Below are 144,179 nucleotides of genomic sequence, written 5' to 3'. Positions count from 1 at the left end.
CTACTCACGCATCAATCCGGAGGCGGGCATGATGATGTAGAGTCCTCCGGTGATGATTCCCCTCTCCGGCAGGGTGCTGGAGGTGATCTCCTGAATCCCCCGAGATGGGATTGGCGGCGGCGGCGTCTCTGGAACTTTTCTCGTATCGTGGCTCTCGGTCCTAGGGTTTTCGCGACGGAGAGATTATATAGGCGAAGGGGCAGAGTCGGGGGACGCTCGAGGGGCCCACCCCATAGGGCGGCGCCCAGGGGTGGGGTCGTGCCCCCTAGGGTGTGGCTGCCTCGTCGCCCCTTTTCGTCTCCTCTTCGGACTTCTGGAAGGCTCCGTGCAAAATAAGACCGTGGGCTTTTGTTTCGTCCAATTCCGAGAATATTTCATGTGTAGGATTTCTGAAACCAAAAACAGCAGAAAACAGGAACTGGCGCTTCGGCATCTTGTTAATAGGTTAGTACCAGAAAATGCATAAAAATGATGTAAAGTGTATATAAAACATGTGAGTATTGTCATATAACTAGCATGGAACATAAGAAATTATAGATACGTTTGAGACGTATCAACTGGACAAGAAGACGCTAAAACAGGTGAACAAGATTTTGCGCGGCTTCCTGTGGGCCGACAGGGCAGAGGCCAAGAGAGGGCACTGCCATGTCAATTGGTCCAGGGTGTGTCGGCCGTTGCGGCTGGGGGGCCTGGGAATCCCCGACCTGGCGCGCACTGCGACCAGTTTGAGGGTGCGCTGGATCTAGAGGATGCGTACCGACCCTACGCGACCATGGCGTGGGCTCGATATGCAGTTCTCTAAGATGGAGCTCGATGTCTTCACGGCCTCCACTACGATGGAGGTAGGCGATGGGGAGTCCACCCTCTTTTGGGAGGATCCAAATGGCTGGATGGCAGATCCATCAAGGAGATGGCGCCGGAGGTGTATGCGCTGGTCCCTAAGCGCCGCCGGAAGGCGCGCACGGTTCGGGAGGCGCTGATCGATCGAACCTGGATCCCCGACATAGCAGGCGCGCCAAGCGCCCTTGCACTTTGGCAATACGTGCAGCTATGGGGTAGGCTTCGCGATGTGCAACTTTCGGCGGAACATGATAGGATGGTCTGGCGCTGTACGACGGATGGCCGATACAGTGCTCGATCCTTCTATGACGCCCTCTTCCAGGGGGCTATCACGTCAGGGTCTTGGAGGCTGAATTGGAAATCTTGGGCGCCGCCAAGGGTGAAGTTCTTCATATGGCTGGCCTGCATGGACAGATGCTGGACGGGTGAGAGGCTGCGAGGCGGGGCTTACCGCATGCGCCTACATGCCCGTTGTGCGACCAGGCTGTGGAGACCATGGCGCACCTGCTCACTGGGTGCTCTTTCTCCAGGATGGTGTGGTTTGAGGTCCTCTCATGGATCCGATCCACCTCAGGTCCTCCCACGGTGGAGGGTTACTTCGCGGAGTGGTGGTCACAGGCTGTGCGGACCGCCACCTGCCAACTGCGCAAAGGAACTTCGTCGATTATCATGCTTACGGCGTGGTGGATTTGGAAACACCGAAATGCGGCGGTCTTCGACAATGCGCGGCCTTCGGTGACGTCCCTATTCAACGACATTAGGTCCGATGCGCGGCTATGGGCGGACGCGGGAGCCCGGGGTGTCCGTCAGTTCCTCCCATAGACTAGTTTTTCTTGGGTTGAGTTGTATGGCGGGGTGTGTCCTCTAGGGGACTTGTACATATAACCTTCTTTTCTATCAATGCATCGAAACGCAATGCTTTTGCGTTTTCGCGAAAAAAAGTGCTGGCTTCTAGCTATAGGGATTTAACAGAGGATCTGAACTGAATGAAGAAAGGGAGAGAGAGATAGATAGAGAGAGAGGGTGAGATAGAGTATCTTGTGAGTTTTTTTACTATATATCTTCTTGTCTGCTGCCAAACAGTGTGATTGATGGATAATTAAATTAGTTTGAAGGGTCAAATGTTAGCTAGATGCTAGTTGTCTGTGTTTGCTCACATGTGGAGGTTATGTTTCTTTGCTGCTAGTGGATTGTCCTTTGCTGCATGGAACATGAAACCGAAGACCTAGAATATTGAGACTCTGACTGAATTGTTTATCGGATGACTAGTATTCAGTCTGATCAGCTCATTAGCCATAATACCTTCATGAAGGGGGGATGTGCTTATATTCTGAATCATCCGTGACGTATGCAACTTCTGTTGTTCCGATCACCACCTTGAGCAGCTGACCACGGTTCATATCCTCTTAGCTCCACTTACACAGACGAGCCTATCTACAAACTTAAACGTATGGTAAAATTTTGTGCACTGCTAACCAATGTGCTTGCTAACCGTTGTGTTACTACTTTGAAAAGTAGAAAAATATTTGTAAGTAGCAGAAAAAACATAAAAATAACACAAAATGAATGGGCCAATAGTCAACGGCATCTAGTCAAACAATGAAAACTATATTTAGTTAATCACATGGAGCCGCTCAGATTGTCTGAAGATACTATAGCAGTACTCCTCTCTCAAGTCAAACACTCCACATCAGCTTGGGATCTCAAGAAAGATAGGCATCACACCCAAAGATTACCTAGCTGGGTCCACCAGATCTTGACACCAAACGTTCAAGGTGCAAGGTGCAAAGGCTGATAGTCCAGGTATGGTCAGCGGGCATCTTCGCCACCTCCGTGCATGTTCCATCATCAGGGTCATAGATTAGCAATTGCGGTCCTCTTCCGTGGAAGCCACAGAGGAGCGGCGGCTCCGGATGGTGGCAGCGGTGCCGTCTTCTTCACGGCGAGCGGTGGACCGTGGCCCTGGCCATGCGGGCGGCAGGGTGGCGGCGAGATCTAGTCCGGGGTGTCATGGTGGCCGATGAAAACTGAGCCTCGACCTCGGTCTTGGCGGATGATGGCGGCATCGGTCGACGTCGTTACCTTGTCGAAGGCGTCATCTTTGCCCGTCTTGGCACTACACTCGGCGAGTTGGGGAGGCGCGGCTGCCGGTGAAAACCGTGCTCCGACCTCGGTTGGTGGACGATGACGACGTGTCGCGCCGCTACCTCCTTGAAGACATCATCGTCGCAGTCTGCGGTCTCTCACTCGTGCTGCTCTGGGGGAAAACCTAGGTCCGGGTATCCCGGATCGGACGATGGAGGCGCACCCTGCGTCGTTCTACCTCTTGGGGCATCGTTTTTGGAGCAGCTGCTGGATGTTGGTGGATGTTGGTGGAGTGATATTCATCTACCACATTGTTGGCGTTGAGTCTCGGTGGCATGGTGCTGCAGGGCATCGACGACGGATGCGGGATGATGTATGCGTGCAGGATGGTGGAGCCGTCTGGCGTCATGGTGGCATCGACGGCAGGTCTTGCAAGGTTAATGCGATGATCTCTCTTGAAGATGGAATCGAGGAAGACGGCGGTAGCAACTTCTGTGGCATGTGCGTTGACGTGCGCGGAGAGTCTGCTTGACTTGATGTGCTTCTCACCTGCTATTGGGTGGTTTGGGAAGGCATTTGATTTTTGGATGATGTGAGTTGGTGTATTGTCACCCCTTCATCCCACTGTAGGTTTAATGAGGTGGCTTCGAGGTTGATCTTTTGTATTGTTTTTGTAAGATTTTATGAATAATCTAATAAAAAAGCCGTGTGCATCCTTTGGATGCAGAAGCTGGACGATATTTCCCCCATTTCGAAAAAAATATGCTGTTGACAGGATCATCGAGGAGCCATAATTCCCATCCGCTGCAAGTTACACGTGGAGCCGCCGAGCTCGCTGAGGCTGATTTTGATATATCTTTTTTCGGGTACTAATGATGGTGGGCCGTTGATCCGCTTCTGCCACCCCTCGCTCTCTAGGTCGTAGCGGAGTATGATGTTTAGGTTATCTTGCAAAAATAGATACTGTTAGATTTCTAGGACCTCTAGCTGTTGCATCTAGTGAGTAATTGCATCTAGCCTAACCGGGATGAACACTAGAGGGGAACAACAGGGTGCATACCGTCGGTCTTCGTCGACGAGGAGCTCGCCATGGCGGCGACGGAGGAGTGGCGGCGATGTCGGTGGTGCTTGCCGCCGCTACAGCGCCTCACCAGATCGGATGGTCTAGGGTTTGGTGTGTCGGTGGGGAGGACGGCAGCGGAAAAACCTTTTCGTCCGTGCCCCGGCCCCCACCTCTTTTATATGGCGCTGGCGACGGGGGCCCACCAACCATACGGGTTGGGCGCCCCCGATCAGGGCGCGAGATCAGGTCGTACGACCGTTGGGTCGTACTGGAGATCAAACTAACATTCTCCCCCTTGATCTCATCTTACTTTAATCTTAATCTTAGACTTAAACTTTTCTTGGTACCCATTTCATCACAGATTAGCATATTGAGCATGTCTCGTCATGATGGCCAGTTACGCGCCATCAGATTCAATAGCTACTACACACCTTTCCATTTTAAAATAGATTCTTCCTCTAGGCCCTTAATATCCAGGTATCATAGGCTTTCCCGTAAACCCATGACGGCTACGTGTTCTCTGAACACACTGGGTGGTAAGCCTTTCGTAAGCGGATCCGCGAGCATTCTCTTTGTGCTTATATGCTCTAAACTTATGGTATGATCCTGGATTCTATCTTTCACAACATAATACTTGATGTCAATGTGCTTGCCAAGCATCACTTGACTTATTGTTGTGAGCATAAAATACTCGCTGGCTCATTGTCGCGAGACATTCTAAGTGGTCTTTGAATGCTGTCTACCACTCTCAACCCGGGTATAAATTTCTTTAACCAGTTTGCCTGCCCCGATGCCTCATAACATGCTACATACTCAGCAACCATCGTGGACGGTGCCGTGATAGATTGCTTGAAGCTTTTCCACGATATAGCTCCACCTGCGAGAGTGAATACATAACCTGATATGGATTTTCTGTCATCTACATCTCCCGCAAAGTCTGCATCTGAATACCCTTCTATCTCAAGGGAATCAGTTCTTCTATATGTTAGCATTGGGTCGTACTGGAGATCAAACTAACATTCTCCCCCTTGATCTCATCTTACTTTAATCTTAATCTTAGACTTAAACTTTTCTTGGTACCCATTTCATCACAGATTAGCATATAGAGCATGTCTCGTCATGATGGCCAGTTACGCGCCATCAGATTCAATAGCTACTACACACCTTTCCATTTTAAAATAGATTCTTCCTCTAGGCCCTTAATATCCAGGTATCATAGGCTTTCCCGTAAACCCATGCCGGCTACGTGTTCTCTCGAACACACTCGGGTGGTAAGCCTTTCGTAAGCGGATCCGCGAGCATTCTCTTTGTGCTTATATGCTCTAAACTTATGGTATGATCCTGGATTCTATCTTTCACAACATAATACTTGATGTCAATGTGCTTGCCAGCATCACTTGACTTATTGTTGTGAGCATAAAATACTGCTTGGCTCATTGTCGCGAGTACATTCTAAGTGGTCTTTGAATGTCTGTCTACCACTCTCAACCCGGGTATAAATTTCTTTAACCAGTTTGCCTGCCCCGATGCCTCATAACATGCTACATACTCAGCAACCATCGTGGACGGTGCCGTGATAGATTGCTTGAAGCTTTTCCACGATATAGCTCCACCTGCGAGAGTGAATACATAACCTCATGTGGATTTTCTCGTCATCTACATCTCCCGCAAAGTCTCGCATCCGAATACCCTTCTATCTCAAGGGAATCAGTTCTTCTATATGTTAGCATGAGGCCTTTCGTGCCTTGCGCATAACGCAATGCCTTCTTCACCATTTTCCAAGTGATCTATTCCTGGATTACTTTGGAATCTTCCAAGTACCCCGGTAACAAAAGCTAAGTCTGGGCGCGTACATACTTGAGCATACATTAGGCTTCCGACAGCTGAAGCATATGGAACCGCTTTCATTTGATCGATCTCATATTGGTTCCTGGGAGAAATCCCCAAATCTATCGCCCTTGACTATAGGAGCAGGCGTGGAATTACTCGCATGCATACCATACTTCTTTAGAACTTTCTCTAAGTATGCCTTTTGCGATAATCCTAAAACCCCTCTTTGTCTATCTCGGTGAATTTCAATTCCTAGAACGAATGAAGCTTCACCAAGATCTTTCATATCGAAGTTCGAGGACAAGAACTTCTTCGTCTCCAATAGTAGACTAACATCACTACTAGCAAGCAGAATGTCATCCACATATAGGATAAGGAAAATGAATTTCCCTTTCTTAAACTTTGCATATACGCAATTGTCCTCTCTATTCTCATTAAACCCAAAACTTTTAATTGTCTCATGGAACTTCAAGTACCATTGCCTGGAGGCTTGTTTTAATCCATAAATGGATTTCTTCAGACGGCATCCCATATGTTCTTTTCCTTCCACGACAAAACCCTTGGGTTGTGCCATGTAAACATTTTCCTCCAAGTCTCCATTTAAGAAGGCCGTCTTTACATTCATTTGATGCAACTCTAAATCATAGTGTGCCACTAAAGCCATTATAATTCTAAAAGAATCCTTACATGAGACCGGAGAAAAGGTCTCATTATAGTCTATTCCTTCTCTTTGAGTGAAACCCTTCGCAACAAGTCGTGCTTTATATCTTTCAACATTCCCTCTAGAGTCACACTTTGTTTTGTAGACCCATTTACAGCCTACTAGTTTGGCTCCTTTAGGAATTTCTTCTAAATCCCAGACTTTGTTGCTACTCATTGATCTCATTTCATCAACCATAGCTTCAATCCACTTCGATGAATGAGCACTTCTTGAGGCTTCTTAAAAAGTGGTGGGATCACCCTCCATTTGAACTTCTTCACTGACATAGATCTCAAAATCGTCAGGAATAGCTGGCTTTCTTGCTCTTTGAGACCTTCTAAGGTTCTCGATCTCTGGCGCACTTTCTGTGTGGGGCTGTTGCAGCTCTTCCTCATGTGTGGTAACATTCTCTCTATTTTCATTCATTGTTGCCACAGGAGAACTAACAACAGGTGTCGCAATGACATCGTCCTGTGTCGGTGCAGCAGCAGCAGGTATCGAGAAAAATGGTTCCCGGATCATCGGAGTGGGTGCATACACCCGCTTCTCCTCAAGGTTGATTTCTCGGGATACCGTGCTCCCCCTGATCATCTCATCCTCCAGAAACACAGCGTGTCTCGTTTCTACAAACTTAGTGAGTCTGTCTGGACAATAGAAACGATAACCTTTCGACTTGTCTGGATAGCCAATAAAATGGCAACTTACTGTCTTAGGATCTAATTTCCCAATGTTCGGGTTAAAGAGTTTAGCCTCAGCTGGACAGCCCGCACTCGCAAATAATTGAGTGAAGGTTCTCGATTAGTCCACAATTCATATGGTGTTTTAGACACCGACTTGCTAGGAACTCGATTAAGTATGTGAATAGCGGTTTTTAACGCCTCCATCCACAAACTAACCGGTAAAGTGGAGTAACTTAACATGCTTCTCACCATATCCATCAGGGTACGGTTTCATCTTTCAGCTACTCCATTATGCTGAGGCTCGCCCGGTGTAGAATACTGGGCAACTATGCCATGTTCCTATAGGAACCTTGCAAAAGGTCCAGGAACTTGGCCGTATGGGGTGTGCCGACCGTAGTACTCCCCACCACGGTCAGACCTTACTATTTTAATCTTTATGCTATGCTGATTTTCTACTTCAGCCTTAAATATCTTGAATTTATCCAATGCTTCTGAACGCTCTTTAATTGGATAAATATAACCATAACGCGAATAATCATCCGTGAATGTTATGAAGGAATCATAGCCATCCACAGATCTCACAGGAAACGGACCGCATATATCCGTATGAATTATTTCTAAAACTCCTGTGCTTCTTTTGGCGCCCTTCTTTATGTTCTTTACATACTTTCCTTTAATGCAATCGATGCATTGTTCTAAATTCGAAAATTCCATAGGCGGAAGGATTGATTCTTTTACTAAGCGTTCTATTCTCCCCCTCGAAATATGGCCTAAACGACGAGTGCCATAATTTCGAAGAGACTTCATCAATTCTCTTCCGCTTATTATTTTCATTCAGGGATGTGGAGACATTCTCATTATCAGCGCTTAAAACATTCACATTCTCATCACAAAGTGACAATAAATAAAGCTTGTCTTGTCTGAAGGCAAGACCAACAATCTCATTATTAAACTTGATCTTACATTGACCATCACCAAAATGGCAAGCAAAACCATCATCATCTAAGCGCGATACACTTATTAAGTTCCGATGCAAAGAGGGTACATAAAGCACATCTACTAATAAAAGTACAAAGCCATTAGCTAATACTAATGGGAGATCTCCAATGGCTTCGACTTCAGCTTGGACGCCATTTGCTACTTTAATGCATCTTTCTCCTCTTTGCGTGGTCTGTCTCATACGGAATCCCTGTAATGAATTTGCAACATGAACAGTTGCACCTGAGTCAATCCACCAAGTAGATTTTGCATAACTTAAAACTAAGGATTCATCTACAAATGTAATTAAATCCTCACCTTTCCTTCACAGATGTTTCAGGAATGCCACACAGTCTTTCTGGTAGTGGCCCTTTTCCTTGCACCACTTGCAAGTGTCCTTGGCCACCTCTTCATGCGGCTGATGATCTTGAGCTTTTCCATGCGGCTTAGCAGGAGGAGGATTCCACTGAGGTTTCCCTTGTGGCTTGGAACTCTGAAAGTTCCTCTTCTTGGTTGGGCTTAGGTAATTGACAGAATCACCAGATTGCCCCTTGATCCTCTCTTCTTCTTGCACACACATGACAATCATTTTCTCAATGGCCCACTTTTCTGGCTGTGCATTGTAGTTCACAGCAAAAGTCTCAAATTCTTTTGGGAGTGAGGCAAAGATCAGATGGATAACGAACTGTTCTGGAAGCTCCATCTCCATAGACTTGAGCTTGGAAGACATATGGCTCATCCTCAATATGTGATCCCTTACTCCACCACCAGTGTTGTCGTCGTGGTGAACAGACAGATGCCATAGGATGGCTTAGATTGGGGCCGAATGGACGCTAGAGGATTCGGGGGAGGGTTTGCGACTAGATGGGACGAACTTCCGGATGCTTTCCTCAAGAACACAACCAAAGGCCGGTATGCAAGAAGAGAGACAAGAGGAAGAACTCTTTACTAGATCGCTTGCTTCATAGATCTCAACAGGATTACGGGTGCTTGGATACAAGTTCTATCGTCTAATCTCCTCTCTCGGACACGCGCTCGTATGAGGCAGTACCCCTCTCCTTATATAGGGGAGAGGGTGGCTTACGGAACAAGAAACCCTAATGGCATCTTTGACTGGACAAACTACTTTACAAAGCTACTTTAACCATAGATGACGCCGGAGTCTTCTTTAATCGTGGACGCCGACGTCCTCCGGCTTCTTTCAGCGTCATCTCTCTCTTTGGCGCCAGGGCTCTGATTAAAGCCGCTTTGCTTAGCTTATCCTTGTCTTCTTGCTCTGAAGAGAATCTTTGACCAGTTCTGCCGACAGGCCCTTCTTTCCGGTATCTTCCTTACCAGGTTCCGGTATACCCCTCTTGGGGATACCGGCTTAGCTTCACTTAGCCCAAACTCCTACCTTTGTGTTCCGGTAAGAATATTAAACCGGTATCTCGATGTCTCAAACCATCCGGTTTGGCACGCCTTTGGCGTACCGGGGGTAATCCCCCCAACATTAGTCCCCGAAGCTGGTATAGTCTGGCGGATTCTATCCTACAGACCATGCCAGGTTTTTATCTTTTTAGGATACCGGTTTAATCTCTCCGGCTTCGAACTTGGATCCGGCATCTTTGCCCTTATTTGTCTTTTCTCTCTTTGCAAGGCATCCTCCGGCATCTCTTTTCTCCGGTATCATTCGCATTTACTTTTTCCTCGGTGAAGTCGAGAATATTTCGGGCCCCGCGCCTGTCAGTGACATGCGCACTGTTAACTGGCGCGCCAGTGTCAGATGTCACTTCGCTTCGACTCCCGCGCGTTCATTAAATGCGGCACTGCGGATCCCACTAGCCACTTCGGATCTCGCGTGAGCCTCCGTGTGGCTTCTTATTTTTTCGCGTGTACTTCCTCGCCACGTGGTGGCCCGTGGTGCGAACCGTCGCGGGCCGCGAGGCGAACCGCCGCGGCCCGGCGGTTTTCGGCCCACCTTCTCTCTTCTTTATAAGGAGAACAGCCCTTTCTTCTTCCTCTTCTTGCATTCCCCAACCTTCGTGCACAGTACTCCTCGCCTCTGCGCCTTCGCCGCTCTTCGTCCGCCGTCGTTCGCTTGAGCTCTGTCGCCCGACGAACTTACGCCGCGTTTCCGCCGGACCTCGCCGTGCGGAAATCTTCCGCAGCACCTCCGTCGCGCCCACAGCATTCTTGCTTCTCCGCGTCCTTCTCCGCTTCGCCGTCGACAGTGCTCGTCGGCGACAGTAGGTCCGCCCCTTCGCCGGCGAACGTCTTCCCCAGCGACTGCGCCGCTCGAGGTTAGTGCCAATCTCACTTTGCTTGCCATCTGCTTGTTTTCTAGATCTTGGGTCGATAGTGTTCTCATTTCCTCTTTTTCTTTGATTTTCTTCTTACTCGTAGATCTTCGCGCGGGGTTCTACTGTGGGATTTCTGTTTTTTTTTCGCCTCCAAACCCATGTCTGGCGAGGAATCTTCCTCTGCTTCGTCTTCTTCCTCCTCCGGTAGCCAGCGTAGACAATCTTCCGGTGGATCTAGGGCTTCAGATCCTATGGATACCGATTCCGGCAACCAGCAGGGATCCGGTAGCCGCCAAGAATCCGGTAGACGCCTAGAATCCGGTAGCTCTAGCCAAGCATCCGGTAGCCACCTAGAATCCAGTAGCTCTAGCCAAGCATCCGGCGAAGAGCCTTCCCCCATCACTCGTGGAGCCTGGATGGGCTCCAATGTTACCGAATTCGAGATCGATTGGCTATACCGGTCCCGCAGGATTCCGGAAGGAGTAACCTGCCGGCTTCCTGGTGACGAAATTGAACCGGAGCTCCAGCCCGGTGAACATGTTGTTTTCCTTGCTCATTTTGAGCGTGGCTTCGGCCTTCCCGCTTCGCCTTTTTTCCGGGAGTTCCTAGATTTCTATGAACTCCAACCTCATCACCTTCCTAGCAATGCCATCTTTTACCTTTCCTGCTATGCCACCTTCATGGAGGCCTACATCGGCATTCGTCCCACTCGTGAGACGTTTGCCCGCTTCTTTTCTCTGCGGATTAATTCCGTTCAGGGCAAGGAAATTCCTAAGCCCAAGCCGCCTGTGGAGTGTGGGTCCTGCATCGTTGGCTCCCGCCAGGGGAGTCCTTTCTTTAAGTTCACCGGCCTCGAGTCCTGCCGCGCCTGGCAAGGAACTTTCTTCTACGTGAAGAACAACGGCCGCGCAAATCTCATTGATCTTCCGCCGTTCAAAGCGGGGCCTCCCAGTAGAGCCAACTGGAGTTACAACCCGAAGACGGACCATATCGAAACCAACCGGCTGGTACGCTTCATGGCCTCTTTGAAGAAGGAGACCAACATCTGCTCGGATGATATCATCCGCACTTTTATTTCGCGCCGGGTACTCCCTCTCAAGCGCCGGATGCATAGGATGAGCGAGATGTACGGTCCTGGCGATCCCACCAAGATCACAGGCCGTCCCCTTAGCAAGAAGGACGTCGTCCGCAAGCCTAAGCAGATCTGCCAAACTGCTATGCCGTTTGACTGGGAATGGGGTCTCCTTCCCCTCAGCACTACTAACCCTCCGACCCAAGAAGTAAGAGATTACGCAATTAGGGTCGGTTTTGCCGGTAACTTTTTTGCTCTTGTTAACCCTCTTTTTTCGTGTTTCAGGCCAAGGACCGCTTCCCCTCATTCAAGCGAGAGCGGCGTGGGATCCGTGTGAAGCGCGCCCTTGACTCCGTCGACCCAGATCCCTACATTTCTTGGAAAGATCTGAAGATGGGCAAGACCGCAGCCTCGCGCCTTGGCAGGTCTCCGCCGAAGCCAACCGGTTCTTCGGATGATCTGACCATGCTTGAGGTACCTTTCTTTTCCGGTCTCTTTTACTTCTTTCATTATTGTTCTTTTGCGGATCTTTTCTCAGCTCTTTTGAACTCACAGATCCACGAGCACGCGCCGCCCTTGCAGGCCGAGGCCGGTCATGAGTTTGTGGACAAGCTCACGGCCCAGGGCCAGAAGAACAAGGCGCCGGCATCTGATGCCGGTTCCAGCCAGGCCCCTCCCTCTAAACGCTTCCGGACGGAGCCTCTGGGGGAGAAGGAAGTGGGCATGCGGCGCTACAAGCGCAAGCAGATGCCGACCGCCGCTGGGTAAGCTTCTTCCTTTTCCCTTTTCTTGTTTCTTCTTACCAAGTTCTTTTGCCGGTTGCTTTCTCTAACTCTTTGCTTTTTCTCTTGTTTTAGCCCTGCGCTGAAGCTTGGCTCAAGGCCAGCGGGCTCTGAGGGTTTCGCGAGGACCTCAACCCCTCCTCCTCACTCAAGCCCGGCACCTTCTGGTGCCGGCAACATCTCTGCCTCCCCTTTGGGGGGCACTACAAGTTTGGGGCGTGCGGCCCCTACATCGCCAGAACACCGCACGGAGGAGGATCTTTCCTTCCTTCCAGAGAAACAGGATACCGGCGCCAGCAACATCGGCGCCGAGGAAGAAGCTGCCGGGCGGGCGGAGCCTTCGGCTCCTCCCGTCCTTGAAAAGAAGACAACTTCCGCGCCGGAAAGTTCCGCGCCAGAAAGTTCCAACCTGGGTGACGCGCCTAGCGCTCCCCCTTCTCCACGAACCATTCTAATGCCACCGCCAGATGCTCCCCGCACCAAGCCCTCCGGGGCTGCTCCAACTGCGCCGCCGCCCAAGATCTCCAAGCTTATTAAGGGGAAGGCGACGGCCTCCAACGCCCCTTCCGGCGGCCAGCAGCCCCTGGTGCTGCACGTCTCCAAGGCCGCCAGTGCTGCTAGCAAGAAGGCCACCGGCCTGCTTGGCCGGATTACAAAGTTTCAGCGCGAGGGCAAGGAGCTGGGGCATCTCCTGCCCTACGCAGAGAAGTGGAACGCCGCGGATATGACCCCGGCAACCTGCGGCATCAGCAAGGACAGGCTGCCGGCACCTGATCCTGTTGGGGACCTGTCTTCCGAGGAGCACTTCATGCGGCTTCGCTGCGCCGTGAAGGAGCTCGACAGCGCGTGGTATGATGCCACGAACAACTTGATGGTACGTTTCATCAACTCTTTTCAACTTCTACCGGTTTCCTTGCTTCCGGATTTTTTATATCTTTTCTTTAGTTTCATGCCGGTTTCTCTCTTGTCTATCTTCCCAGTCCCCGAGTTTTGTGTTGAGAGCGTAGCTCTTAGCACAAAACTTAACTTAAAAGCGCACGAAACCGGCATTGCCAGTCCCCGAGTTTCGGGTTAAGAACTTTGTTCTTAGCGCAAAACTTAGTTTAAAAATGCGCAAAACTAGCACTGCCAGTCCCCGAGTTTCGGGTTAAGAACCTTGTTCTTAGTGCAAAACTTAGCTTAAAAGCGCACGAAACCGGCATTGCCAGTCCCCGAGTTTCGGGTTAAGAACTTTGTTCTTAGCGCAAAACTTAGTTAATCTCTTTTTCTTGAACAGCTCACGGCTGACGCTCGGAAGGTCCTCTTTGAGGAGCTTCTATGGGAACATCGGGACCTCGCTGAGGCACATGATAAGTGCCAAGGTAAGTTTTTGTACCACCGGCATCTTCTTACCGGAAACCTTTTTTTTTTGTTCTAACACTTATGATTTTTGTTCAACAGTGATCCCGGAGGCTTCCATTGAAGCCCTCAAGGAGCAGCTCGCCGCCGCCGAACGTACGACTTTCCTGTTTTCCGGTTGGCTTGTTTTTCTTTCCATCTTAATAGTACAACTTTGTTAACATCTTCTTTTCCGGGTTTCAGGGGAGAAGGAACAACTTATCCGGCAGCACCAGAAGGAGCTGGGCGCCCAGAAGACCAGCTATCAGGAGCTCAAGGGCTCAGCTCATCCAGCTGGGCCTTGACCATGCGAAGGCGCTAAAGGCTGCTGAAGCCGACGCAGCGGCCAAGATGCATGAAGCTCTTGAGGATGCCGGCAACTCCAATATGGTGTTGCAGGCCGAGCTGGAGGAGGCCGCCAAGGCGCTGAAAGGTGTCGAGGACAAGGCCGCGCGGCTGGAGGCGGAGCGGAAGGAATATGACCGGCTAATCACGCAGACTGATGCGCATGCCTTCCGTAAGTTCCTTCCCTTTTCCCTTTTCCGATTTCTGCTTATAAGCTTTTTTCTTTCGGTTGCATTTTCTTTCGGTTACATTTTCTTCCGGCTGCCCTTTTCTTAGCCTCTTTCTTTCTTTGCGCAGGCCTCTTCCCGGACTCCCAGGCTTTTGCCATAAAGAGGGTTGAGGAGCATCGCGTTGGCCAGGCCCAGGAGAATCTTGGCGTGCCATGGACCCCCTATGACCATCTGGTTGCGCTGAACGCGCGGGTGTCTCACATGCGCGCCATTGATCGGAATCTCTCTGATATCCCTGATGTAGCCACCCAGCTCTTCAGGACTCTGTGGCCTGGCGAAGTGGTGCCAAATACCTTCACCTTGATCAGCGACCGCCTCAAGGGTGCCGGCAGGAGGATCCGCGAATGGCAGTGCTCCGCTGCCCGCGCTGGGGCAGACTCCGCACTCCGCGTCGCCTGCTCTTGGTATCCAGAGCTGGACCTGGACGCCCTCACCGGAGTGCGCGAAGGCGCGGAAACCGATCTGGACCCGATTCTTACCGCTAAGCGGCAGGATCGCGCGTACCACATCGCGGAGTACGCTGACATGCGCACCTTCATCCCTCCCCCTCCTAACGTCAAGGACTATCTCGACGAGGAGGAGGATGAAGCCGATGAGGAGCCTCTGGACGATGCTGGTGCTGGCGATGCTCCTCCGGAAGCCCCTGCTGCCTGATGATCTTCTATTAAATGCTTGCATGTGATATGTTCGTTTGGTCCTGCTTATCTTAAGACAATGTCCCGTTAAATTCTACCCCGGTATGCCGGGGTTTATGATGTAAAACTCTAAGTTCGCTTTTGGTTGCCATACAACAGTTTATGCCGGTAAGTTATACCGGTAGTTATTTATCTTAAGTTTGCCTTAGCATATTTGCTTTTGGTTTTGCTTTTATCCTGCACTGCAAAGATTTCCAAATTGTTTCCGCATCCAATTCGATGCACACTTGGTTCTTTTGCCTTGGCTCTGCCTGCCTTCTCTGGGCGTTCTTTGGCGTATGAGCGCAAGGTTCTTTCACCAAACAAGCATTTTCTTGAACATAGAAATAACTCAAAATTTTTGCAAAAAACCGGTATAACCGGGGTTAGTTAAATTTTCCGGATTGTTCTTTCCTGCTCTCCCTCTTCGCAGTTCATGTGCTTATCCTCTACCGGTTTATCTTGCTTGCCATGAAGCCGGGTTGCGGACAGCAGCAGAGTCGAAGACTCCGGTAGGGTTTAGCACACTACTAAACCGGAAAGAAAAAACGTTCAATAAGCAACCGGTAAACTGAAAAAATAAACAAGTTACATGCAACCTTATTGGGGTAGTCCCCGAGATTCATTCAAGGTTCCGGCATCTTTTATTCATAATCAAGGTACAAAAAGGAACTTCTTACACCACAACTTCAAGAGTAGAAAGGACGCAACAGAGCTACATTCCACGGTCGTTTGGTCTCCTCTCCGGATTTGTCCGCCTTTCCTTTCTTCCATTCCTGCGCATCAATTAAGTAGTATGCATCATTGTGAAGCACTTTGCTTACAATGAAGGGAACTTCCCATGGTGGTGAGAGCTTATGCCGGCCTTCAGTGCGCTGCACTAGGCGTAGCACTAGGTCTCCTTCCCGGAATACTCTCGGGTTAACCTTCCGGCTGTGATAACGTCTGAGGTTTTGCTGGTAAATGGCTGTTCTTGCCAATGCTAGTTCTCTTGCTTCTTCCAGCAAGTCCACATCATCTTCTCGGGCCTCCTTTACCTCTTCTTCGGTATAGAGTTGCACCCTTGGCGAATCATGGAGAATGTCGGTTGGTATGACCGCTTCTGCTCCATAAACCATGAAGAATGGAGTGTATCCGGTAGACCGGTTTGGAGTTGTTCTTATACTCCACAGCACTGATGGTAGCTCATCAAGCCAACACCCCGGTGACTTTTCCACTGCATCAATGAGCCTTGGTTTGATACCGGAAAGTATCAAAGCGTTTGTTCTTTCAACTTGGCCATTGCCTTGTGGATGTGCCACTGAGCACAAATCCAACCGGATGTTGTTGTCCTCACAAAACCTTTTGAACTCACCTTGAGCAAAGTTGGTTCCATTGTCAGTGATGATGCTGTGCGGGTATCCATACCGCAAAATGACATCTTTTAAGAACTTCACCGCCATATGCCCATCACATTTTGCGATAGGTTTCACTTCTAGCCATTTGGTGAATTTATCCACCATAACCAAGATGTGAGTCATGCTGCTCCTTGCAGTTTTGAATGGGCCAACCATGTCTAGGCACCAAACGGCAAACGGCCAAGTTAGCGGTATTGTCTTTAAACCGGATGCTGGGGTATGGTTTTGCTTGGCGTACCTCTGGCACCCGTTGCATTTTCTTACCATATCCTCCGCATTTTGCAAAGCCATTGGCCAGTAGAACCCATGCCGGAATACTTTTGCCACCAGCGCCCTTGATGATGCGTGATGCCCACATTCTCCTCGGTGAATTTCCTCAAGCATTTCTTTTCCCTCTTCCGGTTCCACACACCTTTGGAGGACACCGGTAACACTTCTCTTGTATACCTCGCCATTGATGATGGTGTAAGCTTTGGACCTCCTTCTGGATCCTTCTAGACTCATTTTCGTCAACCGGCAAGGTGCCGTTGATCAGGAATTCCTTAATAGGTTTAACCCATGATGGTGCCTCCCGGACTAGGAACACCGGTACGTCTACGTCCATGCTATCCACCAGCATTGCTTCTTCCGGTATGGGCACAGCAGTCCCCGAGCTTACCGGAGCAGTCCCCGGGTTTCCCTCGCCGATATCCATTGGTGCAACATGTGACTCCGGTACAAAAATTGATTCCGATTCCGGACTCGGCTTGATCGATGGTACTCTTAAGTGAGCTAAAGCTATTCCGGGAGGAATTTCTTGCCTAGATGAGCCCAGCTTGGACAAAGCATCCGCGGCTTCATTTTCTGCGCGCGGCACATGGTGAAACTCACACCCTTCGAAGAATCCGGCAATCTTTTGCACGTGAAACCGGTACGAGGCCATGTTGGCATCTTTTGCATCCCAATCCCCGGAACACTGCTGCACCACAAGATCTGAATCTCCATAGCAAATGATCCGGTGCGCACCGATTTCTTTTGCGACCTTTAATCCATGGATCAAGGCCTCATATTCAGCGACATTATTCGATGCCCCGAAATGCACTTGCAAAACATACCGGAGGTGATCTCCTTTTGGCGAGGTAAGCACCACACCAGCACCTAGACCTTCTTTGAGTTTGGATCCATCAAAGTGCATCTTCCAGTACTCTACCCTTTGGTTTGAGGGCTTGTATTGCATTTCCGCCCAATCAACCAAGAAATCAGCTAAAGCCTGTGATTTTATGGCATCTCTTCTTTCGTACGCTGGTACATATGGTGATATCTGGATTGCCCACTTTGCAATCCTTCCGCTAGCGTCCTTGTTGCACATGATATCGGAGATTGGTGCTTCACTCACCACTTTTATAGGATGTTCTTCAAAGTAGTGCTTGAGCTTTGTGGCGGCCATGTATACGCCGTAGGTCATCTTTTGGAAGTGAGGGTAGTTTTGTTTTGAGAGGGAGAGCACCTCGCTCAGGTAGTATACCGGCCTCTGGACGGTTTTTCCTTCCTCTTCTCTTTCAACCACAACCACTACGCTCACAACCCGGTTTGTTGCTGCTATGTATAATAGCATCGGCTCTCTTTCTAGAGGTGAAGCCAGTATAGGTGCTGTGGCCAACATTATTTTCAGTTCTTTAAACGCTGCATCTGCCTGAGGGGTCCAGATGAACGTATCAGATTTTTTCATGAGAGCATAGAGTGGCAGAGCTTTTTCTCCCAACCTGCTTATGAACCGGCTTAGCGATGCCAAGCTACCGGTAAACTTTTGCACGTCTTTTAGTTCTCGTGGGATAGTCATTCTTTCTATTGCCCGGATTTTTACCGGATTGACTTCAATGCCCCGGCTTGACACAAGGAAACCGAGCAACTTGCCGGCAGGGACACTGAAAGTGCATTTTGCCGGATTAAGCTTCATCCGGAACCGTCTTAGGTTATCGAATGTTTGCCGGATGTCATCGATTAAGGTGTTTTTTACCTTAGTTTTTATTACAATGTCGTCTACATAGACTTGCACATTCTTTCCGATTTGATCAAACAAGCATTTTTGCATACAGCGCTGGTACGTTGCACCAGCGTTGCGCAAACCAAAGGGCATAGTGACATAGCAATAAGCCCCATGCGGGGTAATGAACGCAGTTTTTATTTGATCTTCCTTTTTCAAGGGAATTTGGTGGAAACCGGAATATGCATCCAGAAAGGACAACAACTCACACCCAGCAGTTGAATCAATCACTTGATCGATCCGTGGCAAAGGGAAAGGATCTCTTGGGCAAGCCTTGTTTAGGTTAGTGTAGTCGATGCACATGCGCCATACCTTTGGCGCTTTGGCCTCCAGGTTCTCATCTTTTTTCTTTTTGACCATTACCGGATTGGCCAGCCACTCTGTGTGCGTGACCTCCACAATGAATCCGGCAACGAGGAGTTTGGTCACTTCTTCTCCAATAATCTTCCTCCTATCTTCAGCGAATCGGCGCAAGGGTTGCTGCACCGGCTTAGCATCTTTCCGGACATTTAAAGAGTGCTCAGCCAGCTCCCTCGGAACACCCACCAAGTCATCAGTTGACCAGGCAAAGATATTCCGATTCTCACGGAGGAAGCTGACGAACGCGTTTTCATATGCTTGATCGAGCCCGGCACCGATGCGAACGATGCGCTCTGGGTAAGCCGGATCCAGCACAATGTCCTTTGTCTCATTTGTCGGCTTAAATGCCGGTGAGCCCAAGCTTCCACTCATTGCCGCTAAGCTCAACTGTGAGGACTGAGCCAGCGCAACCGCGGTTTGCATTCTTCTTTTTTCCTCCGCGATCACCAGCGATTCCGCTAGGTTTGATCCGGCAGATGCTGTTTCCAGTGAGACCTTATAGTTCCCCACCACAGTTAAGGGTCCACGAGGTGCCGGCATCTTCATTTTGAGGTAAGCTGTATGAGTTGTAGCCATGAAAGTTGCCAACGCTGGTCTTCCCAGCAACGCATGGTAAGGACTGTCTAGGTCCACCACCTCAAACTCAACATTTTCAACCCGGCAATTGTCACGTCCTCCAAACGCTACGTCCACTCGAACTTTTCCTACCGAAGCACAGGACAAGCCCGGAACAATTCCGTGGAACGTTGTACGCGTTGGCTGAAGCATGTTTTCTGTTATGCCCAGCGTATGCATGGTATGCTTGTACATGATGTTTATGCTGCTGCCGTTGTCTATCAGCACCTTGCTGAATTTCACTCGGGTTTGCGGCCCTTTCATGATTGGGTCCACAACAAGAGCGTATCCACCCGGATTCGGCATGATTTTGGGGTGATCCTTAAATGACCAGGTAATTTCCTGATCTGACCACAGCATGTATCTGGGAACCGCCGGCATCACGGCGTTTACCTCCATGGATCGGCGATGCACACTTTGCCTGTCTGTTGGCTCAGTGACAAAGACAACACAGCACAGATGCGGGCCCTCGTAAACATTCCGGTCTAAAGGTGCCGGTGGAGGTGGTTGATCATCGTTTTGCTCCACCCGGTTAACTTGCTGGTGTTGTTGCCTATTTGGCTGATGCTGTACCGGTAAAGCATTTGCCCCGGTGAGTGGTGGCGGTGGTGGTAGTTGTTGCTGACGCAGCATATCCTGTGACGGTGGCAACACTGTCGAGCACCCTTGTGCCTGCGCGTCCTTTACCGCTCCCTTTTGCATCAAGTACTTGGTCCAAGAACAATCCTTCGTCAGGTGATTTGACGGGTGATCCGGGTTTGGCGTGTGCCACCGGCAAGGTTGATCCATGGCGGCTTCCATGGTGTATTTTACGGGTTCCTGCCAATTCTTTTTCTGGCCCCGTGGTTTCTTTTCGACCCACTGCTTTTTTGGACCCGCCCATGGCTGCGATCCGGTTTTTTGCCTTTGGCTGCCGCCGGCATCATAATTTTCTTGCACGGCAGCAACGTGCTGCGGAGCGTACCTTCGATCCGGGAAATCTTCCCTTCTCTTGTTGCTCCGGTTGTCCCGGTGTTGTTCCTGTCGCTGCTCTGGCTCAGCTTGTACTCGCTGGTTGCGATGGGTCTCCCAATGCATAGCTATCCGCCACACGTATCATCTCTGCCAAGGTTGCTGGCATGCTTCTCTGCAGCTTTTGCCACAGCGGTGATCCTCTCCGACATCCTTGACTGAACCAAGCAATTGCTTGTGCTTCAATCACTCCTTCACACGTGTTTCTTGTTGAGTTCCATCGGGTAAGATAATCCCCGTCTGTCTCACCAGCACGTTGCTGGCATAAAGCGAGCTGTTCGGGCCGGTTTGGCCTCTTGTAAGTGCTACTGAAGTTGTTCACGAAGGCTTCCTCAAAGTCCAGCCATCCGTTAATGCTTCCTGCCGGCAAGTTGTTAAGCCAAATCCGTGCAGGGCCTACCAGGTAGGACGGTATGATTCTCACCGCCCAACGCCGGTTTACTCCACCACCAGCTACATAAACAGCTGTGACATAGTCCGCCAGCCAATCTTCCGGCTTGGTCGTGCCATCATACGTTTTTGTGTCCCGGGGCAGCTGGAAATTGCGTACCGGTGGCTCTTCTCCCATGATCCGTGGGCCAAAACATTTCGGGCCAGGAGGACCCTCAGACTCGATCATTTCGGAAAGATGTACTCTGTCCAGCCTGTGCCTCGCATCCTGGTCTGGCAAACATCTTTCCCCCAGGCGATCCCCCAAGGGGTTCCGGTAGACTCTTGTTCGCTCTACTTCGGAATCTCCCTCTCCGTATCTTACCGGTTCCGCGGCTCTTGCCTGCCGGTACCTTGGTGGTGGCATTTCCTCACACACTGCCCTTGCAGCTCGGTAATTTTGCCCGGTTTCATATCTACCGGCATGATTATTTCCGGCATAGCCTCCTCTGGCGTAGCCTCGACCTGCCCCTTGGCTTTTTCTACCGGCATCGTGTTGCCCGGCTTGTTGTTTTCCGGCAAGAACCGGATCGTACACAGTCATCTGCTGTGCGTTCATTTCTTTTTCCCTTCTTCTGTCCGGATGGGGGGACGATGCCTGCCCATGGGACTTGCTTCCGGCCTTCTTTGTTGAACGCGCGGATTTTGAGGCCGCGGCCTTGTTCAGCTTAGCCAGTTGCTCAGTATTCTGCTGCTCAATAGTTTCCAGCAGTTCTCTAACACGCTCTTGCTGTTTTGCCAAAGCATCTCCGGAAAGCGATTCACATAGCTCTACTGCGGCTTTAGCAGCTTTTATAGTTTTATCCGGGCTACTGTACTTAGGTTTTTCCACGATGCTAACAGATGCAGAGGTACTTTTGCCGGCAAGAACTTCTTTGCGCAAATCCTGATCTAGGTTGCGAGCTTTTAGCCGGTTCTCCGGTATCCTAGCAGCATGAGCGCTAACAGAAGCAAAGCCATGGGCAGCGTTATACTCACGTAGGGTTAGGTTCAGCTCGCGCTGCGCCCGGACGATGTCGGTGCCGTTTGCGAGCAGCTTCTGGCGTTGCGCCTCCAGCTCCGCCTGAGCCGCTGCCGGGTCGATGTTCTGCGCGATGGGCGTTGCCAGCACGTTCATCGCCGCTTGGAGAGGTGTTGCAGGTGGTGCTGACGACGTTCCCGCAGCGCCAGCGTCTCGCTCCAGCGGCGGCTTGGCCGCACGGGTCGAAGCCGCACGACCAGCACCTTCATCCACTGCTTCTTTTCCTGCACCAACCACGCCAGTCATCATTACCTCGACGCTGCCGGCGACGCGGCCAGCACAGAGCCATCTTGGCGGGTCTGGTGCCACCAGCACCGGCGAAAGGCGCTGGCGCACAGGGACGGTGCCGAAGTAGACGCGGTGGCTGCCAAACTCGATGGTGCGGCCGTTCTTGGGGAAGACGCCGCCGTTGGCGAAGCAGCCCGCGTTGTCGTTGATGAAGTCCATGTCGTAGATGCGCTGCACGAGCGCGGACACCGTACGCTCGCCGGCGACCTCAAGGATGCCCGCCCGAATGTGAACTCCTGCAAGCGCCACTTCATGCCCCACGGTGGGCGCCAACTGTCGTCGTGGTGAACAGACAGATGCCATAGGATGGCTTAGATTGGGGCCGAATGGACGCTAGAGGATTCGGGGGAGGGTTTGCGACTAGATGGGACGAACTTCCGGATGCTTTCCTCAAGAACACAACCAAAGGCCGGTATGCAAGAAGAGAGACAAGAGGAAGAACTCTTTACTAGATCGCTTGCTTCATAGATCTCAACAGGATTACAGGTGCTTGGATACAAGTTCTATCGTCTAATCTCCTCTCTGGACACGCGCCTGTATGAGGCAGTACCCCCTCTCCTTATATAGGGGAGAGGGTGGCTTACAGAACAAGAAACCCTAATGGCATCTTTGACTGGACAAACTACTTTACAAAGCTACTTTAACCATAGATGACGCCGGAGTCTTCTTTAATCAGGGACGCTGACGTCCTCCGGCTTCTTTCAGCGTCATCTCTCTCTTTAGCTCATCCTTGTCTTCTTGCTCTGAAGAGAATCTTTGACCAGTTCTGCCGACAGGCCCTTCTTTCCGGTATCTTCCTTACCAGGTTCCGGTATACCCCTCTTGGGGATACCGGCTTAGCTTCACTTAGCCCAAACTCCTACCTTTGTGTTCCGGTAAGAATATTAAACCGGTATCTCGATGTCTCAAACCATCCGGTTTGGCACGCCTTTGGCGTACCGGGGGTAATCCCCCCAACAAGTGTACTTGGTAGTGACAAGTTTTCTTATGAGAGTGCTAGCATAGGCCTTGGAAGACCCAGTAAACTGACTCTCTACCTTTTTCAGGTACTCACTGGCGGTGTCACACTGTGGGATTGCTCCCCTTATAGCCTCCAAAATGGAGCTCTTGATCACCATCAAGCACTTTCTGTTGGACGAGTCCCACTTAGCACGATCAAGATCGTACTTCATTCTTTTTGGTCCATGGTCAAGAACCCTTTTGTTGAAGTCATCTTCACTTTCTTTGTCGCCCCTCACGGGGTCCTTAGGTTCTATGGGACAAGCCTCAATCAGTGCCAAGTCGAGGTCAAGCAAAGCAAGACCCATCTCAACCTTCTCTCGCCACGAGCCATAGTTCCCTCCATTGAGGGGCTCAATAGCTGAAACAAAATTTCCATCAAAATGAGTTAATTCAACGTTGGTCAAATTAAAACATGGCACTTCACAATATTAATTCTACATCACCGTTGGGCAGAAATAGAACCAATAATGATAATTCTGAATCTTGCGGAATACAATTTTATTAACAACGTTGGTCATTAAATAAAATCATCATACTAAAAAAAATAACTCTCATTTCCTAATTCAATTTTCCCGTTGGTTCCAATTAAATTAGGAAACAATAAAATATGACTTCAATTTAACTAACACAGCAGAAACTTAACTTAATTTTCGAACTTTAACCCACAGGAAAAAATTCATATCTCACATTTATTCTTATTACTAAACTATTTCCAGAAAATTAAAACAGAAAAAAATTTACTGGAAACAAAAAAACAGGCATAACAGGCCAACCAGCCCAGATGGGCTCTTCTCTGATGCTGTGTTAAAGGCCAAAAAATGCGCACGGGCGGAAAACAAGCTGCGCCGCTGCATGGGCCGCGCCCAGCACCGGCCCACGGCCTCTTCTCTCCTCTCTCTGGCCCGAAACGGCTTCTGGAAAAACTGACCGTCGGATTCGATCGGACGGCCGCGCGCCGCTCTCGGTCGAACAAAACGGGGTCGTTAGCCGCCCCTGAAACCCTAACCCTCACTCTCTCCCCTCTGTTCCTCTCTCACACATCCGACTGCGGCGGCGCGAGCCAGATGAGGGAGACGACGGTGGCCGCCGAGACGGGCCGTCGCGCGGGGAGATTGCGGCGCCGTAGCCGGTCCTCTCGCCGGTGCGCGTTCCCCTTGCGGGTGAGCGCGCCGCTGCCGGGCGGACTAGCCGCGGTGCCCTGGCACGGCGCCTCTGCGGAGGCGGACGGCCCTTCCCGGAGTTCGCCGGTAGGTGGAGGCCGGCATGGATGCCGCCTCCCTTTCTCTGTCCCCTTCTTTCTTTTCTATTACTGGTTCATCTCGGGATGATCCGATCTAGGGTTAGGATTTACAAACTAAAGCTCTCTGTTTTCGATTCTATCCCGTATGGTTTCTACCTCAACTAGATCAACAAACTAGACATGCTCTGATACCATTGTTAGATTTCTAGGACCTCTAGCTGTTGCATCTAGTGAGTAATTGCATCTAGCCTAACAGGGATGAACACTAGAGGGGAACAACAGGGTGCATACCGTCGGTCTTCGTCGACGAGGAGCTCGCCATGGCGGCGACGGAGGAGTGGCGGCGATGTCGGTGGTGCTTCCCGCCGCTACAGCGCCTCACCAGATCGGATGGTCTAGGGTTTGGTGTGTCGGTGGGGAGGACGGCAGCGGAAAAACCTTTTCGTCCGTGCCCCGGCCCCCACCTCTTTTATATGGCGCTGGCGACGGGGGCCCACCAACCATACGGGTTGGGCGCCCCCGATCAGGGCGCGAGATCAGGTCGTACGACCGTTGGGTCGTACTGGAGATCAAACTAACAGATACACCACGCCATCGATCGTGATAGTATCGCTGTAACAAGCGATCTCGCTCGCGATCCGGCCCTTCTTCCTCCACCCAACATTATCTCCTACGGTGAAAATCTCATATTTGCCGAATCTAAAATATAACAATTTGTATAGCCCGGATGGGACGGCACGACCAAAACCCAAGACCCTACCCAACGAGTAGGTCACCAGCACATCTCTGGTAGCTAGATCGATTACTTTGGCATGGCCCATTCCTTGCATGAGACACACGAGTTCATCTGCACTGCTAGAAATAGACTTCAGAAACGAGCCCACGCCGCGGATCACCCTCACAAGATTACCTTCCATATCGAACAGCCGTACAGAGGACTCCGGCAAAGCGGAGGCGACAATGAGCTGCTGAGTGCGGTGCCCGTGCTTGGAAACAAAGACCTGGTCGGAGGAGATGGCTGTGCACCACCTCCTCGACACGCATCGGAACCGGCATAGAGACTTCACCGGCAGCCGGGGCAGGATCTCCAAGATGATGTCGTGCGGCCACCAGATGGAAGTGTCGCCGTGGACCTTGGTCGCCATGGGAGCATCGTGAGGAGAGCGCCGTCGTCCAAGCGAGGAACAAGGCACGGGGAGCATCGCTGCAGGGTCTGATCGTACGCGGAGCGTTTCCTCGTCTGATCTCTGATTCCGTCGTCCAGGCGAGGAAGAAGGTACGGGGAGCATCGCAAGGAGACGGAAGTAAAGGTGGTCTGATCGTACGCGGTACGTGCCTACGTGGAGCGTGGTGCCGTCTGATTTTTTTTTTTTTTTTTTTTTTTGAAACGGAGGCAAAAGCTTTGCCTCATCAATTAATTAAGAAGAAGGTGCTCAGTTTTTAGGAGAAAACCGAACGAAAACCTACAACAATAGGGCCAAGCCCACACCCACGAGAGAACACCAAAAGAAAGCAACCTCTAAGCTAACTAGAACCGACAACCCAAGAGCACAACATCGCAAAAAGACCAACTAAAAGGACATGACAACCCAAAATGAGACCATCACTTGAACAGCTTCTCAAACTTCTCTTATGGGTCTCCTCCTTATCCTTCTGATAGATACCTTCTTAAGAGACTTCTCCACCTTCTTGATCATGTCCTCCGAGGCTTTACCTGCCAAGACGCAGGCAATTTCCTTGCCATATCCAGGGCTAGCCGCCTCCAAACAAGCAAGCAAACCACAAAGCTCCTTTGCAAAAAGAGCATCTGAGCTAGGAACCAACACCACTCCATGGTCCAAAGAGGCGAGGGACTGGCAAGGCTCCGACTGCGGTGGAGAGGGTGTCGTGGCCACCTCAATGGTCTCAAAAGGGCACAACGCCGACGGAAGCACCATAGGAGAATCCCCACGTAACTCATGTAGCTCTTCCGTGATGTCCAACACTGGAGCCAAGAACTCGTCTATGTCCTCACTCTTAGAGTCAGCCAACACAACAGGTTGCGGCGACTGGCAGGGCTCCGACTGCGGTGGAGAGGATGCAGGCACTGGTGTCAACTCTCCTGACTTAGCAACCACCTGTTCGCCGGACTCATGCGAGAGAGAGACATGTGTGCCGGCAACAGGTGTCGAATCTCCTGACTTAGCAACCACATGTCTGCCAGTCTCAGGCGAGGGACAGACTCCCGCGTCGGCATCAGCACTCAACTCATTGTCAAGCGCTTGAGCCGCAATCATGACCATGCCCACACGCTCAGAGGCAACCGACCCATTAGGCGGCGACAATGGACTACGAGGAGAGCAACAACCGTAGAGGTGCTCCTCCTCAACCCCAGACGACATCTGCTCAGAGGAGTCAAGCGCGACCGGAGCCTGCGCTTTGGCGAGCCCCAAACCATCAGAAGGACGTGCCTCAACTGGCTCCAAAGAAACACCAACACGCTCCAACAACAATTTTAGGGCAGCCACCTCTTCACGAAGAGGGCGAGACGCCTCCTCGACACGAACGTCAACCAGCTGAAGCAGCTCCATGCGCATCAAGGCAACTTGGGACTGAAAGAGAGAGTCCATAGCGGCGTTGACCTTGAACTGCTCGCAACTCGTAGGAGAGGGTATTGGCGGCACCGTCGCAACCGAGAGGCCCACGACCTCAGCCCAACTCCGATGCGACGAGGGACGACGGAGCAGAGCAGACGGAGAGCGGTTCCTCTGGCAAGGAGCAGAAGCCACCGGAGAACGGACACAAGTGACTACCTCTTCACTAGGAGCGGCGGCAAAACGTGCACGACAGAAACGCTCCCTGTGACCAGGACGGCGACAACGGATGCATCTGAAAGGCCCACGACATGTGCTGACCTGGTGGTCACGCTCGAGGCACCTGAAACACCTCCCTCGAGCCGTCTGATTTCTGATGCCGCGTCGTCCGCGTAGCGCAGGCACAACGTAGAGGCCTGATCTCTGGCTTTGTTGCTGGCGATCTAACGCACACCAAATCAACTTATACGAAGAAAACGTTTCGTCAACTCTGTAGCCTGGCTCCCGCGACGCGATGGGCGACTTTGCCCCGCCGCCGCCGCCAGTCTACGAGAGTCCATCAGTTCGCCGGAGGGCGCTGAGAGAATCCGAGCGCGTCACGCGCCGCGGAGGAAAGGAAGGAGTTCAAGGAGTTCGACCCGAGTACATCGCAATCTTGCCACCTTCGAGGCCTATTAAGCCTCAAACGCAGGTAACTCCAGATCGAAATTCCCCAATCCCTACTGTTCTACCTGTAGCCACGAGTCAGGAAATCGAATCTGTGCTGGTGGGTTCGGTGGCGATGGCATCACAAGGAGGCAGGAAGGATGTGTCAGATCAATCTGCAGAGAAGGACGGCCATGGGGCGGCGCCGCGGATGCGTCGCCGTGGTGGTTGGCTGGATGCCGAGGGGGGAAAGTGCGCGGTGATGAATCCAGTAAGGCTGCTAATGGCGCCGCCGGCAGGTTGGGGCGATCAAGGGGGACTCGTTGAGAGACCTTCCCGCCCGAAGCCTGTTGGCGACCCGAAGGTAGCCAGACTGCTTCGCCAGCGAGCTCTCCTTACGGCAGACAGAGAAGTTGCAATCGACGGAAATTGGGATGATAGTGAATCGGAGAAGAAGGCAGGTTTCAAGCAAGGCCAGGAGACAAAAATTGGAGGGTATGTAGACATGGAAGATGATGTCTATCTGGAGTTCGAGGAAGCGGAGGAAGTGAAGAAGGATCCCGATGAAGCACCAACCTGGCAACTCATGGCGAGGTACATGGCCAATTTTAAACCCAATACTAAAGCAATGTTCACTCGATTTGTTGAGAAAGTGTGGTTCTTGCGTACTGGGATTGATTATGCTGAGAAAGGTAAAAACTACTATATGATCACCTTATATTCTAAAGGTGATTATGACTTTATCAAAAGAGGAGGACCGTGGATATATAAGAAACACGCTCTGATTGTGAAGGATTTTGACAGCACTGGGCCCTCTGAGATCAAGCTGGATGCCGTCCCTGTTTGGGTGAAAATATTTGATGTGCCATTCCATAAGCAGGATGAGACATGGGGTATGCGATATGGCAATGGTCTGGGTGAGGCATTAGAGGTGGATGTGCCAGAGTCTGAAATTAAAAAGCAGGAGTTCCTCCGGGTGAGGGTAAATCTTCCTTATGATAGGAGGATGCAGACACAGTTAACAACTGGGGTCAAAGGGAAACCACAAGAAACTAAGGTATTCAAGCTCATGTACGAACGCGTGCCCTATAAGGTCTGGTGGGAGAGGGACGCAGAGCTCCCGGAGTTGATCGCCAAGGCCTGGGAGGAGGCGGGCGACAAAGATGACCTTGGAAGTATAAGGAAGAGCCTGGATGGAATCATGAGCGTTCTGCAAGCATGGAGCAAGAAGAAATTTGGTAACCTTTTACACGAACTAGAAAAATGCAGAAAAGAGCTTGCAGTACTTATGCAATCAAATGAAGACCGTGATGCAATTAGAAGAGTGTCAGATCACACGAATGAATTGTTGCACTGTGAAGAGATGCTGTGGCTGCAGCGATCGCGAATAAACTGGCTCAAGGAGGGCGATCGGAACACAAAGTACTTCCACCAAAAAGCAGTATGGCGTGCGCGGAAAAACAAAATCAAGCGACTCAAAAATGCAGAGGGGGTATGGCAGGAGGCCCCTTCTGATATGGAAAGGATGGCCACTTCCTACTTTCAGGAATTATTTACCCGTGATCCTCAATTAAACTATGATGAGCTGATTGGTCTCTTGCAGGAGCGAGTTACAACAGAGATGAATGATAGCCTATGTAAAGAATTTTCTGAGGAGGAGATTGGTGATGCGCTATTCCAAATAGGGCCTCTAAAAGCTCCTGGCATTGACGGATTCCCTCCAAGGTTTTACCAGCGCAATTGGGACATAATGAAGGCGGAGGTTGTGAATGTAGTGAAGCTATTTTTTGCAACAGGACGGATGACGGACGAGGTAAATGATACAGCCATTGTCCTGATTCCCAAGGTTGATCACCTAGAAACTCTTAAGGATTTCCGGCCAATCAGTTTGTGCTCAGTTTTGTATAAGATCATTGCCAAGTGTTTGGTGAACAGGTTGAGGCCCATCCTTGGCGATGTCATCTCTATCAACCAAAGTGCCTTTGTTCCGGGCAGGCTAATAACGGATAATGCACTAGTGGCCTTTGAGTGCATACACTTCATTGAGAATAATAGCAAGGAAGAGAATAATTTTTGTGCCTATAAGTTGGACATATCTAAAGCATATGATAGGGTCGATTGGGGTTTTCTAAGGAAAGCGATGGAAAGAATGGGTTTCGCTCATAGATGGGTGGACTGGATAATGTCATGCGTCACCACTGTGAGGTACTCTGTTAAATTCAATGGAACCATTCTGGATTCGTTCTCCCCTTCTCGAGGCCTTCGACAAGGTGACCCCCTCTCCCCTTCTTGTTCCTCTTTGTTGCTGATGGTTTGTCGGCCTTGCTGCAAAAGGAAGTACAAGACCAACATATTAGGCCACTGCGTATTTGTAGAAGAGCACCAGGCGTCTCTCATTTGCTGTTCGCGGATGATAGTTTGCTCTTCTTCCGAGCGAATGCAGAGGAGGCAACAAGGATCCAGGGGTGCTGAACACATATGCCAATAGCACAGGGCAACTTATTAATCCAGGAAAGTGCTCAATTCTGTTTGGGGAATCATGTGGTGTGGCCACAAGAGAAGACGTCAAGCAAGTTTTGCAGGTCACGCAGGAGACTTCTGAGACAAAGTACCTGGGATTACCAACACCGGAGGGCCGAATGAACAGAGGCAAATTCAAGAGCTTGCAGGAGAAGTTAATTAAGAGACTCATACAGTGGGGCGAAATTTTCCTCTCTCAGGGTGGGAAGGAGGTGCTGATCAAGGCAATTGCGCAAGCCATTCCGGTTTATGTCATGGGGATATTTAAGCTTCCCTTTGGGCTCCTAGATGACCTAACAAAGATCATAAGAGACTTTTGGCGGGGTGCCGAGAATGGGAAACGGAAAACTCACTGGGTGTCATGGGATAGCATGATGCGACCAAAGGATCAAGGAGGAATGGGCTTCAAAGATATGTGTCTCTTCAATCAAGCGCTTCTGGCCCGTCAGGCATGGCGTTTGTTGCAGCAGCCGCACACTCTATGTGCCCAAATTTTGAAAGCAAAATATTACCCGCAGGGGCTCCTTGTGGATACGGTCTTCGCCGGGAACGCCTCACCCACATGGCGGGCTATCGAGTATGGTCTGGAGCTCTTCAAAAAGGGTGCAATTTGGAGAATTGGCAATGGGGCCAGTATCCGCGCTTGGCGCCAGCCATGGATACCGCGGGATCCCTACTTACTGCCGATCACAAGACAGGGGCGATGCAGGTTGCGGCGGGTGGCTGACTTCCTAAATCATGATGGAACATGGAATACCGAGCTCGTGCAACGCTGGTTCTTGCCCATAGACGCAGCGGAGATTCTGAAGATTACCACTTCAACTAGGAATGAGGTAGACTTCCTCGCCTGGCACCCAGAGAAGACCGGGGTCTTCACTGTCCGTAGTGCATACCGTTTGGCTTTCGAGGAACAGCTGCGTGCTGGTGGGCGACAAACGACGAGTGAACGACCGAGAGGGGATAGAGCTGAGTGGAAGCTGATCTGGCAATGCCCAGTACCGCCTAAAGTCCGGGTCTTTGCTTGGAAGCTTGCACGGAACGCTCTGTCAACGCAGGTGAACAAACACGCACGGGGGATGGAGACACCACTAACCTGCTTGATTTGTGGAATGAAGAACGAGAGCTCCTTTCACGCCATGATCAAATGCCCTCAAGCACGGGCCTTGCTTGATGCGATGCGCGAAGTATGGGAGCTACCGGCAGCTGCGCATCTCTTCGAACACAATCAGGACTGGTTCTTGCATGCACTCAACAAATCAGACGTGAACCAGAGGGCAGCATTCATGATGACCTTGTGGCGCACCTGGCATAACCATAATGAGATCACACACAACAAAAAACCCGCCCCGGTGGAAGCTTCAAAAAGACTTCTTATGAGCTACATGAATTCCCTGCTGCTCATTAAACAACACCCGACTACTACCGATCCGAAAGGCAAGCAAGTGATCGATGTGGGTAAGGGTTTCAAAAACTGTACCATGCCAAAGATGAAGCCCCCAATCAAGCAACAATGGAGGCCGCCGGAGAGCGGTATGCACAAACTAAATGTGGATGGAGCCTTCTCCTCGGAGGGACGCGCCGGTGCGGGCATGGTGCTTAGAGATACTGATGGCGCTGTCATCTTTGCAGCTTGCAGATGTTTAAAAGGGTGCGCGGATGCCTTGGATGCGGAATTGCAGGCCATGGAGGAAGGCCTCGAGCTCGCCCTGCGGTGGTCGATGGAAGCATTCCTCTTGGAGTCGGATTGCGCGGAAGCAATAAGCTTGGTCTCGGAGGGGAGCTCCAATATGTCCAGATACGCTAGGAGAATCGCGGTCATTAGAGATAAAATTAGGGAAAGAGAGATAAGAGTCTTGAAAGTCAGCCGGGTGGCTAACACGGTGAGCCATGGGTTAGCTTTCATAGGAAGAGTGCAAGAGAGGACCACTATGTGGTTGCAAAACTTACCGCTAGAAATCGCTGAGGCGGTTGAGGCTGATTGTAATGCTCTGGATGCTTAATAAAATCTCTTTTTCCCCTGCAAAAAAAATCAACTTATACGAGATACAAGGGTAAACAAATCCAACAATAAAACGGATACCGAGTTGCGCACTCCAACTCAAGCAGCATCACTTTTGGATGTATTTCTTTCTCCGAGGATGCTCGTCTTATATTTCGAGTGAACAAAAACACCTGTCTTAAGTAGCATATATTGATACGCAACACAACAATATTTGCTAGCATAATAGTACGTGATGATGAGGAAGCGTACGCCGTCTCAGACGGCCAGCTACTCACACATCTAGTTGGAGAGGTGTCGGAGGTTGGTCTGGATGACGGGGCGTTGGGTTCATGCATTAAACTACAAACTGCTGAACGGAAATCGAGACTGCCCTCTATTAAACAAATGTTTGGCCTAACAAAAAAGGCTAAAGTGACTAAATCTCCCATTATTTCCAAATGAATGCCATGTTTGAGAATAGCAGAGGTATCACAAACTTGGCTAAACACTTACATACTGCCAAAAGTATTAGAGAACATTGTTTAGACTTTATTGCTATCTCCGAGACGGGCAAGCGGGATTATTCAGTAAGTTTTCTAAATCGCCTTTCAGGCGGGGAAAACTTTGCTTGGATATCCCGCCCGCCTCGGGGGCGCTCTGGTGGCTTATTAGTTAGGATCCAAACTTCGACTATGGAGATTCTAGATAATTCTGGTGGTGATTTTCATATCAAACTCCACATTCGGAATAGATCTGATAACTTCATATGGAGTTTGGTTTCGTCTATGGAGCCGCTCGAGATGTGCATAAACCCGATTTTCTTCGTGAGTTGGTAAATCTGGCTAAGTACAATCCGCATCCTATTATCATAGGAGGGGATTTTAACTTGCTTAGATACCCCCAGGAAAAGAGCAGGGGAAGGTTTGACACCCATTGGTCTTTCTTATTTAATGTTGTCATTGATAGTTTGGATTTGAGAGAGGTGATAATGGTTGGGAGACAGTTCACTTGGGCGAATAATCTTCCTGAGCCGACATACGAGAAGATGGATCGAATACTTATGGACTCCGATTGGGAATTTAAGTTCTATCTAGTCTCAGTACGAGCTCTTCCTCGGATCGAAGCCTTGTTAGACCACGCTCCAATACTATTAACTACTGGGACACCATTGCCGCAACATAGACGCTAGTTCAAATTTGAACCTGGATGGCTACATCGGGATGGCTTTTCGAACATGATCAAATTCATTTGGGATAAGCCGGTTGCCGGGAACATCCTAATCCAAAGGTGGAATAATAAATTACGTTCCATGCGTAGAAACCTTGGGGGGTGGGCTAGGCACATGACTGGACAACTCAAGCAAGAGAAACTCAGTCTAACATCATACATTGATGATTTAGAGGAAACCGCTAAGGTACGACCGCTGACTGCGCAAGAAATTGAACTTAAAAGTCAATAGAATGCAAAGTTAACTGGTTTACTTCGAGAAACGGAACTCAAATGGTACCAAAGATCTAAGGCCCAATTTTTGTTGGAAAGAGATTTGAATACGAGATACTTTCATAGTGTTACCAATGGTAGACACAGAAAGAAACGCATGCATTCTCTTGTTCAGGAAGAGGGTCTGATCGAAGGTCAGAAGCAACTTCAATCACATATCACATCTTACTATAAAGGTCTGTTTGGTGAGCCTGAGGACTAGAATATATCATTGGATGAATCCAGGACGGATGATATTCCCCATGTGACTCCAGAAGAAAATGACATTCTAATCGCCCCTTATTCCGAGGAGGAGAGTAGGAAAATGGTTTTTCGCGCCAGGACCGGATGGATTTCCAGCCGAATTTTCTCAGTATTTTTGGAATATTGTGAAGACTGACTTCTTGGAATTGTTTACTGAGCTCCATGCGGGACAGCTGGATTTATTCCGTATCAGTTTTGGTGAGATCATTCTTTTATCAAAAGTTATTGATGCGGAATGAATTCAACAATACAAACCCATATGTCTTTTAAATTGTTGTTTCAAATTTTCCACAAAAGTAGCTACTATTCGACTGAATTCAGTGGCATATCATGTGGTGCGTTCTTCTCAAACGGCTTTCATGCAAGGTAGATACATCATAGATGGAGTTGTCACTTTGCATGAAACGATTCATGTGATGCACCGCAAAAAGTTGAATGAGGTCATACTCAAAATTGACTTTGAAAAAGCCTATGATAAAGTTGAATGGTCTTTTCTTCAACAAACACTTCGGATGAAAGGATTTTCTGATGAGTGGCGCGCTCTAATTAATAACGCCATTTTTGGTGGTAGTGTTACCATAAAGGTCAATGATGACATTGGTAAATACTTCCAGACGATAAAAGGGTTGAGGCAAGGCAATCCATTGTCCCCAATGCTTTTTAAGATTGTGGCGGATATTGCAATTATAATTGAGCGCGCTAAGTTCGATGGACAAACTGAAGGTGTGGTTCCCCCACTTAGTTGATGGGGGCTTATCAATTCTTCAGTATGCCGACGATACAATTCTATTTATGGATCATGATTTGACAAAGACACGTAATCTGAAGTTAATTCTTTCAGCATTCGAGCAATTGTCAGGTCTTAAGATCAACTTTCATAAAAGCGAGTTGTTTTGTTTTGGCGAAGCTATAGACGATGCCAACCTTTATGCCGAGCTATTCAGATGCGGGCTTGTTTGCTTTTCCAATGAGCTATCTTGGTATTCCGATTCATCAACGGAGACTAACTTTGGCTGAATGGAAAATCGTCGAATAACGACTTCAGAAACGCCTTACTAGTTGGAAAGGAAAGCTCTTATACCTTGGGGTAAGATTAGTTCTCATAAATTCAGTACTTACAAACATGGTACTGTATATGATTTCTTTCTTCTAGTTACCCAAAGGAGACTTGCACCGATTTGGATTAGTTCCGATCAAGATTCTTTTGGCAAAGGGATAGCGAGAAGAAAAAATATCGGTTGAAAAAATGGAGTGTTGTACATCGTCCAAAAGATCAAGGTGGACTTGGTCTTCACGATCTAGAAGTTAAAAACAATACCTTGCTAGGAAAGTGGCTAGCCAGGTTATTAACGGAGGATGGTGTATGACAATAACTACTGCGGAAAAAGTATGTAGGCTCAAAGCGATATCCCAGGTTATTTGGAAACTGGGTGACTCGCACTTCTGGGCTGGTATTATGGCAACAAAGAAATACTTCTCCATTTGGTTCCTTCTCCATTAGGAATGGGGCGGAGATACGTTTTTTGGAGGATCAATGGTTGGAAACAACCACTCTTCGTGAATAGTATCCAGCCTTGTACAATATTGTTCGTTGTAAAGAGGACATCTTGCAGAAGGTGATGAAACCTTCTCCACCATCGGTAACGTTCAGACGAGATCTTATTGGTCCCCGACTAGACTCTTGGAACGAACTGCTTTAGCGGTTAGATTCAATACATTTATCTACGGGGATCGATGAATTTCTTTGGAGTCTTACCAAGAATGGTGTATTCTCGTTAGCCTCTATGTACAAATCCCTTTGCATTCTTACTCAACCGATTTTAAATAATAAATCCACCGTGAAGATGAAGATACCACTAAAAATTAAGGTCTTTGTGTGGTATCTTCGTCGAAGTGTGATTCTTACTAAAGATAACTTTGCAAAGCGCAACTGGCAGAGTTGCAAGAAATGTGTGTTCTGTCACGAAGAAAAGAAAATAAAACACATTTTCTTCAATTATCGGGTTGCTAGATCTATATGGTCAATCATTCAGATAGATTCTACATGTACCCACCCCGTAGTATTACCAATCTATTTGGCAATTGGCTAAATGGGGTGAATTCAAGGTATAAAACAGTTATCCGAGTGGGAGCGATTGCAGTTGTATGGTCGCTTTGGCTGTGTAGAAATGACAAGGTTTTTAATGACAAAAAATTTCTATTATGCAGGTTATCTACAGGTGTACAACTATGTTCCGTTCATGGTCGCCGTTTCAACACTTCGGGATCGAGATCTATTTACGGAGGTGTCTACACGGTTGAAAAAAAAAACGGCCAAAAACTTTATTACCCAACATGGGCCTGACCAATATGTGAGATGTGCATACCTGCTCCATTGCTGGTGCGAACCTGATCATGACCACCGTAGGGCTCCTGAGTAGAGAGCTTCCCCCTCTCACTCGCCCATGATGCATCAATAGGATATGATGTAGTGTTCCCTTGCTCGTGACTTTCAAAGGCAGCGTGCTTTTTATTACCTTTGTCATTGTTGCCAATGCCTAGAAAGTCATGCTTGAAGCGACGATGCGGCGAGATGAAATATGACCCTCGAGAAGGTCATATACTAGCTTCACTCTGTCTCTAGGATATCACACCCAAAAAGCTAAGTCTGTAAATATTCAGGTTTCATGGAGAACTTATCATACTCCATGTTTCTTCAATCGGGAAGTTAAGAATTTTGTTTGATGAATCAAAGGTTTCGAAAAAAGAAAATTACAGAACATAGAGCATTTAGGACAGTATATCCTGGCTGGATAGTTTTCTTGAAACGGGATTTCGCTCCACCTTATAAATAAAACAGCCACATCCATAAAAAGGTTCATTTGCAAGTCAAGAAATTAAGAAGATTCCGCTGGAGCAACAACACAAACATACCCAACTGGAATTAAAAAAGGTAGCGATACAACTCTAGGTGAGAATGAAATTTAAGGGCTAGGCACTGTAGAAAGATGCCACATGGATATCCTCATGCACATTGTCTAATAGGTTCATTGCAGTCCCTTGAATTAAATTGAAAATTCTATTGTATTGTAGGTGCTCCAACCTATGAGTAACAAAGTGACCACAGACGAGGTTCACTTTCTTACAAGCAAATGCACCTAGACTTCCCAAAAACCAGCAAGACGGAGGAATTAACTGTGAAATTCCTGGATTCCGTAACCGTATTGCACACATAATAGGAAAAGGCCGGTCAGTGGTGGTATGTTTACAACTGGGAAATCAGTGGACGTAGTTCATGTGCTAGTAAAATCTGGTCCTTGATCAAGAGAGCATCTCATAGCCAGAATAGAACAAATAAGCCAGATACACACTCGCTTGAAAGTTGTGTCGAGGTGCCAACGTAATGAGCAGTCGCTATATACCTTATGGACCGAATCACATAAGAAGCTGTGAGGAACTGTCCAGCTACAACTAATTGAAAATCTCTTATGTGAACCCATGTACTGCTAGTCAGATGGACTCCATCAATATTGAATAGATGAGTGTGTTTTCCTTGTGCATCTCCCCATGAATGGCTCTCTCTTGAGCACCCACAAGTATTTTACTTGACAGCCACGAGCGAGCAAACAAAGAATGATCAACACAAACCAAGCTTATGTTGCGCTTCCATTTTGTACCTGGATGCATTGATCATCCGACAGTCTGCATGTACACCTTCACCACGATAACTGAGCAGTTGTGCTACAGACCATATCATCCTTTTAAGAAAAATACCAATAAACATTGAATGCCCAAGAGTGCTGCAAGAAGGTTCGGAAATCTCCGAGTTATTCATCCAAAGTGTAACCTCCAGGATCCACAAAATGTTGCAGCAAAAAAAATTCCAAGACCTTGATAGAAGGACATTGCACTGGTCCCGTCATGATGCTAGGAGAAAATATACAACATTGTACCTCCACTGAATTTTTAGCACTACAAGTAAACTGCTCACCTTGACCTTGATCATAACTCAACTTGAATTCCCACTTCAGTATACACGTAATGCAACACTTGTCCATCAGTTCATTTCTTGAGAACCTATTGGAATCTGCACTAACATCTCCCATACACCACCCTCTTGCGTGAAGTTCCGAAACTGAAGTATTGAGAAGGACCTGCAAAAGAGTTCCAACAATATGGTGGTCATGCCAATATGGAGGAGCATCAAACACGACACTGCTAAGCTGCACGCCTTGGGGATATCTTGCACCCATTCTTTAACACCAAACATAGGATATCTAGCAAAGGAATACTGAAGCACCATGTCAACTTTCAGAGTACCAACTGAATGCACGTGAAAGACGCCAACAAGGATTCTAGGGTCCCATTGGTGAGTACACGTGTAGGTTGTCTTGCAAACTCGGATAAAGGTTTGAAACCACAATTGTTCCATTAGAATGGTTTGCCTTGGGTAAACAAGTATCCCATGATAAGAAACAATATCTTGAAGAAACAAGAGGTGAACTGATTGCAACATACCACCTGGATCCCAGTTCTTCTGTACTATCAAGTCAGTAAGACTATTGCCTATGAACCAATCATTCTTGTATTGAGGTAGCTCAGGACTGAAAAAGTTTCAACAACTTGCATGTAGATTCAGTTTAACACTGGTATACAAATGCTCCCGGCATCTTGGTCCTTTACTCAACAAAGCTTGGGAAGAGTACACCAATGGGGGTTTTGGCTGCAAGCTGAGCAAAGTACCTTGAGTTGCAGGACATGAGTAAGTTAGCCGCTCGTCGACTCCATCACATAGAAAAGATAATCATGGTAATGGTCGCGGCATAGCGCTAGCCTAGAACCTTCTATTCAGAGAAGGATGTGGACAAGCTGTGGATGATGGGGTCATGGTCTGGAGGACCACGGACACCACTACCGGGCTGTCACCGTCGCGACCATGTGCCAGGCCACCTGTCGAGTAGTTGGCAGGTGCCAGTGCAGCAACACTGATAGTTTCGAGATTGAGGTCCCCGTCGTTTGCCACTGAGGCGGCGAGCTTAGGGAAGACGTCAACGGTGGCATCGCTACTCTGGCAAACCATCCAGCATCTGGTAGGCGCCGGAGCAGTGAGCTGGGGTTGGAGGCAACGACACCCTGGTCTGCACCGCATACCACGGGGGCAGCGATGTGGTTGTTGTCATGCTCCTCAGTGGTGATATCCCGCGAGGAAGAAGTGGTGCTCCGTGAAGCTGTGCGCATGATTGCCACCAACTCCTGTAGTTGGCCACGGATCTGATCGCAAAGCTTGCTCAGGTTGTTTCAGGACATCAGGTGAAATCTCCTGGATGTCGAGGAGGCAGGAGTGCTTTTAGATACAACGACCGTGCAAGGCAAGAGCTTGCGCTGCCCCACGTCTTGATCGAAGCTGAACCTCCATCTCTACATGATCGGCTCTCTGGGGAACAGAGATCTGCTCCACTCCATAGGCCTCAAAAACCTGATGCAACACCTCCTCGGTGATGGGAAGATACACATAGTGCACAGTGACGAGAAGAACACAGCCGGCGAACATTTTCATGGAGGTTCGACATTTCCTCGAACAGGTGGTAGGCAAGAAAAGGTGTGGACATTTTTTGTGTGTGTCTAGACTTTGTTGGATGTGATACCAAATTGGTTGTGTCCCAGGGATAGAAGCACGACAGATTCAGCGGGATACAGTGATCCTTCCGGATATCTCTTTCGCTGCCTCTCCTTGGATACTTGTAGATGACGACCCGATACTGGCTATGAGTTGGGCCGATTCCGTTGTTGCAAGCCCATGGAACCCGGCCCAATGAGGTGCGTGGAGGCAAGGGTCCTAACATCCCTCCCTCCTTGAAACTCAGCTTGTCCCCAAGCCGAAGCTTCCGAGGATATCGAAGGCTTGACTTGCCGGGATCCCATGGCACATGAATTTTCTTGGTCCTGCTAGGATCATGGCGATAATCTCCGCGGTAGTAGATAATGTTGATGCAGTAGTTCGGGCTGACTTGGACATGGTCGGAGAAGGAGACTCAGATGACATTCCTCCCTCCTTCAAAAGGAGCTTGTCTGTGATCCGTAGAGAACTCCAAACCATCCACAGTCCATGCCACCCACCAGATCAGAAATGTATCCGCAAGATGTAGTGGTGACCACTGGAGGTGTGCATGATAATGCAGAGTAGTCCACCTTTTCTCGAAACTGCATAGTGCAATCATACAGCCTCCAGGATCCCATTGACTATTTCTGTGTTGAGTAGCTTCACCATCCAAGTTCACTAGCACCCAGAATTGATCTTCATCATGAAGGCTTTGAATGATTGATACATCTGAACCACAGAGATTGTTGGCGAGCCACTGAAGTAGTTCACCATTACTCATACCCATGCACATGTGGAAGTGAGAATAGACAGTAACACCATTGCAGCGAGAGGCCTCCTGGGTAGTATGATGGGCAACATGATAAAATAGGTGCCCCACTTTGAAATCTATTCCTTCTCCATAACGATCAGAAAAATAGAACTTCATGTAGCTCTGAACCTCGTTAGCTTGGCATGTTCTAGGTGGAAATAAGTTGCATGTTGACCCCTGCAGCTCAAGACACAATTTGGATGCCTGGTAGTAATACAGTAGGTTCAGCTGCTGAAACTTCGTGACTACTGGTGCAGACACATCCGGACGTTCCCTAGGTTTGGCCCTTCGATAAGTAGTAACAGCTAGTCGAACTAGGAACATGTACCCGAGACATTGCATTTCTAGCACATCCAATCTCATAGACACCTGCTCCTCAGCCTCAGGTTGCCAAGCAATGTCCCACTGGAACAATGCCGAACAATATGGCTCTTCACTAGTCAGTTCAAGGAAAAGAAAACTGAACCAAGGAATGCGCCATAGCTTGAGAACACTTGCAACACCTTTGCTAATCAGACCACTCACGGTAGCTTCCTCAGATTCTGTGCATGGTTTCTTAAGAAAATTTTCCAAAACATTCAGGCTTACACCAAGAGAGTTAAACTGATCATCTCGGTCATCGTGCTGCAAACTGGTAAAATTCTCCTCTCGGTCAAGCTCATAATGCAAGCAGATATGCAGATGACTAATCCAAGATTGACTGTCCCGAAAGCAGCACATCACAACAGCAACAATAGAAAATTCACCGGATGTACCTTGAAGTGGTGACCTTGGTTCAACGAGGTGCACACCTCCAGGAAGGATAGCGAACGATGGCCACGGTATTGGTCGTGGCCTGCTGCTACCACACCAGCTCAAGTACAGATAAGGAGGTGGCCACAGTGTAGGACAATGCATGTGTTCCTGGTGCCAGCTTGAGGACAACAGCGTGTTAATCATATGGTCTGCGAACATCAACTGAGATTGAATGGCCTGGCACTTGATATGACCAGAGCACCTCCTCCATGGCAGGCACATCCTTGGTAGAGTTGTTGTTGATTGCAAAGATGTCCCCAATGCTCCCTGGGACTGTGGGCGTGGTCAAGGTAGGGACCACAAGCTTGGTTGATGGCGTTGAGTCTTCCTGGGCGCGGGCTGTTAAGGTGACAGCGGGCATCACATAGAAGGGAACATCAATGCTGGAGTTGTTGTTGGTGGTTGTCGCCCGACGCACCCTGCTCGTTGTAGGGGGCGAGCTCGGTGGAGACCATGCGGTTTGTCGTGGGCGTGGCAGGTGACAATGGAATCCCGGATGCCCATGACAGTTGTGTCATCGTGGTCGACATGGTAATGGCTTGGGCGGCGCAATTCATCAAACAGGTTGCGGCGCCATGGTACTGGTCGTATTGGGAGCACCAGGAGCGATCGTTGGGAACACCGAGGGATCGTACAGCCCTGACGACGCGATGACGAGCCCGGTCGTGCATTCCACCGAACATGGCACGGGCGACACGGTGCTGGTGCTGATGGGAACCACAGGTGCGACCACGAGTGGCGTCGTGGTGGTGGGAGTCGGAGGCCGGGGTTCGGCCAGCCCCGCCTACGCGAGGATGACCTCGGTTGTGCCGAAGCTCTCCACGGGCGCGGGCACCAGTGTGTTGGTGTTGATGGGAGCTTGACGCGATGATACTATTGGTCGTGCTACACGGGCCCGACAACGCCGCTGGTGGTGTCGATGGTAGGAGTGCAGTCTTGGTGGTCGGTTGCACAGAGTTCAGTCGCCGGTCGGGGAAGAGCATTCGTCCGAACCATCTGCTCATCCATGCGAGTCATATGCTCATCCATGCGAGCCATATGGTCGTCCAAGATATGCTTGCGTCTGGCCTCCAACTCATCGAGGTAGGCCTTGCGTTCGGCCTGCCACTCATCAAGGTAAGCCTTGAGCTCGGGAGTCATGGGAGTCATGGCGACGTGTGGGGTGGAAAAAAAATTGGGGAAAAATTAGGGAAGGTGGAATCTGGCTCTGATACCAGATGTTAAGATCCAAATGCTCAAATCCACTCAATCATACACGAACTGAACACAAGAACAAGCATGAACGGGGAATCGGAATCAAGGTGGGAGAGGAAGTCCGCCGCCGTGCCGTTTTTGATCCTTCCGGATACCTCTTTCGTTGCCTCTCCTTGGATACTTGTAAATGACGACCCGATACTGGCTATGAGTTGGGCCGATTCCGTTGTTGCAAGCCCATGGTACCCGGCCCAATGAGGTGCGTGGAGGCAAGGGTCCTAACATACCAAGATTTGAGGGGAAATCAGGATGGGAAATTAGAGAAAAAAGGCTAGGAAACAGAGAACAGGATGAGAGAGTTCAGACTTCAATTCATTTTCAACATAACAGGGTTCTGGTTACAAGCCTCATACTTATACTGCTCCCACCACACCAACACAACGGTGGCCCTCGGCCCATATCGTACCCCAGGCCCAGGGTACGAACCATACAGTGACACCCAGATTTCAAATTAGTGCAGCACGTTCAGGTTGACAATCGCTCTCCATTGATTACTTGAAAAAAAAAAGAGTGGTAAAAGGAGAGAACAATTATTTTCTCTGATTTGTTAGCTAGTAGCCATAGGGAAGTTTGGGAACGTTGTCTTATTTTGTAACGGTGGTGGAGAAGCTAGAATAGTTGGCAAATTTGTGGGTCTGGTGTATCAAGTGACTTCATGGCTCTTACTGTAGCAATCTACTCTGTTTTTCTGAAGCATCGAAATTAGCATTAGCAAGCAGCCAAGCACACTATTTGGTTAGTACTAGTGCAGTGAACAGAGCGCGTATTGGTGATCAGAAAAAAAAAATCATATGCTGGGGAAGATTTAGAATGTAGAGACCAACCTTTATAAATGGATGATGGCTAATTACAGCAGATCAGACTCAATACTCGTCATCTGCTAAATAATTCAAGTGACCCCCGCGACGCTGACTCCCGCCTCAGGAGGAACACTGCAGAGTGACCTCTCCTACCTCACCGTGAAGCCGCATGATCGCCTCGCGGAATTCCTGCCAAATTCTGAATAAACTGTCACGATTTAGTTTCTTGTGAAATGAGTATATATAGCCCATTTGTTGGCATTCTCTCCAATCACTGTCAATAGAACATGATGCATACAACCAAAAGCTCTTCAAATATATGCACCATACAAACCTGATGTACGCAAACAACATTAACTCCTCGAGAACTTTCAGAGTGCCCGGTTTCATATCAATGTACTCAAACTTGAGTCCGAGAGTTGAGACCTGAGAGCGTCAGGTTTCTTACAGCACAAAAATTCCAGCAATATTTTCTTCCATATTTAAAGGCTGCAGACATGACTACAGCAGTCGAACGACATATAAGAGAGTGAATGAGCACATAGTCAAGGGCATTTAGTCAATCAGTTAATCACATATACTAGCTTCAGGTTGTCTCTAGGATATTACACCCCGAAAGCTGAGTCTGTACTATGTGTACACGACCCTCTTGCTAATCTTCAGGTTTCAAGGAGAAGTTATGCATACTCCATTTTTCTTTAATCGAGAAGGTTAATAATTTTGTTTGACGCATCAAACTTTTCAAAATAAAAAATTACAGAACATAGAGTATTTTGGGCAGTAGATCCTGGCTGGGTAGTTTTCTCGAAACAGGATTTCACTGCACTTCATAAATAAAACAACCACATCCATATAAGGTTCAATTGCAAGTCAAGAAAATAAGCAGATTTCGCTGGGGCAACAGCACAAACAAGCCCAACTGGAATTAAAACAGGTAGCGATACAACTCTATGTGAGAATGAAACTTAACGGGCAGCCACTAGGAGATCCTCATGCATGCTGCTGTCTAACCGGTCTTTGTCCTGCTGCCTACATAGCGGGTGAAATGCCTAAGAACTTAAATATAGATAAAAACCCTCCTAGCGCAAGCTGCAAAGGCTGATACTTCCGCCATGGTCACCTGCTAGAATCTTGGGCGCGTCCAAGCATGTCCTATGTTGTGGGTCAAAGATTTGCAGCACCGCTAATTTCATGGAATCATCTGTGACGTAGAAGAGCAGTTTCCCACCATCAAGTAACATCCTCAAAGGTATCATACGATCGTATGTAGATGGGTCCAAGGGGATCGTGTACAGCTTGAACCACGTGCCCTTATCGGCATTAGTTAGGAGCCATATGATTGTGAATCCATTGTCAACCTCTGGTTGCATCATACATAGGGTGCTGTTTAGCTCGCCCAAAGTGATGTAACACCGCTCAGGCTCCACATTGGGCGGGCCTCTAATCCCCCTTTTCCACTCCTCACTCTCAAGGTCAAAGCAGAGTACACTATCCCCATGTATCTGCGATGCGAAGTATAACACGCCGTTGACCGTGACAGGATTACTATGATAGGAGATACCTTTGGGTGGGGGGGATTGCTTTTGCCTCCACCCCGCACCATCTCCAATGGTGAGGATCCTACAGCAGCGGGTACGGATGCAAACCATCTTGTAGACACCGGACAGGGTAGCACGGCCGAAACCTATGAAGGTACCTCTAATGCTGGTCACCAATATCTCTCCTGTTGCAAGGTTAATCACTCTAGCTTGTAGCAAGGAATGGCCGAGGACACATATGATGTTATCTGAGCTTGCGCAGACAAAACTAAAAATATGATCCTTGGTTTTGATCACCTTCACAACATTGCCGTCCATGTCAATGAGCCGTAGAGTCGTTGGCTCGCTGAAAGAGTTGGCAGCGATGAGAGGCTCGGAGCGAGTCTTGTGAGCGGCGACGAAGGCCGGGTTGGAGATGAGGGCGCGCCACTCCCTGGACACGCAACGGAAGCGGCAGAGGGACTTGAGCGGCAGCCATGAGAGGATGTCAAAGACGACGTCGGGTGGCAGCGAGACAGCAACGACGGCGCTGCGCGGTGGACAGCGCAAGGACGACAGCTTCATCCCCATGGCGCGCGATCCCCACCCAGGGGGGTGTGAAACCGTGGAGGGCTACGCCTTGGGGATTGATTTGATTATTATACAGGGAGAGATCACGGGACAAGATCTTGGTATTTAATCGAGCCAAAAAGAAAGAGATCTTGGTGCTAGTATTTGATACACGATCCGGACCGAGATCTGATTCGGATGGGGACCAGTTTTTTTTTCTTAGCGCTGCTAGTATATATGTACGATGATTCGTCTCCGATTCCCGTACGATCCTACGTGGCAGCTAGCCTTCCTCACGTGGGCAAACTAGCAGTTTAGGTTTTGGCTTTGGCTTTTGGCTTTGGATTGGACCGGCTCTCTCTTTTTTCGATAAAGGGAATATATTAATATCAATAAGATATCAATTACACCCAGCCTCTGCAATAACGCACCACTCTAATGGCACTACGGATGCACACAACCAAAAAAAGGAAAAGAAAACTAAGAAACAAAAGTTTCGCTACAGTATCTCGGGCCTAACAACAGCAATACATTCACCGCCAAGACAACACCTGGAATTACGTGACTCTCCAAAAACGACGCCTCCAAGAAGGAAACGAGTGCTCAAACAAAGCATCGTCGTCCGATCAAAGATCTTAGGTTTTCACCCCGAAGATAGTCCCCGCTCTCAAAACAATGCCTCCACCAAGGCCATTGCGAGCACAACCGATTAAGGCCGGATCTTGGGTTTTCACACTGAAAGGTAGGACTCTGCACTTCACCTGTGTTGTCGCCCCCACTTTCATACTGCTGCCGTGAAGCCCGGAACACCAAGCAAGTCTTTCAGCAGCGCGAAGACTTGAACCTCCCTTAGCTAGTCCTCCCCTCTGGCCTTCATGAAATTCTCTTTTTCCGACTTTCATCATGGATCCATAGTCACTTGATGTCAACACAGAAAAAGAGCTTCGCGTCGCTCCCTCCAAAACCAATCGGTCGGAATAAAAACATGGGTGCGCACGACCTTACCTCCGATCCAGCAAACTCCAGGCAAAGCACTGTTACATTCACCGGCGGAGCCTTCCGGAACTCAACCCCCCGGCCAGATCACGAGTCCAGGCCTCCGGTAGGTCCTCCTCTTCACGCAAGAGAGGCCCTAGGACCGCCGCCTTTATACAGGTCGGACCCCCACGTCGGCGACTGATACGTCCAAAACGTATCTACTTTCCCGAACACTTTTGCTATTCTTTTGCCTCTAATTTGTGTATTTTGGATACAACTAACATGGACTAACGCTGTTTTCAGCAGAATTGCTCTGGTGTCTCGTTTTTGTGCGGAAATTCAACTTTCAGGAAAATCCTCGAATTTATGTCGAAGGGCTTATTTTTCCGAAGAATCACGGAGCCGAAGGGCAGGCCCGGGGAGGCCCGGGGCCCCCACACGCTAGGCCGGCGCGGCCCGGAGGGGGCGCGCCGCCCTAGTGTGTGGCCCCCTCGGCCAGCCTCTGACACCCCCCTCTGGACTACTTAAGGGTTTCGATCTAAAAACGCGAGACGAGATGTCGGAGTCGCCAGAAACCATCCAGTACGCCGCCACCGTCGCGAAACTCCGTCTCGGGACCAGAAACTCCGTTCTGGCACTCCGCCGGGACGGGGAATTGGAGGAGATCACCGCCATCATCATCACCGACGCTTCTCCATCGACCAGCCATGTTTCCCCCATCCATGTGTGAGTAATTCCCCCGCTGTAGGCTGAAGGGGATGGTAGGGATTGGATGAGATTGGTCATGTAATAGCATAAGATTGTTAGGGCATAGTGCCTAGTGTCCGTAATTGGTACTTTGATGATATTGTTGCAACTTGTTATGCTTAATGCTTGTCACTAGGGCTCGAGTGCCATGATCTCAGATCTGAACATGTTATTGTTTCATGATGATATGCATTGTTTTATGATCTTACCCGCAAGTTGTATACACATGTCGCCGTCCGGAACCCGAGGCCCCAAAGTGACAGAATATTGGGACAACCGGAGGGGAAGGCGGTGATGTGAGGATCACATGTGTTCACGGAGTGTTAATGTTTTGCTCCGGTACTCTATTAAAAGGAGTACCTTAATTTCCAGTAGATTCCCTAGAGGCCCGGCTGCCACCGGCTGGTAGGACAAAAGATGTTGTGCAAGTTTCTCATTGCGAGCACGTACGACTATATACGGAACACATGCATATGGATTGCTTAGTACCTGGATACCGTTTTATTATTATTTGCAAATGCCCTGCTTTGATTGTTACATGAATTTCTCTCATCCATGCAACGCCCGTCATCCATCCCTGTGCCTATAATATTTTAATCATGCTGTTTACTATAATCACTACTGCTGTCTTTGTTACGCTGCTGCTGTTATTTCACTATCGCTACTACTATAAAACTCGTTACTATCGATAAACTCTTGCGAGCAAGTCTGCTTTAAGGTGCAGCTGAATTGACAACTCCGTTGTTAAGGCTTTCAAGTATTCTTTGGCTCCCCTTGTGTCGAATCAATAAACTGGGTTTTACTTCCCTCGAAGACTGTTGCGATCCCCTATACTTGTGGGTCATCAAGACTATTTTCTGGCGCCGTTGCCGGGGAGCATAGCTTTATTTGGAAGTTCACTTGGATTGATATTGTTCGCTGCAAATTCTCCATCATGGGTAAATCTCGCGATCCTAAAGTCGCCATATTACCATCCACTACAAGAAAAGGTACAACTCTGAGTACCTCTGCTGCTCTTGATTCACCATCTGTGATAAGTCAACTTGTTTCACCACCACAAGCTTCACTTGCTGGTACTTCTGCTGAATCTGAAAATTCTCATAATATTGATGATGTTTCTGCTGTGCTTGATGATAGTGGTTCATTGGGATCCTTTCTAGATGCTACAATTGCTAGGTCTAGACAAATTGAAAATACTGAAACTCCTAATGAAAATGCTGCTACACCTGTTAATTCACCTGAGTCTGTTGAATACTCTAGTGATGATCCTGATGAAGATTATGTGGAACTTGATGATGATTTTATTGATAAATGCAATGCTACTACTGATGCAAGAAAAATTAAAAAGTTGCTTGCACAACATACTGTTAGATATAAGCTATCTCCTGATCCTAAATTTGCCACATCCCCTATAAACATTAAGGATAAAGATTATGATTTTTCTCTTGATCTATCTCACATAGCTATTGTTGAGAAAACACCCTTTTGTGGTACTGAAAAAGAAAGTGCTATAGAACACATGAATGAACTTTCTACTTTGAGTAGCTTGTTTTCTGATGATGTCAAGATGCGTACTTATTTTGTTGCTAAAAATTTTCCTTTCTCATTAAAGGATGATGCTAAAACTTGGTATAATAGTTTGCCTCCTGGTTCTATTGATAGTCCAAGTTGTTTGCTTGATGTTTTCTTTCGGAAATACTTTCCTGCTAGTGCTCAACATGCTTCTTTGCAGAAAATTTATAGCTTTGACCAGGGATATGGAGAGAAATTGCCTGAAGCTTGGGCAAGATTTTGCTCTCTTATCAGAGCTCGACCTGGACATGAGTTGGAAAAGCATAATTTACTTGATATATTTTATAGTGGACTAACCATTGAGTCTAGGGCATACCTGGATAGTTGTGCTGGTTGTGTTTTCAGGAAAAGAACTCTGGATGAAGCTGAAGAATTATTGGCTAAAATAGGCCGGAATCATGATGATTGGGCTACACCTGAACTAACTCCGACACCGATATTGAAGAAGAGGGGTTTAATTAAATTAAATGATGAAGATATGAGGGAAGCCAAGAAATCTCTTAAGGAGAAAGGTATTAAATCTGAAGATGTGAAGAATTTACCTCCCATAAAAGATTTATGTAAGATAATTCCCCTTCATCCATGATTGAGGTAAACTCTCTTCAACGCTTTACTAGGGAAGATATTCCGTATTCAAAACCTCCTACTCAATGCTTAGATGAGTTTGATAATTATATTGTTAAGCAAGAAAATTTTAATATGAGAATAGAGAATCATTTAATGAAAAATTCTCAAGCTATTAGTAACTTGCATGATATTGTGGAGAGAACCTCAAATGATGTTAAGATGCTTGTTAAACATTTCCATATGGTTCAAACTCAAATTGATCAACTCACTAAAGTGCAAAATGACTTGTTAAAAAATAATTCTAAAGAAAAACATGCTTATGAAGTAACAACTAGAGGCGGTGTTTCTACTCAGGATCCTCTATATCCTGAAGGGCATCCCAAAAGAGTTGAACAAGATTCTCAACGAATTGAACCTAGTGCTCCTTCTACGAAAAAGAAGAAGAAACATAAAACTGTTGTAGAATCCTCTGAACCTGTTAATGATCCTAATAGTATTTCTATTTCTGATGCTGAAACTAAAAGTGGTAATGAGCATGATAAAGATAATGATAAGAATGATGCTTCTGATAAAGAAGAGGTTGAAGATGAACCTGAAAAGCATGCTAAAAATAAAAAGTTTACTAAAGAAGATTTTATTACTAAGAAACATTGTTGGGGGGATAACCCCCGGTATGCCAAAGGCATGCCAAACCGGATGGTTTGAGCCATCAAGATACCGGTTTAATATTCTTACCAGTAACAAAGGTAGGAGTTTGGGCTAAGTGAAGCCAAGCCGGCATCCCCAAGGGGGCATGCCGGAACCCGGTAAAGAAGTTACCGGAAAGAAGGGCTTGTCGGCAGGACTGGTCAAAGATTCTCTTCAGAGCAAGAAGACAAGGATGAGCTAAGCAAAGTGGCTTTAATCAGAGCCCTGGCGCCAAAGAGAGGGATGACGCTAAAAGAAGCCGGAGGACATCGGCAGCCCCGATTAAAGAGGACCCCGGCGTCATCTCGTGATTAAAGTAGCTTTGTAAAGTAGTTTGTCTAGTCAAAGATGCCATTAGGGTTTCTTGCCCTGTAAGCCACCCTCTCCCCTATATAAGGAGAGGGGGCAGCCCTCCTTACGGGCATGCACGCACGGTAGTAGGAAGGCTCGAAGCACAAACTTGTAACCATGTTGAGATTAATGAAACCAGCGATCTAGTAAAGAGTTCTTCCTCTTGTCTCTCTTCTTGTATACCGGCCTTTGGTTGTGTTCTTGAGGAAAGCATCCGGAAGTTCTTCCCATCTAATCGCTAACCCTCCCCCGAATCCTCTAGCGTCCATTCGGCCCCAATCTAAGCCATCCTATGGCATCTGCTCGTTCACCACGACGACAGTTGGCGCCCACCGTGGGGCATGAAGTGGCGCTTGCTGGAGTTCACATTCGGGCGGGCATCCTCGACGTCGCCGGTCAGCGTACGGTCTCCGCGTTGGTGCAACGCATCTACGCCATGGACTTCATCAACGACAACACGGGCTGCTTCGCCAACGGCGGCATCTTCCCCAAGAACGGCCGCATCATCGAGTTCGGCAGCCACCGCATCTACTTCGGCACCGTTCCTGTGCGCCAGTGCCTCTCGCCGGTGCTGGTGGCGCCGGATCCGCCAAGATGGCTACATGCGGGCCGCGCTCCAGGGAGTGTGGAGGTGATGATGGCAGGCGCGGTCGACGCCGGCAAAGAAGCTGTGGGTGAAGGCGCTGGGCGTGCGGTTTTGACCCGTGCGGCCAAGCCACCGCTGGAGCGAGGCGCAGGCGCATCGGGAGCATCATCCGCACCACCGGAGACACCGCTCCAAGCGGCAATGAACGTCCTCGCCACCCCCATCGCGCAGAACATCGACCCGGCAGCAGCTCAGGCAGAGCTGGAGGCGCAGCGCCAGAAGATGCTCGAGAGCGGCAAGGACATCATCAGGGCGCAGCGCGAGCTGAACCTAACCGTACGTGAGTATAACGCTGCCCATGGCTTTGCTTCTGTTAGCGCTCACGCTGTTAGGCTACCGGAAAACCGGCTTAAGGCTCGCAATCTAGATCAGGATCTGCGCAAAGAAATTGCTGCCGGCAAAAGCACATCTGCATCTGTAAGCATTGTAGAGAAACCTAAGTACAGTAGCCCGGATAAAACAATAAAAGCTGCTAAAGCTGCTGTAGCGCTATATGACTCGCTTTCCGGGGACTCTCTGGCAAAACAGCAAGAGCGTGTCCGGGAACTTCTTGAAACTATCGAGCAGCAAAATGCTGAGCAGCTTGATAAGCTAAACAAGGCTGTGACTTCAAAATTTGTGCGTTCAACAAAGAATGCCGGAAGCAAGTCCCATGGGCAGGCATCGTCCCCCATCCGGACAGAAGAAGAGAAAAAGACATGAACGCACAGCAGATGACTGTGTACGATCCGGTTCTTGCCGGAAAACAACAAGCCGGGCAACATGATGCCGGTAGAAAAAGCCAAGGGGCAGAACGAGGCTACGCCAGAGGCGGCTATGCCGGAAACAATCATGCCGGTAGATACGAGACCGGGCAAAATTATCGACCTGCAAGGGCAGCGTATGAGGAGGAGGAAATAGATCCCCCGAGGTACCGGCATGCAAGGGCCGCGGTACCGGAATGTTATGATGAAGCTGATTCTGCAAGACCGGCAGCTTTCCGGAACGCATTGGGAGAACGCCTGGGAGAGAGATACTTACCGGAACGAGATGCGAGGCACCGTCTGGATAGAGTGTACTTGTCAGAAATGGTCGAGGAGGAAGGTCCCCCAGGCCCAAAGTGTTTTGGCCCAAGGATCATGAAAGAAAGGCCACCAGTGCGCAACTTTATGTTGCCCCGTGACACGAAAACATACGATGGCACTACGAAGCCGGAAGACTGGCTCGCGGATTACGTAACCGCGGTATACGTCGCAGGCGGTGGAGGAACCGTAGCAGAGGAGGAAATCGGCGTTGGGCCGTGAGGATCATACCATCGTTTTTGGTTGGACCGGCAAGAATCTGGCTAAACAACTTGCCGGCAGGAAGCATAAATGGCTGGCTGGATTTTGAGGAGGCTTTTGTGAGCAATTTCAGCAGCACTTATCAAAGGCCAAATAGGCCGCAGCAACTCGCTCTGTGCGTACAACGCCAAAACGAAACAGACCGGGATTATCTAGCCCGGTGGAACACTACAAGGAACTCCTGTGAAGGGGTAATCGAGGCACAGGCCATTGCTTGGTTTAGCAGTGGGTGCAGAAGAGGTTCACCGTTGTGGCAAAAGCTGCAGCGAAACATGCCGACAACGTTGGCAGAGATGATACGTGTGGCGGATAGCTATGCGTTGGGAGACCCAACGCAGCCGGCAGTGCAACCTGAGCCGGAGCAGCTGCGCCACGAGCAACACCGGGATAACCGGAATAACAAAAGAAGAGAAGATTTTCCGGATCGAAGGTATGGTCCGCAGCAAGTTGCTACTGTGCAGGAAAACTCTGAGGCCAGCGGCAGTCAGAGGCAAAGAACCGGATCGCAGCCGTGGGCGGGTCCTAAGAAACAATGGGTGGAAAAAAAACCCTGGGTCCAGAAAAGAAACTGGCAAGAACCCGCAAAATACACCATGGAAGCTGCCATGGACCAACCTTGCCGGTGGCACACACCGAATCCGGCACACCCGTCAAACCATCTGACGAAGGATTGTACCTGGACTAAGTACTTGATGCAAAAGGGAACAGTAAAAGATGCACAACCACCACAAGACATGCCGCGGCAACAACAGCTACCACCACCACCGCCACTTACCCGGGTAAACGCCTTACCTGTGCAGCCAAACCGGCAGCAGTATCAGCAAGTTAACCGGGTGGAGCAAGATGATGATCAACCACCTCCACCGGCACCTTTAGGCCGGAATGTTTACGAAGGCCCGCATATGTGCTGTGTCGTCTTTGTCACTGAGCCAACAGATAGGCAAAGTGTACACCGCCGCTCCATGGAGGTCAATGCCGTGATGCCGGCAGTCCCCAAGTACATGCTGTGGTCAGATCAGGAAGTTACCTGGTCATTCAAGGATCACCCTAAAATCATGCTGAATCCGGGTGGATACGCTCTTGTTGTGGACCCAATCATGAAAGGGCCACAAACTCGAGTAAAGTTCAGCAAGGTGCTGATAGATAACGGCAGCAGCATAAACATCATGTACAAGCATACCATGCATACGCTGGGCATAACAGAAAACATGCTTCAGCCAACACGTACAATGTTCCACGGAATCGTTCCGGGCTTGTCCTGTGCCCCTATAGGAAAAGTTCGGGTGGACGTAGCATTTGGAGGACGTGATAATTGCTGGGTTGAAAATGTTGAGTTTGAGGTGGTAGATCTAGACAGTCCTTACCATGCGTTGTTGGGAAGACCAGCATTGGCAGCTTTCATGGCTACCACTCATACGGCTTACCTCAAGATGAAGATGCCGGCACCTCGTGGACCCTTAACTGTAGTGGGGAACTATAAAGTCTCACTGGAAACTGCATCTGCCGGATCAAACCTAGCGGAATCGCTGGCGATCGCGGAGGAAAAGAAAAGGATGCAAACAGCGGTTGCGCTGGCTTAGTCCTCACAGTTGAGCTTAGCGGCAATGAGTGGAAACTTGGGCTCACCGGCGTTCAAGCCGACAAATGAAACAAAGGACATTGTGCTGGATCCGGCTTACCCAGAGCGCACCGTTCGCATTGGTACCGGACTCGATCAAGCATAGGAAAGCGCGCTCGTCAGCTTCCTCCGTGAGAGTCGGAATATCTTTGCCTGGTCAACTGATGATTTGGTAGGTGTTCCGAGGGAGCTGGCTGAGCACTCTTTAAACGTCCGAAAGGATGCCAAGCCGGTGCGACAACCCTTGCGCCGGTTCGCTGAGGATAGAAGGAAAATCATAGGAGAAGAGGTAACCAAACTGCTTGTTGCCGGATTCATTGTGGAGGTCACGCACACAGAGTGGCTGGCCAATCCGGTAATGGTTGAAAAGAAAAAAGATGAGAACCTGGAAGCAAAAGCTCCAAAGGTGTGGCGCATGTGCATCGACTACACCAACCTAAACAAGGCTTGCCCAAGAGACCCGTTTCCTTTACCGCGGATCGATCAAGTGATTGATTCAACTGCTGGGTGTGAGTTGTTGTCCTTCCTGGATGCCTATTCCGGTTTCCACCAAATTCCCTTGAAAAAGGAAGATCAAATAAAAACTGCGTTCATTACCCCGCACGGGGCTTATTGCTATGTCACTATGCCCTTTGGTTTGCGCAACGCTGGTGCAACGTACCAGCGCTGTATGCAAAAATGCTTGTTTGATCAGATTGGAAAGAATGTGCAAGTCTATGTAGACGACATTGTGATAAAAACTAAGGTAAAGAACACCTTAATCGATGATATCCGGCAAATATTCGATAACCTAAGACGGTTCCGGATGAAGCTTAATCCGGCAAAATGTACTTTCGGTGTCCCTGCTGGCAAGCTGCTCGGTTTCCTTGTATCAAGCCGGGGCATAGAAGTCAATCCGGTAAAAATTCGGGCAATAGAAAGAATGACTGTCCCTCGAAGAGCTAAAAGATGTGCAAAAGTTTACCGGAAGCTTGGCATCGCTAAGCCGGTTCGTGAGCAGGTTGGGAGAAAAAGCTCTGCCACTCTATGCTCTGATGAAAAAATCCGACAAGTTCGTCTGGACCCCTCAGGCAGACGCAGCGTTCAAAGAACTAAAAGCAATGCTGGCCACAGCACCTATACTGGCTTCACCTCTAGAAAGGGAGCCTATGCTATTATACATAGCGGCAACAAATCGGGTTGTGAGCGTAGTGGTTGTAGTTGAAAGAGAAGAGGAAGGAAAAACCGTCCAGAGGCCGGTATACTACCTGAGCGAGGTGCTCTCCCTCTCAAAACAAAACTACCCTCACTTCCAAAAGATGACTTATGGCGTGTACATGGCCGCCACGAAACTCAAGCACTACTTTGAAGAGCATCCTATGAAGGTGGTGAGTGAAGCACCAATCTCCGATATCATGTGCAACAAGGACGCTAGCGGAAGGATTGCAAAATGGGCAATCCAGATATCACCGTATGTACCAGCGTACGAAAGAAGGGACGCCATAAAATCACAGGCTTTGGCTGACTTCCTCGTTGATTGGGCGGAAATGCAATACAAACCGCCAGATCAGAGAATAGAATACTGGAAAATGCACTTTGATGGATCCAAGCTCAAAGAGGGTCTAGGTGCCGGTGTGGTACTCACCTCACCAAAAGGAGATCACCTCCGGTATGTTTTGCAAGTACATTTCAGGGCATCGAATAATGTCGCTGAATATGAAGCTTTGATCCATGGGCTTAAGGTCGCAAAAGAAATCGGTGCACACCGGATCATTTGCTATGGAGATTCAGATCTTGTGGTACAGCAGTGTTCCGGGGATTGGGATGCAAAAGATGCCAACATGGCCTCGTACCGGTTTCACGTGCAAAAGATTGCCGGATTCTTCGAAGGGTGTGAGTTTCACCATGTGCCGCGCGCAGAAAATGAAGCCGCGGATGCTTTGTCCAAGCTGGGCTCATCCAGGCAAGAAATTCCTCCCGGAATAGCTTTGGCTCACTTAAGAGCACCGTCGATCAAACCAAGCCCGGAATCGGAATCAATTTTTGTACCGGAATCACATGTAGTACCCATGGATATTGATGAAGGAAACCCGGGGACTGCTCCGGCAAGCTCGGGGACTGCTGTACCCATACCGGGAGAAATGATGCTGGTAGATAGCATGGAGATAGATGCACCGGTGTTTTTGGTTCGAGAGACACCGTCGTGGGTTAAACCTATTAAGGAATTCCTGATCAACGGCACCTTGCCGGATGATGAAAATGAGTCAAGGAGAATACAAAGAAGGTCCAAGGCATATACATTCATCAGTGGTGAGGTGTACAAGAGAAGCGTCACCGGTGTCCTTCAAAGATGTGTGGAACCGGAAGAAGGGAAAGAAATGCTTGAGGAAATTCACCAAGGAGAATGTGGGCATCATGCTTCATCAAGGGCATTGGTAGCAAAAGTATTCCGGCATGGGTTCTATTGGCCCACTGCTTTGGAAAACGCTGAGGATTTGGTAAGAAAATGCAACGGGTGCCAGAGGTACGCCAAGCAAAATCATACCCCAGCGTCTGGTTTAAAAACAATACCGTTAACATGGCCGTTTGCCGTTTGGTGCCTCGATATGGTTGGCCCATTCAAAACTGCTAGGAGCAAGCATGACTCACATCTTGGTAATGGTGGATAAATTCACCAAGTGGCTAGAAGTGAAACCTATCGCAAAGTGTGATGGGCGCACAGCGGTGAAGTTCTTGAAAGATGTCATTTTGCGGTATGGATACCCGCACAGCATCATCACTGACAATGGAACCAACTTTGCTCAAGGTGAGTTCAAAAGGTTCTGTGAGGACAACAACATCCGGCTGGATTTGTGCTCAGTGGCACACCCACAAGGCAATGGCCAAGTGGAAAGAATGAATGCTTTGGTACTTTCCGGTATCAAACCGAGACTCATTGATGCAGTGGAAAAGTCACCGGGATGTTGGCTCGATGAGCTACCGTCGCATCGTGGAGTATAAGAACAACTCCAAACCGGTCTACCGGATACACTCCGTTCTTCATGGTTTATGGAGCAGAAGCAGTCATACCAACTGACATCATTCATGATTCACCAAGGGTACAGCTCTATACTGAGCAAGAGGTCAAAGAGGCCAGAGAAAATGATGTGGACTTGCTAGAAGAAGCAAGAGAGCTGGCTTTGGCAAGAACAGCAATCTACCAGCAGAACCTCAGACGCTATCACAGCCGGAAGGTTAACCCGAGAGTTTTCCGGGAAGGAGATCTGGTGCTACGCCTAGTGCAGCGCACTGAAGGCCGGCACAAGCTCTTACCACCATGGGAGGGTCCCTTCATTGTAAGCAAGGTGCTTCACAATGATGCATATTACCTGATCGATGCACAGGAGTGGAAAAAAGGAAAGGCGGACAGGTCCGTAGAAGAGAGCAAGCGTCCATGGAACGTAGCTCTGTTGCGTCCTTTCTACTATTGAAGTTGTGGTGTAAGAAGTTCCTTTTTGTACCTTACATGCTATGAATAAAAGATGTCGGAACCTTGAATGAATCTCGGGGACTACCCCAATAAGGTTGCATGGAACTTGTTTATTTTTTCAGTTCACCGGTTGCTTATTGAACGTTTTTTCTTTCCGGTTTAGTAGTGTGCTAAATCCTACCGGAGTCTTCGACTTTGCTGCTGTCCGCAACCCGGCTTCATGGCAAGCAAGATAAACCGGTAGGAGATAAGCACATGAACTGCGAAGAGGGAGAGCAGGAAAGAACAATCCGGAAAATTTAACTAACCCCGGTTTAACCGGTTTTTTGCAAATTTTGAAGTTATTTCTAAGTTCAAGAAAATGCTTGTTTGGTGAAAGAACCTTGTGCTCATACGCCAAAGAACGCCCAGAGAAGGCAGGCAGAGCCAAGGCAAAAGAACCAAGTGTGCATCGAATTGGATGCGGAAACAATTTGGAAATCTTTGCAGTGCAGGATAAAAGCAAAACCAAAAGCAAATATGCTAAGACAAACTTAAGATAATTAGCAACCGGTATAACTTACCGGCATAAAATGTTGTACGGCAACCACAAGCAGACTTAAAGTTTTACATCATAAGCCCCGGCATACCGGGGCAGAATTTAACGAGCATTGTTTTAAGACAAACAGGACCAACAGACATATCACAGGCAAACATTCAGTAGAAGATCATTAGGCAGCAGGGGCTTCCGGAGGGGCATCGCCAGCACCAGCGTCGTCCAGAGGCTCTTCCTCGGCTTCATCCTCCTCCTCATCAAGATAATCTTTGACGTCAGGAGGGGGAGGGATGAAGGTGCGCATGTCGGCGTACTCCGCGATGTGGTACGCGCGATCCTGCCGCTTAGCGGTGAGAATCGGGTCCAGATCGGTTTCCGCGCCTTCGCGCACTCCGGTAAGGGCATCCAGGTTGAGCTCCGGGTACCAGGAACAAGCGACGCGGAGAGCAGAGTCCGCTCCAGCGCGGGCAGCAGAGCACTGCCACTCGCGGATCCTCTTGCCGGCGCCCATGAGACGATCGCTGATGAGGGAGAAAGTATCCGGCACCTCCTCGCCAGGCCACAGAATCCTGAAGAGCTGGGTAGCTACATCAGGGATATCAGATAAATTGCGATCTATGGCGCGCATATGAGACACCCGCGCGTTCAGCGCGACCAGATGGTCATAAGGCGTCCATGGCACGGCGAGATTCGCTTGGCCTTGGGCAGTGCGGCGCTCGTCAACTTTCTTGACAGCATATCTCTGAGAGTCCGGAAAGAGGCATGTGTAAAGAAAGAAAAAGGCTAAGGAAAGGAATCCGGAAAAAGATGCAACCGGAAGGAAATGAAACCGGAATGAAAAATGCAACCGGAAGAAAATGAAGTTGGAAGAAAAAAGGCTCGTATGCGGTAGTCAAAGAATGCAAAAGGAAAGGACTTACGGTAGGCAAGTGTATCCGTTTGCAGGATCAACTGGTTGCACCCCTTCTGCTCCTCCTCCAGGCGCGCAGCTCTCTCCTCGGCACCCTTCCGGGCCTTGGCCAGCTCCTCCAGCTCAGCGCGCAACACCACAGTGGCATTGCTGGCATCTTCGAGAGCCTCATTCATGTTAGCCGCTGCATCAGCCTCAGCGGTTTTGATGGCCTTGGCATGGTTGAGCCCCAGCTGGATGAGCTGGGACTTGAGCTCCTGGTAGCTGGTTTTCTGGGCGCTGAGCTCTTCCTGGTGCCGCCGGATGAGCTCGTCCTTCTCCCCTGCAACCCGAAAAAGAAGATGTTAACACGATTGTGCTGGTAAAGGTGAAAAGAAAAACAAGTTAACAGGAGAAAAAAGAAAGTTGTACGTTGGGCGGCAGCGAGCTGCTCCTTGAGAGCCTCGATGGAAGCTTCCGGGATCACTGTTAAGCAAAGATTATAAATGTCAGAAGGAAAAAGGTTTCCGATAAAAAGATGCCGGTTGTACAAAATTACCTTGGCACTTATCGTGTGCCTCAGCGAGCTCCCGATGCTCCCATAGAAGCTCCTCAAAGAGGGCCTTCCGAGCGTCAGCCGTGAGCTGTTCAAGAAAAAGAAATGAGTTAAGTTTTGCGCTAAGAACAAAGTTCTTAACCCGAAACTCGGGGACTGGCAGTGCCGGTTTTGCGCGTTTCTAAGATAAGTTTTGCGCTAAGAACAAAGTTCTTAACCCGAAACTCGGGGACTGGCAGTGCCGGTTTTGCGCGTTTCTAAGATAAGTTTTGCGCTAAGAACAAAGTTCTTAACCCGAAACTCGGGGACTGGCAGTGCCGGTTTCGCGCGTTTCTAAGATAAGTTTTGCGCTAAGAACAAAGTTCTTAACCCGAAACTCGGGGACTGGCAGTGCCGGTTTTGCGCGTTTCTAAGATAAGTTTTGCGCTAAGAACAAAGTTCTTAACCCGAAACTCGGGGACTGGCAGTGCCGGTTTTGCGCGTTTCTAAGATAACTTTTGCGCTAAGAACAAAGTTCTTAACCCGAAACTCGGGGACTGGTAGTGCCGGTTTCGCGCATTTTTAAGCTAAGCGTTATGCTAAGAACAAGGTGTTTAACCCGAAACTCGGGGACTGGCAGTGCCGGTTTCACGCTAAGTTTTTAAATTAAGTTTTGCGCTAAGAGCTGCGCTCTCACCACAAAACTCGGGGACTGGGAAGATAGACAAGAGAGAAACCGGCATGAACTAAAGATAGAGCAAAGCCGGAAGCAAGGAAACCGGTAAAGATTGAGAAAAGTTAGTAGAACGTACCATCAAGTTGTTCGTGGAATCGTACCACGCGCTGTCGAGCTCCTTCACGGCGCTGCGAAGCCGCATGAAGTGCTCCTCGGAAGACCGGTCCCCGACAGGGTCAGGTGCCGGCAGCCTGTCCTTGCCCAAGCCGCGGGTCGCCGGAGTCATGTCCGCGGCGTTCCACTTTTGGGCGTAGGGCAGAAGATGCCCCAGGTCCTGGCCTTTCCGCTGGAACTCAGTAATACGGCCAAGGAGGCCGGTGGCCTTCGTAGCGGTATCCTTGGCGGCCTTGGCGACGTGCAGCACCAGGGGCTGCTGGCCGCCGGAAGGGGCGCTGGAGGCTGTCGCCTTCCCCTTGATCAGCTTGGAGGCCTTGGGCGGCGGTGCAGTCGGAGCAGCCCTGGAGGGCTTGGTGCGAGGAGCATCTGGAGGTGGCATGAGAATGGTTCGTGGAGAAGGGGGAGCGCTAGGCGCGTCACCCGATTTGGAGCCTTCAGGCGCGGAAGATTCCGGCGCGGAAGTTGTCATCTTTTCAGGGACGGGAGGAGCCGGAGGCTCCGCCCGCCCAGCAGTTTCTTCTTCTTCGGCGCCGATGTTGCTGGCGCCGGTATCTTGGTTCTCTTGGAGAAAGGAAAGATCCTCCTCCGTGCGGTGATCTGATGATGAAGGGGCCGCACGCCCCGAATTTGTTGTGCCCCCCGAAAGGGAGGCAGAGGTGTTGCCGGCACCAGATGGTGCCGGGCCTGAGTGAGGAGGAGGGGTTGAAGTCCTTGCGGAACCTTCAGAGCCCGATGGCCTTGGGCCAAGCTTGAGCGCGGGGCTGAAAGAAAGAAAGAAGGATGGTTGGGGAAAAGCAACCGGAAAAAGAACTTGGCAAAAAGAGGCAAGCAAGAAAATAAAAAACTTACCCGGAAGCAGTCGGCATCGCCTTGCGCCCGTAGCGGCGCACGCCCACTTGCTTCTCCCCCAAGGGCTCAGTCCGGAAGCGCTTGGAGGGAGGGGCCTGGCTGGAACCGGCATTAGATGCCAGCTGCTTGTTCTTTTGGCCTTGGGCCATGAGTTTGTCCACAAACTCCTGGCCGGCCTCAGCGCGCAGGGGCGGCGCGCGCTCGTGGATCTGTAAGTTGAACTTAGCTAAGGAAAAATTCGCAAGAAGGAGATAGCGGAAAAGTACAAGAAACCGGAAAAGAAAATACCTCGAGCATGGTCAGGTCATCGGAGGACCCGGTTGGCTCCGGCGGGTCCCGGCCAAGGCGCGCAGCCGGAGTCCTGCCCATCTTCAGATCCTTCCAAAAAATATAGGGGTCTAGGTCGAAGGAGTCAAGGGCGCGCTTCACCGGAATCCCGCGTCGCTCCGCCTCGATGAGGGGAAGCGGTCCTTGGCCTGAGACACGAAAAAAGAAGGTTAACAAAAGCAGAAAGTTACCGGCAAAGACAATCCCAATTGCGTAATCCCTTACTTCTTGGGTCGGAGGGTTAGTAGTGCTGAGGGGAAGCAAGCCCCATTCCCAATCAAATGGCATAGCAGTTTGGCAAATCTGCTTAGCCTTGCGAACGACATCCTTCTTGCTAAGAGGGCGGCTTGTGATCTTGGTAGGATCGCCGGGGCCGTACATCTCGCTCATCCTATGCACGCGGCGCTTCAGAGGAAGCACCCGGCGCGATATAAAGGTGCGGATGATATCATCAGAGCAGATGTTGGTCTCCTTCTTCAAAGAAGCCAAGAAGCGTACCACCCGGTTGGTTTCGGCGTGATCCGTCTTCGGGTTGTAGCTCCAGTTGGTTCTACTAGGAGGCCCCGCTTGGAACGGAGGAAGATCGATAAGATTGGCGCGGCCGTCGTTCTTCACATAGAAAAAGGTTCCTTGCCAGGCACGGCAGGACTCGAGGCCGGCAAACTTAAGGAAAGTGCTCCCTTGACGGGAGCCAACGATGCAAGATCCGCACTCCACGGGCGGTTTGGGCTTGGGGATTTCCTTGCCCTGGACAGAATTGATCCGCAGACAAAAGAAGCGGGCAAACGTCTCACGAGTGGGACGAATGCCGATGTAGGCCTCCATGAAGGTGGCATAACAAGAAAGGTAGAAGATGGCATTGCCAGGAAGGTGGTGAGGTTGGAGTTCATAAAAATCTAAAAACTCCCGGAAAAAGGGAGAGGCAGGAAGGCCGAAGCCACGCTCAAAATGAGCAAGAAAAACAACATGTTCACCGGGCTCGGGATCCGGTTCGATTTCATCACCGGGAATCCGGCAGACTACTCCTTCCGGAATCCTGCGAGACCGGTATAACCAATCGATCTCATACTCAATGACGTTGGAGCCCATCCAGGCTCCGCGAGTGATTGGGGAAGGCTCTGCGCCGGATGATTGGCTAGAGCTACTAGAGGCTTGGCCAGAGCTACTCGCTTCTTGGCTGCCGGAAGCTTGGCTAAAGCTACCGGATTCTAAGTGGCCACCGGACTCTTGGTGGCTACCGGATTCCTGCTGGTTGCCGGAATCGGTGTCCATCGGATCTGAAGCCGTGGATTCGCCGGGAGATTGTCTACGGCGCTTAACGTAAAGGGAAGAAGAAGATGCGGAGGAAGATTCCTCGTCAGACATTGGATGGGTAGGCAGAAAAACAGAAATCCCACACTTGAACCCCGCGTGAAGATCTACGAGTAAGAAGAAAACCAAAGAAAAAGAAGAAATAAGAACACCGTAGACCCAAGATCTGAAGAGCAAGCAGATGGCGAGCAAAGTAAGATTGCTACCAACCTTGAGCGGCGCGGTCGCTGAGGAAGACTTTCGCCGGCGAAGAAGAGGGCTTGCGGTCGCCAACGACCACCGTCGACGGCGAGGCGGAGAAGCTTGCGAAGAAGCGCGAATGCAGCGGGCGCGGTGAAGGTGCTGCTGAAGATTCCCGCACAGCGAGGTCCGGCGGAAGCACGGCGTGAGTTCGCCGGGCGCCGGAGCTTGAACGAGCGACGACGGACGGAGAGCGGCGGAAGCGCAAAGGCGAGGAGCACTGTGCGCGAAGGATGAGGAATGCGAAGAAGATGAAGAAGAAGGGGAGGTTGTGCTTATAAAGGAGAGAGAAGGTGGGCCGAAAACCGCTGGGCCGCAGCGGTTCGCCTCGCGGGCCGCGGCGGTTCGCACCATGGGCCGCCACGTGGCGAGGAGATACACGCGAGAAAATGGACGCCACACGGAGGCACACACGGGATCCAAAACGGCTAGTGGGATCTGCAGTGGGGCATTTAATGACCGCGCGGGAGTCGAAGCGAAGTGACAACTGACACTGGCGTGGCAGTTAACAGTGCGCATGTCACTGACAGGCGCGGGGCCCAAAATATTCTCGACTTCGCCGAGGAAGGAGTAAATGCAAATGATGCCGGAAAAGAGAGATGCCGGTAGATGCCTTGCAAAGAGAAAAAAGACAAAAAAGGACAAAGATGCCGGATCCAAGCTCGTGCCGGAGAGATTAAACCGGTATCCTGGATAGATGAAAACCTGGCATGGTCTGTAGGATAGAATCCTCCAGACTATACCAGCTTCGGGGACTAATGTTGGGGGGATAACCCCCGGTATGCCAAAGGCATGCCAAACCGGATGGTTTGAGCCATCAAGATACCGGTTTAATATTCTTACCGGTAACAAAGGTAGGAGTTTGGGCTAAGTGAAGCCAAGCCGGTATCCCCAAGGGGGCATGCCGGAACCCGGTAAAGAAGTTACCGGAAAGAAGGGCCTGTCGGCAGGACTGGTCAAAGATTCTCTTCAGAGCAAGAAGACAAGGATGAGCTAAGCAAAGTGGCCTTAATCAGAGCCCTGGCGCCAAAGAGAGGGATGACGCTAAAAGAAGCCGGAGGACATCAGCAGCCCTGATTAAAGAGGACCCCGGCGTCATCTGTGATTAAAGTAGCTTTGTAAAGTAGTTTGTCTAGTCAAAGATGCCATTAGGGTTTCTTGCCCTGTAAGCCACCCTCTCCCCTATATAAGGAGAGGGGGCAGCCCTCCTTACGGGCATGCACGCACGGTAGTAGGAAGGCTCGAAGCACAAACTTGTAACCATGTTGAGATTAATGAAACCAGCGATCTAGTAAAGAGTTCTTCCTCTTGTCTCTCTTCTTGTATACCGGCCTTTGGTTGTGTTCTTGAGGAAAGCATCCGGAAGTTCTTCCCATCTAATCGCTAACCCTCCCCCGAATCCTCTAGCGTCCATTCGGCCCCAATCTAAGCCATCCTATGGCATCTGCTCGTTCACCACGACGACAAACATGGTAATGAAAGGGAACCTTGGGTTCAAAAGCAAATGCCTTTTCCTGCTAAGAAACTAAAATCAAAGGAAGAAGAACACTATAATAAATTTTGCGATTGGATGAAACCTTTATTCTTGCAAATCCCTTTGACTGATGCTATTAAATTGCCTACTTATTCAAAGTATATGAAAGATATTGTCACTAACAAAAGGAAAATTCCTAATGAGGAGATTTCCACTATGCTTGCTAATTACTCTTTCAATGGCAAAGTTCCAAAGAAGTTGGGCGACCCAGGTATATCGACTATTCCTTGTTCTATTAAGAATAATTATGTTAGAACTGCTCTATGTGATTTGGGAGCAGGTGTTAGTGTTATGCCTTTTTCTCTTTACAAGAGACTTTATTTAGATAAGTTGATACCAACCGATATATCTTTGCAAATGGCTGATAAATCTACTCGCTATTCCTGTTGGTATATGTGAGGATGTTCCTGTTCAAGTTAGTAATAACCGCTTGATATTAACTGATTTTGTTGTGTTGGAAATGCCCGAAGATGATAATATGTCTATTATTCTTGGGAGACCTTTTCTTAACACCGCAGGGGCTGTTATTGATTGCAATAAAGGAAAAGTTACTTTCAATGTTGATGACAAGGAGCATACCGTTTATTTTCCCAAGAGGATTGATAAAGTATGTGGAGTTAATACCATTTCTAACGTGAGAACTATCAAAGTGGGAACTATTGATTGTCCTATATATGAGCCTAAAGAAGGATATCAAAATATTATGATTGGATCCATATCAATACAATTCAAGGTAACATGATTGATTTGAGGTTTATTTCTTCTTATGCTATGTAAAATTTATTTGGTGGCAAGACTTGATCAACCTTGTTAACAAATTCATTTTATATGCATAGAGGAGCTAAACAACATTTCTTTCTTCCTCCACTTGTTCTACTTGCTGTAGCACTTTTGTTTTGCAAAGTTCTTTAGTGAATTAGAGATTTCAAAATCTTTTTCTGCCAAGTAATAATAAATTTAATACCCAGAAATGTGCATTTTTCAAAGTTTTCAAAAATTCACAAAAATTATATCGTTGGTCTTATTTTTCGAAGAGGCACCTGGGAGCACCTGGGGATGACCAGTGGGGCACCCCAGGGTGGCACCCCACAGGCCGGCGCGGCCAGCAAGGGGGGCGTGCCACCCTGTTGTGTGGGGCCCTCCTTGCCCCACTAAGTCATCTCTTCCTCCCATCTCATTCTCTCTCCCGAAAAAACACGCACCAGCTTTCTCTCACTCGCGTTTCTGCTCAAGAGCTCAAGATTTTTCGATCTCTTTGCTCAACCCAGATTTCTGTCTGAAATGTGGCACGTTTGCTCTCCGGTATGTGACTCCTCCGATTATCCAAATAGAATTTTGTTTGGTTGAGTATATCTTGAATATTTTGCTGCTGTAGGTAACATGTTTAGTGAGCTTGCATGCTTGTTCTAAGTTGTAAAAACTAGTTTTGATGCATGATTAGTACTCTAGCAAGTTCCTATAGTAGTTTCCCTCAATTATATGTCACCAAATCAAATTTTATATTGTTTGTTGAAAAATTTCAGAAAATGGAGTGGAATAGTTGATGCTAGCACGCAGTCGACGTGCCCGTTGGGAACCCCAAGAGGAAGGTGTGATGCGTACAGCGGCAAGTTTTCCCTCAGTAAGAAACCAAGGTTTATCGAACCAGTAGGAGCTAAGAAGCACGTTGAAGGTTGATGGTGGCGGAGTGTAGTGCGGCGCAGCACAAGAGATTCTGGCGCCAACGTGGAACCTGCACAACACAACCGAAGTACTTTGTCCCAACGTAACAGTGAGGTTGTCAATCTCACTGGCTTGCTGTAACAAAGGATTAGATGTATAGTGTGGATGATGATGTTTGAAGAGAACAGTAGAACGAGTATTGCAGTTGATTGTATTCGATGTAAAAGAATGGACCGGGGTCCACAGTTCACTAGAGGTGTCTCTCCGATGAGAATAAGCATGTTGGGTGAACAAATTACAGTTGGGCAATTGACAAATAAAGAGGGCATGACCATGCACATACATGTTATGATGAGTAGTGTGAGATTTAATTGGGCATTACGACAAAGTACATAGACCGCTATCCAGAGCATGCATATATGCCTAAAAAGTCCACCTTCAGGTTATCATCCGAACCCCTCCAGTATTAAGTTGCAAACAACGAGACAATTGCATTAAGTATGGTGCGTAATGTAATCAACAAATATATCCTTAGACATAGCATTGATGTTTTATGCCTAGTGGCAACAGCACATCCACAACCTTAGAGGTTGCTGTCACTCCCCCAGATTTAATGGAGGCATGAACCCACTATCGAGCATAAATACTCCCTCTTGGAGTTACAAGCAAAAACTTGGCCAGAGCCTCTACTAGCAACGGAGAGCATGCAAGATCATAAACAACACATAGATAGATTGATAATCAACATAGCATAGTATTCCATATTCATCAGATCCCAACAAACGCAACATGTAGCATTACAGATAGATGATCTTGATCATGTTAGGCAGCTCACAAGATCCAACAATGATAGCACAATTAGGAGAAGACGACCATCTAGCTACTGCTATGGACCCATAGTCCAGGGGTGAACTACTCACACATCACTCGGGAGGCGACCATGGCGGTGAAGAGTCCTCCGGGAGATGATTCCCCTCTCTGGCAGGGTGCCAGAGGCGATCTCCTGAATCCCCCGAGATGGGATTGGCGGCGGCGGCGTCTCTGGAAGGTTTTCCGTATCGTGGCTCTTGGTACTGGAGTTATTATCGACGAAGGCTTAAGTAGGCGAAATGGTAGGTCTGGGGGCGCCACGAGGGGCCCACACAACAGGCCGGCGCGGCCAGAGCTTGGGCCGCGCCGCCCTAGTGTGGCGTCGCCTCGTCGCCCCACTTCGTATCTCCCCCGGTGTTCTGGAAGCTTCGTGGAAAAATAAGATCCTGGGCGTTGATTTCGTCCAATTCCGAGAATATTTCCTTACTAGGATTTCGAAACCAAAAACAGCGAGAAAACAAGAATCGGCTCTTCGGCATCTCGTTAATAGGTTAGTGCCGGAAAATGCATAAATATGACATAAAGTATGTATAAAACATGTAGGTATCATCAATAAAGTAGCATGGAACATAAGAAATTATCGATACGTTGGAGACGTATCAGCATCCCCAAGCTTAGTTCCTACTCGTCCCGAGTAGGTAAACGATAACAAGATAATTTCTGAAGTGACATGCCATCATAATCTTGATCAATACTATTGTAAGCACATGTAATGAATGCAGCGATCCAAAGAAATGGTAAAGACAATGAGTAAACAATTGAATCATATAGCAAAGACTTTTCATGAATAGTACTTTTAAGACAAGCATCAATAAGTCTTGCATAAGAGTTAACTCATAAAGCAATAAATTCTTAGTAAAAGCATTGAAGCAACACAAAGGAAGATTAAGTTTCAGCGGTTGCTTTCAACTTGTAACATGTATATCTCATGGATATTGTCAACATAAAGTAATATAACAAGTGCAATATGCAAGTATGTAGGAATCAATGCACAGTTAATACAAGTGTTTGCTTCTTGAGATAGAGAGAAATAGGTGAACTGACTCAACATAAAAGTAGAAGAAAGGCCCTTCGCAGAGGGAAGCATTGATTGCTATGTTTGTGCTACAGCTTTTATTTTGAAAACAAGAAACAATTTTGTCAACGGTAGTAATAAAGCATATGTGTTATGTAAATTATATCCTACAAGTTGCAAGCCTCATGCATAGTATACCAATAGTGCCCGCGCCTTGTCCTAATTAGCTCGGATTACCTGGATTATCACCGCAATACATATGTTTTAACCAAGTATCACAAAGGGGTACCTCTATGCCGCCTGTACAAAGGTCTAAGGAGAAAGCTCGCATTGGATTTCTTGCTTTTGATTATTCTCAACTTAGACATCCATACCGGGACAACATAGACAACAGATAATGGACTCCTCTTTAATGCTTAAGCATTCAACAACAATTAATATTCTCATAAGAGATTGAGGATAGTTGTCAAAAACTGAAACTTCCACCATGGATCATGGCTTTAGTTAGCGGCCCAACGTTCTTCTCTAACAATATGCATGCTCAAACCATTCAACTCATGGTAAATCGCCCTTACTTTAGACAAGACGAACATGCATAGCAACTCACATGATATTCAACAAAGGGTAGTTGATGGCGTCCCCAGGAACATGGTTATCGCTCAACAAGCAACTTATAAGAGATAAGATGCATAAGCACATATTCAATACCACAATAGTTTTTAGGCTATTTGTCCCATGAGCTATATATTGCAAAGATAAAGAATGGAAATTTTAAAGGTCAAGCAATTTACTTTGGAATGGCGGAGAAATACCATGTAGTAGGTAGGTATGGTGGACACAAATGGTATAGTATTTGGCTCAAGAATTTTGGATGCATGAGAGGTATTCCCTCTCGATACAAGGTTTAGGCTAGCAAGGTTTTTTTGAAGCAAACACAAGTATGAACCGGTACAGCAAAACTCACATAAAATACATATTGTAAGCATTATAAGACTCTACACCGTCTTCCTTGTTGTTCGACCCTTACTAGAAAATATCTAGACCTTAGAGAGACCAATCATGCAAACCAAATTTTAGCAAGCTCTATGTATTTCTTCACTAATAGGTGCAAAGTATATGATGCAAGAGCTTAAACATGAGCACAACAATTGCCAAGTATAAAATTATTCAAGACATTCTACCAATTACCACATGTAGCATTTCCCGTTTCCAACCATATAACAATTTAACGAAGCAGTTCAGCCTTCGCCATGAACATTATGAGTAAAGCCTAAGGACATATTTGTCCATATGCAACAGTGGAGCGTGTCTCTCTCCCACACAATGAATGCTAGGATCCAACTTTATTCAAACAAAACAAAAATAAAAGCAAACAGACGCTCCAAGCAAAGCACATAAGATGTGATGGAATAAAAATATAGTTTCACTAGAGGAACCTGATAATGTTGTCGATGAAGAAGGGGATGCCTTGGGCATCTCCAAGCTTAGATGCTTGAGTCTTCTTGAAATTTGCAGGGGTGAACCACCAGGGCATCCCCAAGCTTAGAGTTTTCACTCTCCTTGATCATATTGTATCATCCTCCTCTCTTGATCCTTGAAAACTTTCTCCACACCAAACTCAAAACAACTCATTAGAGGGTTAGTGCATAATCAAAATTCACATGTTCAGAGGTGACATAATCATTATTAACACTTCTGGACATTGCACAAAGCTACTGAAAGTTAATGGAATAGAAAAATCCATCAAGCATAGCAAAACAGGCAATGCGAAATAAAAGGCAGAATCTGTCAAAACAGAACAGTCCGTAAAGACGAATTTCTAAGAGGCACCAGACTTGCTCAAATGAAAATGCTCAAATTGAATGAAAGTTGCGTACATATATGAGGATCACTCACGTAAATTTGCAGAATTTTCTGAGTTACCTACAGAGAATTCAGCCTAGATTCGTGACAGCAAGAAATCTGTTTCTGCGCAGTAATCCAAATCTAGTATGAACCTTACCATCAAAGACTTTACTTGGCACAACAATGCAACAAAACTAAGATAAGGAGAGGTTGCTACAGTAGTAACAACTTCCAAGACTCAAATATAAAACAAAAGTACTGTAGTAAAATAAACACATGGGTTATCTCCCAAGAAGTGCTTTCTTTATAGCCATTAAGATGGGCTCAGTAATTTTAATGATGCACTCCCAAGAAATAAGAGTTGAAGCAAAAGAGAGCATCAAAAAGCAAATTCAAAACACATTTAAGTCTAACCCACTTCCTATGAAAAGGAATCTTGTAAATAAACAAGTTCCTGAAGCATAATGCAACAAGCATAGAAAGACTAGACAAGCGCAACTTCAAGATTTTCAGCAAAAAGAGAGGTGTTTTAGTAACATGAAAGTTTCTACAACCATATTTTCCTCTCTCATAATAATATCCAGTAGCATCATGAGAAAACTCAACAATATAACTATCAAATGAAACATTCTTATCATGAGTCTCATGCATAAAATTATTACTACTCCCAACATAAGCATAGTCAATTTTATTAGTAATAGTGGGAGCGAATTCAACAAAGTAGCTATCATTATTATTCTCATCGTCAAATATAGGAGGCATATTGTAATCATAATCAAATTTATCCTCCATAACCGGCGGTACCAAAAGACTACTATCATTATAATCATCATAAATAGGAGGCAAAGTATCATCAAAGAAAATTTTCTCCTCAATGCTTGGGGGACTAAAAATATCAAGCTCATCAAAACCAGCTTCCCCAAGCTTAGAATTTTCCATATCATTAGCAACAATGGTGTTCAAAGTGTTCATACTAATATGTTCCATGGGTTTTTTAATTTTCGCATCAAACCATCCATGTCTTAACTCAGGAAATAATTTTAAAAGCTCACTGTTGCTTTCCATTATGCCAAACTAGTGTAAAACAAGAAACAAAAAGATGCAATTGCAGGATCTAAAGGAAATAGCTTCGAGCACTTACAACGGCGCCGGAAAATAGCTTAGTAGCCGAGATCCAGAGTGTGAGTACCTTTTACCTTTCCTCCCCGGCAACGGCGCCAGAAAATAGCTCTTGATGCTAGCACGCAGTCGACGTGCCCGTTGGAAACCCCAAGAGGAAGGTGTGATGCGTACAGCGGCAAGTTGTCCCTCAGTAAGAAACCAAGGTTTATCGAACCAGTAGGAGCCAAGAAGCACATTGAAGGTTGATGGCGGCGGAGTGTAGTGAGGCGCAACACCAGGGATTCTGGCGCCAACGTGGAACCTGCACAACACAACCAAAGTACTTTGTCCCAACGTAACACTGAGGTTGTCAATCTCACCGGCTTGCTGTAACAAAGGATTAGATGTGAACTGTGGATGATGATGTTTGCAGAGAACAGTAGAACGAGTATTGCAGTTGATTGTATTCGATGTAAAAGAATGGACCGGGGTCCACAGTTCACTAGAGGTGTCTCTCCGATAAGAATAAGCATGTTGGGTGAGCAAATTACAGTTGGGCAATTGACAAATAAAGAGGGCATGACCATGCACATACATGTTATGATGAGTAGTGTGATATTTAATTGGGCATTACGACAAAGTACATAGACCGCTATCCAGCATGCATCTATGCCTAAAAAGTCCACCTTCAGGTTATCATCCGAACCCCCTCCAGTATTAAGTTGCAAACAACAGACAATTGCATTAAGTATGGTGCGTAATGTAATCAACAAATATATCCTTAGACATAGCATTGATGTTTTATGCCTAGTGGCAACAGCACATCCACAACCTTAGAGGTTGCTGTCACTCCCAGCATTTAATGGAGGCATGAACCCACTATCGAGCATAAATACTCCCTCTTGGAGTTACAAGCAAAAACTTGGCCGAGCCTCTACTAGCAACGGAGAGCATGCAAGATCATAAACAACACATAGATAGATTGATAATCAACATAGCATAGTATTCCATATTCATCGGATCCCAACAAACGCAACATGTAGCATTACAGATAGATGATCTTGATCATGTTAGGCAGCTCACAAGATCCAACAATGATAGCACAATTAGGAGAAGACGACCATCTAGCTACTGCTATGGACCCATAGTCCAGGGGTGAACTACTCACACATCACTCCGGAGGCGACCATGGCGGTGAAGAGTCCTCCGGGAGATGATTCCCCTCTTCGGCAGGGTGCCGGAGGCGATCTCCTGAATCCCCCGAGATGGGATTGGCGGCGGCGTCTCTGGAAGGTTTTCCGTATCGTGGCTCTCGGTACTGGAGTTATTATCGATGAAGGCTTAAGTAGGCGGAAGGGTAGGTCAGGGGGCGCCACGAGGGGCCCACACAACAGGCCGGCGCGGCCAGGGCTTGGGCCGCGCCGCCCTAGTGTGGTGTCGCCTCGTCACCCCACTTCGTATCTCCCCCGGTGTTCTGGAAGCTTCGTGGAAAAATAAGATCCTGGGCGTTGATTTCGTCCAATTCCGAGAATATTTCCTTACTAGGATTTCTGAAACCAAAAACAGCAGAAAACGAGAACCGGCTCTTCGGCATCTCGTTAATAGGTTAGTGCCGGAAAATGCATAAATATGACATAAAGTATGTATAAAACATGTAGGTATCATCAATAAAGTAGCATGGAACATAAGAAATTATCGATACGTTGGAGACGTATCAATAGTCATCAACTAAACCAACAAGAATTGGAGGTGCAACAAGTTATGAGAGTTAACCGCGAAGAGGGAGTATACCCCTCTTACTACCCGTGCACAGATTTTGTGAGGAGTGCAGGAATCTTGCGAGATGTTCAAAATCTAATCTCCAGTGCAGGGTTGGATGGTTTTGTTGTTGGTGAACCATACCAATATGCAAAACTGACTATGTCTGTAGTGTAGGATTTTGAATTCAATTGGTTTCAATCTAACCCCATGGTTCGGTACAAAATTTATAATAAAACTGTCAACTTGCCTTTCGATGATTTTTGTGCAGCAATTAGAGTGCCACAATGGGGATCATGCGAGAAGATAAGGGGACTACCGCAAGAGCTCTTGAGTCTCTACAAGATGATTTGTCATGGAAGAAGCTTCTCAGAGGATGGTGGTAAAATCAGTAGTATTCAACTCTCAGCTATTCGCTACTTTGCTTATTTCATCACCAAGTGCGTTCTTGCTAGAAAGAATGCAAGTAAATTATCTATCCAGGATTTAGCTTTTCTAGCTGCTGCATTACAAGGTGATAGGACTTATAATTTGGGTGCTTTGATAGCCTATAGACTTGCTACTAACCGTGAGAAGGGCGGAATTTGTGGAGGTCTCATCGCCTCTCGTTTATTAGCTATGCATGGTGTAGAACCTCACCATCTTGATATTCCGCTCTCCATAGAGAAACTTGACATAGTCTCCATGATTAAGCATGAATTTGTTTCTGATTTGTCTAATTTGAGTAACCTGTCTTACAAGATAACATTTTACAAGAAAACTTGGAGAACAACTAAGAAAACTGAAAAACTAGTAGGATTGCCTGTACCTGTTCTGTTTAACCTTGATTCCAGGAAGGATTGGTCAGTCACGGAAGGTGAACTGAATGCATACATAGAGGGAGATGGCCATCATGCAAGAGGTGGCACGGAGGAGGCCGAGGAACACCTCGACTCATCATTCGATGCAGCAAGTTTTTCGCATCAACATTTTGGGCATGAGGAGTCTTCACCCTTTTCTTCTGCACCGGGACCTTATTATGACTACGCCATGTATGATTCACCGGCGTGGAATCCTGACCCTCGCTGGGGTTGATCTCCACTTAGGCCAAAAGCCTAAGCTTGGGGGGAGGTATACCGGCATCACTCATTCTTTGCATATTATAGTTGCTGGATACTTGTACATACTAGTTTAGCTTCTTAAAGTGGTTTTCTAATAAGAGGAAGATGATATTTGGGGAAGTGCTGATTGAAAACAGATTCTAGACTGATACCAAAAACATTCTCAAAAACAGCCAGAACGTTATTTTACGAAGCCAATTTTTGTGCATGTTCCCCAGGTTGTTATCTAACTTTCATTAGTTGAACACTTTTCGAGCTGAGCAGCGGAAGAATTTCTTAAAAATAGATTACTTACTGTTGTCAAGTTTGACGAATTCTTGCCTCTTTGTGTTTATGTGACTCTCCTAGTTTTCATTTTCTTGTTTTTGCTTTGTTTCTTTCCTAAAACACAAAAAGATCAAAAATATTTCTGTTGTTTCTCTTCACCATTTGTTTATTTTGGTTTCTTGCTCTTATTTTGCTTTTCTTGCTATCGTTGGTTTGGTATAAGAAAATCCAAAAAGATTTTGCTTTGTTTGCTTGTTTCCTTTTGTTCTTGTTTCCAATTCGAAAACACCAAAAATATTTGTTGTTCTTCTTTGGTTTTGTAAAGTTCATTTTGGAGTTCAATGGTCTTCGATGGCTGGAGCATGGTTTTCATTCCATATTATTCAAGCTACACAAGTGAAAGGCAATAATGGCGATCTACGACAATTCGACTGTGGTGAGAGGCTGGTATGAACTCTATTTGTTTTCATTTTTGTACATATACTCATCCATGTGAGCATGCTTAGTTGGTTCATGTGAGGTATATGTCATTTAAGAAAGTCTAGTAGTTCATGATCTCTCATGTTTAGCTCCAGCTTATTAATATGAGTAGCATGTCATGAATGTTTGCTTGCATTGTTTTATTCATAAATAGGTATGACATTGTGGTATCCTCCTCTGAATAATTCACTTGAATCGACTTGGCACATGCTCACGCATGCATATGACTGAACAAAAGTCAATTAAGCCTCAATGATTTACTTTGCTTCAGAGTTCATGTATCACTTTTATGTCTCCGTTAATTTATTTTGCCGCAAGCATGATTATGACAGTTACTGCTCTCTTAATTGTCGCTCCCCAGTCTATTGCTAGCCTTCACTTGTACTGAGAGGGAACGCTGCTCGTGCTTCCAAACCCCTGAAAACCAAGTTATTCCAAAGTGTCCACCATAAATACCTATGCATGGCATTTCAAACCATTCCAAGTAAATTCTCATGCGCTACCTTTAAACCTTCAAAATGCTTCTCAATTTGTGTCAATGTTTTATAGCTCATGAGGAAGTATGTGGTGTTTATCTTTCAACCTTGTCATTTACTCTTGACAGACTTTCATAATGGACTAGTTGCACATCCGCTTATCCAATAATTTTGCAAAAAGAGCTGGCAACGGGGTTCCCAGCCCCAATTAATCAAACTTCATTAATAATTCTCTTCACATGTTTTGCCCTGATTCATCAGTAAGCAACTTAATTTTGCAAATAGACACTCCTCCATGGTATGAGATTGATGGAAGACACCCGAGGATTCGGTTAGCCATGGCTTGTGTAAGCAAAGGTTGGGGGGAGTGTCACCTATAATAAAACTAAAATACGTGTGTAAACAAAAGAGAAGAGGGATGATCTACCTTGCTGGTAGAAATAACGTCCTTCATGGGAGCCGCTCTTGAAAGTCTGGTTGACGAGGTAGTTGGAGTACCCATTACCATTCGTTGACAACAACAAACACCTCTCAAAATAATTTTACTCCTGTTTAAAAAATGAAAAGCTCTAGCGCATGTTAATCCCTGCTTCCCTCTGCGAAGGGTCAATCTTTTACTTTTTACATTGAGTCACCATCCTTTGTTTGAGCACTTTCTTGAGAGCACAACTGTCATTCTTAGTATAATATGCTTGTCCCAAAATGTGATTAATTGTGGTATAACTTTGATGCTTTTATCTTTGACAATCTCTACTTCTAGTCTTTCCATGAACTTCAAAGATGCCCGAGAATTTATGTTTTGCTGTACAAATACGGGCAAGCGAGATACCACTTTATCATATCCTTTTATGAACATTGCAATCCTGCTGATAGACATGATTCATGATGCTTATTATTAATTTGTTGGTACCTTTCCATGATTGACATAGCTATTAGATGATTTTATTTGCATGTATCTTATTATGAATTGCCTAAGTACTTGTCCATATCATGAGAATATTTACATCATATGAACAAATGTGTTCATGAAAGTCCTTTTATCGCACTCAGTTGTTAACTGAATTGCTTGAGGACAAGCAACAAGCTAAGCTTGGGGGGAGTTGATACATCCAAAACGTATCTACTTTCCCGAACACTTTTGCTATTGTTTTGCCTCTAATTTGTGTATTTTGGATACAACTAACACGGACTAACGCTGTTTTCAGCGAATTGCTCCGGTGTCTCATTTTTGTGCAGAAATTCAACTTTCAGGAAAATCCTCAGAATTTATGTCGAAGGGCTTATTTTTCCAGAAGAATCACGGAGCCAGAAGGGCAGGCCTGGGGGAGGCCCAGGGCCCCCACACAGTAGGCCGGCGCGGCCTGGAGGGGGGCGCGCCGCCCTAGTGTGTGGCCCCCTCGGCCAGCCTCTGACGCCCCCCTCTGGACTACTTAAGGATTTCGATCTAAAAATGCGAGACGAGAAGTCGAAGTCGCCAGAAACCATCCAGTACGCCGCCACCGTCGCGAAACTCCGTCTCGGGACCAGAAACTCCGTTCTGGCACTCCGCCGGGATGGAGAATTGGAGGAGATCACCGCCATCATCATCACCGACGCTTCTCCATCGACCAGCCATGTTTCCCCCATCCATGTGTGAATAATTCCCCCGCTGTAGGCTGAAGGGGATGGTAGGGATTGGATAAGATTGGTCATGTAATAGCATAAGATTGTTAGGGCATAGTGCCTAGTGTCCGTAATTGGTACTTTGATGATATTGTTGCAACTTGTTATGCTTAATGCTTGTCACTAGGGCCCGAGTGCCATGATCTCAGATCTGAACATGTTATTGTTTCATGATGATATGCATTGTTTTATGATCTTACCTGCAAGTTGTATACACATGTCGCTGTCCGGAACCCGAGGCCCCAAAGTGACAGAAATTGGGACAACCGGAGGGGAAGGCGGTGATGTGAGGATCACATGTGTTCACGGAGTGTTAATGCTTTGCTCTGGTACTCTATTAAAAGGAGTACCTTAATTTCCAGTAGATTCCCTAGAGGCCCGGCTGCCACCGGCTGGTAGGACAAAAGATGTTGTGCAAAGTTTCTCATTGCGAGCACGTACGACTATATACAGAACACATGCCTATGGATTGCTTAGTACTTGGACACCGTTTTATTATTATCTGCAAATGCCCTGCTTTGATTGTTACATGAGTTTCTCATCCATGCAACGCCCGTCATCCATCCCTGTGCCTACAGTATTTTAATCCTGTTATTTACTATAATCACTACTATTGTCTTTGTTACGCTGCTGCTGTTATTTCACTACTGCTACTACTATAAAATTGTTACTACTGATAAACTCTTGCGAGCAAGTCTGCTTTCAGGTGCAGCTGAATTGAAAACTCCGCTGTTAAGGCTTTCAAGTATTCTTTGGCTCCCCTTGTGTCGAATCAATAAATTGGGTTTTACTTGCGACCATCTCGGGCTGGCCAAACCAACCCTCCACCGGCGACACCATCGCCGGCTTCCATGCCCCTCCATCTCGCCACCGGATCGCGGTGATAGATCAAAAGATCCACCACCACCAACCGCAGGCCGACCCTCTCCGGCGTAGAAGAGAGTCACCTCCTCCGTCGAACCCAAGGCTGCTGCGCCAGGCGTCCTCGTGATGTGGAAGAAGCCCGAGATCGCCTCCACGCACCGACGAGAGGCGGGGGGAGGGCATGGCACAGACCGAGGGCCTGGCCTCCGCCCACCACCAGCCCCTACCGGTGTGCCGCGGGTGGAAGCCTACGGGAGGGGAGGGGGAAGACCGCAGCGCAAGAGCCACCGCCGCCCATCACCATCCGCGCCGGCCGCCGCCGCCTGCGTTGAGGAGGGGAGAGCCCGTCCGCCGTCCCCCACGTCGGCGAGGAGAGGCCCCCACCGCCGCCATGCCCCGAGGGTCTTTGATGGGATTCGTAGCATAGAAAACAAAAAATTTCCTACCGCGAGAACGCAATCCAAGCCAAGATGCAATCTAGAAGACGGGAGCAACGAGGAGATGAACGAGACTAACCCTTGAATATTTCCAAAGCCTACAAGAGGAGGCTCTCATTGCTGCGGTAGACGATCACTTGCCGCTTTCAAAAGCGCGTAGAAGATCTTGACGGTGCCACAATCGGGCAGCACCTCCGTACTCGGTCACACGTTCGGTGTTGATGACGATGTCCTTCTCCCCGTTCCAGCGGGCAGCGGAAATAGTAGATCCTCCTCGGAATCCCGGCAGCACGACGGCGTGGTGGCGGTGATGGTGGAGAACTCCGGCAGGGCTTCGCCTAAGCGTATGCGGGAGTTGTATGTGGAGGAGAGGTAGCTAGGGTTTGGGAGAGGGGGCTTGGGCGCCGGCCCTCAAAGGGGTGCGGCCAAGGTGGTGGCAAGAGTGGCCGGCCAGCCCCTCCCCTCCTCTCTTTATATAGGTGGAAGACCCCAAAGATTAGGTCAAAAGTCTCTGAATAAGACCCCAACACAAAACCTTCCATGTGACCAAACCTAGTGGGAGTGGGACTCCCCCCTTTCCTTTGGTGGGGTGGCCGGCCACCATGGGGAGGAGTCCACTTGGGACTCCTCCTCCCTTAGGCTGGCCGGCCAAGGTGGGTGGAGTCCTTCTGGGACTCCACCTTCCATGCCAATTTCTTCCGGACTCTTCTAAAACCTTCTAGAACCTTCCAAAAAAAATACCGGATCATTTTCAAACCTAGAAAATGACTTCCTATATATGAATCTTATTCTCCGGGCCATTCCGGACCTCCTCGTGATGTCCTGGATCCCATCCGAGACTCCGAACAAAACTTCGAACTCCATTCCATATTTCAATATCTACTTAAACGACATCAAACCTTAAGTGTGTCACCCTACGGTTCGCGAACTATGTAGACATGGTTGAGACTTCTCTCCGACCAATAACCAATAGCGGGATCTGGAGATCCATAATGGCTCCCACATATTCAACGATGACTTTAGTGATCGACCGAACCATTTACATACGATACCGATTCCCTTTGTCACGCGATATTTTACTTGTCCGAGGTTTGATCATCGGTATCTCTATACCTTGTTCAACCTCGTCTCCTGATAAGTACTCTTTACTCGTACCGTGGTATGTGGTCTCTTATGAACCATTCATATGCTTGCAAGCTATGTAGACGACATTCCACCGAGAGGGCCCAGAGTATATCTATCCGTCATCAGGATGGACAAATCCCACTGTTGATCCATATGCCTCAACTCATACTTTCCGAATACCTAATCCCACCATTATAACCACCCATTTACGCAGTGGCGTTTGATGTAATAAAATTACCCTTCCGACATAAGTGATTTACATGATCTCATGGTTGAAAGGACTAGGTAACTATGTATCGAAAGCTTATAGCGAATAACTTAATGGCGTGATCTTATGCTACGATTAAATTGGGTGTGTCCATTACATCATTCATTAATGACATAACCTTGTTATTAATAACATCCAATGTTCATGATCATGAAACCATGATCATCTATTAATCAACAAGCTAGTTATACAAGAGGCTTACTAGGGACTCCTTGTTGTTTACATAACACACATGTATCAATGTTTCGGTTAATACAATTATAGCATGGTATGTAAACATTATCATAAACACAAAGATATATAATAATAACCATTTTATTATTGCCTCTTGGGCATATCTCCAACGAGTCTCCCACTTGCACTAGAGTCAATAATCTAGTTTACATATGTAAAGATATAACACCTTGGCCTTCCGGTGCTTTATCATGTTTTGCTCACGGGAGAAGTTTTAGTCAACGGATCTGACATGCTCAGAAACGTATGTATTTTGCAATTCATTTGCGTCTTAACGCATCACTCATTTTCCAAATGATTCGGCATTAAATATGTTTGGTCTTCTGGTGGAACCTTAATTCCGCGTTCTGAAATATGTCACTAATATTGTCACACACAATATAGCTTCAAACTTCTGACACTATCGGAACTACACCAAGTTCTCAAAGAACTTCTTGACTTAACATCCTCAGTCATTGTCAAAACAATGACATACTCTGCCTTCATTTGTAGAATCAGTCACAACATTTAGAACTCATCTAAATCTAGCATAGACAACTTCTATCTCATTTTGCTACCTTTTAAACAACACCTAGCCTAATTTGAGATTGAAATTTATTTTTATATGTGATCAAACTAATATCGGTGCAACACTTTACAGTGATTTGTTTGTTATTACCCCATACAAAACTATATATATATATCCTTAGTTCTTCTAAAGTACTCAAGGATATTCTTACCGTCGTCCAATGATCATCATATGAATCATTCTGGTACATGCTCATAACTCTTCAGAGCACATGACATCTGATTGTGTACATATTATTCGTGATCTATAATCACTCATGTGTTTTTACTCATTGAGTGTCAGATACACTCAAGTCTTGTTTAAACCTTCACATGACAAGAAAATTTTCTTAATATTTCTATATTGAACTACTTCAATATCCATTCTATGTATTTTGACTTAAACTTATTATGTATTTCAATCTATCTTCATAGATCTTGATACTAAATATGTTTCAGTCCATATTCTTTCATTGAAGTTAATTCTTAATGAAACCTTTTATAATCACGTATATAATTACAGTATTTATAACCAACTATATGTCATCTACATAAAGTATTATAAATATGTCTCAGCGCTCCCACTTAATTTCTTGCAAATGCAAGCCTCTTCATCGTCTCTGATGAAATAAAAAACTCTTTGACTATTTCATCCGGTGAAGATTCCAACTCCGCGATACTTACTTCACCCAATTGAAGTTCGTATACCTATCTAGTATTCCACGGACTAGCAAAACTCTTGGTTGTATCTTGTATACACCTTTAATACACACTTCTGATAAGTAATGTATTTTGCCATCCTACTAGCATATCTCATAAAAGAAATATGTAGTGATTACTAGAATAATCCATATAGACTATAAGCATTGCTACGGAAAATCTAATTTTATCGTAGTCAACTCTTTGAACTTTGTCGTAAACAACTTTTCGACAAGTCGAGCTTCTTCAAGGATATTTCATCCAATAGATCCATTTAATTTCAAAAAGTATTCATCTATCTTGGATTTCATGGCATATAGCCATTTTAACGGAGTCAGGGCCCATCATAACTTCTTTGTTTGTAGTTGGTTTATCATTGTTCAAAATCAATCCTTTGTCCACAAATCATTTATTTGATCACAAAGTAAACCATACCTACAAGGTTCAATATGTACTTCGATCTCCATGGCTAAAACACTTTGTAGTCATGGGAGCCATGATCATCGTGGCCACTTCCGGAACCAATTCCGATGCTGCGCTACTCTGATCATTATGCTTAGGTTCATACACCTTATCAAGTTCTATTGTCCTCCCACTCAAATACTTCGCTAGAAACAATTTCTTGGAAATAAGAAACATTGACAAACACTTTTGTCTTTGTCTCGTGGGAAGAATTCCCAATCAAATCTCTGGGATAACCAACAAAGACATTCATCCGATTTTGGTTGTAAACTCTTAGACCAAAATTTAAAGAAAAGACTATTAGGGTTTATACCCATGCCATAACTTGTATGGTGTCATTTCAACGGATCATGATGATGCTCTATTTAGTGTAAAAGTGGTAGTCTCTAAAGCATAATCCACAAAAATATAATGGCGTTAATATTTTATCTCATCATTGACCCAACAAGGTTTGGATACATCTCTTGGATACTTCATCATCACTATGATACTCCAAGAAACGTGAGTTGTAGAATAACTCTCTTAGATGTTTGCTAAAAATCGTATTTCAAATATTTCCACCATGATCCAATCATAGATATTTGACTTTTCTATTACGATGATTTCCACTTCATGCTGAAATTTATTTGAATCCATTCAAATGTTTCAAACTTCTTCCTTATCGAATATATCCACATATATATACTCAATTAATTGTTGAAAGTTTTCATGAAGTAGAAGAATCTCCCGCACACAACTATGCCTAATGAGCCACATACATCATCATGTATGTTTTCACTAAGTTAGTTGCCCGTTCAACTTTTGGCCTATGAACGGTATTTTAGTCATTCTCTTTTAGAAAAGATTTGCAAGCGCCAAACGATTCAAAAATCAAATGACTCCAAAAATCCATTTGCATGGAGTTCCTTCATGCGTTCCTTTCTAACATGACCTAAATGGCGGTTCCACAAATAAGTGGAATTCAAATCATTTGCCTTATGGCATTTAGTGTCAGTATTATGTGTGTGTGTTTCACCATTAAGATTTATAATAACTTATCCATCGTACATGGAGTAATGTCATAATTTGAACAACTCATTGTTTTCATTTGACCAGAGCAAAATAACAATTATTAAGTTCTTTATTATAAATTCTAAGGGGTAGGTAAAATGCCAACGACAAACATGATAACACTTTATTATGTTCCAGACGTGCATTATTACCATATTCCTTATTAGTCATTTAGGCCATCGTATTCTTGTATTGCATTGTATTGTATGACATCTCATACCAACCAACCTGGTACAAATACCCAAGAATTTCACTATGTGACCAAACAAGGAATAGATCCATAACATGTATATCATTTATATACACCTGAGCTAGACTTTCTAGTCTTTTCTTTTCTTTCTTGCCAAAATATCTTTTGTAATTTCTCTTTTAGCTTTCCTCATTATTCAGATAACACTTCATCTTTAATAACTTCTAGGTTTGTTGGTCAAATACCAATAACCTTGAGGTTCTTACTTTGAAGTTGATCATCATATGACAAGTGTTCCGGATTTCACTATTAGTAACCTTTTAATATGATGAAAAATTTCACTCATAATTTTATCCATCATATCATGACGACTTTTCGAGACCATGTTTGTACATGCTAGGCTCGTAAAGTTTAACCTCAGTATTCGTATGTGCAAATCTGGCTTGCACACGTTGTATGCACACGTAGAATCTATAACACCCGATCATCACGTGATGTTTCGAAACGACGAGTCATAGAAACGGTGCATACTAAGGACGATCACTTCATGGATATGTGAATATCGTTAGTGCCCCAATAGTTGGAGGATTGGGACGCCTTGCGTCTTCAACCTTCGTACATTCCCATAAAACTTATGAGTTTATGTAGTCTCACCAAATTATATTCTATCATCTTGCAATAAAGTCTTAGATATCACATATATCTCATACCTTGATTATTTCTGAAAACTAAATTTTCGGATCCTTACTTTTCAAACAGATTTGAACTTTAAGTTTCACGGAGACAAGATGACTTTAGATACTAATTGAAACCATAGCTCTTTGAATCAACAATGTGAGGTTTACTAAAAGTTTGCAAATAGGACTTATTCATTTCTTGATTCTTTAACAATACGGTACCAGTCCGTAAAGTTTCTTGTCAGATTTTAATACTATTTCTATTTCAATTACAAGACTAGGGCATGGTAGAAAACGGATGCCAATTCTACAAATTAATTCAGAATACTACTTAGACTATGTTTATGATAATTAGTTCATTTTTTAATCTAATTACTAATGAACTCCCACTTAATACAACATCCCTCATAGTTGTTAAGTGGTACACGATCCAAATCCACTACACCAAAACCGATCATCACGTGAGATGATGTAGCTTCAATGGTGAACATCAACATGTTGATCATATCATCCATATGACTCGTGTTCAACCTTTCGGTTTCCTGTGTTCCGAGGCCATGTCTGTACATGCTAGGCTCGTCAAGCAAACCCAAGTATTCCGCGTGTGCAACATGGCTTACACCCGTTGTATGTAATCGTTGAGTCTATCACATCCGATCATCACGAGATGCTTTGAAACAACGAACTATATCAACGGTGCATACAAGGGAAGAACACTTTATTATCTTGATATTTAATGTGAGGGATCATCTTATAATGCTACCGTCGCGTTCTAAGCAAAATAAGATGCATAAAGGATTAACATCACATGCGATTCATATGTGATATGATATGGCCCTTTAGTCTTTGCGCCTTCGATCTTCATCTCCAAAGCACGGACATGATCTCCATCATCAACGGGCATGATCTCCATCATTGTCGGCGTAGCGTCAAGGTCCATGGCACCGTCTTCATGGTTGTTCACCTCATGTAGCAACTATTGCAACTACTTTGAAATACTACTCAACATGAAATTTAAAGACAACCATAAGGCTCCTGCCGGTTGCCACAATACAATAATGATCATTTCATACATATTCATCATCACATTATGGCCATATCACATCACCAAACCTTGCAAAAACAAGTTAGACGTCTCTAATTTGGTTTGCATATTTTACGTGGTTTAGGGTTTTCGAGTAAGATCCAATCTACCTACGAACATGAACCACAACGGTGATACTAATGTTGTGAATAGAAAGAGTAAATTGAATCTTCACTATGGTGGGAGAGACAGACACCCGCAAAGCCACTTATGCAATACAAGTTGCATGTCGAACGTGGAGCAAGTCTCATGAACGCGGTCATGTAAAGTTAGCCCGAGCCGCTTCATCCCACCATGCCACAAAGATGCAAAGTACTCGAACTAAAGACAACAAAGCATCAACGCCCACAAAATAATTGTGTTCTACTCGTGCAACCATCTATGCATAGACACGACTCTGATACCACTGATGGGATTCGTAGCATAGAAAACAAAAAAATTCCTACCGCGAGAACGCAATCCAAGCCAAGATGCAATCTAGAATACGGGAGCAACGAGGAGATGAACGAGACTAACCCTTGAAGAATTCCAAAGCCTACAAGAGGAGGCTCTCGTTGCTGCGGTAGACGATCACTTGCCGCTTTCAAAAACGCGTAGAAGATCTTGACGGTGCCACAATCGGGCAGCACCTCCGTACTCGGTCACACGTTCGGTGTTGATGACGACGTCCTTCTCCCCGTTCCAGCGGGCAGCGGAAATAGTAGATCCTCCTCGGAATCCCGGCAGCACGACGGCGTGGTGGCGGTGATGGTGGAGAACTCCGGCAGAGCTTCGCCTAAGCGTATGCGGGAGTTGTATGTGGAGGAGAGGTAGCTAGGGTTTGGGAGAGGGGGCTTGGGCGCCGGCCCTCAAAGGGGTGCGGCCAAGGTGGTGGCAAGAGTGGCCGGCCAGCCCCTCCCCTCCTCTCTTTATATAGGTGGAAGACCCCAAATATTAGGTCAAAATTCTCCGAATAAGACCCCAACACAAAACCTTCCATATGACCAAACCTAGCGGGAGTGGGACTCCCCCCTTTCCTTTGGTGGGGTGGCCGGCCACCATGGGGAGGAGTCCACTTGGGACTCCTCCTCCCTTAGGCTGGCCGGCCAAGGTGGGTGGAGTCCCAGAAGGACTCCACCTTCCATGCCAATTTCTTCCAGACTCTTCTAGAACCTTCCAGAAAAAATACCGGATCATTTTCAAACCTAGAAAATGACTTCCTATATATGAATCTTATTCTCCGGACCATTCCGGACCTCCTCATGATGTCCTGGATCCCATCCGAGACTCCGAACAAAACTTCGAACTCCATTCCATATTTCCGTATCTACTTAAACGACATCAAACCTTAAGTGTGTCACCCTACGGTTCGCGAACTATGTAGACATGGTTGAGACTTCTCTCCGACCAATAACCAATAGCGGGATCTGGAGATCCATAATGGCTCCCACATATTCAACGATGACTTTAGTGATCGACCGAACCATTTACATACGATACCGATTCCCTTTGTCACGCGATATTTTACTTGTCTGAGGTTTGATCATCGGTATCTCTATACCTTGTTCAACCTCGTCTTCGACAAGTACTCTTTACTCGTATCGTGGTATGTGGTCTCTTATGAACCATTCATATGCTTGCAAGCTATTTAGACGACATTCCACCGAGAGAGCCCAGAGTATATCTATCCATCATCAGGATGGACAAATCCCACTGTTGATCCATATGCCTCAACTCATACTTTCCGAATACCTAATTCCACCTTTATAACCACCCATTTACGCAGTGGCGTTTGATGTAATCAGAGTACCCTTCCGGCATAAGTGATTTACATGATCTCATGGTTGAAAGGACTAGGTAACTATGTATCGAAAGCTTATAGCAAATAACTTAATGACGTGATCTTATGCTACGCTTAATTGGGTGTGTCCATTACATCATTCATTAATGACATAACCTTGTTGTTAATAACATCCAATGTTCATGATCATGAAACCATGATCATCTATTAATCAAAAAGCTAGTTATACAAGAGGCTTACTAGGGACTCCTTGTTGTTTACATAACACACATGTATCAATGTTTCGGTTAATACAATTATAGCATGGTATGTAAACATTATCATAAACACAAAGATATATAATAGTAACCATTTTATTATTGCCACTTGGGCATATCTCCAACAGTCTTTGCCCCGGCGGCGCTACCGGCGGCGGCAGCGGCGGTTAGGGTTCGGGAGGGGTCGGGAGATGAGGGGCTGGTGAGGGGTCGGGAGTTGGGGAGGGCTCGCAATGAGATCAAAGTCTAAAAAATGGGGAGAATTTCACTTCCCGGTCTCTGCACCAACCAGGGATGCACACAGCCATTTGGCATGAGTACTAAGATTTTTAATCTTGGTTAAGATTGAAGTATAGTCCTCAATATAAATTGCATAAGTACCAGGACCAGTCTGAGCCTTAAGTATAAATAGGAACCTTAATTCGCGCCCGTGAAGATTTGAACTCAGATGTTGGGTTAGGCTCGCTTCCCAAGACCGGCTCTCCTGATGGTGTGCCCCATCGCTCAGATAAAAGATTGTAATTTACTTTTTGTTTTCCTTAGCCTCTTTGCCGACAATGGGAAACAAAAAAAATTCAATAAAAAATATATCTATATCTATACCAAATAATAATAAAAATAAGGCTTCTTGTTGATCCGTTTTTTATTGCCCTTGATTTTCCATTGAAATTACAGAGCAATTGCAACCGGGAAGCAATCCGTCAAGTGTATCTGTCGTTCGTCCTCGAGTCCTGTCCTACGATCGCACGATACAAAGGCCGGGTTGCTTCCGTTTCTGTTTTGTTTTGTCGACGGCTGGACTCCACTCCGGACTCAATCGTCCAAACTATTTACAGCAAAAAGTACGAGAGCGAGCGGGCCATGGATCCAATTAGCTCCACCGGAGATCGACACCATGACGAAAACTATGCAATATACATGCGGACCATCGATCGACCGCATGTACACCACCTGATCCCGTCGATGGAAAGATCCGGTGGGACGGGCCCTATGCGATGTACGCTCCTGCCGTCGGAGTGCAGCTCACGGCCGTCGGTGAGCCGGGGTTCGTGCGTATGCGTCCCGGCTCCCGACGGCCGTAGGCGTGGTACTGGATGGCCGCAGAGTTGCTCGGAGTTCATCATGGAGAAGATGTGTGCCGCCCAAGGGCCCAAGAGTATGTGCTGCTTCACCCGGCGTCACCCTGGGCACCTTGAAGCTCGGCAGACCTGATGGTTCAGCGATGCCGCCTGTCCGTGGCGTGGTATCTCTACAAGGGCAGGAGGGTTCCTCGGGTCCTCCTCAAGGATGACGAGATCGGAGCCGACGTCCGCCACCTTGGTCTACATGCCGCCACAGGCCCGAACAGGGACATGGACGAGTCACCGAGCCTGGAGCTGGTGATCTACTCGTACATACCTTCCTAGTCACCGTGGTAGCACAGAGCGGCCGAAGAGCTTCACTGCAATATACGACACCAGGAGGACCAGGGACGGAGAACCCCATGACGGCGCCAGAACGGAGCGCCGTGGACCAGGCTAGCTGCTTTGGAAAACACCGGCTTGCACTTCTAGCCATCGGAGTACTGGTGGCCTCGATGCGGCGCAGATCAGGCGATTCGTTCAGGTCGGGGAAGCGGAAGGCGTCGCTTCCCTGAGTTGTTGATTCCGGCGAGAACGGGCCATTGTTGTTGATGGTCATGTCGCTGTCGTCGAACTCGGGGGTGTAGCGGGCGCGGGCATCCATCTGCGACAGCCTCATCTACGAGATCGACGGCGTGTCCGCGGTGTACCCCGCGTAGTAAGTCGGCGATGACGGGGAGCTCGAGATGCTGTTCAGGCCACTGCCCAAGCTCAGGCACGCTTCCGCAGAGGCAGCCGCTTTCTTTGCGTCGAGGGCGGCGATGCGGCGCCTCTCGCGGTCGGCCGTGATGATGGCGCGGGGGTTGATACGTCCAAAACGTATCTACTTTCCCCGAACACTTTTGCTATTGTTTTGCCTCTAATTTGTGTATTGTGGATACAACTAACACGGACTAACGCCGTTTTCAGCAGAATTGCCCCGGTGTCCTATTTTTGTGCGTAAACTCAACTTTCAGGAAAATCCCCGGGAATAATTGCAATGGGCCTATTTTCACAGAAGATTGACGGAGCCGTAAGATGAGACGGAGGGGGGCCACGAGGAGCCCACACCACCGGGTGGCGCGGTGGGCCCCTCGGGTCGCGCCGGCCTATGGTGGCGGCCCTCGGCCAGCCTCCGATGCTCCCCTTTCGACTACTTAAGCCCTCTCGACCTAAAAACGCGAGGGGGTTCGACCAATTTGCCGGAAGACATCCGGAACTCCGCCGCCATCGCGAAACTCCATCTCGGGACCGTAAACTCCGTTCCGGCACTCCGCCGGGACGGGGAATTGGAGGAGATCATCGCCATCATCACCACCGACGCCTCTCCATCGACCATCCATGTTTCCCCCATCCATGAGTGAGTAATTCCCCCGCTGTAGGCTGAAGGGGATGGTAGGGATTGGATGAGATTGGTCATGTAATAGCATAAGATGTTGGAGATATGCCCAAGAGGCAATAATAAAATGGTTATTATTATATATCTTTGTGTTTATGATAATGTCTACATACCATGCTATAATTGTATTAACCGAAACATTGATACATGTGTGCTATGTAAACAACAAGGAGTCCCTAGTAAGCCTCTTGTATAACTAGCTTGTTGATTAATAGATGATCATGGTTTCATGATCATGAACATTGGATGTTATTAATAACAAGGTTATGTCATTAATGAATGATGTAATGGACACACCCAATTAAGCGTAGCATAAGATCACGTCATTAAATTATTTGCTATAAGCTTTCGATACATAGTTACCTAGTCCTTTCATCCATGAGATCATGTAAATCACTTATGCTCGGAAGGGTACTTTGATTACATCAAACGCCACCGCGTAAATGGGTGGTTATAAAGGTGGGATTAGGTATTCGGAAAGTATGAGTTGAGGCATATGGATCAACAAAGGGATTTGTCCATCCCGATGACGGATAGATATACTCTGGGCCCTCTCGGTGGAATGTCGTCTAAATAGCTTGCAAGCATATGAATGGTTCATAAGAGACCACATACCACGGTACGAGTAAAGAGTACTTGTCAGGAGATGAGGTTGAACAAGGTATAGAGATACCGATGATCAAACCTCGGACAAGTAAAATATCGTGTGACAAAGGGAATCGGTATCGTATGTAAATGGTTCAGCCGATCACTAAAGTCATCGTTGAATATGTGGGAGCCATTATGGATCTCCAGATCCCGCTATTGGTTATTGGCCGGAGAGAAGTCTCAACCATGTCTACATAGTTCGCGAACCGTAGGGTGACACACTTAAGGTTTGATGTCGTTTAAGTAGATATGGAAATATGGAATGGAGTTTGAAGTTTTGTTCGGAGTCTCGGATGGGATCCAGGACATCACGAGGAGGTCCGGAATGGTCCGGAGAATAAGATTCATATATAGGGAAGTCATTTTCTAGGTTTGAAAATGATCCGATATTTTTTTCCGGAAGGTTCTAGAAGGTTCTAGAAGAGTCCGGAAGAAATTGGCGTGAAGGACTCCACCCACCTTGGTCGGCTAGCCTAAGGGAGGAGGAGTCCCAAGTGGACTCCTCCCCATGGTGGCCGGCCACCCCACCAAAGGAACGGGGGGAGTCCCACTCCCCCTAGGTTTGGTCATATGGAAGGTTTTGTGTTGGGGTCTTATTCGGAGACTTTTGACCTAATCTTTGGGGTCTTCCACCTATATAAAGAGAGGAGGGGAGGGGCTGGACGGCCACTCTTGCCACCACCTTGGCCGCACCCCTTTGAGGGCCGGCGCCCAAGCCCCCTCTCCCAAACCCTAGCTACCTCTCCTCCATATACAACTCCCGCATACGCTTAGGCGAAGCCCTGCCGGAGTTCTCCACCATCACCGCCACCACGTCGTCGTGCTGCCGGGATTCCGAGGAGGATCTACTATTTCCGCTGCCCGCTGGAACGGGTAGAAGGACGTCGTCATCAACACCGAACGTGTGACCAAGTACGGAGGTGCTGCCCGATTGTGGCACCGTCAAGATCTTCTACGCGCTTTTGAAAGCGGCAAGTGATCGTCTACCGCAGCAACGAGAGCCTCCTCTTGTAGGCTTTGGAAATCTTCAAGGGTTAGTCTCGTTCATCTCCTCGTTGCTCCCGTATTCTAGATTGCATCTTGGCTTGGATTGCGTTCTCGCGGTAGGAAATTTTTTGTTTTCTATGCTACGAATCCCATTAGTTGTATTAGAGCCAGGTCTATGCATAGTTGGTAGCACGAGTAGAACACAATTGTTTTGTGGGCGTTGATGCTTTGTTGTCTTTAGTTCGAGTACTTTGCATCTTTGTGGCATGGTGGGATGAAGCGGCTCGGGCTAACTTTACATGACCGCGTTCATGAGACTTGCTCCACGTTCGACATGCAACTTGTATTGCATAAGTGGCTTTGCGGGTGTCTGTCTCTCCCACCATAGTGAAGATTCAATTTAATCTTTCTATTGACAACATTAGTATCACCATTGTGGTTCATGTTCGTAGGTAGATTGGATCTTACTCGAAAACCCTAAACCACGTAAAATATGCAAACCAAATTAGAGACGTCTAACTTGTTTTTGCAGGGTTTGGTGATGTGATATGGCCATATGACCAAACCTAGCGGGAGTGGGACTCCCCCCTTTCCTTTGGTGGGGTGGCCGGCCACCATGGGGAGGAGTCCACTTGGGACTCCTCCTCCCTTAGGCTGGCTGGCAAAGGTGGGTGGAGTCCACCTTCCATGCCAATTTCTTCCGGACTCTTCTAGAACCTTCTAGAACCTTCCAGAAAAAATACCGGATCATTTTCAAACCTAGAAAATGACTTCCTATATATGAATCTTATTCTCCGGACCATTCCGGACCTCCTCATGATGTCCTCGGATCCCATCCGAGACTCCGAACAAAACTTCGAACTCCATTCCATATTTCCGCATCTACTTAAACGACATCAAACCTTAAGTGTGTCACCCTACAGCTCGCGAACTATGTAGACATGGTTGAGACTTCTCTCCGACCAATAACCAATAGCGGGATCTGGAGATCCATAATGGCTCCCACATATTCAACAATGACTTTAGTGATCGACTGAACCATTTACATACGATACCGATTCCCTTTGTCACGCGATATTTTACTTGTCCGAGGTTTGATCATCGGTATCTCTATACCTTGTTCAACCTCGTCTCCTGACAAGTACTCTTTACTCGTATCGTGGTATGTGGTCTCTTATGAACCATTCATATGCTTGCAAGCTATTTAGACGACATTCCACCGAGAGAGCCCAGAGTATATCTATCCATCATCAGGATGGACAAATCCCACTGTTGATCCATATGCCTCAACTCATACTTTCCGAATACCTAATTCCACCTTTATAACCACCCATTTACGCAGTGGCGTTTGATGTAATCAGAGTACCCTTCCGGCATAAGTGATTTACATGATCTCATGGTTGAAAGGACTAGGTAACTATGTATCGAAAGCTTATAGCAAATAACTTAATGACGTGATCTTATGCTACGCTTAATTGGGTGTGTCCATTACATCATTCATTAATGACATAACCTTGTTGTTAATAACATCCAATGTTCATGATCATGAAACCATGATCATCTATTAATCAAAAAGCTAGTTATACAAGAGGCTTACTAGGGACTCCTTGTTGTTTACATAACACACATGTATCAATGTTTCGGTTAATACAATTATAGCATGGTATGTAAACATTATCATAAACACAAAGATATATAATAGTAACCATTTTATTATTGCCACTTGGGCATATCTCCAACAGTCTTTGCCCCGGCGGCGCTACCGGCGGCGGCAGCGGCGGTTAGGGTTCGGGAGGGGTCGGGAGATGAGGGGCTGGTGAGGGGTCGGGAGTTGGGGAGGGCTCGCAATGAGATCAAAGTCTAAAAAATGGGGAGAATTTCACTTCCCGGTCTCTGCACCAACCAGGGATGCACACAGCCATTTGGCATGAGTACTAAGATTTTTAATCTTGGTTAAGATTGAAGTATAGTCCTCAATATAAATTGCATAAGTACCAGGACCAGCTCGAGCCTTAAGTATAAATAGGAACCTTAATTCGCGCCCGTGAAGATTTGAACTCAGATGTTGGGTTAGGCTCGCTTCCCAAGACCGGCTCTCCTGATGGTGTGCCCCATCGCTCAGATAAAAGATTGTAATTTACTTTTTGTTTTCCTTAGCCTCTTTGCCGACAATGGGAAACAAAAAAAATTCAATAAAAAAATATATCTATATCTATACCAAATAATAATAAAAATAAGGCTTCTTGTTGATCCGTTTTTTATTGCCCTTGATTTTCCATTGAAATTACAGAGCAATTGCAACCGGGAAGCAATCCGTCAAGTGTATCTATCATCCGTCCTCGAGTCCTGTCCTACGATCGCACGATACAAAGGCCGGGTTGCTTCCGTTTCTGTTTTGTTTTGTCGACGGCTGGACTCCACTCCGGACTCAATCGTCCAAACTATTTACAGCAAAAAGTACGAGAGCGAGCGGGCCATGGATCCAATTAGCTCCACCGGAGATCGACACCATGACGAAAACTATGCAATATACATGCGGACCATCGATCGACCGCATGTACACCACCTGATCCCGTCGATGGAAAGATCCGGTGGGACGGGCCCTATGCGATGTACGCTCCTGCCGTCGGAGTGCAGCTCACGGCCGTCGGTGAGCTGGGGTTCGTGCGTATGCGTCCTGGCTCCTGACAGCGTAGGCGTGGTACTGGATGGCCGCAGAGTTGCTCGGAGTTCATCATGGAGAAGATGTGTGCCGCCCAAGGGCCCAAGAGTATGTGCTGCTTCACCCAGCGTCACCCTGGGCACCTTGAAGCTCGGCAGACCTGATGGTTCAGCGATGCCGCCTGTCCGTGGCGTGGTATCTCTACAAGGGCAGGAGGGTTCCTCGGGTCCTCCTCAAGGATGACGAGATCGGAGCTGACGTCTGCCACCTTGGTCTACATGCCGCCACAGGCCCGAACAGGGACATGGACGAGTCGCCGAGCCTGGAGCTGGTGATCTACTCGTACATACCTTCCTAGTCACCGTGGTAGCACAGAGCGGCCGAAGAGCTTCACTGCAATATACGACACCAGGAGGACCAGGGACGGAGAACCCCATGACGGCGCCAGAACGGAGCGCCGTGGCCCAGGCTAGCTGCTTTGGAAAACACCGGCTTGCACTTCTAGCCATCGGAGTACTGGTGGCCTCGGTGCGGCGCAGATCAGGCGATTCGTTCAGGTCGGGGAAGCGGAAGGCGTCGCTTCCCTGAGTTGTTGATTCCGGAGAGAACGGGCCATTGTTGTTGATGGTCATGTCGCTGTCGTCGAACTCGGGGGTGTAGCGGGCGCGGGCATCCATCTGCGACAGCCTCATCTACGAGATCGACGGCGTGTCCGCGGTGTACCCCGCGTAGTAAGTCGGCGATGACGGGGAGCTCGAGATGCTGTTCAGGCCACTGCCCAAACTCAGGCACGCTTCCGCAGAGGCAGCCGCTTTCTTTGCGTCGAGGGCGGCGATGCGGCGCCTCCTGCGGTCGGCCGTGATGATGGCGCGGGGGTTGATACGTCCAAAACGTATCTACTTTCCCGAACACTTTTGCTATTGTTTTGCCTCTAATTTGTGTATTGTGGATACAACTAACACGGACTAACGCTGTTTTCAGCAGAATTGCCCTGGTGTCCTATTTTTGTGCAGAAACTCAACTTTCAGGAAAATCCCCGGGAATAATTGCAATGGGCCTATTTTCACAGAAGATTGACGGAGCCAGAAGATGAGACGGAGGGGGGGCCACGAGGAGCCCACACCACCAGGTGGCGCGGTGGGCCCCTAGGTCGCGCCGGCCTATGGTGGCGGCCCCTCGGCCAGCCTCCGATGCTCCCCTTTCGACTACTTAAGCCCTCTGACCTAAAAACGCGAGGGGGTTCGACCAATTTGCCAGAAGACATCCAGAACTCCGCCGCCATCGCGAAACTCCATCTCGGGACCAGAAACTCCGTTCTGGCACTCCACCGGGACGGGGAATTGGAGGAGATCATCGCCATCATCACCACCGACGCCTCTCCATCGACCATCCATGTTTCCCCCATCCATGAGTGAGTAATTCCCCCGCTGTAGGCTGAAGGGGATGGTAGGGATTGGATGAGATTGGTCATGTAATAGCATAAGATGTTGGAGATATGCCCAAGAGGCAATAATAAAATGGTTATTATTATATATCTTTGTGTTTATGATAATGTCTACATACCATGCTATAATTGTATTAACCGAAACATTGATACATGTGTGCTATGTAAACAACAAGGAGTCCCTAGTAAGCCTCTTGTATAACTAGCTTGTTGATTAATAGATGATCATGGTTTCATGATCATGAACATTGGATGTTATTAATAACAAGGTTATGTCATTAATGAATGATGTAATGGACACACCCAATTAAGCGTAGCATAAGATCACGTCATTAAATTATTTTCTATAAGCTTTCGATACATAGTTACCTAGTCCTTTCATCCATGAGATCATGTAAATCACTTATGCCGGAAGGGTACTTTGATTACATCAAACGCCACTGCGTAAATGGGTGGTTATAAAGGTGGGATTAGGTATTCGGAAAGTATGAGTTGAGGCATATGGATCAACGAGTGGGATTTGTCCATCCCGATGACGGATAGATATACTCTGGGCCCTCTCGGTGGAATGTCGTCTAAATAGCTTGCAAGCATATGAATGGTTCATAAGAGACCACATACCACGGTACGAGTAAAGAGTACTTGTCGGAGACGAGGTTGAACAAGGTATAGAGATACCGATGATCAAACCTCGGACAAGTAAAATATCGCGTGACAAAGGGAATCGGTATCGTATGTAAATGGTTCAGCCGATCACTAAAGTCATCGTTGAATATGTGGGAGCCATTATGGATCTCCAGATCCCGCTATTGGTTATTGGCCGGAGAGAAGTCTCAACCATGTCTACATAGTTCGCGAACCGTAGGGTGACACACTTAAGGTTTGATGTCGTTTAAGTAGATATGGAAATATGGAATGGAGTTTGAAGTTTTGTTCGGAGTCTCGGATGGGATCCAGGACATCACGAGGAGGTCCGGAATGGTCCGGAGAATAAGATTCATATATAGGGAAGTCATTTTCTAGGTTTGAAAATGATCCGATATTTTTTCTGGAAGGTTCTAGAAGGTTCTAGAAGAGTCCGGAAGAAATTGGCAGAAGGACTCCACCCACCTTGGTCGGCTAGCCTAAGGGAGGAGGAGTCCCAAGTGGACTCCTCCCCATGGTGGCCGGCCACCCCACCAAAGGAACGGGGGGAGTCCCACTCCCCCTAGGTTTGGTCATATGGAAGGTTTTGTGTTGGGGTCTTATTCGGAGACTTTTAAACCAAATCTTTGGGGTCTTCCACCTATATAAAGAGAGGAGGGGAGGGGCTGGACGGCCACTCTTGCCACCACCTTGGCCGCACCCCTTTGAGGGCCGGCGCCCAAGCCCCCTCTCCCAAACCCTAGCTACCTCTCCTCCATATACAACTCCCGCATACGCTTAGGCGAAGCCTCGCCGGAGTTCTCCACCATCACCGCCACCACGTCGTCGTGCTGCCGGGATTCCGAGGAGGATCTACTATTTCCGCTGCCCGCCGGAACGGGTAGAAGGACGTCGTCATCAACACCGAACGTGTGACCAAGTACGGAGGTGCTGCCCGATTGTGGCACCGTCAAGATCTTCTACGCGCTTTTGAAAGCGGCAAGTGATCGTCTACCGCAGCAACGAGAGCCTCCTCTTGTAGGCTTTGGAAATCTTCAAGGGTTAGTCTCGTTCATCTCCTCGTTGCTCCCGTATTCTAGATTGCATCTTGGCTTGGATTGCGTTCTCGCGGTAGGAAATTTTTTGTTTTCTATGCTACGAATCCCATTAGTTGTATTAGAGCCAGTGTCTATGCATAGTTGGTAGCACGAGTAGAACACAATTGTTTTGTGGGCGTTGATGCTTTATTGTCTTTAGTTCGAGTACTTTGCATCTTTGTGGCATGGTGGGATGAAGCGGCTCGGGCTAACTTTACATGACCGCGTTCATGAGACTTGCTCCACGTTCGACATGCAACTTGTATTGCATAAGTGGCTTTGCGGGTGTCCGTCTCTCCCACCATAGTGAAGATTCAATTTAATCTTTCTATTGACAACATTAGTATCACCATTGTGGTTCATGTTCGTAGGTAGATTGGATCTTACTCGAAAACCCTAAACCACGTAAAATATGCAAACCAAATTAGAGACGTCTAACTTGTTTTTGCAGGGTTTGGTGATGTGATATGGCCATATGACCAAACCTAGCGGGAGTGGGACTCCCCCCTTTCCTTTGGTGGGGTGGCCGGCCACCATGGGGAGGAGTCCACTTGGGACTCCTCCTCCCTTAGGCTGGCCGGCCAAGGTGGGTGGAGTCCTTCTGGGACTCCACCTTCCATGCCAATTTCTTCCGGACTCTTCTAGAACCTTCTAGAACCTTCCAGAAAAAATACCGGATCATTTTCAAACCTAGAAAATGACTTCCTATATATGAATCTTATTCTCCGGACCATTCCGGACCTCCTCATGATGTCCTGGATCCCATCCGAGACTCCGAACAAAACTTCGAACTCCATTCCATATTTCCATATCTACTTAAACGACATCAAACCTTAAGTGTCACCCTACAGTTCGCGAACTATGTAGACATGGTTGAGACTTCTCTCCGACCAATAACCAATAGCGGGATCTGGAGATCCATAATGGCTCCCACATATTCAACGATGACTTTAGTGATCGACTGAACCATTTACATACGATACCGATTCCCTTTGTCACGCGATATTTTACTTGTCCGAGGTTTGATCATCGGTATCTCTGTACCTTGTTCAACCTCGTCTTCTGACAAGTACTCTTTACTCGTACCGTGGTATGTGGTCTCTTATGAACCATTCATATACTTGCAAGCTATTTAGACGACATTCCACCGAGAGAGCCCAGAGTATATCTATCCATCATCAGGATGGACAAATCCCACTGTTGATCCATATGCCTCAACTCATACTTTCCGAATACCTAATTCCACCTTTATAACTACCCATTTACGCAGTGGCGTTTGATGTAATCAGAGTACCCTTCCGGCATAAGTGATTTACATGATCTCATGGTTGAAAGGACTAGGTAACTATGTATCGAAAGCTTATAGCAAATAACTTAATGACGTGATATTATGCTACGCTTAATTGGGTGTGTCCATTACATCATTCATTAATGACATAACCTTGTTATTAATAACATCCAATGTTCATGATCATGAAACCATGATCATCTATTAATCAAAAAGCTAGTTATACAAGAGGCTTACTAAGGACTCCTTGTTGTTTACATAACACACATGTATCAATGTTTCGGTTAATACAATTATAGCATGGTATGTAAACATTATCATAAACACAAAGATATATAATAATAACCATTTTATTATTGCCTCCTTGGCATATCTCCAACAGTCTTTGCCCCGGCGGCGCTACCGGCGGCGGCAGCGGCGGTTAGGGTTCGGGAGGGGTCGGGAGATGAGGGGCTGGGGAGGGGTCGGGAGTTGGGGAGGGCTCGCAATGAGATCAAAGTCTAAAAAATGGGGAGAATTTCACTTCCCGGTCTCTGCACCAACCAGGGATGCACATAGCCATTTGGCATGAGTACTAAGATTTTAAATCTTGGTTAAGATTGAAGTATAGTCCTCAATATAAATTGCATAAGTACCAGGACCAGTCTGAGCCTTAAGTATAAATAGGAACCTTAATTCGCGCCTGTGAAGATTTGAACTCAGATGTTGGGTTTGTACATCCACTCCCCAACTAGTTGAGCTAGGCTCGCTTCCCAAGACCGGCTCTCCTGATGGTGTGCCCCATCGCTCAGATAAAAGATTGTAATTTACTTTTTGTTTTCCTTAGCCTCTTTGCCGACAATGGGAAACAAAAAAATTTCAATAAAAAAATATATCTATATCTATACCAAATAATAATAAAAATAAGGCTTCTTGTTGATCCGTTTTTTATTGCCCTTGATTTTCCATTGAAATTACAGAGCAATTGCAACCGGGAAGCAATCCGTCAAGTGTATCCGTCGTCCGTCCTCGAGTCCTGTCCTACGATCGCACGATACAAAGGCCGGGTTGCTTCCGTTTCTGTTTTGTTTTGTCGACGGCTGGACTCCACTCCGGACTCAATCGTCCAAACTATTTACAGCAAAAAGTACGAGAGCGAGCGGGCCATGGATCCAATTAGCTCCACCGGAGATCGACACCATGACGAAAACTATGCAATATACATGCGGACCATCGATCGACCGCATGTACGCCACCTGATCCCGTCGATGGAGAGATCCGGTGGGACGGGCCCTATGCGATGTACGCTCCTGCCGTCGGAGTGCAACTCATGGCCGTCGGTGAGCTGGGGTTCGTGCGTATGCGTCCTGGCTCCTGACAGCGTAGCCGTGGTACTGGATGGCCACAGAGTTGCTCGGAGTTCATCATGGAGAAGATGTGTGCCGCCCAAGGGCCCAAGAGTACGTGCTGCTTCACCCGGCGTCGCCCTGGGCACCTTGAAGCTCGGCCAGACCTGATGGTTTAGCGATGCCGCCTGTCCGTGGCGTGGTATCTCTACAAGGGCAGGAGGGTTCCTCGGGTCCTCCTCAAGGATGACGAGATCGGAGCTGACGTCTGCCACCTTGGTCTACATGCCGCCACAGGCCCAAACAGGGACATGGACGAGCCGCCGAGCCTGGAGCTGGTGATCTACTCGTACATACCTTCCTAGTCATCGTGGTAGCACAGAGCGGCCGAAGAGCTTCACTGCAATATATGGCACCAGGAGGACCAGGGACGGAGAACCCCATGACGGCGCCAGAACGGAGCGCCGTGGCCCAGGCTAGCTGCTTTGGAAAACACCGGCTTGCACTTCTAGACATCGGAGTACTGGCGGCCTCGGTGCGGCGCAGATCAGGCGAATCGTTCAGGTCGGGGAAGCGGAAGGCGTCGTTTCCCTGAGCTGTTGATTCCGGCGAGAACGGGCCATTGTTGTTGATGGTCATGTCGCTGCCGTCGAACTCGGGGGTGTAGCGGGCGTGGGCGTCCATCTGCGACAGCCTCATCTACGAGATCGACGGCGTGTCCGCGGTGTACCCCGCGTAGTAAGTCGGCGATGACGGGGAGCTCGAGATGCTGTTCAGGCCAGTGCCCAAGCTCAGGCACGCTTCCGCAGAGGCAGCCGCTTTCTTTGCGTCGAGGGCGGCGATGCGGCGCCTCCTGCGGTCGGCCGTGATGATGGCGCGGGGGTTGATACGTCCAAAACGTATCTACTTTCCCGAACACTTCTGCTATTGTTTTGCCTCTAATTTGTGTATTTTGGATACAACTAACACGGACTAAAGCTGTTTTAGGCAGAATTGCCCTGGTGTCCTATTTTTGTGCACAAACTCAACTTTCAGGAAAATCCCCGGGAATAATTGCAATGGGCCTATTTTCACAGAAGATTGACGGAGCCAGAAGATGAGACGGAGGGGGGGCCACGAGGAGCCCACACCACCAGGCGGCGCGGTGGGCCCCTGGGTCGCGCCGGCCTATGGTGGCGGCCCCTCGGCCAGCCTCCGACGCTCCCCTTTCGACTACTTAAGCCCTCTGACCTAAAAACGAGAGGGGGTTCGACCAATTTGCTAGAAGACATCCAGAACTCCGTCGCCATCGCGAAACTCCGTCTCGGGACCAGAAACTCCGTTCTGGCACTCCGCCGGGACGGGGAATTATAGGAGATCATCGCCATCATCACCACCGACGCCTCTCCATCGACCATCCATGTTTCCCCCATCCATGAGTGAGTAATTCCCCCGCTGTAGGCTGAAGGGGATGGTAGGGATTGGAAGAGATTGGTCATGTAATAGCATAAGATGTTGGAGATATGCCCAAGAGACAATAATAAAATGGTTATTATTATATATCTTTGTGTTTATGATAATGTCTACATACCATGCTATAATTGTATTAACCGAAACATTGATACATGTGTGTTATGTAAACAACAAGGAGTCCCTAGTAAGCCTCTTGTATAACTAGCTTGTTGATTAATAGATGATCATGGTTTCATGATCATGAACATTGGATGTTATTAATAACAAGGTTATGTCATTAATGAATGATGTAATGGACACACCCAATTAAGCGTAGCATAAGATCACGTCATTAAGTTATTTGCTATAAGCTTTCGATACATAGTTACCTAGTCCTTTCATCCATGAGATCATGTAAATCACTTATGCCGGAAGGGTACTTTGATTACATCAAACGCCACTGCGTAAATGGGTGGTTATAAAGGTGGGATTAGGTATTCGGAAAGTATGAGTTGAGGCATATGGATCAACAATGGGATTTGTCCATCCCGATGACGGATAGATATACTCTGGGCCCTCTCGGTGGAATGTCGTCTAAATAGCTTGCAAGCATATGAATGGTTCATAAGAGACCACATACCACGGTACGAGTAAAGAGTACTTGTCGGAGACGAGGTTGAACAAGGTATGCAGATACCGATGATCAAACCTCGGACAAGTAAAATATCGCGTGACAAAGGGAATCGGTATCGTATGTAAATGGTTCGATCGATCACTAAAGTCATCGTTGAATATGTGGGAGCCATTATGGATCTCCAGATCCCGCTATTGGTTATTGGCCGGAGAGAAGTCTCAACCATGTCTACATAGTTCACGAACCGTAGGGTGACACACTTAAGGTTTGATGTCATTTAAGTAGATATGGAAATATGGAATGGAGTTTGAAGTTTTGTTCGGAGTCTCGGATGGGATCCAGGACATCACGAGGAGGTCCGGAATGGTCCGGAGAATTAGATTAAAACATGAACTAATTATCATAAACATAGTCTAAGTAGTATTTTGAATTAATTTGTAGAATTGGCATCCGTTTTCTACCATGCGCTAGTCTTGTAATTGAAATAGAAATACTGTTAAAATCTGACAAGAAACTTTACGGACTGGTACCGTATTGTTAAACAATATAGAAATGATTAAGTCCTATTTGCAAACTTTTGGTAAACCTCACATTGTTGATTCAAAGAGCTATGGTTTCAATTAGTATCTAAAGTCATCTTGTGTCCATGAAACTTAAAGTTCAAATCTGTTTGAAAAGTAAGGAGCTGAAAATTTAGTTTTCAAAAATAATCAAGGTATGAGATACATGTGATATCTAAGACCTTATTGCAAGATGATAGAATATAATTTGGTGAGACTACATAAACTCATAAGTTTTATGGGAATGTACGAAGGTTGAAGACGAAAGGCGTCCCAATCCTCCAACTATTGGGGCACTAACGATATTCACATATCCATGAAGTGATCGTCCTTAGTATGCACCGTTGCTATGACTCGTCGTTTCGAAGCATCACGCGATGATCGGGTGTTATAGATTCTACGTGTGCATACAACGGGTGCAAGCCAGATTTGCACATACGAATACTGAGGTTAAACTTTACGAGCCTAGCATGTACATACATGGTCTCGAAAAGTCGTCATGATATGATGGATAAAATTATGAGTGAAATTGTTCATCATATTAAAAGGTTACTAATAGTGAAATCCGGAACACTTGTCATATGATGATCAACTTCAAAGTAAGAACCTCAAGGTTATTGGTATTTGACCAACAAACCTAGAAGTTATTAAAGATGAAGTGTTTTCTGAATAACGAGGAAAGCTAAAAGAGAAATTACAAAAGATATTTTGGCAAGAAAGAAAAGAAAAGACTAGAAAGTCTAGCTCAGGTGTATATAAATGATATACATGTTATGGATGTATTCCTTGTTTGGTCACATAATAAAATTCTTGGGTATTTGTACCAGGTTGGTTGGTATGAGATGTCATACAATACAACGCAATACAAGAATACGATGGCCTAAATGACTAATAAGGAATATGGTAATAATGCACGTCTGGAACATAATAAAGTGTTATCATGTTTGTCGTTGGCATTTTACCTAGCCCTTAGAATTTATAATAAAGAATTTAATAATTGTTATTTTGCTCTGGTCAAATGAAAACAATGAGTTGTTCAAATTATGACATTACTCCATGTACGATGGATAAGTTATTATAAATCTTAATGGTGAAACACACACACACACACATAATACTGACGCTAAAATGCCATAAGGCAAATGATTTGAATTCCACTTATTTGTGGAACCGCCATTTAGGTCATGTTAGAAAGGAACGCATGAAGGAACTCCATGCAAATGGATTTTTGGAGTCATTTAATTTTTGAATCGTTCGGCGCTTGCAAATCTTTTCTAAAAGAGAATGACTAAAATACCGTTCATAGGCCAAAAGTTGAACGGGCAACTAACTTAGTGAAAACATACATGATGATGTATGTGGTTCATTAGGCATAGTTGTGTGCGGGAGATTCTTCTACTTCATGAAAACTTTCAACAATGAATTGAGTATATATATGTGGATATATTCGATAAGGAAGAAGTTTGAAACATTTGAATGGATTCAAATAAATTTCAGCATGAAGTGGAAATCATCGTAATAGAAAAGTCAAATATCTATGATTGGATCATGGTGGAAATATTTGAATTACGAGTTTTAGCGAACATCTAAGAGAGTTATTCTACAACTCACGTTTCTTGGAGTATCATAGTGATGATGAAGTATCCAAGAGATGTATCCAAACCTTGTTGGGTCAATGATGAGATAAAATATTAACGCCATTATATTTTTGTGGATTATGCTTTAGAGACTACCGCTTTTACACTAAATAGAGCATCATCATGATCCGTTGAAATGATACCATACAAGTTATGGCATGGGTATAAACCCTAATAGTCTTTTTTTAAAGTTTTGGTCTAAGAGTTTACAACCAAAATCGGATGAATGTCTTTGTTGGTTATCCCAGAGATTTGATTGGGAATTCTTCCCACGAGACAAAGACAAAAGTGTTTGTCAATGTTTCTTATTTCCAAGAAATTGTTTCTAGCGAAGTATTTGAGTGGGAGGACAATAGAACATGATAAGGTGTATGAACCTAAGCATAATGATCAGAGTAGCGCAGCATCGGAATTGGTTCCGGAAGTGGCCACGATGATCATGGCTCCCATGACTACAAAGTGTTTTAGTCATGGAGATCGAAGTACATATTGAACCTTGTAGGTATGGTTTACTTTGTGATCAAATAAATGATTTGTGGACAAAGGATTGATTTTGAACAATGATAAACCAACTACAAACAAAGAAGTTATGATGGGCCCTGACTCCGTTAAAATGGCTATATGCCATGAAATCCAAGATAGATGAATACTTTTTGAAATTAAATGGATCTATTGGATGAAATATCCTTGAAGAAGCTCGACTTGTTGAAAAGTTGTTTACGACAAAGTTCAAAGAGTTGACTACGATAAAATTAGATTTTCCGTAGCAATGCTTATAGTCTATATGGATTATTCTAGTAATCACTACATATTTCTTTTATGAGATATGCTAGTAGGATGGCAAAATACATTACTTATCAGAAGTGTGTATTAAAGGTGTATACAAGATACAACCAAGAGTTTTGCTAGTCCGTGGAATACTAGATAGGTATACGAACTTCAATTGGATGAAGTAAGTATCGCGGAGTTGGAATCTTCACCAGATGAGATAGTCAAAGAGTTTTTGATTTCATCAGAGACGATGAAGAGGCTTGCATTTGCAAGAAATTAAGTGGGAGCGCTGAGACATATTTATAATACTTTATGTAGATGACATATAGTTGGTTATAAATAATGTAATTATATACATGATTATAAAAGGTTTCATTAAGAATTAACTTCAATGAAAGAATATGGACTGAAACATATTTAGTATCAAGATCTATGAAGATAGATTGAAATACATAATAAGTTTAAGTCAAAATACATAGAATGGATATTGAAGTAGTTCAATATAGAAATATTAAGAAAATGTTCTTGTCATGTGAAGGTTTAAACAAGACTTGAGTGTATCTGACACTCAATGAGTAAAAACACATGAGTGATTATAGATCACGAATAATATGTACACAATCAGATGTCATGTGCTCTGAAGAGTTATGAGCATGTACCAGAATGATTCATATGGTGATCACTGGACGACAGTAAGAATATCCTTGAGTAATTTAGAAGAACTAAGGATATATATATAGTTTTGTATGGGGTAATAACAAACAAATCGCTGTAAAGTGTTGCACCGATATTAGTTTGATCACATAAAAAAATAAATTTCAATCTCAAATTAGGCTAAGTGTTGTTTAAAAGGTAGAACAATGAGATAGAAGTTGTCTATGCTAGATTTAGATGAGTTCTAAATGTTGTGACGGATTCTACAAACGAAGGCAGAGTATGTCATTGTTTTGACAATGACTGAGGATGTTAAGTCAAGAAGTTCTTTGAGAACTTGGTGTAGTTCCGATAGTGTCAGAAGTTTGAAACTATATTGTGTGTGACAATATTAGTGACATATTTCAGAACGCGGAATTAAGGTTCCACCGAAGACCAAACATATTTAATGCCGAATCATTTGGAAAATGAGTGATGCGTTAAGACGCAAATGAATTGCAAAATACATACGTTTCTGAGCGTGTCAGATCCGCTGACTAAAACTTCTCCCGTGAGCAAAACATGATAAAGCACCGGAAGGCCAAGGTGTTATATCTTTACAAATGTAAACTAGATTATTGACTCTAGTGCAAGTGGGAGACTGTTGGAGATATGCCAAAGAGGCAATAATAAAATGGTTATTATTATATATCTTTTTGTTTATGATAATGTTTACATACCATGCTATAATTGTATTAACCGAAACATTGATACATGTGTGTTATGTAAACAACAAGGAGTCCCTAGTAAGCCTCTTGTATAACTAGCTTGTTGATTCATAGATGATCATGGTTTCATGATCATGAACATTGGATGTTATTAATAACAAGGTTATGTCATTAATGAATGATGTAATGGACACACCCAATTAAGCGTAGCATAAGATCACATCATTAAGTTATTCGCTATAAGCTTTCGATACATAGTTACCTAGTCCTTTCAACCATGAGATCATGTAAATCACTTATGCCGGAAGGGTACTTTGATTACATCAAACGCCACTGCGTAAATGGGTGGTTATAAAGGTGGGATTAGGTATTCAGAAAGTATGAGTTGAGGCATATGGATCAATAGTGGGATTTGTCCATCCTGATGACGGATAGATATACTCTGTGCCCTCTCGGTGGAATGTCATCTAAATAGCTTGCAAGCATATGAATGGTTCATAAGAGACCACATACCACGGTACGAGTAAAGAGTACTTGTCAGGAGACGAGGTTGAACAAGGTATAGAGATACCGATGATCAAACTCGGACAAGTAAAATATCGCGTGACCAAGGGAATCGGTATCGTATGTAAATGGTTTAGTCGATCACTAAAGTCATCGTTGAATATGTGGGAGCCATTACGGATCTCCAGATCCCGCTATTGGTTATTGGTCGGAGAGAATTCTCAACCATGTCTACATAGTTCGCGAACCATAGGGTGACACACTTATGGTTTGATGTCGTTTAAGTAGATATGGAAATATGGAATGGAGTTTGAAGTTTTGTTCGGAGTCTCGGATGGGATCCAGGACATCACGAGGAGGTCCGGAATGGTCCGGAGAATAAGATTCATATATAGGAAGTGATTTTCTAGGTTTGAAAATGATCCGGTATTTTTTCTGGAAGGTTCTAGAAGGTTCTAGAAGAGTCCGGAAGAAATTGGCATGGAAGGTGGAGTCCCAGAAGGACTCCACCCACCTTGGCCGGCCAGCCTAAGGGAGGACGAGTCCCAAGTCAACTCCTCCCCATTGTGGCCGGCCACCCCACCAAAGGAAAGGGGGGAGTCCCACTCCCCCTAGGTTTGGTCATATGGAAGGTTTTGTGTTGGGGTCTTATTCGGAGACTTTTGACCTAATCTTTGGGGTCTTCCACCTATATAAAGAGAGGAGGGGAGGGGCTAGCCGGCCACTCTTGCCACCACCTTGGCCGCACCCCTTTGAGGGCTGGCGCCCAAGCCCCCTCTCCCAAACCCTAGCTACCTCTCCTCCACATACAACTCCCGCATACGCTTAGGCGAATCCCTGCCGAAGTTCTCCACCATCACTGCCACCACGCCGTCATGCTGCCGGGATTCCGAGGAGGATCTACTATTTCCGCTCCCGCTGGAACGGGGAGAAGGACGTCGTCATCAACACCGAACGTGTGACCGAGTACGGAGGTGCTGCCCGATTGTGGCACCGTCAAGATCTTCTACGCGCTTTTGAAAGCGGCAAGTGATCGTCTACCGCAGCAACGAGAGCCTCCTCTTGTAGGCTTTGGAAATCTTCAAGGGTTAGTCTCGTTCATCTCCTCGATGCTCCCGTCTTCTAGATTGCATCTTGGCTTGGATTGCGTTCTCGCGGTAGGAAATTTTTTGTTTTCTATGCTACGAATCTCATCATAAGATTGTTAGGGCATAGTGTCTAGTATCCGTAGTTGGTACTTTTATGATATTGTTGCAACTTGTTATGCTTAATGCTTGTCACTAGGGCCCGAGTGCCATGATTTCAGATCTGAACATGTTATCAATTCATGATGATATTCATTGCTTTATGATCTTACTCGCTAGTTGTATACACATATTGTCGTCTGGAACCCGAGGCCCCAAAGTGACAGAAATTGGGACAACCGGAGGGGAAGGCTGTGATATGAGGATCACATGTGTTCATGGAGTGTTAATGCTTTGCTCTGGTGCTCTATTAAAAGGTGTACCTTAATTACCAGTAGATTCCCTAGAGGCCCGGCTGCCACCGGCTGGTAGGACAAAAGATGTTGTGCAAGTTTCTCATTGCGAGCACGTACGACTATATACAGAACACATGCCTAGGGTTGTTTAGTACTTGGATACTGTTTTATTACTATCTGCAAATGCCCTATCTTGATTGTTACATGAGTTCTCTCATCCATGCAGCGCCCGTTCATCCATCCCTGTGCCTATAGTATTTTAATCCTGTTGTTTACTATAATCACTACTGATGTCTTTGTTACATCGCTCGCTTATATTTCACTATCGCTATCGCTATAAAACCGTTGCTACTCGATAAACTCTTGCGAGCAAGTCTGTTTCCAGGTGCAGCTGAATTGACAACTCCGCTGTTAAGTCTTACAAATATTCTTTGGCTCCCCTTGTGTCGAATCAATAAATTGGGTTTTACTTCCCTCGAAGACTGTTGCGATCCCCTATACTTGTGGGTCATCAAGACTATTTTCTGGCGCCGTTGCCGAGGAGCATAGCTTTATTTGCAAGTTCACTTGGATTGATATTGTTCGCTGCAAATTCTCCATCAAGGGTAAACGTTGCGATACTAAAGTCGCCATATTACCATCCACTACAAGAAAAGGTACAACTCTGAGTACCTTTGCTGCTCTTGATTCACCATATGTGATAAGTCAACTTGTTTCACCACCACAAGCTTCACATGCTGGTACTTCTGCTGAATCTGAAAATTCCTCTTATAATTTTGATGATGCTTCTACTGTGTTTGATGATAGTGGTTCGTTAGGTCCTTTTCTAGATGCTTCAATTGTTAGGTCTAGACAAACTGAAAATACTGAAATTCCTAATAAAAATACTGTTACACCTGTTAATTCACCTGAGTCTGTTGAATACTCTAGTGATGATCTTGATGAAGATTATGTGGAACTTGATGATGATTTTATTGATAAATGTAATGCAACTACTGGTACACGTAATATTAAAAAGCTTCTTGCACATCATACTGTTAGATATAAACTGTCTCCTGATCCTAAATTTGCCACATCTCCTATAAACATTAAGGATAAGGATTATGATTTTTCTCTTGATTTATCTCATATATCTATTGTTGAGAAAACACCTTTTTGTGGTACTGAAAAAGAAAGTGATGTAGAACACATGAATGAGCTTTCTACTTTGAGTAGCTTGTTTTCTGATGATATCAAGAAGCGTACTTATTTTGTTGCTAAAATTTTTCCTTTCTCATTAAAGGATGATGCTAAAACTTGGTATAATAGTTTGCCTCCTGATTCTACTGATAGTCCAACTGGTTTGCTTGATGTTTTCTTTCGAAAATATTTTCCTTCTAATGCTCAGCATATTGCTTTGTAGAAAATTTATAGTTTTGACCAGGAAGATGGAGATAAATTGCCTGAAGCATGGGAAAGGTTTTGCTCTCTTATCAGAGCTCGGCCAGGACATGATTTGGAGAAGCATGACTTACTTGATATATTTTATAGTGGACCAACCATTGAGTCTAGGGCATACCTGGATAGTTGCGCTGGTTGTGTTTTCAGGAAAAGAACTCCATACGAAGCTGAAGAATTAATGGCTAGAATAAGCCGAAATCATGATGATTGGACTACACCTGAACCAACCCCAACACCAATGTTGAAGAAGAGAGGTATGATTAAATTAAATGATGAAGATATGAGGGAAGCCAAGAAATCTCTTAAGGAGAAAGGTATTAAATCTGAAGATGTAAAGAATTTACCTCCCATAGAAGATTTATGTAAGATAACTCCCCCTTCATCCATGATTGAGGTACATTCTCTTCAACGCTTTGGTAAAGAGGATATTCCGTACTCAAAACCTCCTGCTCAATGCTTAGATGAGTTTGATAATTATGTTTTTAAGCAAGATAATTTTAATATGAGAGTAGAGAATCATTTAATGAAAAATTCTCAAGCTATTAGTAATTTGCATGATATTGTGGAGAGAACCTCCAATGATGTTAAGATTCTTGTTAAACATTTTCATATGGTTCAAACTCAAATTGATCAACTCACTAAAGTGCAAAATGACTTGTTAAAAAATAGTTCTAAAGAAAAACATGCTTATGAAGTAACAACTAGAGGTGGTGTTTCTACTCAGGATCCTCTATATCCTGAGGGGCATCCCAAAAGAGTTGAAAAAGATTCTCAACAAACTAAAGAAACTAGTGCTTCTTCTAAGAAAAAGACGAAGAAACATAAAACTGTTGTAGAATCCTCTGAGCATGCTAATGATCCTAATAGTATTTCTATTTCTGATGCTGAAACTGAAAGTGGTAATGAACATGATAAAGATAATGATAAGAATGATGCTTCTGATAAAGAAGATGTTGAAGATGAACCTGAAAAGCATGCTAAAAATAAAAAGTATACTAAAGAAGATTTTATTGCTAAGAAACATGGTAATGAAAGAGAACCTTGGGTTCAAAAGCAAATGTCTTTTCCTGCTAAGAAACTATAATCGAAGCAAGAAGAATACTATAATAAATTTTGTGATTGGATGAAACCCGTGTTCCTGCAAATCCCTTTGACGGATGCTATTAAATTGCCTCCTTATTCAAAGTATATGAAAGATATTGTCTCTAACAAAAGGAAAATTCCTAATGAACAGATTTCCACTATGTTTGATAATTACTCTTACAATGGCAAAGTTCCAAAGAAGCTGGGAGACCCAGGTATACCGACTATCCCTTGTTCCATCAAGAATAGTTACTGTTATGTCTTTTTCTCTTTACAAGAGACTTTATTTAGGTAAGTTGATACCAACTGATATATCTTTGCAAATGGCTGATAAATCTACTGCTATTCCTGTTGGTATATGTGAGGATGTTCCTGTTCAAGTTACTAATAATTGCTTAATATTAACTGATTTTGTTGTGTTGGAAATGCCTGAAGATGATAATATGTCTATTATTCTTGGAAGACCTTTTCTTAACACTTCAGGGGCTGTTGTTGATTGCAATAAAGGAAAAGTTACTTTCAATGTTGATGACAAGGAGCATACTGTTTATTTTCCCAAGAGGATTGATAAAGTATGTGGAGTTAATACAATTTCTAATTTGAGAACTATCAAAGTGGGAGTTATTGATTGTCCTATATATGAGCCTAAGCAAGGATATCAAAATATTATGATTGGATCCATATCAATACAATACAAGGTAACATGATTGACTTGAGGTTTATTTCTTCTTATGTCATGTAAAATTTATTTGGTGGCAAGACTTGATCAACCTTGTTAACAAGTACATTTTATATGCATGGAAGAGCAAAACAACATTTCTTTCTTCCTCCACTTGTTTTACTTGTTGTAGTACTATTTGTTTTGCAAGATGCTTTAGTTGTTTAGAGGTTTGAAAATCTTTTTCTGCCCTGTAATAATAATTTTAACACCCATAAATGTGCATTTTTCAAAGTTTTAAAAAATTTACAAAAAATTATACTGTTGGTCTTACTTTTCGAAAAGAAACCTGGGAGTGCCTGGGGCTGACCAGTGGGGCACCCCAGGGCTTCCCCCCATGTGCCGGCGCGGCCAAGGAGGTGGGCGCGCCACCCTGTGGTGAGGGGCCCTCCTGGCCCCACTTAATCATCCCTTCCTCCCATTCTACTCTCTCTCCCGAAAAAACTCGTACCAACTTTCTCTCACTCGCGTTTTGACCCAAGAGCTCAGGATTTCTCGATCTCTTTTCTCAGCCCAGATTTCTGTCAGAAATTTGGCACATTTGCTCTCCGGTATGTGACTCCTCCGATTATCCAAATAGAATTTCGTTTGGTTGAGTATATCTTGAGTATTTTACTGCTGTAGGTGACATGTTAAGTGAGCTTGCATGCTTGTTCTAAGTTGTAAAAATTAGTTTTGATGCATGTTTAGTACTTTACCAAGTTCCTACAGTAGTTTCCCTCATTTATATGTCTCGAAACCAACTTTTATAATGATTGTTGAAAAATTTCAGAAAATGGAGTGGAATAGGCACCAACATTGGAGGTGCACGAAGTTATGAGAGTCCACCGCGAAGAGGCCGAGGTACCCCTCAACTTGTCATCCGACGCAGCGAGTTCTTCACATCAACATTTTGGGCATGTGGAGCCTTCATCCTTTTCTTCTACACAAGGACCTTATTATGACCACGCCATGTATGATCCACCGGCGTGGAACCCTGACCCTCGCTGGGGTTGATCTCCACTTAGGCCAAAAGCCTAAGCTTGGGGGGGGGGGTATATCGGCATCACTCATTCATTGCATATTACAATTGTCGGATACTTGTACATACTTGTTTCGCCTCTTAAGGTGGCTTCTAATATGAGTGAGATGATATTTGGGGAAGTGCTGTCTAAAAATAGATTCTGGACTGATACTAAAGAAATTCCTAAAAACAGCCATAACGTTATTTTGAGAAGCCAATTTTTGTGCATGTTTCCCAGGTTATTATCTAACTTTCATTAGTTGAGAACTTTTCAAGTTGAACAGCAGAAGATTTTCGTAAAAATTGATTCCTGTACTGCTGTCAAGTTTGACGGATTTCTGCTACTTTGTGTTTATGTGACTCTTTCAGTTTTTGATTCTCTTGTTTTTGCTTTGTTTCTTTCCTAAAACATAAAAAGACCAAAAATATTTCTGTTGTTTCTCTTACCATTTGTTTATTTTTGGTTTCTTGTTCCTATTTTGCTTTATTTGCTAGCGTTGGTTTGCTATGAGAAAATCCAAAAAGATTTTGCTTTGTTTGTCTGTTTCCTTTCGTTCTTGTTTCCAATTCGAAAACGCCAAAAATATTTGTTTTTCTTCTTTGGTTTTATAAAGATCATTATGGAGTTCAGCGGTCTCCGGTGGCTGGAGCTTGGTTTTCATTTCATATTATTCAAGCTAGACAAGTGAAAGGCAATAATGACGATCTATGACAACTCGACTGTGGTGAGAGGCTGGTATGAACTCTATTTATTTTCATTTTTGTACATATACTCATCCATGTGAGCATGCTTAGTTGGTTCATGTGAGGTATATGTCATTTAAGAAAGTCTAGTAGCTCATGATCTCTCATGTTTAGCTCCAATCTATTAATATGAGTAGCATGTCATAAATATTTGCTTGTATTGTTTTATTCATAGATAGGTAATAATTCACTTGAATCGAGTTGGCACATGCTCACGCATGCATATGACTGAACAAAAGTCAATTAAGCCTCGATGATTTACTTTGCCTCAGAGTTCTTGTATCACTTTTATGCCTCCGTTAATTTATTTTGTCGCAAGCATGATTATGACAGTTATTGCTCTCTTGATTGTCGCTTCCCAGTCTATTGCTAGCCTCCACTTGTACTGAGCGGGAATGCTGCTCGTACTTCCAAACCCCTGAAAAACCAAGTTATTCCAAAGTGTCCACCATAAATACCTATGCATAGCATTTCAAACCATTCCAAGTAAATTCTCATGTGCTGCCTTTAAACCTTCAAAATACTTCTCAATTTGTGTCGATGTTTTATAGCTCATGAGGAAGTATGTGGTGTTTTATCTTTCAACCTTGTCATTTACTCCTGACAGACTTTCATCAATGGACTAGTGGCACATCCGCTTATCCAATAATTTTGCAAAAAGAGCTGGCAACGGGGTTCCCAGCCCCAACTAATTAACTTTCATCAATAATTCTCTTCACATGTTTTGCCCTGATTTATCAGTAAGCAACTTAATTTTGCAAATAGACACTCCTCCATGGTATGTGAATGTTGGAAGGCACCCGAGGATTCGGTTAGCCATGGCTTGTGTAAGCAAAGGTTGGGGGGAGTGTCATCCATAGTGAAACTAAAATGTGTGTGTAAACAGAAGAGAAGAGGGATGATTTACCTTGCTGGTAGAGATAGCATCCTTCATTGGAGCCACTCTTGAAAGTCTGGTTGACGAGGTAGTTAGAGTACCCACTACCATTCGTTGACAACAACAAACTCCTCTCAAAACAATTTTACTTCTGTTTTAAAAATGAAAAGCTCTAGCACATGTTAATCCCTGCTTCCCTCTGTGAATGGCCAATCTTTTACTTTTATGTTGAGTCACAATCCTTGTTTGAGCACCTTCTTGAGAGCACAACTGTCATTCTTAGTATTATATGCTTGTCCCAAAATATAGTTAACTGTGGTATAGCTTTGATGCTTTTATCTTTCATAATCTTTACTTCTAATCTTTCCATGAATTTCAGAGGTGCCTGGGTATTTATGTTTTGCTGTACAAATACGGGCAAGGGAGATACCACTCTATCATATCTTTTTATGAACATTGCAATCCTGCTGATAGACATGATTCATGATGCTTGTTATTAATTTGTTGGTATCTTTCCCATGATTGACATAGCTATTAGATGACTTTATTTGCATGTATCTTATTATGAATTGAGTGAGTACTTGTCCATATCATGAGAATATTTACATCATATGAACAAATGTGTTCGTGAAAGTTCTTTTATCGCACTCAGTTGTTAACTGAATTACTTGATGACAAGCAATAAGCTAAGCTTGGGGGGAGTTGATACGTCCAAAACGTATCTACTTTCCCGAACACTTTTGCTATTGTTTTGCCTCTAATTTGTGTATTTTGGATACAACTAACACGGATTAACGCTGTTTTCAGTAGAATTGCCCTGGTGTCCTATTTTTGTGCAGAAACTCAACTTTCAGGAAAATCCCCGGGAATAATTGCAATGGACCTATTTTCATAGAAGATTGATGGAGCCAGAAGATGAGATGGAGGGGGGCCACGAGGAGCCCACACCACCAGGCGGCGCGGTGGGCCCCTGGGCCGCGCCGGCCTATGGTGGCGGCGCCTCGGCCAGCCTCCGACGCTCCCCTTTCGACTACTTAAGCCCTCTGACCTAAAAACGCGAGGGGGTTCGACCAATTTGCCAGAAGACATCCAGAACTCCGCCGCCATCGCGAAACTCCGTATCGAGACCAGAAACTCCGTTCTGGCACTCCACCGGGACGGGGAATTGGAGGAGATCGTTGCCATCATCACCGCCGACGCCTCTCCATCGACCATCCATGTTTCCCCCATCCATGAGTGAGTAATTCCCCCGCTGTAGGCTGAAGGGGATGGTAGGGATTGGATGAGATTGGTCATTTAATAGCATAAGATTGTTAGGGCATAGTGCCTAGTATCCGTAGTTGGTACTTTTATGATATTGTTGCAACTTGTTATGCTTAATGCTTGTCACTAGGGCCCGAGTGCCATGATTTCAGATCTGAACATGTTATCAATTCATGATGATATTCATTGCTTTATGATCTTACCTGCAAGTTGTATACACATATTGTTGTCCGGAACACGAGGCCCCAAAGTGACAGAAATTGGGACAACCGGAGGGGAAGACTGTGATATGAGGATCACATGTGTTCACGGAGTGTTAATGCTTTGCTCCGGTGCTCTATTAAAAGGAGTACGTTAATTACCAGTAGATTCCCTAGAGGCCCGGCTGCCACCAGCTGGTAGGACAAAAGGTGTTGTGCAAGTTTCTCATTGCGAGCACGTACGACTATATACGGAACACATGCCTATGGTTGTTTAGTACTTGGATACTGTTTTATTACTATCTGCAAATGCCCTAACTTGATTGTTACATGAGTTCTCTCATCCATGCAGCGCCCATTCATCCATCCATGTGCCTACAATATTTTAATTCTGTTGTTTACTATAATCACTATTGCTGTCTTTGTTACACTGTTGCTTATATTTCACTACTGCTAATGCTATAAAACTGTTGCTACTGATAAACTCTTGCGAGCAAGTCTGTTTCTAGGTGCAGCTGAATTGACAACTCTGCTGTTAAGTCTTACAAATATTCTTTGGCTCCCCTTGTGTCGAATCAATAAATTGGGTTTTACTTCCCTCAAAGACTGTTGCGATCCCCTATACTTGTGGGTCATCAGAGGTCCATGTCCGTCTCCCAGTCCTCCTGCGACATGGTCGCCGACTTCTCCTTCGGCGCGACGGTGCGCGTCTTCGGCGGTGCCTTCGTCGGCGTCTTCGCTGCCTTCACCGGAGCCTTTCTTTTTGGTGCCATGGCGCGGCGGCGAGGATTTTTCGGGTTGGAGGCTGGATGGGAGATGGAGCGGCTGGCGGGAGAAATGAGCGGCGGAGGGGAACGGGGTTTTGAGGGAGAAGATGTATATTTTGTTGTTGTGTGGCTGACAGGCGGCTCCCACGCCCAAAATTTTCAGCCCTGCGAGGCGCCGGCGCGCCCGATTCGTGTTCTTGGCGAAGGGGCCGGCACGGGGTTGCCGGCGCTTCTATTAGGCTCCAAAAATCGCCGGCTCCATTTGGGACGCGCCGGTGCGAGCCCATTTTGGCTCCCGGCCCCCAAATTGCTATCGGGGGCGCCGGTGGAGATGCTCTTACCGCAGCAATCTACTCTGTTTTTCTGAAGCATCGAAATTAGCATTAGCAAGCAGCCAAGCACACTATTTGGTTAGTAGTAGTGCAGTGAACAGAGCGCGTATTGGTGATCAGGAAAAAAAATCATATGCTGGGGAAGATTTAGAATGCAGAGACCAACCTTTCTAAATGGATGATGGCTAATTACAGCAGATCAGACTCAATACTCGTCATCTGCTAAATAATTCAAGTGACCCCCGCGACGCTGACTCCCGCCTTAGGAGGAACACTGCAGAGTGACCTCTGCTACCTCACCGTGCAGCCGCATGATCGCCTCGGGGAATTCCTGCCAAATTCTGAATAAACTGTCACGATTTAGTTTCTTGTGAAATGAGTATATATAGCAGTATATATAGCCCATTTGTTGGCATTCTCTCCAATCACTGTCAATAGAACATGATGCATACAACCACTCTTCAAATATATGCACCATGCAAACCTGATGTACGCAAACAACATTAACTCCTCGAGAACTTTCAGAGTGTCCGGTTTCATATCAATGTACTCAAACTTGAGTCGAGAGTTGAGACCTGAGAGCGTCAGGTTTCTTAAAGCACAAAAATTCCAGGAATATTTTCTTCCATATTTAAAGGCTGCAGACATGACTACAGCAGTCGAACGACATATAAGAGAGTGAATGAGCACATAGTCAACGGCATTTAGTCAATCACTTAATCACATATACTAGCTTCAGGTTGTCTCTAGGATATTACACCCCGAAAGCTGAGTCTGTACTATGTGTACACGACCCTCTTGCTAATCTTCAGGTTTCAAGGAGAAGTTATGCATACTCCATTTTTCTTTAATCGAGAAGGTTAATAATTTTGTTTGACGCATCAAACTTTGCAAAATAAAGAATTACAGAACATAAGAGTATTTTGGGCAGTAGATCCTGGCTGGGTAGTTTTCTCGAAACAGGATTTCACTGCACTTCATAAATAAAACAACCACATCCATATAAGGTTCAATTGCAAGTCAACAAAATAAGCAGATTTCGCTGGGGCAACAGCACAAACAAGCCCAACTGAAATTAAAACAGGTACCGATACAACTCTATGTGAGAATGAAACTTAACGGGCAGCCACTAGGAGATCCTCATGCATGCTGCTGTCTAACCGATCTTTATCCTGCTGCCTACATAGCGGGTGAAATGCCTAAGAACTTAAATATAGATAAAAACCCTCCTAGCGCAAGCTGCAAAGGCCGATACTTCTGCCGTGCTTACCTGCTAGAATCTTGGGTGCGTCCGAGCATGTCCTATGTTGTGGGTCGAAGATTTGCAGCATCGGTAATTTCATGGAATCATATGTGACGTAGAAGAGCAGTTTCCCACCATCAAGTAACATCCTCAAAGGTATCATACGATCGTATGTAGATGGGTCCAAGGGGATCGTGTACAGCTTGAACCATGTGCCCTTGTCGGCATTAGTTAGGAGCCATATAGTTGTGAATCCATTGTCGACCTCTGGTTGCATCATACATAGGGTGCTGTTTAGCTCGCCCAAAGTGATGTGACACGGCTTAGGTTCTACACCGGGTGGGCCTTTAATCCCCCTTTTCCACTCCTCGCTCTCAAGGTCAAAGCAGAGTACACTATCCCCATGTAATTGTGATGCGAAGTATAACATACCGTTGACCGCGATAGGGCTGCTATGATAAGAGATGCCCTTGGGTGGTGGGAATTGCTTTTGCCTCCACCCCGCGCCATCTCCAATGGTGAGGATGCTAGAGGAGCGGGGATGGATGCAAACCATCTTGTAGACACCGGATGGGGTAGCACGGCCGAATCCCATAAAGGTACCTTTAATGCTGGTCACAAATATCTCTCCTGTTGCAATGTTAATCACTGTCGCTTGTTGGAAGAAATAGCCGGCGGCACATATGATGTTATCTGAGCTTGTGCAGACAAATTTGTAGATATGGTCCCTGGTATTGATCAGCTTCGCAACATTGCCGTCCATGTCAGTGAGCCGTAGAGTCGTTGGCTCGCTGAAAGATTTGGTAGCGATGAGAGGCTCGGAGCGAGCCTTGTGCGCTGCGATGAAGGCTGGGTCGGAGATGAGGGCGCGCCACTCCCTGGACACGCAACGGAAGCGGCACAGGGACTTCAACGGCAGCCATGAGAGGATGTCAAAGATGGCGTCGGGTGGCAGCGAGACAGAAGCGACGGCGCTGCATGGTGGCGTGGGCTGGGAAGAACACCGCAAGCGCGATAGCATCATCCCCATGGGCGCTGCGCGGTGGCGACGACGGCGCTGCGATGGCGATCCCCACCCGGGGTGTGAAACCGTGGACGGCTACGCCTCGGGGATACACGATCAGGGGAAACGATCTTGGTACTACTGTATATATAATCGCGCCAAAAGAAAAAGAGATCTTGGTATTTAATACACGATCGGGACCCAGATCTGATTCGGATGGGAGTCCTGCTATACGTACGATATTCGTACGATCATATGTGGCTGCACTGTTACTCGGATCGGGACCCAGAAAGCTGAGTCTGTACTACATGTACGCAACCCTCTTGTTAATCTTCAGGTTTCAAGGAAGAGTGCTGCTACACACACGACAAATTTTATTCGATTTCTGTACGATCCAACTTACCACACGATCGGTTTGGCTTTGGGCTGGAAGTGTGACTTAGGATTGGGAAGAGAAAACCTGGTCTATGTTCCCATCAAGATAGACCCTCTCCACTGAGTGACGCGCATGTAAACATATACTACCTCTGTCCATAAATAGATGCCAAAAGTTTATCTAAATTTGAATGTATCTAGATATGATTTAGTGTATAGATACATCCAAATTTAAATAAATTTTTGGCATCTATTTATGGACGGAGGGAGTATCTTAAATAGTTATAGGCTTTCCTGAAATAGCTAGTAGTAAAAAATAGGTGTAGACGCACCGGTTTATTTAAATTTTTAAAAAAAGTTTATTTAAAGTTTTAAAAAATGTAAAATAAATATTTGCATGTACATGTTATTTTGATACTGTTGAAAGAAATACAAATTTTATTATTTTCCTTTTTTTTGTGTAGGCCACATATGGTCATATTTTCACTTGAGAATTGGCACGAGTAAGTATTAATATAGTATACCTGTAAAATTTTAATTCAATTTTTTCTAAAACTTATAATATGTAAACGAACCGTGGCCGTCGAAGTGTACTCCCGCTTTTGCCTCGCGCCCGCCCGTCATTGATTAAAAAAAAACTGGTTAGGGTGGCCATCTGAGTCGCATCGAGCGGCCTCCTATCCGTCGTCGTGGCTAGAGGGCCTGGTATCGTCGGGAACCCGACGCAAGTCCCAAACCTCGAGCTCCTAATGGGAAACTGGCCATGGACATGATCTTACGCCTATCACGGTCATGGAGCCCCTCCTCCCAACCCTAGCGCGCCTGGCCCTCCGACATGGCAGCGTCCCAACGAGCTCTCTCCGCCAGCAATGCAGCCTCCATGTTGTCGGCGTGTCGCAGAAGCACGCGAGACATCGCTATTAACGTGTTGAAGACTGCCGAAGGGACGCCTCGGCGTCAGTATTGACGCGCCTGAGAAGACGCATCGAGCATGGGCTGCTGCCAGGCGGGCCCGACGAAACATCCGCCAGACACGAGCGGGCACTCGACGCGTCTGCAGCGTCCGCAGAGACGCATATTTGGGTAAGGTTTGCGTCTCCGCAGACAGCCCGGTTACTATGCGTCACGCCGCTGGGCCTGGTCTCAGACGCAGTTTTCGATCATGCGTACGTAAAAGATTGCTCAGCGTCTGTTTGTGTCTCTTCGTTGGAGATGTCCTTAGTATATGTTTCGGAGCCAAGGGTATTTTACTAGGCTGAGCAGTAGCGCGGTTTGGATCTGAACTGGACTTGTGCAAGGGAAGAGGTTTAGCACGAGGAGAACGGACCGTCGTACACTGATCGGACAAAAATTGTCGTGTGTGAAGCATTTTCGTTCAAGGAAAACTGCATACTCCATTTTCTTTAATAGAGAGCTTAAGAATTTTGTTTGACCGCATCAAACTTTTCAAAATAAAAAATTACAGAACATAGAGCATTTTGGGCAGTAGATCCTGGCTGGGTAGTTTTCTCGAAACAGGATTTCACTGCACTTCGTAAATAAAACAACCACATCAATAAGGTTCAATTGCAAGTCAAGAAAATAAGCACAGCACAAACATGCCCAACTGGAATTAAAACAGGTAACGATACAACTCTATGTGAGAATGAAAATTAACGGGTAGCCACTAGGAGATCCTCATGCATGTTGTTGTCTAACCGGTCTTTGTCCTGCTGCCTACATAGCGGGGGAAATGCCTAAGAATTTAAATATAGATAAAACCCTCCTAGCGCAAGCTGCAAAGGCTGATACTTCCGCCATGGTCACCTGCTAGAATCTTGGGCGCGTCCGAGCATGTCCTATGTTGTGGGTCAAAGATTTGCAGCACCGGTAATTTCATGGAATCATCTGTGACGTAGAAGAGCAGTTTCCCACCATCAAGTAACATCCTCAAAGGTATCATACGATCGTATGTAGATGGGTCCAAGGGGATCGTGTACAGCTTGAACCACGTGCCCTTGTCGGCATTAGTTAGGAGCCATATGATTGTGAATCCATTGTCAACCTCTGGTTGCATCATACATAGGGTGCTGTTTAGCTCGCCCAAAGTGATGTAACACCGCTCAGCTCCACATTGGGCGGGCCTCTAATCCCCCTTTTCCACTCCTCACTCTCAAGGTCAAAGCAGAGTACACTATCCCCATGTATCTGCGATGCGAAGTATAACACGCCATTGACCGTGACAGGATTACTATGATAGGAGATACCTTTGGGTGGGGGGGATTGCTTTTGCCTCCACCCCACACCATCTCCAATGGTGAGGATCCTACAGCAGCGGGTACTGATGCAAACCATCTTGTAGACACCAGACGGGGTAGCACGGCCGAAACCTATGAAGGTACCTCTAATGCTGGCCACCAATATATCTCCTGTTGCGAGGATAATCACTCTAGCTTGTAGCAAGGAATGGCCGAGGACACATATGATGTTATCTGAGCTTGCGCAGATAAAACTAAAAATATGATCCTTGGTTTTGATCACCTTCACAACATTGCCGTCCATGTCAATGAGCCGTAGAGTCGTTGGCTCGCTGAAGGAGTTGGCAGCGATGAGAGGCTCGGAGCGAGCCTTGTGCGCTGCGATGAAGGCTGGGTCGGAGATGAGGGCGCGCCACTCCCTGGACACGCAACAGAAGCGGCACAGGGACTTCAACGGCAGCCATGAGAGGATGTCAAAGATGGCGTCCGGTGGCAGCGAGACAGAAGCGACGGCGTTGCGCGGTGGCGTGGGCTGTGAAGAACACCGCAAGCGCGATTGCATCATCCCCATGGGCGATCCCAACCCGGCTAGTGAAACCGTGGAGATCTACGCCTTAATTGGGGATTGCTTTGATTATAGGGAGAGATCAGGGCTTGGTATTTAACCGCGCCAGAAAAGAAGAGACTTGGTACTGTTTAATACACGATCGGGAGATCTGATTCGGATGGGAATCATCTCTTCTTTTTGGACGCTCCTATATGTACGATGATTCCCGTCACTAACTCATAGTACTGTAGTATTTAAGCCTTACACCGACCGTAAAAACTAAAAATTTTGGAACCCGCACAATCTACATTTTTTTTATAATGAATGCTTTATTACTTTTCATAAGCAATTACATCCAGCCTCTGCACAACCAGGGTGCACACAGCCGTTTAAGAGTCTTAGAACCAAAAAAATGTCAGAATAAAAAAGAAACTAGGCGGAACACGTATCGAAACAATGAATCATATAACGCCTAAGGTGTGGGAGGTGCTTCAATCCGTAGACTATGCTGCCACCCAAGTAGGGAAAAAGTATCCCTCGACGTAGCCTCCAACCGTGTACAGACCTCCGTAAATAGGTCTCGGTTCTCCATGCGCTGAAGAGGCAACCACAAACGGAGAATACATGTACATCTGTAGATGACCTGCAACAAAGAGCAATTTTTATCATTAAAAATCTTGTCATTTCTACTCAACCAAAGCGCCCAGATAACTGCTAGCGCCCCCACCCTAAGAAGCAACTTAAACCTTGAATCTATACCATGAAGCCAATTGCCAAAGCATTGGCCACACTAGTCGGAGGGTACAATGTAGACGCTACTTGGATGACTGACCAAATAGATTTCGCGAACTGGCACTGAAAGAAAAGGTGTTTAATAGTTCCATCATGATGATAAAAAACACATCGCTTACTTCCTTGCCAATTCCGCTTAACAAGATTGTCTTTGGTGAGGATGACACCTCGACGAAGATACCATCCGAATATTTTTATTTTTAATGGTATCTTCATCTTCCAAATTTTCTTATTATTATCCACTGGTACATCAGAATGAAGTATGGCGTTGTATAAAGATTTGACTGAGAAAGAACCATCAACATGTAAATTCCACCTAAATTCATCTGGTTCAGGTGATAGATTCATATCCCCCAGCCTTTGAATTAAGGTATTCCACGCCAATAGCCTTTGTCCAAGCAAAACTCTTCTAAACGTCACATTCGGAGGAGAGGTAGCTGATAACCCACAAGTATAGGGGATCGCAGCAGTCTTCGTGGGTAGTAAAACCCAATTTATATTTTCGACACAAGGGGAGACAAAGAATACTTGAAAGCCTTAACAGCGGAGTTGTCAATTCAGCTGCACCTGGAAACAGACTTGCTCGCAAGAGTTTATCAGTAGTAATAGTTTTATATCAGTAGCGATAGTGAAATAACAGACGGCAGAGTAACGAGAGACAGCAGTAGTGATTATAGTAAACAGCAGGATTAAAATACTGTAGGCACGTGGACGGATAACGGGCGTTGCATGGATGAGAGAAACTCATGTAACAATCAAGCATGGCATTTGCAGATAATAATAAAACGGTGCCTAAGTACAAAGCAATCAATAGGCATGTGTTCCAATTATAGTCGTACGTGCTCGCAATGAGAAACTTGCACAACATCTTTTGTCCTACCAGCCGGTGGCAGCCGGGCCTCAAGGGAATCTACTGGATATTAAGGTACTCCTTTTAATAGAGTACCGGAGCAAAGCATTAACACTCCGTGAACACATGTGATCCTCACATCACTACCATCCCCTCCGGTTGTCCCGATTTCGTCACTTCGGGGCCATTGGTTCCGGACGACGACATGTGTATACAACTTGCGGGTAAGACCATAAACAATGAATATCATGATGAAATAATAACATGTTCAGATCTGATATCATGGCACTCGGGCCCTAGTGACAAGCATTAAGCATAACAAGTTGCAACAATATCATCAAAGTACCAATTACGGACACTAGGCACTATGCCCTAACAATCTTATACTATTACATGACCAATCTCATCCAATCCCTACCATCCCCTTCAGCCTACAGCGGGGGAATTACTCACACATGGATGGGGGAAACATGGCTGGTTGATGGAGAGGCGTCGGTGGTGATGGTGGCGATGATCTCCTCCAATTCCCCGTCCTGGCGGAGTGCCAGAACGGAGACTTCTGGCTCCCGAGACGGAGTTTCGCGATGTGGCGGCGTTCTGGAGGGTTTTTGGCGACTTCGACTTTCTCCCGTGTGTTTTTAGGTCGAAGGCAATAAGTAGTCCGAAAGAGGGCGTCGGGGGCCAGCCGAGGCCGCCACACACTAGGGCCGCGCGCCCCCCTCCTGGGCCGCGCCGGCCTAGTGTGTGGGGCCCTCGGGCCCCCACCGGCTTGCCCTTCGGCTCCGTCGATATTCGGGAAAATAGGACCTTTCACATAAATTCCGAGGATTTTCCTGAAAGTTGGATTTCTACACAAGAACGAGACACCAGAACAGTTCTGCTGAAAACAGCGTTAGTCCGTGTTAGTTGCATCCAAAATACACAAATTAGAGGCAAAACAATAGCAAAAGTGTTCGGGAAAGTAGATACGTTTTGGACGTATCAACTCCCCCAAGCTTAGCTTATTGCTTGTCCTCAAGCAATTCGATTAACAACTGAGCGATAAAAGAACTTTCACGAACACATTTGTTCATATGATGTAAATATTCTCATGCTATGGCTAACACTTAGGCAGTTCATAATAAGATACATGCAAATAAGATCATCTAATAGCTATGTCAATCATGGAAAGGTACCAACAATTTATAATAAGCATCATGAATCATGTATATAAGCAGGATTGCAATGTTCATAAAAGAGTATGATAGAGTGGTATCTCGCTTGCCCATATTTGATCAGCAAAACATAAATGCTCAGGCACCTCTGAAGTTCATAGAAAGACTAGAAATAGTGATTGTCAAAGATAAAAGCATCAAAGTTATACCACAATTAATCATATTTTGGGACAAGCATATTATACTAAGAATGACAGTTGTGCTCTCAAGAAAGTGCTCAAAGAAAGGATGGAGACTCAATGTAAAAGTAAAAGATTGACCCTTCGCAGAGGGAAGCGAGGGATTAACATGTGCTAGAGCTTTTCATTTTTCTAAAGACGAAGTAAAATGGTTTTGAGAGGTGTTTGTTGTTGTCAACGAATGGTAATGGGTACTCTAACTACCTCGTCAACCAGACTTTCAAGAGCGGCTCCCATGAAATTTTATTTTTGGGTGGCACTCCTTCCAACCTTGGTTTCACAAACCATGGCTAACCGAATCCTCGGGTGCCTGCCAACAATCTCATACCATGAAGGAGTGCCTTTTTATTTCAGTTTTATTTAGATGACACTCCTCCCCACCTTTGCTTTCTCAAGCCATGGCTAACCGAATCCTCGGGTGCCAACCAACAATCACATACCATGGAGGAGTGTCTATTTATAAATTTATGAAGGTTAATTAATTTGGGGCTGGGAACCCCGTTGCCGGCTCTTTTTGCAAAATTATTGGATAAGCGGATGTGCCACTAGTCCATTGGTGAAAGTCCGTCCGGAGTAAATGACAACATTGAAAGATAAACACCACATACTTCCTCATGAGCTATAAAACATAAACACAAATTGAGAAGCATTTTGAAGGTTTTAAAGGTAGCACATGAGAATTTACTTGGAATGGTTTGAAATGCCATGCATAGGTATTTATGGTGGACACTCGGAATAACTTGGTTTTCATGTGTTTGGAGGCACGAGCAGCGTTCCCGCTCAGTACAAGTGAAGGCTAGCAATAGACTAGGAAGCGACAATCAAGTGAGCGATAGCTCGTCATAATCATGCTTGCGACAAAAATAAATTAACGGAGGCATAAAAGTGATACAAGAACTCTGAGGTAAAGCAAATCATCGAGGCTTAATTGACATTTTGTTCAGTCATATGCATGCGTGAGCATGTGCCAAGTTGATTCAAGAGAATTATTCAGAGGAGGATACCACAATATCATACCTATTTATGAATAAAACAATGCAAGCAAACATCCATGACATGCTACTCATATTAATAAATTGGAGCTAAACATGAGAGATCATGAACTACTAGACTTTCTTAAATGACATATACCTCACATGAACCAACTAAGCATGCTCACATGGATGAGTATATGTACAAAAATGAAAACAAATAGAGTTCATACCAGCCTCTCACCACAATCAGATTGTCGTAGATCGTCATTATTGCTTTTTCACTTGTATAGCTTGAATAATATGGAATGAAAACCACGCTCCAGCCACCGAAGACCATTGAACTCATAAAGAACTTTACAAAACCAAAGAAGAACAGCAAATATTTTTGGTGTTTTCGAATTTGGAAGCAAGAACAAAAGGAAACAAGCAAACAAAGTAAAATCTTTTTGGATTTTCTTATAGCAAACCAACGATAGCAAATAAATCAAGATAAAAGCAAGAAACTAAAATAAACAAGTGGTGAAGAGAAACAACAGAAATATTTTTGGTCTTTTGGTGTTTTAGGAAAGAAACGAAGTACGAATAAGAAAAATGAAAACTAAAAGAAACACAGAAAAGCAAGATGGCAGAAATCTGCCAAAACTTGACAGCAGTACAGAAATCGATTTTTACAAAAATCTTCTGTTGCTCAGTTCGAAAAGTGTTCAACGAATGAAAGTTAGATAACAACCTGGGTAACATGCACAAAAATTGGCAGCTCAAAATAACGTTCTGGCTGTGCGCACGAATTTTTTTAGTAACAGTCCAGAATCTGTTTTCAGGCAGCACTTCCTCAAATATCATCTTCCTCTCATTAGAAAACCACTCAAAGAAACTAAACAAGTATATACAAGTATCCAGCAACCATAATATGCAAAGAATGAGTGATGCCGGTATACCTCCCCCAAGCTTAGGCTTTTGGCCTAAGTGGAGATCAACCCCATGGTGCCCATGAAGTAGCACCTCCGTAGTACGACGAAGATGGATCATATTCCGGGTATGTGCTAGAAGAAGCACCCGGATACGTGACGGTGTAGTCGTAGGAGGGCTCGGCGTCCTCGGAGTCATGCTGCTGGTGGAAGTTGTGTATCTTAAGCTGCTCATCCACCTCCTCCTTAGAGCGCGACCATGGTTTCTGTCGATGTCGAACAAATCTGGTTGGGGCAAAGGGACTTCCCTCTCTTCCCCGTCAGCAAACAGCACTCTATAGACAATATTATCTAAACTAGAGTCAGTTGTAACAAATTGATGACTCTTCATAGCAGCAATATCAAGCCTCATAGGAGTTATTTTCACACCAGTAGGGTCAAGAGGAAGCTATAAATATGCTAAAACGCGCGAAGCAATAATTCCTCCAAATATAGGCCCCTTGTTAGACAAGCGGCGAGCAACAAGAGCACCAAGATGATAAGGCGTGTCCCCGGTGAGTGCAGCAATTAAGAAACCCAGGTGATAGCTAGATATGTTACTAGTGTTCTCCCTACCAAGAATGCTAGTACCGATGTAATAAGCAAAATACTTAATGGCGGGGAGTTGAATGTTTCTTATCTTACCACGCTGAATGGTGCGACAATCATCATTGGTGATCCCTCGATAGAGCTCCAGCAATTTCTTGGGGTTATCCTCGATCTTCCTTGCTGTACCTACAGGGGCAATACCCAATGCAGCACAAAAAATTTCCAACTTCATAGTAATAGGTTTACCATAGATTTTGAATGAAACTGTCGGGCGAAAGTGCTTATTGTTGAACTTGAAGCTCTCCACAAAGATTTTAGTGAGCGTATAGTATTGCTCACTCTCATCTCCCACATAGGTGGTTAAGCCTGTCTTACCTACAAGGGTCAAGAAATCATCCAACAAACCTGCATTTTTTAAAAAGTCATAACATGGGAAGGATGAAACATTAGGGACTCCATTGTCCTCTTCGGGTGCGAAGCTTGGTGCGATGAGGTCCTCATTATAGGATTGCCTGAATCGGGTGGATGACCTCGAGGGCCTCCCCGTGCTTGTTGTCTCTCTTTCAAACACTTCTCCAAAGTTACAATTATCCATCTTCCTTTTCTGAAATTTTTCAACAAACATTATAAAATTTGATTTGGTGACTTATAATTGAGGGAAACTACCATGGAACTTGCTAGAGTACTAATCATGCATCAAAACTAGTTTCTACCACTTAGAACAAGCATGCAAGCTCACTAAACATGTTACCCACAGCAGCAAAATATTCAAGATATACTCCACCAAACAAAATTCTACTTGGATAATTGAAGGAGTCACATACCGGAGAGCAAATGTGCCAAATTTCAGACAGAAATCTGGGCTGAGCAAAGAGATCGAGAAATCTGGAGCTCTTGAGCAAAAACACGAGTGAGAGGAACCTGGTGCGAGTTTTTTCGGGAGAGAGAAGAGAGTGGGAGGAAGAGATGATGAAGTGGGGCAAAGGGGGACCCACACACCAGGGTGGCGCGCCCCCCTTGCTGGCCGCGCCGGCCTGTGGGGTGCCACCCGGGGGTGCCCCACTGGTCATCCCCAAGTGCTCCCAGTGCATTTCCGAAAAATAGGACCAATGGTATAATTTTTGTGAATTTTTGAAAACTTTGAAAAATGCACATTTCTGGGTATTAAGTTTATTATTACTGGCCAGGAAATTTTTTGAAATCTCTAATTGACTAAGGAACTTTACAAAACAAAAGTGCTACAGCGAGTAGAACAAGTGGAGGAAGAAAGAGATGTTGTTTAGTTCTTCTATGCATATAAAATGAATTTGTTAACAAGGTTGATCAAGTCTTGCCACCAAATAAATTTTACATAACATAAGAAGAATTAAACCTCAAATCAATCATGTTACCTTGTATTGTATTGATATGGATCCAATCACAAGAGTTTGATATGCTTCTTTAGGCTCATATATAGGACAATCAATGGTTCCCACTTTGATAGTTCTCACATTAGAAATTGTATTAACTCCACATGCTTTCTCAATCCTCTTGGGAAAATAAACGGTATGCTCCTTGTCATCAACATTGAAAGTAACTTTTCCTTTATTGCAATCAATAACAGCCCCTGCGGTGTTAAGAAAAGTTCTCCCAAGAATAATAGACATATTATCATCTTCAGGCATTTCCAACACAACAAAATCAGTTAATATCAAGTAGTTATTAGTAACTTGAACATGAACATCCTCACATATACCAACAGGAATAGCAGTAGATTTATCAGCCATTTGCAAAGATATATCGGTCGGTATCAACTTATCTAAATAAAGTCTCTTATAAAGAGAGAAAGGCATAACACTAACACCCGCTCCCAAATCACATAGAGCAGTTCTAACATAATTATTCTTAATAGAACAAGGAATAGTCGGTATACTTGGGTCGCCAAGCTTCTTTGGAACCTTACCATTAAAAGAGTAATTAGCAAGCATAGTGGAAATCTCCTCATTATGAATTTTCCTTTTGTTAGACACAATATCTTTCATATACTTTGAATAAGGAGGCAATTTAATAGCATCGATCAAAGGTATTTGCGGGAATAAAGGTTTCATCCAATCACAGAATTTGTTATAGTGTTCTTCTTCCTTTGATTTTAGTTTCTTAGCAGGAAAAGGCATTTGCTTTTGAACCCAAGGTTCCCTTTCATTACCATGTTTCTTAGCAATAAAATCTTCTTTAGTATACTTCTTATTTTTAGCATGCTTTTCGGGTTCTTCTTCAACCTCTTCTTTATCGAAGCATCATTCTTATCATTATCTTTATCATGTTCATTACCACTTTCAGTTTCAGCATCGAAATAGAAATACTATTAGGATCATTAACGAGGCTCGGAGGATTCCACAACGAGTTTTATGTTTCTTTTTCTTTTTCTTAGATGGAGCACTAGTTTCGGTTCGTTGAGAATCTTGTTCAACTCTTTTGGGATGCCCTTCGGGATATAGAGGATCCTGGGTAGAAACACCGCCTCTAGTCGTTACTTCATAAGCATGTTTTTCTTTAGAATTATTTTTTAATAAGTCATTTTGCACTTTAGTGAGTTGATCAATTTGAGTTTGAACCATTTGAAAATGTTTAACAAGCATCTTAACATCATTGGAGGTTCTCTCCACAATACCATGCAATTCACTAATAGCTCGAGAATTTTCCATTAAATGATTCTCTACTCTCATATTGAAATTATTTTGCTTAACAATATAATTATCAAACTCATCTAAGCATTGATCAGGAGGTTTTGAATACGGAATATCTTCTCTAGTAAAGCGTTCAAGAGAGTGTACCTCAATCATGGATGAAGGGGGAGTGATCTTACATGAATCTTCTATGGGAGGTAAATTCTTCACATCTTCAGATTTAATACCTTTCTCTTTGAGAGACTTCTTGGCTTCCCTCATATCTTCATCATTCAATTTAATTAAACCCCTCTTCTTCAATATTGGCGTTGGAATTGGTTCAGGCGTAGTCCAATCATCATGATTCCGGCCTATTTTAGCCAATAATTCTTCAGCTTCGTCCGGAGTTCTTTTCCCGAAAACACAACCAGCACAACTATCCAAATATGCCCTAGACTCAATGGTTAGTCCACTATAAAATATATCAAGTAGATCATTCTTTTCTAAATCATGTCCGAGGTCGAGCTCGATAAGAGAACAAAATCTTGCCCAAGCCTCGGGCAATTTCTCTTCATCTCCCTGGTCAAATCTATAAATTTTCTCGTAAAGCAACATGTTGAGCACTAGCGGGAAAGTATTTTCGAAAGAAAACATCACGCAAATCGAGTTGGACTTCTAATAGAACCAGGAGGCAAATTATTATACCAAGTTTTAGCATCATCCTTTAATGAGAAAGGAAAAATTTTAGCGACAAAATAAGTACGCATCTTGACATCATCGAGAAAACAAGCTACTCATAGAAGAAAGTTCAATCATGTGTTCTACGAGCACTTTCTTTTTCGGTACCACAAAAGGGTGCTTTCTCTACAATAGCTATATGAGATATATCAAGAGAAAAATCATAATCTTTATCCTTAATGCATATAGGAGATGTGGCAAATTTAGGATCGGGAGATAACTTATGTCTAACGAGTATATTGTGTGAGAAACTTTTTAATTTTGCTTGCATCAGCGAGTAGCATTGCATCTAGTAATAAAATCATCATTAAGCTCCACATAATCTTCATCGGGATCATCACTAGAATAATCAAGTTCGAGTGAATTAACGGGTGTAGTAGCATTAGGAGTTTCAGTATTTTCAATTTGTCTAGACCTAGCAATTGTAGCATCTAGAAAGGATCCCAATGAACCACTATCATCAAGCACAGCAGAAACATTATCAATATTATGAGAGTTTTCAGATTCAGCAGAAATACCAGCTAGTGAAGCTTGTGGCGGTGAAACAAGTCGACTTATCACAGATGGTGAATCAAGAGTAGCAGAGGTACTCAGAGTTGTACCTTTTCTTGTAGTGGATGGTAATATGGTGACTTTAGGATCGCGAGGTTTACCCATGATGGAGAATTTGCAGCGAACAATATCAATCCAAGTGAACTTCCAAATAAAGCTATGCTCCCCGGCAACGGCGCCGGAAAACAGTCTTGATAACCCACAAGTATAGGGGATCGCAGCAGTCTTCGTGGGTAGTAAAACCCAATTTATTGATTCGACACAAGGGGAGACAAAGAATACTTGAAAGCCTTAGCAGCGGAGTTGTCAATTCAGCTGCACTGGAAACGAGACTTGCTCGCAAGAGTTTATCGAGTAGTAACGAGTTTTATAGCGATAGCGGTAGTGAAATAACGACAGCAGAGTAACGAGAGACAGTAGTAGTGATTATAGTAAACAGCGAGGATTAAAATATCGTAGGCACGGGGACGGATAACGGGCGTTGCATGGATGAGAGAAACTCATGTAACAATCAAGCGAGGGCATTTGCAGATAATAATAAAACGGTGTCTAAGTACAAAGCAATCAATAGGCATGTGTTCCAATTATAGTCGTACGTGCTCGCAATGAGAAACTTGCACAACATCTTTTGTCCTACCAGCCTGGTGGCAGCCGGGCCTCAAGGGAATCTCATTGGATATTAAGGTACTCCTTTTAATAGAGTACCGGAGCAAAGCATTAACACTCCGTGAACACATGTGATCCTCACATCACTACCATCCCCTCCGGTTGTCCCGATTTCTGTCACTTCGGGGCCATTGGTTCCGGACAGCGACATGTGTATACAACTTGCGGGTAAGACCATAAACAATGAATATCATGATGAAATAATAACATGTTCAAATCTGAGATCATGGCACTCGGGCCCTAGTGACAAGCATTAAGCATAACAAGTTGCAACAATATCATCAAAGTACCAATTACGGACACTAGGCACTATGCCCTAACAATCTTATACTATTACATGACCAATCTCATCCAATCCCTACCATCCCCTTCAGCCTACAGCGGGGGAATTACTCACACATGGATGGGGGAAACATGGCTGGTTGATGGAGGGGCATCGGTGGTGATGGTGGCGATGATCTCCTCCAATTCCCCGTCCCGGCGGAGTGCCAGAACGGAGACTTCTGGCTCCCGAGACGGAGTTTCGCGATGTGGCGGCGTTCTGGAGGGTTTCTGGCGACTTCGACTTTCTCCCGTGCTTTTTTAGGTCGAAGGCAATAAGTAGTCCGAAAGAGGGCGTCGGGGGCCAGTCGAGGCCGCCACACACTAGGGCCGCGCGCCCCCCTCCTGGGCCGCGCTGGCCTAGTGTGTGGGGCCCTCGGGCCCCCACCTGGCTTGCCCTTCTGGCTCCGTCGATTCTGGGAAAATAGGACCTTTCGCATAAATTCCGAGGATTTTCCTGAAAGTTGGATTTCTGCACAAGAACGAGACACCAGAACAGTTCTGCTGAAAACAGCGTTAGTCCGTGTTAGTTGCATCCAAAATACACAAATTAGAGGCAAAACAATAGCAAAAGTGTTCGGGAAAGTAGATACGTTTTGGACGTATCAGTAGCCATTACTGTGGCAATGGTATCTCCTTTGCGATGAACGATACTATACAACGCAGGATACTGTTCACTTAGGGGTGCATTGCCTAACCAAGCATCTTCCCAGAACCGTATCTGTGCTCCATTCTTAATTGAGAAAGTTCCATGGCGAAAAAAAAACATTTTTTGTCGCCATTAGACCAGCCCAGAAGTGTGAATCCCCAGGTTTCCAAACCACTTGGGATAAAGTCTGGGAGCCTATATATTTTCTCCGAAGAATAGTTTGCCAAATCCCATCCTCGGTAAGGAGCTTAAAAAGCCATTTACCCAGCATAGCTGAATTCTTGACCTCCAGGTCATGAACTCCAAGCCCGCCTTGATCTTTGGGACTACAAACTATACTTCATTTAACCAGTCGATACTTCTTTTTCTCGCTGTCCCCTTGCCAAAAGAATCTGGATCGATAATAATCGAGTTTATGCAGAATTCCTTTTGGCAATAGGAAGAATGATAACATATACAGTACCATATTTGTCAGTACCGAATTAATGAGTACCAATCTACCTCCCAGGGACAACAATTTACCTTTCCAACTACTAAGGCGCTTCTGTAATCTTTCTTCCACTATTTTCCATTCAGCAATCGTAAGTCTCCGATAATGAATCGGAATACCCAAATAGCGAATAGGAAATTGGCCTTGCCCGCAACCAAACAACTCTGTATAAAGAGCTGTATCATCTTGGGCATCACCGAAACAGAACAATTCACTTTTATGGAAATTGATTTTCAATCCCGACAACTGCTCAAAAGTCACCAAAATTAATTTCAGGTTTTGAGCTTTTTCAAGATCGTGATCCATAAACAGAATTGTATCGTCGGCATATTGAAGGATAGATAAACCGCCATCAACGAGATGTGGAATCACACCTTCATACTGACCATCAGACTTGGCCCGCTCTATGAGTATAGCCAGCATATCCGCCACAATATTGAATAACATAGGTGATAACGGATCCCCTTGGCGTAACCCTTTTCGTGTTTGGAAATAATGGCCGGTGTCATCATTAACCCGAATTGCCACACTACCTCCATACACAAAATCATTTATTAAAGCGCGCCATTCATGAGAAAAACCTTTCATCCTGAGTATCTGTTGAAGGAAAGACCACTTGACCTTGTCATAAGCCTTTTCAAAATCTAATTTTAAAATAACCCCATTTAATTTCTTAGTATGCATCTCATGTACCGTCTCATGCAAAACCGCCACACCATCAAGGATATTTCTTCCTTGCATGAAAGCGGTTTGTGATGGCTGAACGACATGATCCGCAACCGTATTAAGTCTAATGGTGGCCACTTTCGTGAAAATCTTGAAACTTACGTTTAAGAGGCAAATAGGTCTATATTGTTGAATCCTTTCTGCCTCATTAACTTTTGGTAACAAGATTACTTCACCAAAATTTAGACGAAATAATTCTAGTTGTCCTATATGCAGAGCACTGAACAAATCTAGAAGATCCACTTTAATAGTATCCCAGAAAGTTTGATAAAACTCAGGTTGAAACCATCTGAACCCGGTGCTTTGTTGCATTCCATTTGGAAAATACCCTTCTGCACTTCTTCCTCAGAATAAGGTGCAGTTAGTAAGCCATTTTCTTCTATAGAAACTTGGGGTATATCAGCTGTTAAGTCCTCATTCAAAGAAAATGAGCTTTCATCCGGAGGACCAAACAAGCCTTTATAATAATTAGTAATGTACGATTTGAGTTGCTCATGACCTTCAATCAACCCTTCATCTTGATTAAGAGAGTGAATACGTTTTTTCCGATGTCTCCCATTAGCTATGCCATGGAAATATCGCGTATTAGAATCTCCTTCCAAAATGAATTGGGCTTTGGAACGTTGATACCATTTGAGTTCCTCTTCGCGAAGGAGACTCACCATCTGCGCATTGGATTGATTCTTAAGATCAATCTCATGCGAAGACAATGGTCTGACCTCAGCAACCGCCTCAAGCTCATCAATCAAAGTTGATAAACGAGCCTTCTCCTTCTTAAGAATGCCAGTCATATGGGCAGCCCAACCAGAGAGATGTCTGCGCATCGCACACATCTTATTATTCCATCTCAAGATTGGAGTTATGCCACGAACCGGCCTTTCCCACACCGTCTTAACCATCTCATGGAACCCATCTCTCTGTAGCCAGCCAAGTTCGAATTTGAAAGGCCGCTTACAAACAGTTCGGGGATTTCCAGTAGTTAGGAGGATAGGAGCATGGTCAGACAATTTTTCAATACGTTCTAGTGCACGGACCGACACCATAGGGTATTTGTCTTCCCATTCGGTATCCATCAACACGCGATCTAGCTTTTCGTATGTGGGTTCAGGCAAGCTGTTGGCCCAAGTAAACTATCGACCAGACATAAACACCTCTCTTAAGTCAAGGCTATCTATGACAGCATTGAACAAGAAAGGCCAATGTCCATCAAAGAGACCTTTACTTTTTTCATGAGGAAATCTTAGTAAATTAAAATCTCCTTCGATCAAAATCGGGTAGGGATTATCTTTAGTAAGATTTACCAACTCACGTAAAAAGTCAGCCTTAAAAGCGTCTTGGGCGGCACCATACACGGCAACCAGACTCCATATAAAACCGTCAGCCTTATTCTGAATGTCGAGCTTAATGTGATACTCTCCATCAGAACTAGCTATAACAGTCATGGTGTCTATTCGGACGCCAAGTAAAATGCTACCAGACCTACCACGAGGCGGGCGAGAAAACCACTGAAAGTTAATCCCGCCTAATAAACGGTCGAGGAAACTTTGTGAGAAATTCCGTCTACCCGTCTCTGATATTGCAATAAAATCTAAATCATAGTTTCTACAACCGTCGGCAATGTGAGAATGCTTAGCCAAGTCAGCAAGACCTCTGCTATTCCGAAACATGCCATTCATTGAGAAACTATTTTAGATTTAGAACTCTTGTTTTTTCTAGATTTAGAACTCTTGTTATTTTAGATTGAGAAACCCGCACAATCTACATGAATCCAGCAACAGTTGGATCCTAAAACACGTCGTGAAGTAGTTCATGGTAATCTAGGTTCGATAGAGAAATTGAACGGGGACATAAGCCAAAACTGTCGTTCAGAGAAAGAACGTACGAGTTCCTTGTTCAAGCTCATGCGTGGTAAAGCTCTGTAATTTTCCGGCCACAGTAGCTTGCCCCTACTGTTTGCAAGATCAAGAATGTTGAGACTCTGAATCGTAGTGCAGTATACGCGCGCTGAGTCTTTTTCTGATTAGATTAACTCAACCATCACGTTTGCATCAAGCTGGCTCTTGATATCTGAATCTTCCCAGAAGTATCATTTGTTTTTCTGGTCACCACTATGAACTCCGTTTAATTATATACTTGTAGCTACATTTTACCAGCTAAGTCCGATGTACAAATTCAAACTATGGAAACTTATACCTAGCAAACATCAAAATTTTGGTCTGGTGGAACACAAATATTGCCAGCCATAGAATCTTGACAATCCGTGAAAAAAATATGACACGTGATAGTTCCCAGGGCCGACATCGAATTTTTCCATGGCAACTTGGTCTCCAGCCGCTCCATTGTTTGGGGAGTGGGCGTTCCCTCTAGATTTGCATTCACAATTTATGTACTTTTTTCGAAAATAGGCATTTTATTACTTTAAGCAATAGATCCGGTATTTGCATAATTAGGATGTACACGGCCGCACAAACAACTATTACAAAACACCAATAAATCCGACTACAAAAATTAAAAGTTCTCAATAAAAAAACTACTAGGTGGATCCATGCGAAGATCCCGCTGTCACTCGAGTAATGTCACAACTTTAGAAAGTAGAACACTATTAGTACGGTAAGAAGCTTAACAACACAGAGAATCAGCATGTGGTTGGATAGTTAGGAGGGCAGTGACACCCCTAGCCAGAGTTCAAATCCCAGATTTAACACTTTGATGTTAAATAAAGATGGAATATTTTTTCTCAAAAAAAAAAGATGGAATATTCTTTAGTGAATGTGTTCGTGTATGTGTGAACGTCTTTAATTATACTACGTTTCGCAAAAAAAAAAGTAGAAGGCGAAATCAACATGAATGATCTAATTGCCAACGTGAGGGAAACTATCTGCAGTTAACCGCATACACCAGCTCAGGTTATCCAGATTTAACTTTCTGTTTAAAAAGGTTATCTGAGCCCACATGCAACCGTAATATTAATACTCAGTTTTCCAAGGTGACGTGGTCTGAGCCCCTTTTTTAAATTGAAAGGAGGTAACTAATTTGTTTGACAAATCTACATTTACAAAGAAGTATTTCAGAACAAAGATAAAGAATTTAGAGCTCTAGTTCTTAGCCGAAAGAAAATTCTTAAGTGCAAGCTGCAAAGGCCCATGCTGTGGCCGTTGAAAGAGGAAATAGAGAGAGAATGATTGCCCACACAATCGTGGCTTTCCTGTCATCTCATATATATAGGCAATGTACAAGATATACATGGAAAGAATCAATGCTAATCCTCTACCATAATGGCCCGATTATATGCAATATCTCGAGCACTAAATATGGAAGAGGATAATAGAATATGCCAAGAGCATAATAGAATATGCCAACCGAATATATGATTCGGTTTGCCTAACATCCCCCGCAGTCGCAACGGGAGATTCTCGGACGCCGAGACTGGATCGAAAGTCCAAGAATAATGGTGATGGTAGGCCTTTGGTGAAGATGTCCGCGAATTGTCGAGACGAAGGCACATGCAGAACGCGGATGTGCCCCAACGCAACACGATCTCGAACGAAATGAAGGTCGATCTCAATGTGTTTGGTGCGCTGGTGCTGGACTGGATTCGTGGACATGTACACAGCACGCGACATTGTCGCGAGAAGACAAGCCGTAGCACCGAGCAGGGGTCGGTGGAGCTCTTGGAGAAGTTGGCGGAGCCAACTAGCTTCAGCAACGGCGTTGGCAACGCCTCGATACTCTGCTTCGGCGCTGGAACGGGAGACGGTATGCTGACGCTTGGATGACCACGAGATGAGGTTGTCGCCAAGGAACACGCAATAGCCAGAGGTGGAGCGACGAGTGTCCGGACAGCCAGCCCAGTCGGCATCCGTATAAGCGACGAGGCGATCCGTGGACGAAGGAGTGAGCTGTAGTCCATGGTGAAGCGTGCCCTTGACGTACCGAAGGACTCGTTTGACCAACAACAAGTGTTGATCACGCGGGTCGTGCATGTGGAGGCATATCTGCTGCACGGCATAAGCGATGTCGGGGCGCGTGAACGTCAAGTACTGGAGGGCACCGGCAAGACTTCGGTACTCCGAAGGATCGGCGACGGGAGGGCCAGCCTCAGCGGCGAGCTTGGGCGATGTGTCCACGGGAGTCGACGCGAGTGGCAGGAGCTCATGCCAGCACGCTCGAGTATCTCGAGAGCGTACTGAGTCTGAGAGAGAAACATCCCCTGAGAGTCACGTCGAACGGCAAGGCCGAGGAAGTGATGAAGCTCGCCCAAGTCAGTCATGGCGAACTCGGCGCTGAGGGCGGTGATGACTCGCTCGAGTAAGGTCGATGTAGAAGCCGTGAGGATGATGTCGTCGACGTAGAGGAGCAAGTAAGCCGTGCCGAGTGTACCATGGAGGATGAAGAGCGAGGTGTCGGACTTCGAGCAAGTGAAGCCGAGAGTGGTGATGAAGGTCGCAAAGCGATGATACCACGCACGAGGGGCTTGCTTCAAGCCGTAGAGGGCGCGGTTGAGGCGGCACACATGGTCAGGACGAGTGGAGTCGACGAAGCCAGTGGGTTGGTGGCAAAAGACCACCTCGTCAAGACGCCCATGGAGGAAGGCGTTCTTGACATCGAGCTGGCGAATCTTCCAGTTGGAGGAGAGAGCGATGGAGAGGATAACCCGGATGGTAGCTGGTTTAACCACCGGGCTAAAGGTCTCGTCGAAGTCGATGCCGTGCTCCTGGGAGAAACCGCGCAGTACCCAGCGTGCCTTGTAGTGATCAAGGCTGCCGTCCGGTTTGAACTTGTGGCGGAAGACCCACTTGCCGGAGACGACGTTGGCGTTGGCGGGAGGACGCACAAGGTCCCACGTGTCGTTGGCGAGTAAGGCGCCGTACTCAGCAGTCATAGCCGCCAGCCAGTTCGGGTCTTTGAGAGCACCACGAACAGACTTAGGGACCGGTGATGGAGCGACGACCGTAGTAGTGTGGAGGTTGAGACGCGGGCGTGGACCGATGACCTTGCCAGCCTGACGACGGGTGATCATCTGGCGGGCAGGTGGTGGGGACGACGGTCGAGGAGGTGTCGTAGGCGAGGAAGACGCGGAGCCACAAGCCGCGTCATCGATGTCGTCGCTAGAGGATGCAGAAGCAGCGGAGAACGCGGGCTCTTGGTCCGGCGTCTGCTGGGCCGTGGAGCCGGTCGAACAGCCCGAGGATGCCGACGCGTGGGCCGGCGAGGAGCAGGCCGAGGGAGCCGGCGTGTGGGCCGGCGAGCGGGCCGAGGAGGCCGGCGTCCGAGGCGTCGAGGCAGCAGGCGCAGTGGAGACTGGGGGCGGTCCAGTGGACCGGCGCGCCCCAGCAGGCCGACGCAGCCCAGTGTGCATGGGTGGCACAGGGACCGAGTCGGGTACGTCGATCATGTCGTCATCCATAGGTGATGAAGACTGCTGCAGGTTAGACACGGAAAAATCTTGGGCAAAAGGAAAACGAGTTTCGTCAAAGACCACGTGGCGAGAAATAATGATGCGACGAGACTCGAGATCCATGCAGCGGTAACCACGATGATTAGAGGGGTAACCAAGGAACACACAGGCTGTCGAGCGAGGCGACAGTTTATGAGGCATGGTGGAGGAGAGGTTGGGGTAACACAAACATCCGAAGGTACGAAGAAGTGTGTAGTCTGGTGGTTTAGAAAAAAGAGCGAAATAGGGACATGGTGCGGTGGATGCTTTGGTAGGTAGTCTATTTAGGACATATGTTGCTGCGTGTAGTGCTTCAACCCAAAATTTAGGGGGCATGCTTGCTTGAATGGAAAGTGTGCGGACTATATCATTAACAGTGCGAATTATGCGTTCGGCTTTACCATTTTGTGGGGAAGTGTATGGACACGAGAAGCGCAAAAGAACCCCATGTGTGGTGGAGAGGTCCTGGAGGGCGCGGTTGTCGAATTCACGTCCATTATCGCACTGGATGGCTTGAAGGGGGAGAGAGAACTGTGTAGCGACATAAGTGCGAAAGTTAGATAGAATAGAGAAAACTTCAGATTTTTTACGGAGGGGATACGTCCACAAGTAATGAGTGAAATCATCTAAAATGACAAGAAAGTATTTGAAGCCAGAAACACTCTCAACGGGTGAAGTCCACAAATCACAATGTATTAATTCAAAAGGCCTAACAGTACGAGTTGTAGAAGGCGAAAAAGGTAAACGGACATGACGACCAAGTTGACAAGCATGGCATAAACTAGAGTCCTTGTGCACTTTATTAATGGGGAGCGAGGTGGACGAAATAAGACGTCGGAACGCGTCGGGGCCAGGGTGACCAAGACGCCGGTGCCAAAGCGTGGAGTCGGCGGTGACGGCGGTGAGGGCGTGCGGCAAGGCGGTGACTGGATAGAGGTCCCCCGAGCTACTGCACCTGAGAATCACGGCCCCTGTCCTGAGATCCTTCACAGAAAAACCCCAAGGGTCAAATTCAACCGAACATAAATTGTCAAGAGTAAACTGACGAACAGAGATTAGATTTTTGACTATGCGAGGAGTAACAAGAACATCACGAAGGGTGAGAGGACGAGACGAGGTAGGAATGGAAGTATGACCGGAGTGAGAGACAGGAATGGAAGAACCATCTCCGACCATGATATGTTTATGTGGAGGATTAGAAGACAGAGAATTGAGGTTACCGGCGTCCGAAGACATGTGCGCGGATGCTCCAGTATCCATGACCCACTCCTGGGGAGCCTGCAAGCTCATGGTGTTGAAGTAGTTTGCGAGGGCGGAGGGATCCCATGTCGGTGTCGAGGGAGCGCCGTAGGCCTGGTAGCCGTTGTAGGTGAACGTCGCGGGCGACGGGGGCGCGTACGATGGAGCAGGCGTCGCCATGAAGCCTTGGGCTGGGCGTGGTGGCAGGGCATGGGGGCGTGGGCCGAGGAGGCCGGCGCCATGGCTAGGACCAGCCATCGGGTGCATGTAGATGGCGCCGGTCCAGGGGTGCTGCAGGCTCGGGAAGGCGGGGGCGTGGCCAGCCCCGTAGGACTTCTTCTTGCCCTTGTTGCGGCCAGAACCGTTTCCAGGAGCGCCGTAAGCCGGGGCCGGGGTGCCGAAGACGGGGCGCCCAACGTGAGGCTGCGGCGGTGGAGGAGCAGGGCCGCCGCGAGGACCCCCAGCAGGAGGGGTGGCGTAGTAGACCGAGGGCGAGGACGAGCGCGTGGAGGAGGGCTTGAGTTCCTGGAGAAGAAGCATGTTGCGGAATTGCATAAAGGTGGGGAAGGGCGTGAGGAGGGGCGCGAGGTTGCCGATGTCCTTGTAGTGGTCGTTGAGACCCTTGATGGTGTTCCACACCAGGGCGTCATCGGAGACCGGGGCGTTGACGTCGGCGAGGGCGTCGGCGGCCGTTTCGCGCTCAAGGCGTAGGCGGTGGCGCTCTTGTCCCCTTGCTCGATGTTGCGGAACTTCGGCCGAGGTAGCCCGCGCGCGCCTGCTGGTTGTCGCGGAAGAGGGCGGTGATGGCGCCGAGAACGGCGAAGGCCGTGCTGCCAGCGGCCATGACCATGTCGGCGATGTCCGGCGTGATGGAGCCGTACAACCAACGCATGACGGTGGAGTCCATCCGCTGCCACTCCTCGTCGACCGGAGGAGTAGCGGTGGAGAGGTGATGAGCGAGGGCGTATTGGGTGACGGCGATCTGGAGGAAATTCCGCCACTTGGTGAAGTTCGAAGCCTTGAGGTCGAGGGTGACCGGTATGAGGCTCTTGGTGTTCTGGACGGCGGTGGCTTGAGCCCATAGGGCGGCGTGGGGATGAGGCCGGACGCCGGCGTCGGACATGGCGGCGGCGGAGGGTGGTGGAGAGGTGTCGCGGCGCACAGCCCGGGCGGCGGCGGTAGTGGAGGTGGATAGGCGCGGAAGATCGTTTGGCTGATACCATGAAAGAGGAAATAGAGAGAGAATGATTGCCCACACAATCGTGGCTTTCCTGTCATCTCATATATATAGGCAATGTACAAGATATATATGGAAAGAATCAATGCTAATCCTCTACCATAATGGCCCGATTATATGCAATATCTCGAGGGAAGAGGATAATAGAATATGCCAAGAGCATAATAGAATATGCCAACCGAATATATGATTCGGTTTGTCGCCAGACAGCCTGTTCTACACATCCGTGCATGTCCTGTGACAAGGGTTATAGATTTGTAGCACCGGTAATCGGCAAAACCTATTCGCCGCTTATAGCAAACGCTATCCGGCCCATTTAGCTAAAACAGCAGTACCTGGTTTTTAGATGAATTTTTTATTCTACCAGTTTTTGGGAAGTTTCTGGAAACTTCCAGTCCGGTTTTCCTGATTTAGTGGTTTCTTCAAGTTTTTTCCGGCTTTTACTGGTTTTCGTTTTTCTTTTCGGTTTTTTGGTCTTCTCCCTTTAGTTTTTACATTTTCGAAATTTAAGAACATGTTCAAATTTGAAAATGTTTTTGAAATTAAAAAATGTTCAAATACAAAAAATGTTCAAATATAAAAAAATTCAAAATTTCAAAATGGACATGTTCAACTTTAAAAATGTTTGAAATAAAAAATGTTCAAATTTTAAAATGTTTAATTAAAAATGTTCAAATTTCAAAAGTTATTTTTAAAAATGTTCATGTTAAAAACTCATTTTTCAAAAAAAATTCAAATTCAAAAAATGTTCCAATTTGGAAAGTTAAATTTCCAAAAATATTATATTTGTTTTTAGAACTTCAGATTTTAAAATGTTTTCCAAAAGAAGAAAAAAGAAAAAGAAAACATAAACAAAAAGAAAAAAAGAAAAGCAATACCTTTTTGTTGGGCCGTGTCGGTTCGGCCCATGGAAACATCGCTTCAGGCGGGAGGGACCTTCGCTCCCGCTTAAAGCGGGGATTAGGCGCTCCCCCGGTAATCCCCGAGATTCTTGTTTGAGGTAGAGAAGTCTCCTGCCATCACGTAGAATCCTCAAAGGCATCATACGACCATAAGTAGATGGATCCAATTAATTATGTGGGCGTTATTTGCTCTCCCGAGCGGTCCCCGCGTGGCGGCCGGGAGAAAACCCTAAAACCGCGCCGCCGCCACCCCTCTCCTCCTCCCCTCCCTCGCCGTCGCCATGGGCACGACCAGGTGAAGCCTGGTCGGCGTCGGCGCCGGCGGGGACCTCTCGTCCTCTCACGCGCGGGTGGTGGACGCGGGTCTCTCTCCTCGGGCCATGGCGCGGTCTTCTTGTCGGGTGCCTCGGTGGCGGCGCTCGGGCTCGGCGGCGGCACGATGGACGACGAGGTGGAGGTTCGCGCCCCGTTTGTGGAGCCATGTCGGCGGCGGAGGTACGGGTAGAGGGGGCTGCAAGGTGAAACCCTAGGTCCTCTCCTCGCATCTCCGTGGTATCGACGACTATCGGTGGTAGGCTGGTTGTTCGGCTGCGGTGTTGCCCAGGCGTGAGCGGTGTCTCCGGACTACGCGATATGTGCTTGGTGTCTCCGGCAGCAACCTTGGCCAGCCTAGGACGGTCGGCGGTGTGGGAGCCGGACCTAAATAAAGGTGGCGGTCCTAGGGTCTCTCTTGGGCGAAGATGAAGACCTGTCGGAGGCCTGCCCTTCCTGATCTGGCAGGAGTGTTGATTTTCGGAAGGCCCCATCGGCAAATGTAACAGTTCTTCTATTGCCTGGAGTTTGCTGGATCGGCGGTATTCGGTCGTGCGTACCCATGCTTTTATTACGACTGTTTGGTTCTGGAGGGTGCTGTGTGAAGCTCTTTTCTGTGTTGACATCAAGTGACAGCTGATCCATGGTTTTTTTTCGAAATGGGAGCATCGCCCCGGCCTCTGCATCAATAGATGCACACAGCCTTTTATTAAAAGTTTTAAAATTTAGAATTCATACAACTCATGGATCACATAAAGTGTACACAAAGATTAACCAAAGGAAAACAAAAAGAATGAGTCTCTTAAGCATCTTGTAATCTTCTAGTAAGCTGCCAGCCACCCGGGTTGTAGATATCCCGAGCTACCATCTCCAGACGGATGCATCCAGAATCCATATGTGTACGTTGTGCCTCCGGCAGAAGGTAAGACCATTCGTGGATCCAATGTGTAACCATACGGATAACCTGTAAAAAATGAGAGTTCGTACTCTTGTTAAAAATAATGTCATTACGGCAATTCCATATAGCCCACATCAAAGCACAAATACCCGTCCGGATTTGTTCTTTGGACCTTTTGTCGACTCCATTTAGCCAATTTCCAAACATATTCGTAACATTGGCCGGCGGAGGGATATTAAAAGTAAATTGAATGGTTCTCCAAATAAGCTTAGCGAAGGGACAATCGAAAAATAAATGATTTATTGATTCATTAGCATCACAAAAGGCACATTTTTTACATCCATTCCAGTTCCGTTTAGCAAGGTTGTCTTTCGTAAGAATCACCTTTTTATATAGAAACCACATGAAAATCTTAATCTTCAGTGGTACCTTTATTTTCCAAATATATTTGCGCAAGAAAACCGTATGACCGTTCATTATATCCGCATACATAGATTTGACCGAAAAGATACCGGAAGTTGTTAATTTCCAAACAAAAATATCCGGATCTGCCGACAAGTTGATCCTAATTAGGCGTTGTAAAAGAAGTAGCCAAACATCCATTCTATCATTAGATAAATTCCTTCTGAATTCGATATTCAGCGGATTACCTATTAAAACATCAGATACCAAAACGTTTCTCCGACGTACTATATTATATAACGAAGGGAATTGTTCAGCTAATGGTCGGTCACCTAACCATGTATCTTCCCAGAAACGCGTACTTTGACCATTTCCAACCTTAAAAGAACCTCGGGAGAAGAACTCGTCTTTAACTCCCATAAGCCCTTTCCAGAAAGGGGAATCAGTGGGTTTAGCTGTCACTTGTGAGAGCGTTTGAGTCCGGAGGTATTTGTTATGCAGCAACTCTTGCCATAGCCCTTCCTCGTTTAAGAGTTTAAACAACCACTTGCTGAGTAAGCATCTATTTTTTATATCTAATACCTCCACACCGAGACCCCCTTGATCTTTAGGTCGACAAATAATATTCCATTTAGTTAACCGATATT

The 144,179-nt window shown here is 46.2% G+C and overlaps 1 protein-coding gene across 1 annotated transcript; it reads right to left on the bottom strand.

Moving 5' to 3' along the window:
* Positions 1-43,614: 43,614 nt before the first annotated feature.
* LOC124662939 (putative F-box/kelch-repeat protein At1g12870) lies at positions 43,615-117,681 on the bottom strand. The gene is made up of 2 exons (XM_047200718.1): positions 116,679-117,681; positions 43,615-44,053 (listed from the first exon to the last, which is right to left on the bottom strand). Exons 1-2 carry the CDS (start codon positions 117,679-117,681, stop codon positions 44,031-44,033), a joined length of 1,026 nt encoding a protein of 341 aa, XP_047056674.1. The 3' UTR covers positions 43,615-44,030.
* Between the last annotated feature and the right edge of the window lie 26,498 nt (positions 117,682-144,179).

The sequence above is a fragment of the Lolium rigidum genome, chromosome 1 (assembly GCF_022539505.1).
Source record: "Lolium rigidum isolate FL_2022 chromosome 1, APGP_CSIRO_Lrig_0.1, whole genome shotgun sequence".
In the NCBI taxonomy this organism is placed as follows: domain Eukaryota; kingdom Viridiplantae; phylum Streptophyta; class Magnoliopsida; order Poales; family Poaceae; genus Lolium; species Lolium rigidum.
The sequence above is the reverse complement of the archived record's forward strand: the minus strand, read 5'-3'. Positions and strand labels throughout refer to the sequence as shown.

Excerpts from the sequence above, each read along its gene's own strand:
- LOC124662939 (XM_047200718.1), bottom strand. The coding sequence starts at position 117,681 with ATGGGGATGATGCTATCGCGCTTGCGGTGTTCTTCCCAGCCCACGCCA. Across the intron at positions 44,054-116,678 it reads CGCACCCAAGATTCTAGCAG|GCAGCAGGACAAAGACCGGT; the intron begins GTAAGCACGGCA and ends CCCGCTATGTAG.